The 129,752-nt window shown below is 35.3% G+C and overlaps 2 protein-coding genes across 2 annotated transcripts; one reads left to right on the forward strand and one right to left on the reverse strand.

Annotated features, from left to right (window-relative positions):
• Positions 1-1,496: 1,496 nt before the first annotated feature.
• LOC128999057 (uncharacterized) lies at positions 1,497-58,878 on the reverse strand. The gene is made up of 14 exons (XM_054425414.1): positions 58,795-58,878; positions 41,077-41,119; positions 36,891-37,130; positions 29,451-29,603; positions 26,714-26,901; positions 25,819-26,031; positions 14,601-14,751; positions 10,452-10,669; positions 9,562-9,698; positions 7,640-7,794; positions 6,511-6,589; positions 5,364-5,526; positions 3,443-3,611; positions 1,497-1,958 (listed from the first exon to the last, which is right to left on the reverse strand). The coding sequence occupies exons 1-14, from the start codon at positions 58,876-58,878 to the stop codon at positions 1,753-1,755; spliced, it is 2,199 nt and encodes a 732-aa protein (XP_054281389.1). The 3' UTR covers positions 1,497-1,752.
• Positions 58,879-90,120: 31,242 nt separating this feature from the next.
• On the forward strand, positions 90,121-93,243 carry LOC128999058 (uncharacterized protein K02A2.6-like). Its single transcript, XM_054425415.1, has one exon. The coding sequence runs from the start codon at positions 90,121-90,123 to the stop codon at positions 93,241-93,243; it is 3,123 nt and encodes a 1,040-aa protein (XP_054281390.1).
• The last annotated feature ends 36,509 nt before the right edge of the window (positions 93,244-129,752 follow it).

Genomic DNA, 129,752 nt, shown 5'->3' on the forward strand with positions numbered 1-129,752 from the left:
TTATCTAAAGTTACATTATCTTTAGTAATTTAAAATTGTATTGAGTTACTTGAATCAAATTTAAGAAAGGAAGTTTTTTGGAGCAGTCTAGCCACTCATCTAGCTTTTAAATGTGAAAATATTTATTGTGTTTTAAAAACAGCGTTATTGCTTAAAACACAAGAAACTTATAAAAGTGTTTTGTATGTTAAACAAATTTAGTTTGTAATATAATCTCAACTATAAATCACAGTTTATGTAATGTTTAAGATGGTAAAAATATATATTGTGTAAATATTATATAAATATTATGTATACAAATGACAATTTGAACTTAAAATCTTTTTGGGAACAGTAGGAACCTCCGAATTACTTATTACGAGTAAATCCATGAATATATATAAATATACAAATACATAAAGAAATATATTGAGACATGTATAAGATATATTTATATATATACTGTATGAGTATTAATAAACAAGCCAGTAAGTAAAATAAAAGAACTTTCATAAACATGTAAGCTAAGCTAATACCTAAAGAATCATTAAACATCACATCGTAGTTTTCTATTAAAGAAAGCCATATAAATTAAATATAACAAAAATCGAGATATCAAAATAAATCTTCTTCAGTTCACTAAAAACATTTCAGGGGCTTTACTTTTCACTCTCTACTTAAGTCTTGAAACTCTGTGGTAAAAAAACATATTTCAGAAAGACAATTGAAAATAATGAAATATGCAATTGGTTAGTTTTAACTATCACTTGGATTTTATAACAACTAAAAACTAGTTACTGTAAATGAATATAGGTTAATGTATCCAAACCTGTTTATTGGAAGCCATATATAAAACAAACATATAATGATATATCACAAATAAATAGTCTACTATTTATATTTGGTTTATTCTTTGGATGGGAGTTTTTTTTAGGATGGTATAAGTTTATCTAAGACGCTCACACTATTTAGTCATAAAAATATTATAGATTGTAGTTTAGGTTAGGAGTTTACAATCAATAAAAATAAAACTGTATGCCCATAAAAGTCATGATGGAACTGAGAAGAGGTATTTTATTGCTCAATATAAATATCTACCTACAACTTAAATAAATAACTTAAGTCTAATGTTTTTAAATCAAATAATCTAAAATAGCCTTGGACTGAACTGGATTAACAATTAACAAAATCCAGTCAACTTTCTTAAAATCTCATAAAATTTTAGTTTTTCAAAAATTCAAATATTTTTTTTTTTTTACTTGCATGGTTATTTTCATTTAAATGTTTAGTTTACTTATATAATTATTTGCATTTTAAGTTACCCAAAATTAGTACATAGTTATTGTATCTTATATTAAATAAAATCATTAAAAATCCATAAAAAATGGCTCAAAATCTTTTAATTAGAAAAAAATACTATAACCTTATAAAATACAACTGTTAAAACACAGTTCTGAGCACTAATGCTAGAGTATGGAAAGTAGTTGTTTAAAGCTAACTCATTTATACATAATATTAAATTTAAAATTGTAAATAATGTTATCCATAACTGTACTAACTTATGAAAGTTATGACCTTACCCTTTCACCAAATGGCAGTTGACAGTTACAGTTTTTTTTCAAGTTTTAACATGAGTTGTCATTTTAACGTCAGAAAAAAGTAAAGAATTTACAATTAAATTTTACTTAAAACCTTATTGAAATAATCTTGTGTACAATGAATAATATATGAGGAATTAAAACACAGTTTCTAAGTGTAACGTTCGATGGTGGCTCAGTTAAGAAAACATCTTGGTGGTGAGGTTAGGTGTCCGATCCTCGGTTCATCCACCACAATCTTGGCTAGTCTGCGAGCTCGGCAACACATGACGGTCAGTGATAGGCCCATCACGCAAAACACTGTGGATATCAGAGCCAACAAAGTGGCCACTAGTCCTGACCTCACACACACCGAGTTCACTGAATCACTGTTGTACGTACCTGAAAATCACACATAACCTTCAATAAATGGTCCTGGCTAAAGAAACAGCTGATCTTAGTCAGTAACAAAGTTATCATCTCATCCATTTAACACTCAATGTGTAAATCTTCGCTTACCTACGCCTGGTGTATTGGCGTCGTAGGAATCTATTCCAACGATAGTATCATGGTGTGTAATGGTACCATGTTTGAACATAAAGATGTATTTTGTAAAGTTCAAAATGAATGGTAAATAACATAGTTTTGTGACCTTTCCCATTCGGTTATATTGCTAAGACTGATAGGTACAAGTTTCTAAAACTATGCTATTGTTATGTGCTACAACGTATTGACAACAATATCTAGTTTGAGTCCTAAGCTACAATTAACTTAAGCCATTCAGAGTTTCATTGCTGAGGGCTAAGGAGTAGTGTTTGGTCATTGATCCTTTGATATCGATATTTCCATCGATAGTAATATCAATCCCTAAATAAATATCAATATCAAACAATATCGTTGGAGAACTATCAATATTTTTACACTTGATATTACTGACATTTACTGTATCGGTGTAATCGGAATATTTCAACTGCGGTGAGACCGCCACTAAATGTCACAATAATTTAACTGTCAAACAAAAGTTTTTCAGGGTTTATTCTATGTGAAATGCGGGTATTTACATGTTAAAGAGATACTGTTGCTTACGAAATAAGATGCCAGAATAAGAGTGAACCTAGTAAAACTGTAAAACGCTAATACAGCCATCGTCACACAGCATTCGTCTGCTTCCACTCAGTCCACTAACAACCTCGTAAGTCCTAACCAATAACAATAACCGAAACAAAACATCTAAAACCAATTAGTCAAAGTCAGTCCACTTCACTTTGCGTCAGGTCCTTTCTTTCGTTGCCAGCCGCCTCACCACCAGCAATGATCGCAAAAGTAACAAAGAAAACTCAAACTTTGACTGAGTGGTTGAATTAACGTTTTGGTAAACTTAGTTTCAAAATTAAAAAAAATAGTTTTAAAATTCAAAAATAGGCTCATTGTATAAGTACTTTTGACGCTAAAAAATTTAAATATCATTACTGCCAATATCGATAAAAAAATCAATGACAAAAAATATCGTTGCATTTACAGCGAAGTGAGAAATTTCGAATTTCAGACTCAAAATATCGATATTTCTGATATATCGATTATTGATACCACTGATTATTGACATGGGTCTTCCAAATAGTAAACTCTTACAGTTTCAAAACCAATCTTGGCTCAACAAGCTGAGGTATTTCATCTCTCCATCGTGGGGTCTGGGGAGGGATGACTAGCTCGTACTACACTTGAAAAATGCTAGCAGCTCAAACACTCGCTAAGAAATCTCACCTTTAAAAAATCAGCCACCAATATCACCACATTCAGAAGTAACCGAATCCTACTTTCATACAGAAATATTACGAGTGTTGGAAACAACTGATTATTATTCACAAGTTACAGTAATATCAACTTACTGTTCAGCAGAGATGCCTGGTCCGATCCTTCACCCTCTTGGAGCACTCGTAAACTCTGGAAGAGGTTGATATTCTGAGATAGAGGAACAGGAGTGCTAGTCACTGACTGCACCTCTGTTACTGATCTTTTTGTGACTGACTTCGCGTTCCTCCAATGGCATGGCTGGCTCTGAAAATTTACAAAACACACAATAATAAACAAAATTATCAAATTATATGCCTATTTTATAGGCCACTCTAATAATAAAATTGAATGAATTACTTTGCAGAATTTAAATTAGGTATAAATCATTCAGTTATTTGTGTCTTTATCAAGAGATCTTAATCAATGTACTACTTCAAATCTGTGACCGACGTTTTGTTCCTTGCATCATCCTCTACTACTTTAGCTAATAGCTGGTTCCTACCCCTATAGGATTACTAAAGGTGGGAGCATACATTTTCTTTCACGTCTTTGAATACTTTGACAAGACTAATTGATCCTGAAGGGTGGGAACTGGCTAGAATAGGAGTTGATGAAGTAATGAACACGTTGAACTCAGATTTGAATTAGTTTGCTTTGGTGACGAGAGATTGATGAAGACCTTAAATTACGGAAAACCCTTGTAGATCTGCAATTTGCCAATCACATTTACATCTAAGAAAAGTATGTTTAACTGGGTACATACAGGGTGGCTGAAAAGTAACTTGCACCCCTCCTTAACTTTTTAACCATTTGAGTGAAATATTTGAAATCGGTATGCGGCAACCTTCTTAAATATAAGGGGCTGAAATAATGATGAGTAATTTTGGAAATTTTGCCCTTAGCAGTGGGGGTAAGTGGTAGCTCAAAATTTCAGAAAGGAAGTATAGCCAACTTTGGTATGATTTTAAAGGCCTTGACAAAACTAAACGATAGGCATAAATAAAACAAAAATTGGACCACTAATAACAAAATGGCACCCTGCTAAAACGATTCAAATCCAATTAACCATGAGGGTAGCTAAAAAGTAAGTTGTACCCCTCCTTAACTTTTTAAAGATTTGACTTATTTGAAATAGGTTTGCGGCAACCTTCTTAGATATGAGGGCCGACAAAAATTATGGTTAATTTTGAACATGTTGCCCTTTAGGGGTTGTGGGGGTAAGGGGTTGCTCAAAATGTTCTAATGGCAAGTACTCTGGTATCATTAGGCTGGTTTATACGTGCATTATCAGACGCTAGTTATTAAAAGTAATTTTTAGCTGCCATTTTGTTATTAGTGGTCCGTTCTCCATTTCATTTATGTCAATTGTTTAGTTTTGTCAAGACCTTTAAAATGACACCAAAGTCGACTATACTTCTGTTTAAAAATTTTGAGCTACCCCCAACCCCTACTGAAGGGCAAAATTTTCAAAATCACTCATCACTATTGTAGCCTTTCATAACTAAGAAGGTTGCCGCAAACTGATTTCAAATATCTCAAATGGTTAAAATGTTAAGGGGGATGCAAGTTACTTTTAGCCACATTCATGGTTAATTGTAATTGAATCGTTTTAGGGTGCCATTTTGTTATTAGTGGTCCGATTTCAATTTTATTTATGTCAATCGTTTAGTTTTGTCAAGACCTTTTAAAATGATACCAAAGTAGACTCTACTTCCCATTTAAATGCTTTGAGCAACCCCCTACCCTCACTACCCCTGAGAGTGTAATTTTTAAAATTGACCATTATAGCTGTAGTCACTCATATCTAAAAAGGTTGGTGCAAACGGATTTTAAATATCTCAAATTGTAAAAAAGTTAAGGGAGCGCAAGTTACTTTTCAGCCACCCTGTATTTGGAGTTAACATTTATAGTGTTTATATGGATCAGGGAAAAAAATGAGTTAAAAGTTATTTATTGGGAAAAAACATAAGTAATCTTTCCCAAATGATGTTACACGGATGATGGGTTGAAAATTACCGGGCAGCGTCCATGACACATGCGAACGTCGCATTCTATGTAGAGAGCTGGCGATCCTGTGAAGCGGAAGGTCTTCATGTAGGCAAACACCTGGGTCTCAAACACCCCACTTTCACTCCAAGAACCTCTGAATCTGCTAATCAGCTTGTCATCAACAGGACACCTGGAAATGCATATTATCGTTTTAGTTTTTCTGAATCAACAAATATATTTTGGTACGTTTCTTCTAGATGTGTAGTGTATGTGTATGTGAATGTGTAGTGTAACAAATACCATGGTGGAAAAGAAACTGTTTAGCATAGCCCTTGTGAAGTTTCTCCTGCGAGTATTTATATATTTTTTGCAGCATTATTACCTTGCAAACTCCTTTATTTACCAATTTTCCTGTTCTACATATATGTTGATTATGTTATGTTTTTACCATTAACTTCAAACACTGTATACCACAGAGTAGTCTTGATTATTGGATCGCCAGGTATATTTTGTGTTATTTAAGCCTCTCTGCAGGCGACCGAGTAAAAATTTAGCGGGTAAGTTGACCCAACCAATTTTTTACCGCTCCTGTCTGTACTCAGAAAATAAGAGTCAGGCTTTAGGAACCTGTGCTTAATTGTTTTTTCTGATAGTGTTGGCGCACTGCATTCCACAGATTTGGTCAACTCCTCTTTCATCTCTGCTATTCCTCAGAGTCAGCCAGTATTGTTTCATTTTATGTTTTACAGTCATAGTACTGTAGTGGTGTGTATATAGTAGAATATAAAAATATTAATTTTAACTGAAAACAAAGTTGAAGACTGCAGTTCCCAAAGTCAACTATAATAGCTATTTAATTAATGTTGATACTAAAATACGAGTACAACTGTCTCACCTCAAATTTTCAAAGTACCTCACCTTAATCCCCAATACTGTTTAAGGGCCTTTCAAAGTTTCATTATGATTTCTATTCTATGTTTAAATAAAATTCTTTAAAACCAAAAATCCCACTCGACGAATTCTTAAATGATAAGGCAACTACAACTTAACTATTGTCCATTAAGTGGATACCGTACTGTGAAGTCCATTGACTTGCTCACAAAGGAATCTATTAAGATCACTAAACATAGCTAGGCTTCATAATTTAAAATCAATAAATTAGAATCAAACATACCCATATTGGTCAATAAGTTGAATTCTTTTGTTGGCACCATTATGAGCATAACAGTCATTCACTACTATGTCAAACCCATCTAAAACAAGGATTACAATGGTTAGAAATGAGAATTTTATTCATATGGTCTGAGAAAATTATAAAAAATTAAAACACAGTAGTTTTTTGCATCTATCTTTTGCATGTTTGTTGAAGTTGCATTTAGTAATCTAAGTAAAACTTTAACGACATAATGTTGAACCATATCATATAAAAATCATAATATAAATGTCCAACTATCTGAATTATTATAAGGTGGTTAACCATAGTAAAAACACCTGTTATAGTGAAATTTATAATGTGACACTGTTGATAAATACAAACACAATTAACAGTGATATACAATAATGTTTTTACTGTTCATTATAATATTCTTTGGTTAAATCAGCAGCTAAACTTATAAGCTAGAAGAATGGATAGTTGATCAATTGATCATGTCCTTGGGGCCAGATGATCCTTTTGTGCTCTAGTGATAAAAGGAATACCTTAGTATTCAACACACATATTGAAAACAACACTGCAATATGTGCATTAACATTTCCATTTTGTGAAGATCAGGCAACTGTATTACAGTCTATAGGTAATTCAAACACTCGATAAATCAAAACTATCGATAATTCAAAATAAAGCTCAGTCCTTAGAGAATCGCTTAATATTTTGGTGTTCTACAATGTATTTTGATACACTAGATATTTCAAAGTCCAAGCTGAGGCAGACCGACTTGGAATACACAGCTATTTGAAGTTTTGTTGGCAAAACCCATCCTCTAACTTGAAGGGAGGGATTCCCTCCTGCCATAACAAGAAACCATACATTCTGTTAGCACAGTAGTTTGCTCGAAATAATGTCATTGATGACGTAAGATTTTGTAATTTTATTAAGTAAATGATTTTGTACTAAAAAATAAGATGTTGTTTGTTTAATTGGAATGGTTTATTTTCCTCTTGATAAATCAAACCTCTTAATAATTCTAAACTCTTGATAATTCAAATTTTTTTAGCTTGGCCCACCAATTTCGAACTATCAAAAGTACACTAGATTTGTATTGCTGCAACTCTCAGTTGGATAACTCATCAACGTAGATGTTTACCGTATTTGCTCCTCATGTAGATGATGAGTGTGAGTGGATCACCCACCCTGACAGGTCCTCCCACTCTGTTGCCAGCTGTTCCATATCCATACCTGATCTCCATGTAACACTCTGGGGGTGAGAGGGTGAACACCACAGGGTTACCGGTCGCCACTCTGTAATCACAAATTACATTGTTTAGTACCAAATTAAGTTTTTGAAATTATTTTTGGAGCTACTGGTACTATTGCTCATGACATCATGAAGACAACGCATCCCCGCCACCGCAAGCTCTCATGCACTGACCGGGGTCGTGCAAAGACACACGCTACCGCTTCTCTTCATACTTGACATTTAAATTGTTTCTTCACTAAACTCTCTAACTGTCAGTTCAACACCCCCTTATAGTGTACACTCGCTATAGATTCACACTCACTCCCTACAGTTCAACATCTCTCATGGTTGACAATCCCTACAGTTCCACACTCCCTTCAGTTCAACACCCCTTATAGTTGAAACTCCCTATAGTTCCACACTCCCTTCAGTTCAACACCCCTTATAGTTGAAACTCCCTATAGTTCCACACTCCCTTCAGTTCAACACCCCTTATAGTTGAAACTCCCTACAGTTCAACACCCCTTATAGTTGAAACTCCCTATAGTTCCACACTCCCTTCAGTTCAACACCCCTTATAGTTGAAACTCCCTACAGTTCCACACTCCCTACAGTTCAACAACCCTTATAGTTGACACTCCCTATAGTTCAACACTCTCTAAGTTAAACATTCCCTACAGTTCAACACTCCCTACAGTTCAACACCCCTTATAGTTGACACTCCCTACAGTTCCACACTCCCTTCAGTTCAACAACCCTTATAGTTGACACTCCCTATAGTTCAACACTCTCTAAGTTCAACATTCCCTACAGTTCCACACTCCCTACAGTTCAACACCCCTTATAGTTGACACTCCCTACAGTTCCACACTCCCTACAGTTCAACAACCCCTATAGTTGACACTCCCTATAGTTCAACACTCTCTAAAGTTCAACATTCCCTAAACTTCAACACTCCCTATAGTCCAACAACCCTTATAGTTTACACTCCCTACAGTTCCACACTCCCTTCAGTTCAACACCCCTTATAGTTGACACTCCCTATAGTTCAACACTCCCTTCAGTTCAGAATCAGAATCAGAATCAGAAAAGCTTTATTCAAGATTTATACATTATATACCTACATGAAATATATGCATAAATACAGAATGGCGTCAAAACAGCTTATTACTAATTAAAAATACTTTGTTAAACTAAATAAAACAGGAAAATTTAATTAATGTAATTACATGTTGTAAAACTCTTCAAATGAGTAAAATGCTCTATCAATTAGTAACAATTTAAGTTTTTTTTTAAAAGACCTAATGTTTAAACCCCCCCGTAGTTCAACACCCCTTATAGTTGACACTCCCTAGAGTTCAACACCCCTCATTGATCGACACTCCCTCTAGTTTGACACTCCTGTAGGTTCGACACGGGCTGTGACATCTTAACAGCGGTCGATGACGGGTTTGCTAAGGTAAAAATTGGAGCCTTCTTATTGTTTTCATGCACACAAAAACTCAATAATTTAACTATTCCATAATTTTTTTTTCAAACATGCAAAGTGAAAAGCAGTTGAATATTACAAACTATTTTTTAAAGTAAGAAACTAAAGAATGTACGATGTAAGTTGATCCGTTTGTTTATTTTTGTTCAACTTTTTATTATTGATTAGGTCTGTTTGCTTTATCTTGTGTTTTAAATACTTATTGTGTTTAAATGTCCAATATACTCCCTTATAGTTCGACACCCCCTTTAGTCCACAAAGTGTCAAGCTATCATCAAGGTCCTACTGTAATACAAAACTTCACCATACACATTAAGCTATACCAAATATCCATACTTACTCGACATCCAAGAATGGAAATGTAACGGTTTTCCAGAAGTCGTATCCGTACTCGCAGGTTACTTTGAAATGTTCGTCCCACTCTTCCTCAATCATAGGGTTGTATTGCACTGTTACCGTGTTCCACATCAGATTTTTCTGGAAGTAAATACAAGCTTAAAGCTATCAATTTGGTGTGCTATAGTCAGTTTGAAAATCTATTAAATCATAGATAAATATTTTTATTTTAATCAGATCAATATGTTATAAATAAATAAGATTCTCAAATAAATAAGATTTTAAATTAGTTCATTGTTGTTCTTAGAAAAAAAAATTTGTATCACATACGTAATACGTATTATATGTAAAAAAAACAAAAAAAACTTATTTCACCGTTGTGCAAAGCGGTGTTATATATTATAAAAAGAAATGGAAAATTTAATTCCATTTTAATTATTATAAATGTAGGAAATTGCACAGACAGTGGTAAGAACATTCACATTTAAATCAATCAACGTACCAAAATTGTTTTTAAATTTTCATAATTAATAATTATAATTAATTTTTAAAATAGTAATATTAAAATTATCATTGATTTTATTACTTGAAGGCAACATCCACATTACCTCTCTCATTTCTAGATACTCAGGGATAATAATAAACCAATACATTTTAAAGATAAGCAAATTCATTCTCTGAGTTTGAGAAGGTGAAAGCTTTAACTAAACTTTAGCTATTTCTCAGTACATGATTTGTGCTTGGGTACGCATCACCATTATATTTCAAATCAAAACTCTTGCAAGTGTTGATTTCTTCTCTCGTTAGAATAAAATAAATTTTAGGATCAAATATTTAGTTTAAACATGTGATGTATCATATGTAATTTATAATCAATTTAAAAGTAAAACTCACTGCAGGGTTTTTCCTGGCGTCCTCTTGCCGAGAATTCTTCCCTAACGTGCCACATCTATTGAGCTGAATGTAGAACTCGTAATAGTCTCTCCCTGTACCATTGATATAGACACAATCTGGGTCGTAGGAGTAGCCGGAAGAGTAGAGCAAACCTCCGAATGATCCATTAAAGCCGATTCTGATCTTCATGTAATCGTCTTGGCACTCAGCTTCAATATCTGTTATAAATATAAGGATAAGTTTAGTTCCCCTTGCATTATACCCCTTGTGATATAGTTTGGGAATGGGATTACTTTTTTTGTTGTTGCTTTTGTTCTTGAGTAAGATGCATGTTCTTGTGCCACCCTATGCATTTCGCTAGCTTACATGGCATCTTAAAAAAATATCTAAGTAATAAGTTCTCTAATCATGACTTATGCGCCAATAGTATTGACTGTACATAATTTAATCTTTTGTTTCATTCCACTATATGTACCATGCCACACTACAACACAAGACCAAACATGGACGAAATTAAACAATCGTGGTAATTTCAATTGAACGAGATAAGGACAGTATAATATTCTACCAGTTATATACCTGGTAGTATAGCACACTATCACAAAAAAGAGTAACTGGAGGAGTGAAAAAATTACAGCTTCAGAAATATCGAAGGGACTGCCAAAGAAATTGTACTCTGTGAAGCTACATAAAGGAATTGAAGGATCTTAGACGTTATACCTGGATGTTGATAGTAATATTTCAATGCTTAATGAACTGCACTCATTGTAAGTTTGTGGCTCAGGCAATAGCCATCAGGTCGGTTATAGGTAGAGCTAGAAGGATTACGGGAGGACCTTTTCCTTTGAGGGCCCTATCCCTATATGAATAAATCCTCCCATAAACCCCCTCTTTCCAGATAGCTGGATAATATTTCAATATCAACTTTTATTGGACCTTCTGATGACCCAACCTATGACAATCCACATAACCATCATCAACAAACAGAAGAAGTACAAGCAGTCTCCAGATCTCGTAATATCTCGGTTTTCTCTGTGCTTAGGAGCGCTTAGTCCTGATAGAAGAGACTGGATATGCATTCTACATATAAAGACATTGCTTGTCCGTTATTGTTTCAGAAATGATTTGGCAATTAAAGGAATTACATCAGAGTACCCTGTATTCCCCAATCCTTTATATAAATAAGTGGCTAAACTGGCAACCAACAGTCCAACACACTGAACCTTGATGAAAACGTACTGTAAAGTTTCATATTTACTGTTTTCAAATTGTTATCCCATACCTTGGTAGCTTCTCATTGTCCACTGTATCCCTAACTGGCATGATCAATGGCCCCCTATTGATTCATCCAGCACTTTACTACTTCATCAGCATCGTCTATGCTTGCAATTCCTGGGTCTACAAACTCTTTTTACCATAGATTAACAACTTTCTTCTAAGAACCACTGAAGTATGATTAAAAATTTGCTCTTATCGGAGACTATGATATAACAATAAAGCTCAGACTTATCTAAGTTTTTCACCAATCTTTCCTCATCCTAGCACACGCTAGAAAGTACATGTTCACCTACAGTAATTGCAAAATCCTCGTCTGCTAAAAACCTCCAAATTTAATAAAGCTGCTTTATTTTGTTTTGAAAACAGATTAAAATCCTAATTTATCCATCTAAAATATTTTTTTAGGACTTCATACTTAGCAAATTACTGTAGACTTCAATTCCATTGCCATTTTATTGTTAACTATTTTGAAACAATGCTGTACTGGTATAGTCCAATTCCTGCATTAAAGTTACCAATAAATTCAAACTTGGTTTTTAAAATACTATTTATTTTTGTGAACAAGGAATTTTATAGGAGACTTAACAAATTCGATTTAACGCTCACCTATTAGATATAGTTCACAGGGTGGGACTACTTTCCTGAAAACGGTAGTTAATTGCTTTACTAGCACAATGCAAACTGATCTACATCTGTATGCAAATAGGTGCAGAGCTGTCTTCCCCATCATCCATCATGAGCTATCAGCCCAATTGTGTTTTAGTTCTTATGCAATCTAATGCAACAATCAAACAAACATCTCTTTCAAGTTTTCTAAATTATTTCTCGCTGCAAATTAATAAATATCAATAATTTAGTTGTTATTTGGATATAATAGTACAGACTTCAAATATTAATCAACCATAAAGCTATAATCAACCATATTCAATTAAGAATAAGTTAGGTGAGCTATGAGCCTGAAGAACTTTTAATCTAGGGAGGTTTCTATTCTAGATTTTTTTATGGAAAATGTCAACTTGCTATGATCAAAGTATATTGAAATTTGTTAATTGGTTTGTTTATTCAACGAAAAACTCAATATCGAGTAATTGTGTGACTAAACCCAAAATGTTTAAGATGCTAAAGATGAATCCGAAGTAAAACTGGTAATAATAAATATTTGGAAAGATTACAATGATGACATCAATATTATTTTGAGAAAATCTGTTAAGTAAAAAAAATTCTGATATTGCACAAGTTTAAATGTGATTTATTTTCCTGGTGGTAAGTTGAATTATTTATGTAACTAACCTGCAAGAACAAAGGCTACTAATCGAGGTAACATAAATAATACAAGTTCAACTTTTACATTAGGTAAGCAATTCTTATCCTTCTCCCTTTTAATAGCGCTTTGGAAAATCGGCATTTAGTTTATTTTAGGATGCTCAGCTGCAAAATTGCTTTTTACGCTGAGTTCCGTTATTGTTAATAAATAAATAATTCCAAACATCATAAATTATTATGATATTGTAAGCCTAACAACCCAAAAAGTACAAAAGAAATATTTTCCGGTCAACATGTTCAACGATTAATTGTCTATGTGTGCAGTACCAATAGTATGATAACAGTTGTTGCATTGACCAAGCAGAAGATGTTAATAATTGAGACGTGAAAGAGCTTGAATAAAATGTATGGCCAGATCTGCACCCAATGATTTTTAACTGAATTATTTCTAGAACCAATCTTAATTCTCTACTCAAAAACGTATTCTGAGATAAGCTTAAAAACTATTATTTTGAAAAAAATATTGTTAGTGATCGACATTTATGTTGAAGTTTTATTGTTTTACAACATTTGGTTCTTTTCCCTTAATTCACTTCCACTGCTTATTTTATTGCAATTTCGATAATTTTAACAGTTGGTTTAGTATACGAATATATCAATATAAAATGAAAATATTCTAAAGTAACCTTACCAACCAAACTTATGAACAAGTTCCGGTAGTGAATAAACAGAAAAGGACCAAAGAACATTTAAACTCTTTCTGAACGACCTTAATTATTAAAATAATTAGGCACATCAAACAACTAGGACGATTATAATGTCAAGGTAGACAATATTGCACAAAGAATCACAAGGACGGTTGCGTTCAAAGAAGTACAAATCAAGTGGCATTCGATTGCAACACGTTGGAAAATTTGTTTGTGTAATTTTGATTAATACAAGTGATGTGCCTGTTTGGGAGGGGGAGGGGGCATCCTGACATGATAATATCTGGGAGTGCAGCACCGTGAACACACTTTCACTTTGGCTACTATTTATGACTTTACTCGGCCACGTCCATTGTTACTGATCGATGCTACATAACAAGTTGCTACCAGCAAACATGTTCTACGCTTCAAAACCACGATCAAACAAAGCTCTCCCTAAATAAGGGGAAAGCAAGGAAATGAACACGATTTGAAATAATATGAAAATAATTTTGGTGAGTATAAGCTGACGTTGTTCTTGATGTAATGTTCTCTTGTTGTATTAATGCATTAGGAAAAAATAGTTATTTACATCATCGTCATAAAGAATTAAAAATAATGCAAACACTGGAGACAATGGACAGCAGTAAATAATAGTAATTTTGCTTAAGGCGTGAATGACATAATAATTTAGTAAATTCCTACATTTTTAAGTTCTACTTGCAAAATGTTTTGATTTCAACAAAATTTCTCACCAGAATCTTTTAAACGAAAAGACATGACGTAGCTGCACTACTGTAATGTTTTCCACTGCAAGGGTCCAACATCAGTACCGATTTAGTGCATTACGTATGCCTTGCTTTAGATGTCATTGTGCACTGTGCAGATAGCAATAGTATGTTCACTAGGGTACTTTACTCACGCTGTACTCTCGTCTTATTGTTGCCGTGTCGTCGGGCGTCCCATCCCTCGACCGTCTGTAGTCGCCAGTCCAGCAGCAAGGGGTCTGATGAGATAGGTCTTGACCGTAGCTGGGTGCTCACAGGAACATACCCGTCCCCGACGTACACCACCTAGCATCACATACACATACATTATAAACACTTGGTTTACAAACTGGGATGGCAAAAATTGCATTATTGTTCTGGTCTTGTATTTTAAAATCGGCTCTGTATTTTTCTTACGAGTCTATCTCTATCTCTATTTTGAAAGTTCAACACTATTTCATGGTTCAAACAGCTTATAATATTCCTGTCTTACTAAACGATCGTGTATTGAACAGTGCATTCAGTTTGTCTAGTTTTCGAAGTCTTCCGGTTACTCAGCGTTTCGGCTGTGGAGTACGCTGCACCATTATGGAATGCATCGTCACATGCAAAAAAGGTTGACATTGCAGTCAATGACATGGCTCGGATTGTAACTGGGTGTTTGAAACCAACCCCAGTACACAAACTCTATCCTATCATAGGGATCGCCCCTCCATCAATCCGACGTGATGTCGCTGCCGAGGCAGAAAGGACTAAGAAAGAGACAGACCCTCGTCACCCATTACACGGCCACAAACCTGCAGAGCGACGGCTTCGGTCCAGAAAGAGCTTTTTATCACGGACACAAGTCTTGGATGGATCAATCTCAAGCAATCGGGTGGCAAGGTGGGAGGCCACGTCGACTAACCCTCCCATACCAGCCAGGGAGGAACTGACTCCTGGTGGAGGCCTGTATTACACGGTATGGAAGACCCTAAATCGAATCAGGGTCGAGGTACCAAAATGCAAGACAAACATGCAGAAATGGGGTCTCTTACCAGACGAAGAAAACATCTTGTGTGCTCGTTCAGCTCGTGTGCTCGCATCGGGGTGCTGTTCAGGATCCTGGCCATCGCTTATCTGCCCAAGCCTAGACCAGTCTTGCACATTAGATTATCTTTTTCAAGCGAATGACAAAGCCATATCGGTAGCTAGTTTTTGGAAAAACTAAGTCTGATTTCCGGACACGGAAAGTAAGTAAGTCTAGTTTTGATGTTACAGTCAACTTTATGTATTGAAGTTCTGTAAATCGCAAATTATTGATACAGTATCTTCAAAAACTACAATCACTATCGTAACATTTATCAACATTAGATTGTCGTGATGGAAGATGTCCACAATAAACTTTTGAACAACATTAATTCACCATCACCAACAATGAATTTCAAACAAAGAATTAGATTAGGTATAGTTTTCTTTCAAAACAGCCAATTTTTTTAACAAACCTCGATTCTACCTAAAATTCCGAAATTAATTGGATATGGACGAAATTAAAAACTCCAGATGCTTGTTTAGGACTCGTTATATGTTACTCGTAAGATTGAATAGGCTTAATGAACATGTGATTGGAACACACAAATCCATGAACATTAATTTAATACATACATGTGTAAAACACAACTAGGAACCGCGAGGGCTTGCGTTTCTATTCCCTCTTATCTACAAGTCGAAGGGCGCATTCAGAAGGCCTTGTCGATCCAGGAAAGAACAACAATCGAAGGGGCGGTACAGTTAAAACGTAGAGGTACACTGGTACACCTTAGCACAAGAGGGTCGTAGAGATATGCATCTGTTGACGGCGATCGCAGCATCCGGCGTTGGAAGCATTCAAGGAAAAACGAGCCGTTATCTTAGTCAGCTGTGCGGTGGCCCAGTTGCTCGGTCGGTCGTCTTCCCCGCACGTCGAATCGATACTGTCAACAAATGTGACCGTTGACTGGTGGGAACTAGGCAGATAGTCAGCTGGAGCCTTGGTACTCACCCTAGATTTCGAGAACACCCAATGAATGGGCCAAAAACAGCCTGAGGTCATAGAAGAGATAGAGGACGATTGCTTGCTGCAACTACTATGTGAGGACATCATGGTGAACACTTGACAAAGACTTCAATGGTGCATTGCAGCAGGTCAGCAATCTATGCTCTGGTAGCTAATGAAATTATGTCAAAATTACTCTCAAGTCTTGAAGAGAATTATTGAAAGGAAATTGATATTAATATGAGACAATAATGACAGGCGTTTCAGGCTTAAACGAACCAGGACCGTCTTGTTCCATATATTGATGAGATGAAGAATGAATTTTAAAATTTCGTGATGACATAAGGATTGTATTTTAATTCCTACCATACTTCTATGAACCTATTCTATTCCATGAACCGAAATTCAGCTATCGTGACGATTCGACTAGCCGATGATTCACTAACAAATTACCTTGCAACTATCGAAGAATACTTGATCCTACAAGTTTAATCAAAACAGATCAAAACAGAAATTACAGAAACTACCCTATTTGATGGCCAATCCTAATCAGAGGATAGTATTCGATGATTTAGAAATAAACTCGACGACTGTATTCTAGGCGTTACTTTAGACCAATTTTTCGTGTTAAAGAGCTACCACATTAGTAAGAAAATGGGAAATATCGTACATGGGAAATATAGTACAAAAACTGTCTGTGTTTACATACGTAGTAAACTTTCTACTCCTAAGTAATTAGTATAATCTGTTGCTATTGAACTAATGAATGTTAGTGTTCCTGAGATTTGCGTTCACCGAAACAGGGCCTATAGTGCAAAAGAGGCAGCCCTCCTCCTTTCCCCCGCCCGATGTATGACGGGAAGAGAGTCTCAATCTCAAGAATATAATACAATTCTATCCTATACAACTCCCTATTTATACAACTATAAATTGAGGTCTCCTTAATTATTGACATTTGCTTCGAACATCTTCCTAGATGGTGTTAACCATATTTTCTTTCCAATATGGTTCAATGATATCATCTTTTGAGGTCATTCATTGAACAACATCTTTCTCTCAAAATTGAACAAATAATAAGTGGGTACAAAAATATTACAAGGTAGATATTCAGTATAAAATAGTTTCAGACATTTAATGATTAGCATCTTCGTTTTTTGTTCAAAAACATCCAATTATGTATACATAGAGATGATTTTATTGTAGTGCTGATTTTGCAAACGATTCCTATCAAGAATTCTTTACGCAGAGTGTTAGGCTTCAGTGGGCAGTTTATTCCATAATCAAATTGAAAAATGTTATTTACATATCCAAGGGTGTTTTAATACCTCTCCGTTATAAATTTTATAATTCAATTTTAATTGAAAAAAAACATTTTAATTGAATGCATACGACAAAATGCGAAATGTGTTTCCGTAAAGAGTTTCTTTTGTCTAATACAGTTCATATTTTTGACAAACCTGAGAAGTGGACGAATGTACGTCAGTACTGCCTTAACAAATAAATGTATAGTGGTGTAACATACTATGCTACCTACAAGGAAGCCTATCAATAATAAAAATAGGAGGTAGCGTTTGGAAGTCAGCAAAATTGAAGTAGAACATAATTATATAAAATACTCAATTTTCTTTATATGTGTTTTTATTTTTTCTTGGTTATACAATTTTGTTGAACACTCTAAAACCATTCAAGACTAGACTATTGCTTTTTTAAGATAGTATAAACTTAAATATTCGCAGCATTCCACAAACTGTTTTTATCAATAAAAGTAATTCCTATCCGTATAAACAAGAGAAAATGTTTTAGTAAAAAATATATACCGAATGAACAATAATAATCTTTTACTTCGGTGAATGTCTTCTCCACTTGTTCCCACAAAGAATGCGGAACTTCCCGTGCATGAAAAGAAAAGAATTTGAGTGTAAAGGCAATGAGCCCGCACTCTCATGATATAAAAAATATAACAGACAAAATAAGTCGTCCGTTATGACTACAAAGGTGTTCCTGTCGGTCTGAATGCAGTTGCCAGTCACGGGCCTACATTGGCCATAAGAAGATCGGGGAACTACTATCTTCCGTCGGTGAGCCGACACAGAGACAAAGTTCTACTTCCTGTCTGTAGATGTAGTCATAGCGCGATAAAGGATACAGTTCTAGTAAAAACTTCAAAATACGAGGTGGTATTCTACTGTTGCCTAAAGTTTTGCCAGTGTGTATCAAAATGGAACATTAAAGATCCTATGGACACATGGCCTAAAGTTCAACTGGACCTGACATGAAACTTAGTCTTATTCAAGTGTAATAATAAAACTACCCCTGAAAACAATAATGATGTGTAAGAAGAGATATGGTAACGTACCGGTATTAATAAAATCAAAATGCAATAGGATGCTAAGACGAGCTTAGGAAAGATGCGGACAAGGAAAGTTAGGGACAAGGAAAGTTAAGGACAAATATAGGAGAGTGACTCGGATGAGGGAAGAGATGAGCTGAACTAGGCTCTGAAACGACTCTTTAAAACCGTTCTCCTGTTTCAGTTCAACGAGAGCTACAATAAAGGCATTGACTTTAAAATCGTAATTTTGACTATTTCCAAACAGTAAACTTGAAATTGTTAAAGTCAGTCGAGTAACTGATTGATTCAGACCCAATCACCTAGTTTTGCAATTTTTTACGTATTTTGGATAGGTTTAATATACAGGCATATTACAGAAAATATAAAAGTATTCTTTGCTATATTACTACTGAATATGATATTGTTAAAATATTCTGACGTAATTAAGCGTCACAATTTTAACTCATTTAAAGATATTCAGCGTCACACATTTAATATCAGAATAAACTTGTTACTTGTGAATGTGTGCCACATACTTTGTAAAATATTGTGTTTTGTATTGCACACTGCGTGGGAATATGGTGTTTTGGTTATTTTTGTGACTAAAAGCCTCGAGTTTTATCTCAATTTCAGATTCGCTGTCACTTTTGTCGGAAACACCCAAGAAGACAATTTACGTGACCTACTCTGGGAAAATTACAGCACTGATCAAGATTGAATATTTTTCCATACATCAACTAAAATGTGAACTTCAAACGGGTTCAAAATAAAGCCTTTTTTAAAGCTGGTTTCGGTTAACCATTTACCATTGTAAACCATTGTTACCATTATTTCGGTTTAACAGGCTTTAAGGTTTACCATTGATGGGACATCCCTGTATTATGTTCACTCATATTTGCTTTACCTTTCCAAGAACTGACTGTTTATGGGTTTGCTTAGATTAAACAATAGGTCGAATAATTTGTACTAGATGCCTAGTATTATTTTTACAACAGGCATTTCGTTTACCTTTCCCAGTAATAGCTATTCATGGTTTGTTTCTGAATCAACAATGAAGCATATTGTGTTATGGTTCTACTTGCGCTCGTTCAAAACAACGTTTAACCAATCGCTTTGTAAATAGTCAAGTATATAACTAGAAATAGACGTATATAAAACTAGTATAACAGAACGCGTCGATTTAAAACAACTAATTCAATGGTAAAGAACAGTACTATCCTTCAAGATTTGTGTCCCTATATCGTTCTTCAAACTAATTGTCTATTTTGTGTTCAGTAAAAAATAAAAAAAACCTTACTTTTTATACTGTAGCCTGGTAAGAGGTTTAGTTTGACAAGTAAATATAAATTAAAAATACAACAATATATAAAATTGTTAAAAGCAATGCTGGATAACCTTTAAAGTTAATTTTAGCTACATTAGTTTAAGAATACCTTTTCGTACAGTTTTATTTACTTTTTATGCTTCATTATACTTTATAATTATACCTTTTGCAAAATCAAGAAATTTAAGCTTATAAAATAACGAATTTGAAGTTAATAACGAGTTACTAGACAATAAGAAAGATATGAAATAATGAAATTATTCCTTCAAAACAAATAAACAAAATAATAAATTCTATTGGAACTACGTTGCCACATTATCCAGTACTCGTGGCAAACGTAAAATAAAATAATTAGACAATTCTATTCAAGACTTGGCGAGTCCAGCCTCTTCACTTGAAAAATACAAGTTGCCTCTATCTGTGGCGACCTAAATATAGATTATAAAACCGGAACTAAACAAAATTGAATCTAAAAGTTTACAGAAATACTTTTATAACTAAAAATTGATTGCCCTCTCATGAAATGGAAAACAAACAAAAAATAACAAAATAGCGAATCTTAACCGATTTATTGAAAAAAAAGATCGAAAAAAATTGTATATTATTAAGAAAATATACGTCCGGATTACCAAAGAGTCAATGTTTTAATTTTGAAGAAAATTTATCTAAGGTCAAACAAAATCTGATATCTTCCGGCAGTTGGTTGAAGTATTTGGGACCATTATATTGATAAGAATGTCTGAACAATGACTTGCTTACTTTAGGTAATCGGAAAATGCCTTGATTGTTTAGTATTATACAAAAGATTGCTTTTGTATTTGAAACTAATTAAAAGATTGAACATGTTTGTATTTCCACTGCGTACATAGTAGTAATATGTATAAATGCTGAAATAGGAGTATTTGCTACTGAGAAAATAACGGGAAAGAGCTATCACGTTTATTACTTTTAGTTATTATCCTTAAAAACAATTTTGAGTAAATCTTAGTTTTTCAATATAACTTGTTCCACCCCAGCATTGAATTGCATGTTAGAGTCTTGAATCCTCAAGAGAAAAGTAAATAGTTCGAATTAAGAAGGTATTACAAATGTTTTTATAAAATATAAAATTCTCATAGTTTGTGTATGTAGGGTGGAAATATGTTTGTCCCAGCTTAGATTTTCATCCATAACTAGTCCGAGATATCGAAAATGATTGACCTTTTCAATTTATTTGCAAATGCATGAAATTAAATTACAATTTGAAGAATGATAAATTAGATAGCTTGGAATGCCAAAACTTAAACTGAAATCTATGTATTTTGTCTTATCAACATTTACCTGCATTTTATTTGCTTTACACCAATCACTCAATAAGTTAAGATGTTCTTGAATGTAACTGTAAAGAGTGAAAATAAATTTTTAGGAATAAAAAAACGCAATGTCGTCAGAAAAGGCGCATTCGTGCCAATGGAATGGCGGCATAAATAAAATCAAAGCTTTATTTCCCAATAGACAATAAAATTGCATGTGGAATGGTCAATGAAAGGTATTATGTTGGTTAAACATTATTTGTCAAGGAAGAGTACAATGGGTGTAGAGAACAAGGTCAAAACAAGAGATACAAAGAGAATATAAAATGCATCCATTGCATACAGATGATGATAACTACAAGAGAAAAATGTACAAACATTACTCAATACGTAATGGTCTAGGAAATTCTAAAAAATCGTTTAGTTTGTAGAACGTGTTCTTCTAGCAACATATGAATTCTAGCTTTAAAAATTTTGTAAGGAAGCGATAGCAATTTGTTGGGCAATTTATTAAGCTCGAGAAGGTAATTTATAAATATGAGGAAGAGGGTTTCAGAGCTAACTGATCCCTGGGGAATACCCATATATTGTTATTGATTTTGGTGGCAAACAAAACAAGTTGGAGTCAAAAGTCAAGGCAATAACTAACAAACTTGCTTATATTTCGCGTAAACTGAATGCTATAGTTTCTGTTTTTTTATGTAAAAACTTTATGTGTAAAAAATATACCGATTTTAGTAACTCACTGTTTATGTAAGGCGAAGATAAGCTGCCATTTACATGGAATGTTTTGCCTTGATACTCTAAGGATGTAATTAACCACTTCTCACGTATTTTCCAAGTTCTCACGTAAATTTGATGAACACTGTACATTTTCAAGGTTGACAGTATTTACACTTCATTAAATACAATAATAGTAATGGATATTACTATAACGGAGTTATCCTTGCAATCCTTGGGCTTAAGTAAACAATTGCTGAGAACTAGCCATACATCCGGCACGCGTGCAATATTGGTAGAGTTAAATCATGTTTACTGTTGTTTTTTGTAAGGATTGCAGATGCCTAAATATATTGCTTGACAAAATATATCGATGCATGGAAATAAGTAATAATAATTCATTACTGCTAGTAAGATAAAAACTATACTCATGAGATTAATTCATCATTGACTGTTGGATACTGAAGTAGACATTTCATCTACAGGGTGATTGAAAAGTAACTTGTGCCCCCCCCCCCTTATTTTAAAACCATTTTAAATATTTGAAATCTGTTTGCGGCAACCTTTTAGATACGAGGGGCTATAATAATTATGGTTAATTTTGAAATTTTGCCCTCAGGGGTAGTGGGGGTAGGGGTTAGCTCAAAACTATCAAATAAGAAGTATAGTCGGGTTTGGTATCATTTTACAGGTCTTGATGGAAATAAAAAATTGATATAAGGAAAATAAAAATCGACCTACTAATAACAAAATGGCGCCCTAAAATTATTCACCCTAAAACGGACAGAGATTGCTGATAACAGCAATTATAAGGAGTTAGCAATTATAAGAGTTTCCAAACACTGTTACTAACCACATAGACCTTATCAGCATGATATGAACTAAAGAAAATGTTTCCTTGATAAAAATTGAAAGTTAATAAAATAGGAAACAAATTATTTTACGGCCACAGAGCTTTTATGTATACAATGCTTTTTTAAGCGGGTTATTAAAAGTAATTTTTAGTTGCCATTTTGCTATTAGTTGTCTTTTCTTTATGTCAATTGTTTGGTTTCACCAAGACCTGTAAAATGATACCAAACTCGACTATCTATACTTCCTATTTTAAAATGTTGAGCTAACCCCAACCTCCACTACCCCTAAGAGCAAAACTTTCAAAATTAACCATAGTTATCGTAGCCTCTTACATCTAAGAAGGTTGCCACAAACCGATTTGAAATATCTCAAAGGCTTAAAAAGTTAAGGTGGAAGGGGTGCAAGTTACTTTTCAGCCACCCTGTATATGATGGACCAGCTGTAGTGAATTTCGCATCAAAATAGAACATAGTAGCACACTTACAGAGTGTGTTAATCCCAGATCTATACTAGTATTTTCTGTATTAGTTTGCGGTACTTTATAATTATTGTATCGAAAACATGCTATGGTTTAGTTTGAGTTTTGTTGTTGTTTGGGTTTGTTTTAAACTTGATTTATTCGACGGATATAAGTAGTTTACATCAACACCAGTTCCTCAATTATACTATGTCCATTTTCATTCTAAAATCGCCTAAAACACAAACGTAACATTAGCGTTGGATGTCTACCTCTTGTAAAAGTCAACAATTAGAAGTATTATATAAGCTTTAAACGTCCAGCCACCCTTCCACTGAAAATAGATTATAGTAAAATATTATGTTTATCCGTTATAAAATACTATTTGAAAAAATTGTCTGCAGAATTTATCCAATTGTTAACTAATTCGTGTTATAATAAAGTTGTTAGTTCAACTACTTTAATGTAATTATCAAGTCCATGAACCTGGGATGTCTAAAAAATACTTTATATATATAGCTAAATTGGTTAGCTCTTTGTTGTTAAATTCGGTTATTGTGAAACTAGATCACTGTTGATTTATTGAAGAAAATATATACAGTATGGAATGTAATAAATTCATCATACAAATCAATTGTATAATTATTCCCCACATTATAAACTCAATTTTACTCCACCAAAATACTTATTTATAAGTTAACTACGTAATTGTTGCCCCCTGTAAAAGATGTATTAACAATTAAACTATTTACTGTTATGGCAGGTAAACTTTGTTTAAATAATCAAACCAAAATTAATATTGCAATTCTTCTGCATTATCTGAGCCCATAAAATGCATGTATAAATATAAGTATTGGATAGGGAAACTTGGATGTCTATAAATCTGTTTGACCTCTTTATTGTTTTAAGATATATATTTTTGGAGATTTAATCGGTAATGTTTAATCAGATGGAGTTTATCCATGAGCAATAACCTGTATGAAGTAACACTGCACTGCTGTACATTAGAAACGGCGAGTACCTGGATTGACTAGTCAGATATTGCAGGCGTTGTTGTCCGCGACGCGACATGGCGCGGTAACTACATAAGAACAAATTAAATCGTTTACGAATAAAATAACAGTTTGTTTCCTTTAGTATTTACATTTTAATATACAAATAGCAACTTTTAAATCGATGGATACAAACTTATTTCATTGCAGAATGCCTTTTAATTTAGAAGACCGACCAGAGTTTGAAGCAAAAATCAGAGCAGTTTTTTTTTATAAAAACAAACTTTTTCGTTAATTGTTTTTAAGGAAAAATCTGTATATGTATTCTTGGCAACAGATAATTATTTTTACCGTTCATGACTTTTGATTAGGCCACACGTATCAAAGGAAATATCTCGAATAGTGTTAATCAATCCAGGTTTAAAACTCCAACAATTTTGGTTTTAAGGAATGTGTTAAAAATAAAACTTTACTAGTGTAATTCTATATTAAGACATTACGTTCTTATTTCGTATAGCGCAAAAAATGGATTTATTAAAATTATATACGTAAAATTGAATTTTAAAATTTGTGTTATCAGTTGAATATTTGTCTATTGCCATTTCAAACTCATTGTGTAGTCTACTTTTGTTTGCCGATGAAACAAAAAATCACTACTCTTAAACAAAAAAGTGGTTAGTGAAGTATTGTATTGACAATTTTCGTTTTAAATTTACGTGTTTACATACCATATGGAATTGAAATACTATATGTGTTAAAAGTGTGTTAGACGGGATGTATTTTCTAAACCTTAAACTGGTTTAAACAATTCTATAAGTAAACCTTGGTTGTTGAAGTAGAACCATTGACTATAAAGTCAATGGTAGAATCTAGTTTTGTTTCATAAATGAACCATTTTAAAAGACTATAAGTGGTTGAAGAATTATGACAAGAAAGATTAACTACTGCAACTCATTATTATTTGCTTGGATTGATCTGATATAATGAGCAGTTCAGGTAAAACTGAGGACTGCAGTATACTGTGTGTTGGTTTAGAACAGTGTAGTGCCATTCAATTTTGGGAATTGAATTAGATATCTCATATCTGGACCAGCTGTAGCCATTTTCTTTTTATAAGGGACTCACAGAGTGCGTTGCAGTATAAAAATGTATTATATTTAACTTTTGTTGACATGATAGTTTATGTGACACACAGTGCTATAGTTCACAGTAGGCGCTTTCACTTTGGATTGGTTGAAAAGTTGGCTTATTCGACAGAAATCAGCAATCTACATCAGCGTATTCTGACGGTTGCTCAATTAAACCACGTTCATGTTTATTCTACAATATGGCTACATGGGAATGTATATTTGTATCCATGGTCAATGGTGGTGATTGAGGTACTTACCGAGCTGTGCTCGCTACCGTCCGGTGATAACGCTTCCCTGGTCTCGTTGAGGAGGTCTCGAGGAGCCTGGAACAGCGCATCCCTCTCTGTCACCTCCTCTACGTCCCCTCCCTCCACACCCTCCTGGGTCACTTCCGCAGCCGCCCCCGTGGCCGTCCCTCCGGCACCGCTTCCTGTCGCCGTCACCTCGGCCTCCGCCCTCACCCCGTACACCTGCAACAGCACATAGATCAGCGGGACATCCAAGACTCATCCGACAAAGTGACACATGACTGTTACATCAAATGTCCCAAGAGTAATATTTGAAAAATGTATATTTTAAGCTAGCCTGTAAGCTTACAATACCAATATGTTTAGAAGTACTGTACAATATTCATTAATTAATAAATTATGCCTAGATTTTTTTTTACTGTAGGGTATGATTGCTGTAGAGACTTAATAGCACGTTTGAGACGTAAGGCCAGCTGTTGGTTAGAATGGTATCTAATACGCTGATTATGAAGTGCTCTAGAAACATTTGTAACACATACATTAATATGGAAAATCATGAGATATATTTATGGCAAATACAATAATGGCACTATTCGTTTCGGAAAAGATATGAGACTAATATACAAAAAACGCAATAAAGGTTGGAGAAACCACTTTTAACAATAATTATGATCACTACCTCCCTTTTCACGTTTCTTATTCAATACAACGACTATATTCTAGCATTGTAAACACCAGCTCTGTCACGAAAGTCCAGGAAACTATCGAGATATGAACAAAGAGACTCCAGAACAATAGTGGTGATTGGTCGTCCGAATCTTTTTCCAGTGGTTTTTCTTCGCGCACACGAGGCCATTTTCCGCGTGAAAGTGCGATTGACGCGTGGGAGCCCCATGGATGGTACTGGTGGTGGACGATTGGCAGGAGGTCGTCGAACTGGGAAACAACGGGTACCACAAGCATGACTGGGCTCACCAGAGTCCACAATTGGCTTCGGAAAACTAGAAATAGCCCACGCGGTAGGATGGGACTTGCACGCCAGGAAATGCCGCCGTGAGAATGCAGAAGACCAAGTCTTACTGACAAAAGGTCCTTGAAGAAGATTCCTTGGTAGTGGCAGGATGTGGGTTACAAAATTCCGTCAATCTTATGCTGCTTTTTGACAGAATAATCAGCATTTCGTACTAAAATTTGAAAAATCAAAACTAACCTATGAAAACTGATGTTTACCGTACATTTGTGTTTACCATGGGTTCTACAAGCTGATTCTACCAGTAAAAGGGAAACCCATTATTGCTAGACATATTTGAAGGTAGTTTTCAAGCAATGTAGAGCACCTTTGTCTTTAGGAACGCTGCAACTAGATTGAGGATTTTATAAAATCTATTGGTAAATAATCGCCATAGATTTGAAAGAAAACAAGCACACGCCTCTACTTTGGAGTCCTCGAGCCGTAAACAATGCGACAAGTAGGCTCTAATTGAGTGTTTAGATTGTTTCATAAACAAAAGGGTCCGTTGGTGCGTTGGATTTAGTCTTATTGACTTTTTTAGTCCTAATTGTTACGGCAATGTACAAAGTAGCAAGAAAGAAAGTTAAATTTAAAAGATTGATCCATGCTGGGAGAAAAAATTACGTTATCGGTACAGTTTGTTCTGTTAGTACAGTTACATCTTGTATGTTCACAGCGACTTATTATTGTCACTCCAGTTAAGATGGATGTAAAATGAAGGAGAGAAAACACATTTTACCGTCTTTAGCAGTTTCTAGATGTAATAGTCATGTAAATAGAATAGAGGATGGGATAACAACTAAATATGTCTTTTCATCCTATTAATTACCTAAAATAACTACAAGTCTCATTTTTTTCTGCTCATAAACTAGACTTCCCTTTAAGGTATAAGAAAATTAAGTCAGTTGTAGGTTAGTTGTAGGCGATTATTTAACTTAACAGTGTAAATAAACCAGACAAGAAAAGATACGGGTCGTGCTGTGTATTCAGATAGCTGATTGTTACGTCTGTAACAATCAGCCTTGTTACACGTGTTGTTGTGCACAGTGATGCGTGTGGAGGTCTGTACAAGGACTTATCCGATTGCGTGATGACCATGCGCATGCGTGAAGAGTGCGCCGGCGCTATGGTCGACGCGCACCGGAGTACGGTAAAGTCAGCTGCCGTCAGTCAGTCATGTGCAATTATGCGACTGTAAGTGTTTGTCTGATGTTTACAACAACGGTATTGCAATTGTACGCGACAGAAGTCTAGGTAATGGCCAGGACCATGCTGAGTATGAAACTGTTACTGCAACTACTCTTCTGTGGAACATGCTTGTGTCACGGGTGATATAGAAAATCTTGCACCTGCAGAATTCAATGAAGATTTGATATGGCGTTGAATTTACATCCATTTGATAGTTAGAATTAATTTAAATAGCATTATAATATGCAATCCAAATATCTCACTATTAGATTTAATGTTAACAAGAAACTCATTTGCTGTTCCAAATTCCAAATTTGTATGCTGAATTTTAAATTTGAACTTAATTTTGTATTCAGATCTAATATTTTAGGAAGTGAGCGATGTTATTTCTTTTGAAGGTAAAGTATTTTCTGATAAGGTAAAGTAAGGAAATGATCGAATGTTGGGGAATGAGTTGTCCATAAAATATCCCTTTCGTGTCTAACCTGCAGACAGAAGTGAATAAATAGTTGCTTCATCCAGTTTATATTCAAACATATTTATAATAAATAGATAATTTTCCTTGGAATATTTCCAGTATAAACAGCAATAGTTTGATAAACACTTGCCAAATTCTCTAAAGAGATGTTATCCACGCCGATTTATTTTAAAGGGGAATTTCTTGAGGGATTGTTTTTATTTTGATTAAATTTACTTAAGATATTTTTAGTAGTTGACATTTGACGCCATTTTGCACCATGTTGTAATTGGCAATAAATATTATTGACACTTACTATGACAATTCCATGAACAAGCACTTAAAATAAATCGCCAATAAATTGATTCTACACAAGGATAACATGCGAGATTGCGTGCTGGACACTTTTATTATTTAGTCATCTGATGAGTGCTGATTTAAAATGTAATAAACTGAATGGTTGTCTTCCAAGCTTGTTTGACTCTTATGCAAACAGTTAGAAATCTGTCAAGATATGGGCGAGAATATAGAAATAAACTGATTATTATTGGAGTAAACCACGCCCTCCCCCTAAATTTTAATTTGTGTGGTACAACAAACATTGGTCTGATTCGCGGACTCTTACGATTATATTTTGGTCCACGCTTAATTCAAGAGTTGAACTTTAACAAGAGCTATCGGGCATCCTTACACATAATCCATGTAGCCATTCTACAGTCCAGTACAAAACTACAGTATTTACTTAGAGCGTGAAAGACGTACGTGTTATACAAAATATCTCATTAACCTAAGTTTGAATTTTGTGTTTATCATATCAGCAAACCTTTAATTTGGTTAAATACTGAACCCAACAATTTTAACCGTCTTAAGATATCATTAACTGTTGCAGGGTGTGGGAATCCGTAACTGGAGGACAGAGTAAGTTTTTAACGCTTTGCCGCAAAGCGGAGTGTCGAAATATAATTGGGACAGTTAGAGTATGACCATGTCCTGCGGGACAATGCGTTGATGGGTTCCTCTCGAGTGAACCCAACGTGGCGTCTTTAATATCTCGACTCGCGAGGTCGTTGTCGCCGAACCGTACTGTCCGAGTGTCCAGCAATGCAGACTCCCGGGTTACTTGACTCTTGGGAGCCGCTGTCACATACAGTGTCAGGGGTGCTCTTCATTTACCCATCATACTCATATTTGGTCCTTTCTAAAAATGTAACCACCCATTGCATTTGCTTATTGCTATTGATCGTCTAGTTTAGAACAGCAGCGCCACCGTCTGACGATGCACTGCTTTGTTAATTGTTTTAATAGGTGATGGCCCTTTAACTTCTACGTATGCCTCGGGTCTGTGCATGGAGTTTACCCAGAAGATTAAGGGGTGAGCCTGTCAGTACAGTATGAGTTTAAATTATCTTATAACCTGAAGTGGCGGAATCAAGACTGGAACCCACGACATCACTGTCATAGATTCGTTGTCATTCGTCGTGCTACCGACTGAGCCAGAAAATAAAATAAAATACAAATAAAATGAAATAAAAATAAAATAAAATAAAAATTTACCAAACTAGGTGGCGTTCACAGACGCGTACACAAAATTGAGCGGAGTCGTCAGGATTCAGTTTTATGTAGTCATATTGCCATTGACCCTCAACATCAAGCTTCAAAGTTATTTTTATCTACAATATCAAATAGAGATTTTTTTTAAGGGATACAATTTCATGGGGATCAAAACAGCTACTAATTATTTACCAGTGAAGTGAAGCATCTTATTTTTAACACAGAGTAGTTATTATTTATGGCTTTTTGAGACCTGCTTTTACATTTCAAGCTTAAACCTCTGGGATTGTATATTTACTTTTTCTCAAACAGGACGGTGCAGTTTCAGCTAGTGATTACATTAAACCCAAACAGTTTCGGCTTATACCAATTTGGTTACAGGATAACTGCCTGGCAGTTAAACTTTGTATGATGTATACGAATGAAAACACGAAAGAGATAACATTCTCTTATATCCCAAGACCTCAAGAAAAAAATAGAGTAATATATTTAGTTAAACAATTAAACATGCTTGCAATATGAATTTTATTGAATGGACAACTCAACGAATGTGAAAATTTCAAACTAAAACCATAGACAAACTGCATTAAATTTCGAATGGTGTTGGTCTATATTTAATTCCAATTGTCTATGCTAAAACTAAAAAATCGTTATAGCAGTGACACTAAAGGCAATCTTCGACTAGAACAGACATCTCTCTCCAGACCGAGCTTTTTTTTTTTTTTTAAAAAAGAGGTTTGCGGCCTCTTTTACCTTGCATTTGCCCGTCCACATAGACTACAGATCTGTGCGTGGAACGTATCCAGCAAAGCAAGGGGTTTTGTTCATGTTCATCAAACTTCTTCTAGAAATACTTGGTCGAAAGCAGCCCATCTACAGCAATATACTGTAAGTCAACCGAGCACTGAATTGTCATAGTCCAATATAAAAAAACTGCTTGGTTCTGGGTTCTGCCTTGGGTTTTGTGAATTGAGAGAATAGAATTGTCAATGGAAATTGTTTTCAGGTACAATTAATGCCACATTTTACAAATTTAGTTACAATGAACATGAACATGGGGCAATCTTTTGTATAATATGGGCCCTCTATGATTATTAATTTAACTAATACAAGCAAAGTCTGCATGTCCAAATGTGATAAGACTTCTTCAAATTCATATAAAATGTCGTGGACAGTGCCAACAGCACCATTGACGAATCCTGCATTGGCCCATATTTTGTGGCTTAACATGACTTTACATCCTTTGGCTAATTTGAGGATGTTTTCAAGAGATTGACATTAATCGAAACACACTGTAGCTGCTATTGAAGGTTTGTTTATGGCACGAACGAATCCCACCTTGGCAGTTCAGCCAATTCGTTAAGGTTGTAAGTAGCCACGTCCACACGTCTTCTTTTCTTGCCGTGATACGAACAATGTTGCAAAGTTCTGATTGTTGATATTTTTATATGAATCGTAAATAAAAGAATCTACAGGGTGTCCCAGAACTCTCTACCAATATTTTAGGGCATTGATCCTGGGTAAGAAACAACGTACCTAAATATCATATTTAAACTGTCCGGAAGTCCTTAATTACTCACACAGCCGCCATTTTGTTTTTTTCAGTTATATTTTTTTTTCTAAAGAATGGTTAGACATACGAAATGGAAACTTTACACAAGCATTTATGACAACTAGACAAAGCTACAAATAAATTATGAAGATTTTTCAAATTCATAAAACAAAATGGCGGCCATTTAAAATTTTCTTTCTTAAATAACTCAAAAACCATTGATTTTACAAAAATTTTAAATGGCCGCCATTTTGTTTTATGAATTTGAAAAATAGTGATAATTTTTTGGTAGCTTTGTCTAGTTGTCATAAATGTTTGTGCAAAGTTTCCATTTCGTATGTTAAACCATTCTTTAGAAAAAAATTAATAACTAAAAAAAACAAAATGGCGGCTGTGTGAGTAACTAAGGCCTTCTGGACAGTTTAAATATGATATTTAGTTATGTTTCTTACCCAGGATCAATGCCCTAAAATATTGGTAGAGAGTTCCGGGACACCCTGATAATCTTTCTCTGTCATCGTTCCATGACGAAATGACTTTTGCTCTTCTCCAGATTGACGCAGTTAGTTGAAAAATTGTTGAATGTGTTCGTTTACAAAATGTCCATGTGTATACCACTGATTTGAAAGATCATATGACATGAATAAAGATCGATACGGCCCCGATAAAACCATATCACCACACAGATATGCAATAATACCATCAAACACCTACCGTCACCGTGGGTTGATTCTGTTGTGTTTGCAATCTCAGTTGTAACTACAGACTTGCCATAACAATGTTTAGTTCGCAAGGTAAAACCATTGAGTATAGTAACACAAATGAAACACTGATACAAATAAACGTAATATTAAACTTGTTCTGTAGGTTAATGAATCATGTTCAAATTAAATCCAAGAATTAATCACGAACTAAAATAATGCATAACAAGATGATTAACAGCACGAATATTATAACATAAACTGTATTGATCCTAAACAAATAACGACACTAGCCCGAAACGGTCAAAAACGATTAAACCATATGTTATAGTTATTAGTGATTCAAGCTAGTGACGTCATGTTTTTTGATTCTAGACGTTTTTGTTCTATTATCCGTGCGAAATTTAACTAATCTTTATCACCATGCAAAATTTGAAAATGATTGCTTCAGCCGTCATGGATGAGTTTGCGTATTACGAAAGGCATAATGGTCGACGTATAAGTGCTTCACACGCTCCGCTCAATAACAATCAAATATCTTAACGACGACCTAGTAATATCCATAATGTCTTTTATAGAAAATGACAACCTTCTGTTTAGTGGCCAAAATGGTTTTCACTCAGGCAGATCAACAATTACGGACACATCGAGTTTTTATGAAAGTATAATAGATTCAATTGATCAGCATGAAAACGTGATAGGAATAGCAAATATCCTAATAATCAAATTAAAAGATATGGAAGTAAAAGGTCAAATTTTGCCGTGGGTTAAATCACATTTTTATCGGATATATAATGACTCGTTGATGGTTAAAGAAAACAATTGGATGGTAAAAAAAGATAAAAAGTCAAACCTAATAACTTATGCGACCCTCAAGGTTTAACATTAGGCCCTGTTTTATTTCTTTGTTGCTTTTAGATACCAAATACACTGTTGCCGTGTCCCTTGCGGAAATATGTGCTTATATGCTGATGAAATTAACTTAAAAATTATCGACCAAAGAGTACAACAGATCGTAATACATACCTTTATGGACCTTACAAATATTAAAAGTTACTACCTTATAATCTCAAAATAAACTAATTTTATGTATTTTCAACTGAATAATGTAGAAATAAAATAGAACCGTTATTTTGTTTGGATTCTGATTAAATCAAACAAGTTGAAGCAATATATTAAGCACCTGTCCTGGCAGGACCACGTAGATCTGTCTGCGCAAACATTAATTCAGGGATATTCGCATTGAAACAGATGTCTTATCTATGTAATATCTGTACTTTGAAAACAATATATCGTTCTTTTGTCCATTGCCTCTTTTTATACGGTAAATCTTTATACAGTATGTAGATTCAGCAAAGACTTGTTATATGGGCATTACGAACAATGATGGGACTGAATGATGAAAGTGTTAAAATTCGTTTACAAAACTTAAAAATACTAACGGTCTTTGCCCAATGCATTTTTGAAACGGCTCTCATTGCTAAGGGAAGTTTACCGGATAACGCACCATTATGCTACAACACTAGAGGAAAAGCCTCAAGAGAAGATATTCTCAAGCATAATTTCTTTTTAAATAAAAAGCAACCCTACCGGAAGAAGGTTCTTACGTCTGCTTCCGATAAAATCCATTTCTAGCATCCAATTTCAAAATTTATAATAAAAAACATGTGTTTGAAACCGCTCCTTACTCCATTAAAGAAGTGTTCCCTCAATTAGCTTGATTATGTTTATATGTTTCTTATGTATACATTTTAATTTCGAACGTTATCCTATCCTTTAACAATTGTATTTACCAGGTTAAGATTATTGACTATATTCAATGTATAATTACAATTATTGAATAAAGATATTGAAATGAAATACATAATCAAATGAATAACAACTACCTAAGTAGGCAATGAAAATTCTTGGACCTTTTTCCTTGAACGACAAAAAAGAATATGTTTTAAGGCCAGTAGGAAGGTTGTTATACGACTTTCGGCCAAAGTACCTGAAGCTCCTCTCCTCTCAAAATCATACCTCATTCTTGGAAAGTAAAGCAGGAGTTTGCCCAGGTGGGATCCGCACTGAGATACCTCGTCTCGAAAGGAAAGCCTCTCAAGAAGGTATTGTAAGACAAGAGCCTTTTGCACCATGCGGCATGTCATGACCCTGCAAACTGTATACAGTCGTCCCTGCAGCAGCTCTATATTTTGTAGGGTATACTTCCTACTTTGATCAAGAACTCTGTATCAACTTCTCCACTAAGACGAAGAACTAAGTATGTAAGGTTTGTTTGTTCACGTAATAGCTGTGGCAACAGTAAGCCTACAGGTATTTAACAGTTTTTCATCTGATGATGAGGGCTTCACGGGTCGCTGTAACCGTTCGTCGACATGTCAGATATGGCGGGCGACGGCCTTGCAGGCGGAACTAACTCGCTGTTTCCTTCATTCTTTATGATGTTCAACAAACAATCGCGATAGATTAGACATCATTGCAAATTTTTCGATAGTGCTAAAACGTGAATGACTCATGAAGAGTACATTAAAGTCTATAGACTCAAAAGCCTAACATAGCTAACTAGAAGATAAAAATGACCCATACTCAGAATAATTTGTTTTTTGCCCGGTTTTGTTACTATTTAACTTCGACCTTTTGTTAGATAGCATCAATAGTTGATATCCCAATGACAAATGTCATCAAGATTCCAGAATAGATACTGTTTGGAATCAAACTGACATCCTTTAGATTTGTGGGCGAGCACTATAGTAGTATAATTTGGCTACCTAGACAATTACTGTTAACTGTCGGGAGGTGGCTGTAAAGTCTAAAGAGCAACAATAAATTATACAAACTATTTTGGCTGTGTTTTGAGTTAATCGATGTACGATGCATCTATGAGGCGATATACACAATGGTTTCGATAAATACATTAATTTGTATACACATTTTTAATGTATTCGTGAATATCGATTACAGAACAAGCAGTACGATGTATGTTTGAATTGCTATTGGTATATAAGTTGTGTGTCGTTTGTCAGTGAGAAGCGATAATCAACAATCATCATTGTTACCCAAACACTTTTGTATTACATTTTAGTTTCAATTTTTATTTTAATCTACATTTTCTCATTTGTAATGGTCTTTTTGCATACATTTCGTTCTACAGAACTAATCCTATGGAGAAATAACCCGTTCCGATAGTCTTTCCTTTCAAGATCCCTGATATTATTACAATGCGGATGTAACGGATTCGTGACCCTTTGGGATGATTATATTTAGTCTAAAAACATGTTTAATGTTACGTCTAATGCATCAGTTACAGTTTGGTGCGTTAGTCCAACATTCAGTTATGTGTACAGGGTGTTAACAAAACCACTTGTTCTTCCCCACAACAGTTAGCGGTCAGTCCAGTTCTTGCTCTATGCTCAGTGTCCGTGCCCTGCACTCTTACTTTTTACCTCTTTGGTGATTTAACGGTGTTTAGTCACTCTTGTCTAATTATCTGTGCGTTATAATCGTAGCCTTACACTTGACCTTGAATTATTTAGTTGTTCTTATCCAACCGTATATACTAATGGCCTAATACGAAATAGTGCACAAGGATTGATTAAAATGTAGTAGTTTGATGCTTATTTGAACTAGAGTAAAGTGTGAAAATCTAGTGTTTGATGTTTTAGGGATCGAATCCATGCGTAGGTATCGAAAATATTATTAATTTCCAGCACATTATTATTAGCTCATTTGCATGAGATGTGGGCTAGGACATGCGGGAAATCATGGTTCGAGTCCGGTACGTGGTAATTAAATACCATTACCATTACTTGTTCGCCTATACAGCTGATGTTTACTGTACGTTGAACTGAACATTTTCGAGATTATCGTTTGCGACGGGATATTATCAATCCACTTTTGACAGTTACTTTTACAACAGGCAACTGGTTAACAATGTAAGATTTATGGTTAAATAAATATTCGTAGGTACTGTAATAGAAACATTTCTTGTTATTATTTATTTATGATTGACAATATATTGTATTTTTAAACCTTCACATCTCGTCTTTGGGGTTGGTTGTTGAGTCAGCTTAGTAATATCAATTACAATTCAAATTATGCAAATATTTACTCTTAAGCCTAAACATTAAGCTTATTTTTTGTCGATACCAACTACTAGTCAGGGGTGAAAAATACGGGGGTGCCGAAATTGAGCAAACAGTCCAAAATTGTTCACAATACCCATTCTGTTGAACTTGTTGTCACCCATATCAAACGCACATACACTTAGTAAACTATTTTGAGTTAGTTCAAAATCCAATTAAAACAACCCTTTAAGGGAAGTTTCGTTATTTGCTTACTTTTCATACCTTTTATTGCAAAATATTGATTATATTTTAACATTATTTATATAAGTTTTCAGATTAAACTGTTTTCCGCTTGGGTTAAGGAGTTAAGCTTAATAGCTTATATTAGCATCTCATACTTGATTGATTGATTGATTGTGTGAGGGTGGACTCATGGTCCAAGCACGTCAACCGAAGCTTATTGTGCATCCCGCTTGCCACTAACTGGGTAAGCCTATGCCTGTGTCCCTAACTAGGTGCAGGAGCTTTTACCCAATGTTAGCGTCTGGTTCCTCACCTGGCTGCTTTAGACCAAACAGAGCCCTTCTCCTAGCCCGTAGTCCATCGCAGTCCAGAATAATGTGTTTTGCAGTCTCATCGGACTGGTTACAAAGTCGACACTCCTGCTTGTGATTGACAATTCCTAGAGTGTGGATATGTTTCTTGAAATGGCCGTGTCCTGTGATAAGAGCAAGTACCTGCTTGACCTGCCCTCTCCCCAGCTTTAGCAGCCAGCGAGTGAAGAGGGTGCTAGGTTCTGAGAGCAGTTTTTTGCCAAGTGATTGTCCAGGATCTCATACTTAGTGAGAGAAAAATAAGTTCGATTCCCGTCATATTCAAGAAAACTTTAGGGGTTAAGACAGCTTTTCATGGAATGCGTTTGAGTTTATTGCTTTTAGAAGCTGTACATGTCTAGAAGTGTGGAGACAAGAGGGAATTGACATAACCAAACTCCTAAATTAACACTTATCATTGCAGAATCAAATTTTACTTGACAATTTACAACTCCGGGTCAAAACACTCTGTGTGAAAACATCGATACGCTTCCATCCACTTATCGTAGACCGGAGCTGACCAAAGTACACGTCCCCACAGTTATTGTCCTCCAATGGTCAACCTATTTCGCCAATGCACCGTGACCATGACCATACACATTACACACTGCTCGTCCATGGGAAACAATCGCATAAACAAATGACCACTTTCAGTGGTTGGCGCTGTCCTGGTGCCCCACCTAGATGTAGATAACGGCGGGAATCACCGAGTGTTTGAAAAATTACGTGGGAAAATAGATGAAGCACTTGACAGCTTCACTACCGCTAGGCGTCTTCCTTGTTTCCTCATTTATAATTTCCGTCCCTTTGAAGTGTGTTTGTTTGTTTTTTGCAAGCAAAGTAGCAAATTATTGGCTACGTATTTTTTATGTTCGAATATCGACTTAGTCCATTCAATAATACAACATTATGTTCACATAACACTTTTCAAATACAACCGTGAATAATAATATACTTAAAAATTATATGGGTGCTTATACAATAAATTTCTAATAAATCTCTAAAAAATTAAGTTGGTTAAATGCGTTGGAGATCTTTTGAAGCGGCAATCTAGAGGTGTATTCGAATTGCTCAGTAAATGTTTCTGTATTCCTCACTGACCTTGATGAAACTTGAGGAAACATGTAAACATTTATATCATTGATAGGTATAAAACGTCAACTTCAAACCATATAATCTAGGATACCCTTTATCCTACTTTTAATGCTCATGATCGGTCATAACTACACCACCACTTTTAAAATTCACCCTGGAATGACTCAACATCAAGATCCTCAACCTAGATTTGTATTCAATGGATTTAATATTACCGGTAAACACAACAAATAAACTATTCTGGTATCTTGATTTAAATCGACACTGACAAAATGTCTTTCGATGTTCAATAAGTAGGTTCCATGAACATTGAAAGTAAGACCAAAGGGGTTTTTAAGAATGTAGTTAATTTTTTTCATCGTATTATGTTATTTACCTATTTGGTCAACACACTTTTTCATGCAAAATCTCCAGATAATGAATTGTGTTATTCCGTCATATAATTGACCAAGTAAATTCGTATACCAGTACAAGTTTTAGAGTGGTGAATTGAAATGGTTCCTACAGATTTTTATCATTATCGAGGAGCTAGTTTACCTGCTCTACCTAAGACCAAACATCTCTTAGATGAATTGGCTTTGCTAATAATAGGCCTACATGTAATTGATATGAACAATCCACCTGTGTTGCTGAAAGTGCTACAATATGTTTCTCACAATGGCCTGCCATCTCCAAGAGCTGATTACATAATTAGTTAATAAGAACTACCCCGACTGTGTTGCTGATGGTGCTTCCTATCACCCCCAAGAGCTAAGCTTCACCCTGACCAAGCATACAGGAAGACTTTGATGATAATACTGGTAATTGATAAGCCATTACTGACAGTGATGTTGCATGACGCGTCTGTTCTTATCTCTGCCGCTCCACACCCTGGAACTGTTCCGTGATCTTATCTTGCTGCTCCTTGACCGTTGTTTCGAAACTGTACTACTAATTTGTTTGATCTAGTTGAAGCGAATGGAACATCTTCTTCAGTAGTAAGACATGAGTTAAATTACATGTTTTACATCCAAGTGTCATTTATCAATATTATGACTTATCTGCATTAAATTCATGAGAATAAAATAAGAATGCAATGCAGATAAGTCATAATATTGATAATGACACTTGTGTAAAAAAATGGTTAGTATACCTTTGCAAAATGTTTTGTTTTCTAATCACTCGATTTTTCAAACCCTGTTTTTGTTTATTATTGAACTAGTTTTTAAAGTGCTAACCATAAACTAAGGTTATGCGCATAATTTAAAAGTTGGGTTTACTCGTCATGGGTTTGAATAATTGGTACTCCTAAACTTAAACATTTCGATCAATAGTATTTGTCAGCTATTTTCGTTTTCCTCATAAGTTAGCCACAAAGTGAATGAAAATGAAAAACATATCTAAATTTTTAAAATAAGAAAAGGAATTGCACATAATCTATTCACTAAAGCCATTCACACTTTGAGGGATCTTATGAAATCAATTTCATCGGTTGAAATCAGCCCATGAGTGGCCTTGGTGAAGAGTGGTAGTCATGCCTACAGGAGGCGTGGTGGGGCGGGTGATCTATTTACACCCAGAATTGTGCCAGGAGCGAGGAGCAGTGGAGGCGGCAAGAGAGGAACATAACGGCTCGGGCGCAGGCAAACACTGAAGAAATATGTGCGTTTCCTGTGCCAAGGAAATCGGACAAAAGGAGGAACCGTTTTTGATGACCTACAGGAGTTTGAACTCTGTCTCGGTTGTATGGTGATCAGTCAGTCGGAAAAGTGTGAAGAAGCCTCTATCGATCTGATGAATAGCACGGCTTTGTTCTGCCTGGTGGGTCAGAAGTCATCCAGACCGTTTGACGCCATCAATCTCCCAATCCATGGATCCTGCGATTACTAGGATCACCTTTGCACCGTTGACAGTTATCAGAATTCAACTGCTGCATTTCTGGTTGTGTTTCGATGGTACCTTTGTAACTATCGATGACATCACCCTTTTCTGATAAGGACATCAATATCAGAAATATTATAAGTTTCTGATATTGAGAAGAGATAACAAGTTTTCAGAAAATCTTAATTTGTTTTTAATTATTCGTCAAGTGTGTTTTAATAATTTGCAGGCATTTCCTAAACTGAGAGCATTGATCTGTGACAGAGGCCCTAAAGGAGCCGGAAGTGTAAAAAGTTTACGAAAAACGTTGAAAATTTTAAATCATTGCAACAATACGTCTCAAGTTCAACTGCCTAAATCTAATCCTAACACTTTGCTGGAAATGGGCCCTGATAATCACAAGATATAAATATTCCATGAATCAAAGGAAGAGATCGACCTCATGATCCGTTAAATCTTTTCTTTTGCCCGTTATGATAATCAATACGAAGAGGCCCTGAGAGATTACACATCTTTACATTCAGGAAAATAATTGAAACTGCCAGGCAGATATTTTCATTTGAAGAGTATGCAAGCATAACGTCTGAAATTGAAAGAACAAAGAACCGACAATTTGGCTCGACCTCAGCTTCCTCAAGGCTTGGATCCCAGAGGGACGTCCTTGCAGATGGTTAGTGATTAGATCCCAGCGGCCGTCGTACGTCGTGATACCGGTGATCCCGGCTACTTCCGAGGTTCTGTAGAAGCGGATTTACGTCTCTACTAGGTCTGTTTGTTTGGATAAGTGCAAGAAACCCTTTAAGGCTTGATAAACTCAATAAAAACCAAAGTTGTTGCTAATACAAATTTCCTGCTCTGTAGCACAAATTTGAACAAACATTTGAAAAGTGATACTTTTGAATTATTTTCACAAATTGTATTTCTTAAACTCACGAATATTATGCTCGTTGCCAATTACTTGAATATCGTCAAGGATTACTGTTAACATTGATTTTTAAAACAGCTATTGCCAAAAACAATTCAAATTAACTTTTAGTTACACCATGGAAATGATATAAAATAAATCAATTATGAAAAATAAAAACTGTGTGGACAAACCAAATAAATTCATACATGGCCTACTTAAGTTATGAAATGTATTAATCTATTCTATTATACTATCTTTGTACAGTTATTATACTAAAATATACTTACTTTTAGAACTGCGAAGACTAGAAAGAACGAGTGCCATTGTAACCTGAAACAACAGTAATTAAGAGATAAATGTGCATTAACAATCAATCTACCACTAAAATGACTGAACGTTTACAATACAAAATTATTATAGAATTTACGGAGTTCAAAACATGAGCATTTTAAATGATGATGTATAAAAACAAATTTTTGGCACTGCACTTTAATAAGACAAAAGTAGTAAGATGTCAAATAATTTCTACAAGTCATGTCCTAGCCTAAACCGCCGAGTTTCAATATCTCGTAAGTATCGTAACAAAAGCTTTGTAGTTCAAATGTTGACTTTTTGGGGTCCAAAACGCAGGTGACCATTGGTACTTCCTTAATTAGATTTTAAATATTTAATTAGGTCACTTTGTTTGATTTCAATTTATATTTTCTTTAATAAAGAAGACACTTGTAACATTTCGATTGCTTACGTTCAACAATTTTTTTTTTATTTTAAGAAAGGGAAATAATTAGACAGAACTAAGAGTTTCAGCTATTTGCTGCAGACAAACCATATTGGCTTTTTTGGCTGAATTGTATGTGTTTTGTAAATTTGTATTTTTTTGAAAAAAATGAAAGTTTGCTTCTTTTTGTTGATTCTTAAATCCAAAGTTGATTTATATTCTGATATTGCCTTTGCTCCATCTCTGATGGTACAGTTTGATAGTTTAAAAACATATCACTGTATGGCGATCCATCAGTTTTATACTTTCTAATCTAAAAAAATTTGCCTCTGTGTTTTTTCATTGACGATTTTTTTTAGAAACTTTAGGGTTTTTTTAAAAGATCGTTTAAGTTAACACGAGACCAGTACCATCTTACATCCAGATTACTTTACCAAAATTAAATGTAACGTGTAAGGTTTTCCGAACCATTACTCATGTTGTAAAAATGTACCTTTCTGAAACTCATGAAAATGCCTGTTATTTTAATTCAAAAGGCCCTTTTGAAAAGTTTTTAAATAATGTAAAACTTAAATAGAAAAATATGTAGAACACTTAACTAGTATTTTATTACGTACCACGTAATAAATTATGATGTATAAAATGCACGATATAAAACTATTTCATTTTATTAATGGGTTAGGCAAAAGTCTGGAACCCCCTGTTAACTTTTTAAGGCAATGCAGTAGGAAAAAAAGGGTTCATCAAGAGAAATTGAATGGTGCAAACTAGAGGTCAATATCGCACCCCTAATCAAAATGGCTGCCATTTTAATTATTTAAGATGAGCAAGCAATATAAAGTCTGGACACCCCCAGTTAACTTTAAAAATTTAATATTTTAATACTGACCAAAAGGTAAACTATCTTTTTTTATAAAGGTATGCTGAGTTTGTTTTTCCGGCTATAACCTGTTAAAAAGCTAATAGGGGATATTTAAAAATTACTGCCATTTTGATTAGGGGTGCGATATTGACCTATAGTTTGCGCCATTAAAATTTTCTTGCAAAACCCTTTAAAATGAGGGGGTCACACGATAGGTGTTTACATTTGAAGATTTGGGGCTGCCCCCAAAATACCCCATTTTGGGGGCCGGGTACAAGTTCTAGCTTTAATGTAAAAGTAATTTTTTTAATGTTGTATACATGTGCCGAGTTTAGTTTTCCCACTGCCACACATTATAAAGTTAACTGGGGGTGTCCAGACTTTATCTTGCTTGCTAATCTGAAATTAAAATTGCTGCCATTTTGATTAGGGGTACGATATTGACCTCTTATTTGCGCCATTCAATTTCTCTTGATAAACCCTTAAAAATGAGGGGTCACATGATAGGTGTTTACATTTGAAAATTTGGAGCCATTTTGGGGCTGGGGCAAAGTTGTAACTTTGATGAAAAAGTGCTATTTCTTATGTTGTAAATATGTGCTGAGTTTGGTTTTCCTACTGCAACGCGTTAAAAAGTTAACTGGGGGGTTCCAGACTTTTGCCTAACCCTATAGTTACCATATTGGACACAATTTTACTATAGTGGAAACTTGTTCATGTAATGTTAAAATTTACATTGTAAGCTCTTTTTAAATCAAAGCCGTTACTGTTATTTTACTGTTGTATTGAGTTTTGTAGATGTTTTTGTTATTTGACCACTTTTGTATTGATATTGTATTAAATGTTAACTTGTTAAGTTCCGACTTTTGTTATTGATATGTTAACTTGTTATCTTATTATTAACTCGTTATCTATTGTATATCTGAACAGATTTTTTCTCTATGTATTGCATTCCTCCTGCTAGAGAAAATTTGTATTTTAATATTATTCAGCATTGTTATTGAAACCAATCTTATGTATTAGAAGTAGCTTATTGTACAATTAAAATTAGTTATAATTGTAAGGCTTATTGTAAATGGCATTGCCGTGGAATAAATAAATGAATAGTTTAGAAGAATCGTATCCCTAAACATGTTTAGATCACCTCCGTTAAAAAACGACCAGCATGCGGCTTATCTTTAATTTCTCCTTATTAATATCTTTGTTATAGCCTTTGCAGATTTTATATCTAGCACTATTCAGAATAGTTTGACGTGACTTAAATAGTGCTACTTGGTAGAAAAGCAAAAATAAGAGCATTACACCTAGTTGTAATCAATGTGAATATTTTCAATCCTGTGAACCAGCCTGCGTTCCCAAGCGAGGAAAGGGACTACTGTGAACAGGTCGCAGGGTATCACAGTCGCTACAATATATACAATACCACTGCCACTGTCCTGTTATAATCGGTCTCGTACAATGCCTGGGACACAATACCAGAAGGATTAACTCTTCCTGTACAGTCTAGGTTCCACGCTGAAAGTATATGTGATTTTATTGTAGTCTTTCTTATAACAAAATCTTTATATTTATCGTAATTATGCTGTGAAAAAAGCGCTGTGAAAACGTTGCGGGACTAAAGAAGTTATTTTGTTCATTTGACAAAATCATAACCAGCTGCAGTCAAGATCAGCTATACAGTTTAGAGTTTAAAATTCCTCCGCTGATTTTGCCGGAAAAATAGTCCGAATTGAAAAAATACAGTTTTATCATTATTAATATTTTTCAATATTTATCATCGTTTCACGTTGCATTTTTCACTTTACTGACTAGACAAATTCAAATTTAAATATTTTATGAAACTATTTTTAGTTTGAATTTATTATTGGGTTGGTGGAGTATGTCCAATGCATATAAATAATGGTAACATCTGTTGGTATTTAATATCAAAACTATATTGAAACCAATAAATTTGGAAGCAAATAACCAATTTAGTAGAGAACGAAATGGTTTTCAGTATCACGAAATGTATTGGTAAAAATCACATTTTAACAAACACATTATAAACAAACAAAATTAAAATCAAAGCAAAAAATTTACACAGAATAGTTGGTACAGTAACTAACTAAGTAAGTAAGTAACATTGTTACTTTACCCATAAAAATATAGAGAACGTAATTGAAAACTAGGTAACATGCTAAATGTATAATATGTAAAAATATGTCTTAATTCAAAACCTCCAGATATAATAAAAAACTAAATTTAAATGGAAACGGTGGCTTACAGTATTGACCTTGAATAGTCAGAGAGAACGTCTCTTCCCATTGTAAAATCTATAGCATGTCTTAATGTGGGTTTCATGTTTGTTTTTTTTTCATCTTATTTTTCGCAGATTTTATAAGTTTTGTTTTATTGTTTGATCATAAAACCAAAGAACAATTGTTTATAACTATATTTAGCAAATTCCCCGAATAGTAAATAAGCTATTATCATAGGTCTTATGGTAAGACCTAAAAACAGGACCAGTTTACTTTTCGTATATTTACAGGGTGGACAACTTAACTGTGCCACCATTAGAAACCATTATTTCAAGAAAACAGTAAATGGAGAATATAAACTTTTTTAATTGCATTAAAAAACTATGAATTCCACTTTTTCAAAAATGTCCATCCTTTTCTTATCTGGTGGTTGAATGTAAAAGTTCTAACCTTGCAGTTTATGATCTTTTTAGAATAATTTAAAACGGGTTTAGCCTGATTTATTTCCTCCGATGCTATTCGTTTATGAGTTACATCGTGTTAGTCCTGGGAAAAATGGCTTGCTGTGTTCATTATATTTCCTGTACCTCATAAACGAGAAGGATTGGATAGGGAATGAAAAGAATAAATAAGTCTTAAACAATTTAAAAATATAATAAAATATAAAGGATACCAATTTTTAAGCTAGCCACCATACTGAAACATGGCAGCCATTTTCGAAACAGAGGAATCAATATATTTAATACTGTATTTTTCGTCATACTACACTATTCTTTGATCTAAACAATCCATAAAACGCAAATATCGTACATTGTTTACCTTTAGCACATTATTACAATCATTTCCAAAATAATTGTCCGTCTCTTTATGCTATTATGAAAAGATGTATTACTGTTACTTTAGATGGAATAAGTATTACATCACCAACACAATTGTGAATTCTAATTTAACGACTAAAATGATTTTAATTCTCAATTTGTTAATACAAAAATATACTGCTGTGAAAAATACAATATGGCACGACAATAAACACATACAAATTGTCATAACAGTACCATAAAACATTTTGTTAATTGGGACTATTTCCTTTGGAAAATTAGCCAAAGAATTTTAAAGCTATAAAAATTTCGTTCACGTCCTTGACTCTAGCTGATTATTTTTTTCCCAAGAAGAAATAGAGCTACTTTGGTCCCGCAACGTATTTATAATAACATACACTTTTACTGCAGTAGGAAAGAAATTTCTTAAACTAATATTGCGTATGAATCAGCTGTATCCCACTACAAGGTGTAGGCCTACATTTGACAGTAGCACAGGTACATAACTCAATAACTCATTTATTGAACCAATTATAGATATACAGTATTTACATGTATTGGTTACGTCAATCAATTTAACATTGCCTAGTTTAAAGATCCAGAGGCGATTACATCATAAAGCTATACACTTATAAAATTAACCTAGCATTCAACAACATTAAAATCATTTAAGACTTAAGAAAATACTAGGGGCATGTAGGGACATAAGTCCCTAAAAAGCGTCAATGGCTAATGCCTGTACACCACATCTTTGTCTAAAAAAAGTCACTCTATTTGCTTTGGTTGTTGTTATCTATATAATATTCACTCCAATGTTTCTCCTTTATGCGTTACTAAACGACTATCTGATTGTGATGAAACTTAAGGGCAGTAAATAAGTACTATACAAAATGAACAGTTTTATTAGCCACATTTATGGTTTTAGGGATCCAATTTCCCAGTTGTCGAAGCCAATACTGACAGTTGACACGAAAATCTTTGGTTTGGTTTTTGGTTTTCAAAAAGTCTTAATTATAGACAACGTTATCCCTTGTTTTTATATAATATACAGTGCATTGTAGAGTTAACTGGCTAGAAGTAAGCCAACTGCCTGTATTGAATACTGGCTTGGAATGTAGCGTGATCAACTATGTTAAATTAAACAAAATTCAGCTGCGTATGGCTTCCAAAGCTATTCTTATGGAGAACATTTTACGTTATATCTCAATTTCGGTTAACATTTTGGGAATTCCACTATTTTTCCCGCCGTCACGGGATAGAGACCTTTAATTTGAGCCCTCTCCCGTCATTCTACGACTTCCCAGTCGTCCACAAATTTGACGCAAAGAATCGGCTTACGTAATTTATAGATAGATTAAAGGCCTTAAACAAATCGGTATAAATAATACGTGTCGCGTCAAACTACAAAGGCGACCTTGACTGCGAGAGATACAAAAAATCGACGACCTAATAATGAATTTGTGAGTATGAAACAGCTGTAGTCATACTAAATACAAAGGATCGTTAGACAGTAGCACGGGTACATTAAACCTTAACTTTGAAAAAATTCCTTCGTTAGATGTTTATTTATTTATTTCGTGAGTATTAACATGAAAGGTAGGATCAAGAGTTGTAAGGCCACGTTCGTTTCGTGCCGTGGGCAACTAGACCAGCTGAGGAATAATGAACTTGTGAAACAACGGGGGAAGGAAGGTGCTGAAAAACCCGGCCGTTGCACCATGCCGATGAAACTAAGCCTACGTCTGCGTCACGTTCGCTCACTGACTACTGAATCTGGTATAGGCCTATACAGTAGCAAGGTAAATAAGTGAATATCAACTAGTCTGCCTGGATGTTTACTAAATGTCTAGAAACAAGACATATTTATTCCCCATTTAAATACAGTAACATTAGATTTAACGAGTGCTTGTGGTTGCTGCTACGGGTAAGGTAAAATGTGATGTTCTGACCAAAGTAATAGTATAGGATTAAGTAAATAAATTTGCTAAGTTTCATCAACATATATCCATAAACAAGTAAACTCTTAACCGTTTTCTTTTTCTCCATAAGGATAACATGGGAATTAAAATAAACGATTTTTGGAATTTTCTCTGTTCCTTCATTGTACAAACAATGCTTCAATGTACAAAATCGTTTGTTTTTTAAGCTCTACACGATGATTTTAATAAAAATTTGGTATTTCCATGTTTCATGAGAAAATAAACAAACTTTTTTTGAGATTTCAAATCTCCAAAAAATTGATACACTGTTTCCACGATCCGATCTTGCTGGTTCACAAACTCATTCAATAGTATAGTACTATAGTAGTATAGTATATCTCGCTTTACACCTTCAAGCGAAATTTCATTAAATTCGGACCAAATTACTCGATTTATATATATATATATATATATATATATATATAGACGTTTTCACAGAACTTCGGCGTCACGGGCGATTATACCATGACGTCAAAATGCTAAACGTTTGGATCGAAAATTGTATGATTTCGTTGCGAAAATCCAGCAGTTTAAAGTCATACCTATTTGCTCATAATTGTTAACGGGATTATTAAGTCCTCGATTACATTGCACATAATCACTAAATCTACTTTTTAAATGCCTATATTTTCAAGAAATATAAATGTTTATTATGTTAACCTTTTTATAAGCCAATTTGTATTATTTGGTCTTGAAGACTGTTTGTACGAGCATATAATAGTCAACGTACCTCCATTGTCTTTAGATTTAAAATGCTATGGTGAACGGTTATGTGTACCAATATTATCATTATTGATTATTTATTTTCTAAATGAATTGATATGTGAAGTCGTATAAGAAGGTATATGTTTTGAGACACATTTTTACTGTTTGGGGTTAATTTCTTAAGTATTGGTCTACTTAAATTGTTTTCATATTACCATTGATTGTTCTGTTGGTTGGTAGTAACTGGAAAATGCAAGAACTTTTTTGCCGGGAAGCAAGAGCATTCAGAGCAGGCGAATATTTGGAGGTCAAAGGGCGTTCCGTGTAATTTATTATCAGACGCTAGAAATCAGTTAAGTTAGGTTAGGCTAGTTTAGTCAGTTATTTAATGTATCCAGTAAAAATATTTGGGTTATAAATACTGCTACATTTGCCTAAACTAACCTAACCTAGTAGTAACAGGACAATGCTGGAATGTTTTGCCAGAATGAAATTATTTGGAGTATAGGTTAGGTTAGGTTATTTTAGTCAGTTATTTTATGTTTCCGGCAAAAATATTAGGGTTAAAAACAAACCTAGTAGTAAAAGTAAAATGCGAGAATGTTTTGCCGGAAAGATAGTATTTGAGGTTAGGTTAGGTAAGTTTAGTCAGTTATTTTATGTTTCCGGCAAAACGATTAGCGTTTAAAATAGTGCTAGATATGCCTATAAGCGAACCTAACTTAAAGAAACCTAACCTAACACAGCCTAACTAAACCAAACCAAACCTAGCCTAACTGATTTGTAACTGCTAATAATGAATGACAACGTGGAACGCCCTTTGACTTTCAATAATCAATTAGTCAATTAGTCGCCTGCTCCGAATACTTGCTTTCCCGCAAAAAGTTTTTTTTCAGTTACTACTTACCAACAGAACAATCAATGAGTATGATACATAATAAAGGCTATATCGCAAACGTTGGATTTATGCATTATATAAAATTGTTCTCCTTTAAAATAAATTACAGTATGTTTATGACATCTTTGCACTCCGGAATTAAAGTGTAGCATAATCAACTCAATAGCTGCAGTTTTTAGCTTTTAGCTTTGGAAGACCTCTGAAGCGAAAATTCATACATAATCTGCAAGAGAGAGAAGCTACAACTGATCGTAAGGAAACTTTAAAAATTGATACTTTTCGGTGTCATTGGTTGCAATATAAGCTATAATTGTCTAAAAATTATTTATATTAACTTTAAATTGAAGGCATAACCTAAAAAACTCTATGAGTTTTGTAATTAAGAAAATAATTATTCTTTTTAGTTTAGCTAAAAGTGACGTTCAAAACACGAGTAAAATTGGGTATATACATATTCTCGACCCGATAAATCTCGCAGATCAAACAAGGTCTCAAATATGAAATGACTCATTTTCCACTCTTGTTATTAAATATACTATTCTGTGAATCATGTTCAACAAAATAAATAACTGACGTCATTGTGATGCGTACAACTATAGGGAACTAACAGCATTTTGGCGTCATAATTGCACTCCAGTTTCAAAGTACTGTGAAACATTTTGAAAATTTGCAGCACTTTGGCGTCATTGATCGATTTATGCCCTATTAAGGAATTGGGATTTTATCGTAAGCAATGTGTTATCCATTCCATCATAAAACATTTTCGAGTTATTTACCATATACAAAATCCTATACTCTAAAAACAAGCAAGTTGGCGGAAAAAGTTTTTTCGTACTACGATATTTGCTTTTTGTTTAAAATGGGGTATGTGGCCACGAAAAACCTATTGGAGTTGTTCACAAGGCTGGAAAAATCAATTTACCGTCATACAGCCCTTTAAAAGTGCCCATGTTATCGTCAACACCTTTTTGTACCAATATAATTGCACTTCTGTATATTATACAATCTGTATAAGCATACACAAATTTCTAAGTTTTGCGGAAAATTATAGAAATTGTACCGCAAATCAGCGTCATTATTGCTATCTACCTCAATTAGCCAAGTACTCTCAGCATTTTGGTGTCATTAGTTTTATTTATAACCCATACTTATTTGTTTTTAATATAAATCATTCAATAAATCTATAAATGTATGTCTATGGTTCATATTCTACGAAAAAATTAAATACAACTGCTGACTTCAATGTGCTGCGTAAATTTTACAAATCTTACAGCATTTTGGAGTCATAATTGCTCTCTGTATATTATACACACTTTTCTTATGCACACACTAATTTTTTAAGTGTTTCGGGAAATTATAGAAATTTAACAGCGTATTAGCGTTATTATTGCCGTCTTACTCTATTAGCTTCGTGCCATATTAAAATTCTAAGCACTTTGCTGTCATTAGTCTTAATTTATTACCTATACCTACTTGTTTTTAATAAAATCGTTCAATAAATCTATAAACGTATGTCTATGGTTCATATTCTACGAATAAACTAAATACAACTGTTGACTTCAATGTGCTGAGTAAAATTCAATAAACTTACAGCACTTTGGCGTCGTCAATGCTCTCAGATTTCGAAGTGCTGCGTAAATATTACAAATCTTACAGCATTTTGGAGTCATAATTGCTCTCTGTATATTATACACAATCTTTTATGCATACACTAATTTCTATGTGTTGCGGGAAATTATAGAAATTGTACTGCATATTAACGTTATTATCGCTGTCTTCCTCTATTAGCTTTATGCAATATTAAAAATCTCAACATTTTGGTGTCATTAGTTTAAATCTATCACCTATATTTATTTGATTTGATTTTATTATAAATCATTCAATGAATCTATAAATGTATGTCTATGGTTCATATTCTACGAAAACAATTAAATACAACTGCTGACTTCAATGTGCTGCGTAAAATTCAATAAACTTACAGCACTTCGGCGTCGTCAATGCTCTCTGATTTCGAAGTGCTGCGTAAATTTTAAAAATCTTACAGCATTTTGGAGTCATAATTGCTCTCTGTATATTATACACACTTTTCTTATGCACAGATTAATTTCTAAGTTTTGCGGGAAATTATAGAAATTCAACAACATATTAGCGTTATTATTGTTGCCTTACTCTATTAGCTTCGTGCCATATTAAAAATCTAAGCATTTTGCTGTCATTAGTCTTAATTTATTACCTATACCTACTTGTTTTTAATAAAATCGTTCAATAAATCTATAAACGTATCTATGGTTCATATTCTACGAAAAAACTAAATACAACTGCTGACTGAAATTTGAACGTGGCCGCTTGCATCAATCTCCCAATGGAACATTTTAAGGTTACAGAGTGGCAGTACCACCGTGGTGATACATCCAACCTCGAAAAAATGAACGTTAAATAATAACATTGTGGTGGCTTACATTTTAAGCAAAAAAAAAAAAAGACTGGCCGAGACAGTTCAATTGTTACTCTTTGTTGCCATAAATGAGAGAACCGTGTTCCTTATCTGCGGTATTCACCACACTTTCAGGAACTTATTGGAAACTCCCTATCTGAAAATGAGCTCTGAGGCTTAGATCTAGAAATTATTTAAAGAAAAATTCGTCAATTCAATTCCGCCTTTGCCATGGTCAGCTCTGAAGCTAATTTATATGAGAGGGTCACCCAGGGGAACTACAATTTCAAGATCCATGACAGGTTTTACCTCCGAGTAGGTAATCTAATTCCTTAAGAAGGTCATCCTGAACACACACAGATGTATAATAAGGACGATGTTGGCTCTGGAACCCAACAGCGCATGAAACACAATTCAAAGAAAGAATGCAATGAAAAATATATGCGGGAAATTAGGAGAGGAATTTAGCTTGCTACATTAGGTCTGAAAAACTCACTTTAAAGTGTGTGGTTGACATTTAAGTTCTCATATGGCTACGTCAGCTTATGGCTTCTAATATGCATTTTGGGGGTTTTGTAAGTGCAATGCATTTCTTGTGAAATAATTCATTTAGGACTATATTCAGAATATTTTTTTTCGATTAAAAAAACATCTGAGCCCTCATAAACTTAAAGTCATGCAAAACTTACTGCTTACTTAAAGTAAGCATGTGTGTTTCAATACTAGTTAGAAGAAAACAACAAATTACTATACATTATAAAGAAGTCAAATAAAAATAGCAAGCCTTGCCTCAAAGTGCTGCGTAATGTTTTTCGCAAAACCCAATATGTCATAATTAAAGCAATGCTTATTTATTCTATTGTTATTAATGATTGTAAAACTATCAGCATATGATTAAAAATTCACAAGAATTTCTAAGTATTACTTAGAATATTAGAACAATAATATGATTTCAGCATTTTAATTTTACACCGACATCAATTGGCTCTAAATAACTTAAGAAATTGGAAGTTTTTGGTGTCGTTGGTTGCAATATAAGCTATAATTGTCTATAATTTATTTTCCATGATCATGTTCTGCGAAATAAATAAATGACGTCAATGTGATGCGTACAACTATAGGGAACTAACAGCATTTTGGCGTCATAATTGCACTGTGGTTTCAAAGTGCTGCGAACGTTTTTGAAAAGTTGCAGCACTTTGGCGTCATTGATCGAATTACTTAGGTGATTGGGATTTGATTGTAAGCAATGTGTCATCCACTTCATAACAAAACTTTCTCGTGTTATTTACCATTTTACAAATCCTATACAGCATTTTGGCGTCATAATTTCACTCTGTATATTACACACACTTTTTATGCATACACTAATTTCTAAATGTTGCAGGAAATTATAGAAATCTCACAGCATAGTAATGTGATTATTGCTAACTTCCTCTATTAGCTGCGTACAATATTAAAAATCTCATCATTTTGGTGTCTTTAGTTTTAATTTACTATAACCTATACTTATTTGTTTTTACTATAAAACATTCAATAAATCTATAAATGTATGTCAATAGTTTATATTCTATGAAAAAACTAAATACAACTGCTGACTTCAATGTGCTGCGTAAAATTCAATAAACTTACAGCACTTTGGCGTCGTCAATGCACTCTGTTTTCGAAGTGCTGCATAGTTTTTTTTTAAATCTTACAGCATTTTGGCGTCACTATATCATGGCGTCTCCTTTTGGCATCACTCTGTATATTATACACACTTTTTTATGCATACATTAATTATTTTTAAGTGTTGCGGGAAATTATGGACATTTTAGAGCATATTAGCGTTATTATTGGTACCTTCCATTATTAGCTGCGTACAATATTAAAATGTCAGCATTTTAGTGTCATTAGTTTTAAATTATAACCTATAATTATTTGTTTTTACTATAAATCATTCAATAAATCTATAAATGTATGTCAATGATTGATATTCTATGAAAAAACGAAATACAAGTACTGACTTCATTGTACTGTGTAAAATTCAATAAACTTACAGCACTTTGGCGTCGTCAATGCTGACTGATTTTGGAGTGCTGTGTGAATTTCAGAACTCTTATAGCATTTTGGCATCATAATTGCACTCTAAATATTATACACTTTGTATATGCAAATACGGTAATTTCTAAGTGTTGCGGAAAATTATAGAAATCTTACAGCATATCAGCGTCATTGTATTTTGCCAGCTTATGGGGCATTTTCAGTGTTCTTCTTAAGTTTATAGACGCCACATATCCAACTTTGAGTTGACCGATCAACCCAGCCACAATAGTAGTGACTGACTGCGCTTGTGTAAATATGATTATCCTCAATAAGACGCTACACAAGCTGGCAAAATGCCTTGTGTGAAATAAAAATCTTACCTACTCAAGAAGTACAGGCAACATCAACAATCTCATATAATCCAAGTTCTTGAAATTTTGATAGAAAAATGAGTATATAGTAAATAATTGTTCATTGAAATTGATAATCTACCGACTTTAATATAACTGTTTTTTGTCGGAGTGAAACTCAAATTTTCAAAACTCCTGAATAGTGTTGTGTATTCTTTTCTAAGTCCATTTAACCAATACTAAAAGTGTCATGCAGTTTCAAACAAAATCTCAAACCAAAGAGGCAAAGCAAATATTTTGATTTTAACTCATTCATTAAGTCAAATAGATCAACACATGTTTCCATTATAAACAATCTAATTATAACCAGCTCTTTACAAAGTTAATAGTTTAATTTAAAAAGTTGCAACTTGTTACAAAGTATACACCTGTTTAAATGTAAAAACATTGTTCTCCATAAGGATAGCCTACACTGGGACAGAGCCCTGATAGATTTTTTTAAAGCTTTGAATTGCGTATCAATTGCTTTAAGTTGAACCTTAGTCAATTCATGAGCTCTTGCGGATTGTAGTTTTTGAAATATAGCCATCAGTGACTGATTCAGTCATTCGTCCAGTAAGTGAGTACATGGCAATTACTTTCTTTGTATAGATATATTCTCGTTAGTTTCAAAACATGTGAATGTGTTTGTAGTATATATGAAAAACACTGATCTATATAAGTTTTCCATTAAATTATGGAAAATTGGAGCATTTCATGTCGTAAATTTGAGGGTATATAAGCTTTCATTGCATCCATTATTTATTGTATACTTATAAATGTATTTCTTTGCATCATATTGCATGAAACAAACAAAACAAAAAAATACTGACTTCAATGTCCTGCGTGATACTATAGAAAACAAACAGCATTTTGGCGTCATCGTTGCATTCTGAATCTGAAGTGCTGTGTAAATTTCAGAAATGTTGCAGAACTTCAGCGTCATGGATATAGAATTAGGAAAAGATTACAACTTAAACAATGTTTTATGTTTTCCGTTATAAATCACGCTCTTTAATTTTCAAACATACGTCTCTATACTGAAAAAAATATTCTAAGTTTAGTGTAAAGTTATGAAAACTAATTTCTGAGTGATACATATAATCATAGAACAATTACAGTATGTCAGCTGATCATTGCATTCTGACCTATATTAGGTGCATAAAATAAAGGGTCATCGAAAAAGGTGTCCGTGATTTCAAAGCTTAATAAAAAGGCCCTATATACAGTAAAATATTCAGAGATGCATTAAAGCATGCAGAAACTCATAAACTTTTACCTTAATCTTACATATTTATAACGTAACCCCATTAAAACAATTGTTGTAAATTCATCAGATGGCCTAACAACGTACCGAAACCTAGATCGCATAGATCGACTTATTTTGAACTGGGTACTAAAGGTATTTAAACCACTACAATAGTTCTTATTTAATAAAATAGGATAGAAAATGGATGGACTACTTTCCTTCTCAGGCTTCATTCATTACTTTGTTTTCGACTTAAGAGTCAATATATAACACGATGGATTTGTTGTCTAAATTCGTATGTTATTTTGCGGCACGTTTAGCCGCTCGGGTTTACTAGTATTCAATAACTTCTTAATGTATATTCACCATATTTTATAAAACAAAATAAATGCAAATGCTGAATTTTATGTGCTGTGCAAAATAAAAAAAAACCTACAGCATTTTGGTGTTATCATTGCACTCTCGTTTCAAAGTGCTGGGTACATTGTTTAAATGTTGCAGCATTTCGGCATCATGGAAAGATGCATTAGGAATCAAAGATTATTACTTAAGATATGTTTTTATCTTTTCCATTATAAATGATGCTCCTTTATTTCTAAATGTATGTCTGTATATGGAAAAACTAATGTTTAAGTTTTGCGTGGAATTAGAAAAAAGTACAGCATATTGATATCATCAGTGCATTCTGATCTCAAATAGCTGCATAAAGCCTTAAAAGTTGCAGCATTTCGGTGTTATAGTTATACTCTATATGAGCTATTATTATCTGTTTAACTATAAACAACTCTACAAATGGTATCTATAAAGTATTCCCACGATTTTGATTCTTTTTAACTGTAAATAATTTTAACTGGATTACATTCCACGAAACAAAATGATATATAAAAAAAAACTAATTAATCTGATGAATGAATGTGATATAAAACCTACAACATTTAAGCTTCATTTTTCAATGTGCTGAGTAAATTGTTGAGAATTGCAGATTTTTGTTGTTAGGCCTATTTATACGTTTTTAACATTTTATTACCATTATTAATCACACGGGGACATTTACAAAAACCCTAATGTACAGTTACAACTCAAGACAAATGATCTTTATTGTGCCTAGAACAACAAATAAATATTCTAAAAGAACAAGGGAATATTTGGTAGTATTCATTTGGTTGGACAAGACCTCATGACTTTTTCCAGATGCAAAAAAAGTTGCATCGTCCACAAACATGATTGTTTTTGCAGAAATGTTTTCGGGCAAGTAATTTACCATTATTAAAAACAGAAACGGTCCCAAGACCGACCCCTGTAGTACTCCATACATCACCTCGGTAGCAGCAGACTTTGCGTCTCCTACGTAAACTTTTTGTTGCCGATTTGTAAGATAAGATTCAAAAATTTTGATTTCGTTGCCAACTATGCCATAGTAGTTTAACTTTTTTGAGTATTCCACGGTCGACACAGTCAAAAGCCTTGCTTAGGTCACATAAAGCGGCCTGATTAGACAAACCACCCTCAAAACCCTCAATTACTGAGGAAGCAAGGGCCCCAACTGCATCGCCCGTAGACATGCCAGGTCTAAAACCAAACCAGAAGAACAAGGGAAGCAAAAGACTGATTGAAAAAGAAAAGACCGATTGAATAAAAAAACACTGTGAAATAAAAATTTATAATAATTGCTACCAATAAGCCATTACAAGCTTTTGTAGCTAAATTGTATAAGTTTTGTAATTTTGTATTTTCGGAAACAAATAAGTAAATAAATAATGCTTTTACAGGAAGAAAATATCCACATCATTAGAAATACGGATTCGGAACGTGAAATAGACTAATAAACTTAATTATAAAGATAATATTGCAAACATTCTTTGGGAATAAGTAGATCTAAACTTAGTGTAGCATTGCAATGAAATTTAGTGGTTACAAACGAAAGTACAATCTCTCATAGAAGATATGGGTAGCGGTAGTGACTGTTAAGTCCTTAAGTCAAATGTAACATAAAATAGATTTTGAAAATTGGTTTATTGATAGGTAAGTTAAGGATAGTTTTTTTTGTTTTTTTTTGGGGGGGGAGAGGAGGGAAAATGCTATTACGCACACAGGTAGCCAGCCTGTAGTGTGAGACTTCTGAAACTATCACAGACTACTCACTAAAAAAACCCCTCTACTCTGTTGGACACAGACCTGGAATTGTTTGTCACATTACTTTAAGTCAGGCCAGCATGTGACCTAAGCCCTCGGGGCTCTCACCGTTTTTGGCATTTAGATACTTTATGACCTACACCACATTCCGGTCAAGGTCGAGCTTCTTGGCACGGACAATACCCTGGATGTAATGTGACACACATGTCCAATTGTCCTCACCCTCCGTCATCATCGGGATGACCGTGTCCACTGACAGCAGTCCTACTAACTGTTGAGCCTCCAGGCGGGGCCTTTCCCAACGCTGGCAGTGGGAAAAGGTATGTTCCACGTCGTCAGGAATGCCTGGGCAATATAAGCAATCGGGTGACACGGCTTTGCCCATCCTGAACAGGTACGACCGGAAAAAGCCGTGACCTGTCAGAAATTGGGTGAGGTAGAAGTCCACTCCTCCGCACCGCCGATTAACCCAAGGTTGGACTTGCTGTATCAGTCGCCTGGTCCAGCATCCCCGAGTCTCCTGTTCCCAGCTCTCCTGCCACAGCTGGTAGGTGCGGGTGCGTTCCTCTGTTCGTGCATGGTCCTCCCCACGGCGCTGATAAATTGCCTTTCTCTCCGCCGCCAAAAGTTTGACGGGGATAACTCCAGCCACCGCCAGGACAGCGGGTTCGGACACTGTTCGGTAGGCGGATGCAACTCTTAGTGCTGCCTGACGCTGCACTTGGGCAAGCCGCATCCTATATACCTCCTTATTGAGAGCGTCTGCCCACACCTCAGCACCGTACAAGAGTACGGACTGGACAGAAGACATTAACAGCCTTCTACGGCTGGACCGAGGACCTCCGATATTGGCCATCAGCCGGCTAAGAGAGGAGACCACCTTAGCGGCCTTTTCCACCGTACGGAAAATCTGATCCCGCCAGTTAAGCTTGCTGTCCACCATAACCCCAAGGTACTTGGCAGAACGAACGGTCTGAACTTCGACGGCCCCTACTCTCAACGGCACGATGGTGTCAATCCGTTTTTTGTTAATATCACGATCTCAGTTTTGCTCAAAGCAAGCGAGAGACCGTGGTCTGTCATTCATGCGTTTATGGTACGCATAACTCGGTTCAGCTTTAGCTGAGCCAGCTCAACGCTACGTGCAGCTATCAAAACTGCAACGTCGTCTGCGTACCCAACCAAAGCAGTTTCCTCAGGCATTTCAGACCTCAGGAGGCTGTCATACATTCCACTGCTTACATTCCAGAGGTCTGGGCCGAGTATGGAACCTTGGGGAATCGATGTCGTCCCTTAATGTCTCCCAGCAACTGCGTTTACTCCGGTTGATGGCTCGACGAAGAGACCTCCTAGCCACTCTGTAAGCATCCGACTTACGACGTCTGTCTACAGGTACTCTGGCCCTGGTAGCAAGTCTTCTGGCTCTCAATGCTAACCGACGCAATTCCGCAATCTCAGCAGTCCACCAGTACACAGGTCGCTTATTGCACCGGGATCTCCTGCGAGGCATAGACTCATCGCAAGCCAAAACGATCAGTCCCATCATGAATGTAACTACCGCCTCTGGGTGAGCCATGTCAGATGCGGGAGGAACCACCGGCGTTCCTCGTAAGATGGCTTCATTGAATTTTGCCACGTCCATTTTTTTAAATTCCATCGAACGGGCATTTGATGGAACGCGGCTACTCGTCCCTGATGACCATCCAGGACATCAAAAATTATGTACTGGTGTTCACTGGCCGTGTAATCCTCCAGGAATCTCCAGGCTCTGATCCTTGGCAAAAAAGAGACTTAGATGCAAGGGTACTGTCTGGGATCGTTCCCCGCATCCCAGGGCGCCGGAAAGTTGGCGTGTTGCCCTCGTTGACGACAACGAGTCCGGCTCTGGCAGCAAAGTCCAGAATGTACTTGCCCCGGGAATTTGTGAGGGTCATTCCCCACTCGACAGCCCTAGCATTAAAATCCCCACCCACGACGACGTGTCCTGTGGTATTGCGCACGCTCTCTTCCAGGCGGTCTATCTTCTCACGAAAGTCACGGATGGCCTCGTTGGGAGTGAGGTAGACACTAAAGTAAGTGACATCCCGGCACCGAACCCAAACGAAACCTCTGCCCTTCGCGTGACCCCGTACTTGTACTTTAGCTGCATTACGCGCCCAGAATGCAGCAGTACCAAGACTATCAGGGAACCAAAAAGCTGGGTCCCTATCACGGTACTGGTACCGTTCGCTGACTAAGAGCGCGTCGGCATCGTGTTCTAGGGCAAGCTGACATAGAAGTGCGTCAGCCGTCCTGGATCGCTCAAGATTGCACTGAAGGATTCTTATCTTCGTGGGAGGGCTTTCGCTTGTTGTAGTGCAGATTTAAATACACTACACTGTCCAGACCCAGCTATATGCTTCAAGTGTTTGTCAGCGAGCCCATTTTCTTTGCAAAGAAAACAAAACTCAACCTGGCAGTCCTTACGGATGTGACCAACCTCCCCGCACCGAAGGCAGTTCTTGCTTCGGTCCGGTCCCTTGCAGTTTTGGGAGGAATGGCTGAAACAGAGGCATTTAAAACACCTCTTTACTTCCACTCTCCGTCTGATCCTGCAGTTGACCCTGCCGACTCTCAGATGCTGGAGTGCCAGCACCTTATTGGCATGTGCGTCTGCCATCTCGGCGACCACCATCCGCTGCTGCCTCCAATTCGGTTTTGTGAGCCACACCTTAAGAAAAGCCGTTTGCCCGCCAAGCTCGAGGATAGCTTTCTTCAGGGCTTCAACAACATCAACCTCCGTCGACACACAATCAATGTCTCGAACCTCGACTGATGTCTTTGTCTCAAGAGCACGGACGGTGCCCTGGCCTTCAACAGCTGCCTTCAGTTCGGCAGTGAAGGCTGCTTTGTCTTTCGACCTACCCAGTTCAAGGAGAACGTCCCCGTCCCGGGTTCGTCTAATCGACCGTACAACCGTATCGGTCTGCTCTGGCTTAGCCTTAGCCTTAATTGGATCCAAGACCTCGGCGAAAGATCTGCCCCCTGAGGGTTTGCCCAGGATTGCCTCCGTCCTGGGCTTTTTTGGCCGGGACTTTTTCGGAGCAGAGACCGAGCCGGGCCCAGTTTGAGCCACGCCGGTCGGCTGTGCCTTCACTGCCACATTCGTTTTAGAGGCGACCTCCGCCCACCTCAATTGCCTCTTCTCCTTTTAGGAACGGCGTTTTTCCAACGCAGCCTCAGGTGTCTCCACAACTGATCCCTTTCGGGAACTTCCCTGAGGGAGGGTCGTAGGTAGCTGTGGCTGTTGGTTCTTCACAGAAGCTGCAGCTATGACCGAAAAGGATCTGGGCACAGCAGACAATGGGTCCGTCTGAGTCGCCTTGACCTTTACCGTGGTCCTTTTGGTCTGGACGCCTTCTTCTCTTTTTTGAGGACCATCCGATGTGGAAGGCCTCTTACGTTTCTTAGAAGGCAGCGCTCTTTCGTCGGACAGAGACACAACCTTCTCGGCAATCTTCTCCATGGCTACCTTACTCACCACCCGGCAGGCAAAAACGAAGCCAAGGTCATCCTCCAGTTTGGCCATGCCGTTTTTGACTACTTGATTAACGGCTTTCTGGGTCTGGAAGGTGTCCAGCATAGCCTTTATCGTAACTTCCATGTCTTGGAGCGGGGTTTCAATGTCACTCTCTGCGTCAAGATATTCCTGACGCAGAAACACCATCTCAGAGCCTTCCGACCTCGTCGTTGCTGTGGAAGGCTCCTCCGGCATTCCAACAGCAGAACTTGCTGGCAACGCCAGCTCAACGCCTGACTCTTCAACGTTTTCCACACCGCTCCCAGCTCCACTTGCCGAAGGAGATCCTAAAAGGGGGAACTCCTTAGTGCTTTTGAAAGGTGCAGGTGGCGGGGATGTCCTCACGTTTTTTGGTGGTGGTGATCTCTGAACCTTGGAGCTACGAACAAAAGGGTCCCGCTCCACTTCCAATGTTTTTTCTGCTCATTTGAGCTCTTCATCGAAAATGTGTTTATGGGGGTATTAAAAGCCATCGTGTTTATTCCAGCGCATCGTGCGGCAAGGAGCGGCCCGGAATCAGTCAGGAACGGGTATACCCTCGGGGACAGTAGCCCCTATCCCAGTTCCCCGGGGCCCGACCTCCGTTTGCCCAGCACCGGATACCTGACGTGCCGGGGGTCACCCGTCGCAATGCAGAGTCCGACCTCTACATCCAAGCCGCACTCCCTGACCAAGGACCGAAGTGGCTGGCTTCTCACGACCCACTAAGAATACCCATCGGCAGTGCAGAGCACACATCAACCCCTGCAACACAACAGGGTCACTCCCAGGGACTCCCAGTGAGTTCGTCGGTCACCCTTTTAGTCGCCTCTTACGACAAGCCCGAGAAGGCTGCAGTGCTATCCTAACCCGGTACCGAACGGGGTGTAGTTTAGGGTAGTAAATGCTAAAAATAACGTACGTTACTCGTCAAAAATGTGTTTACCGCACTTGTATCACACCCTCGACTTCGACTTACACAGGAACGACCACACTTGTCCTAGTAAGCACTGACTTTCCGTACTAGTAACGTAATACACTATTTCACCATCTCATCAGTTATTACATTAACGAACAATAAAATAGTAATAATGATTATCTTTCTGTTTAAAGCCTTTATGAGTCGTGCGGAAGTTATATCATTTTCTAATTTATTCTATACTTAGTAATCTCAAAACTAACATTCCTTATGCAAGGAAAGTCACCTAATCTATTTGCATTACTCATGACAAAAAAAAAATAAATAAAAGGTAATATAAAGGTAGGTTAGCTAAAGGTCGCATCATGGGTAAAACACTTTTATCACGGAATGGATTGGAATGATGGATACGTCCCATACAATGAAATAAAGAACGTTTTTAATATGATTTTAGAAGACTATGACTCTATTTACGTCAAAGGGTCGGAAAAACGAACTGTTATTAAAGGTATTTTGACAGGCAAGAATAAACATGTTTTTTATATAGACACAATCTTTTGCCCTCGAATAAACGAATTAAAAAACAAACACGTTTTAGAAAATGCTTTTATCACATACAAAAATCATATCAATGTGCTAATGAAAATGGCCGATTGCTTCTAAACTGGTATACGGATAACGTTTTAAAAAAAGTCCACACTTTTGCAAACTGAAGAAGGTGTAATAAGACAAATTTGTGAAATAATTGGTAAATTCAATAAACGTGATGAATATGGAAATCCATCATTATCGAATCTGCACATACCGGAAATATCATATCCGGCATATTTAAGGCAACACAAATAACGCTAATATGTTGTTGAATTTCTATAATTTCCCTCAAAACTTAGAAATTAATGTGTGCATAAGAAAAGTGTGTATAATATACAGAGAGCAATTATGACTCCAAAATGCTGTAAGTTTTGTAAAATTTACGCAGCACTTCGAAATCAGAGAGCATTGACGACGCCAAAGTGCTGTAAGTTTATTGAATTTTACGCAGCACATTAAAGTCAGCAGTTGTATTTAGTTTTTTCATAGAATATAAACTATTGAAATACATTTATAGATTTATTGAATGTTTTATAGTAAAAACAAATAAGTATAGGTTATAGTAAATTAAAACTAAAGACACCAAAATGATGAGATTTTTAATATTGTACGCAGCTAATAGAGGAAGTTAGCAATAATCACATTACTATGCTGTGAGATTTCTATAATTTCCTGCAACATTTAGAAATTAGTGTATGCATAAAAAGTGTGTATAATATACAGAGTGAAATTATGACGCCAAAATGCTGTATAGGATTTGTAAAATGGTAAATAACACGAGAAAGTTTTGTTATGGAGTGGATGACACAATGCTTACAATCAAATCCCAATCACCTAAGTAAATCGATCAATGACGCCAAAGTGCTGCAACTTTTCAAAAACGTTCGCAGCACTTTGAAACCACAGTGCAATTATGACGCCAAAATGCTGTTAGTTCCCTATAGTTGTACGCATCACATTGACGTCAATTATTTATTTCGCAGAACATGATCATGGAAAATAAATTATAGACAATTATAGCTTATATTGCAATCAACGACACCAAAAACTTCCAATTTCTTAAGTTATTTAGAGCCAATTGATGTCGGTGTAAAATAAAAATGCTGAAATCATATTATTGTTCTAATATTCTAAGTAATACTTAGAAATTCTTGTGTATTTTTTAATCATATGCTGATAGTTTTACAATCGTTAATAACAATAGAATAAATAAGCATTGCTTTAATTATGACATATTGGGTTTTGCGAAAAACATTACGCAGCACTTTGAGGCTAGGCTTGCTATTTTTATTTGACTTCTTTATAATGTATAGTAATTTGTTGTTTTCTTCTAACTAGTACTGAAACACAATTGCTTACTTTAAGTAAGCAGTAAGTTTTGCATGACTTTAAGTTTATGAGGGCTCAGATGTGTTTTTAATCGAAAAAATATTCTGAATATGGTCCTAAATGAATTATTTCACAAGAAATGCATTGCACTTACGAAACCCCCAAAATGCATATTAGAAGCCATAAGCTGACGTAGCCATATGAGAACTTAAATGTCAACCACACACTTTGAAGTGAGTTTTTCAGACCTAATGTAGCAAGCTAAATTCCTCTCTTGACGCCAATCAGTATGGCACGTACTATAGCATTGTTAAATTATTTCGACGATAGGTTCTGTTTTTGTCTTGTTTAAATTAGGGGCCCCAACCAAAGTCTCCGGTTGGGAAAATTAGAGGGTTAGCAAGTGGATCTAACGACGAATCTAGAACAGATTCGCGTTTAGCATTAGTTTATGAAAAAAGAAACTAGATTTATTCGGCCAGGTGGTGCTCTGTTTTCAGCTTTAAATAGCTGCATTATCTATACAGGTAGCACGTCGCTACACATTTTTCTGTCACATTTTTGAAAGATTGGGCAAATGGGTTGGCAATGTGACCCAATTTCCCGCATATTTTTTTCATTGCATTCTTTCTTTGAATTGTGTTTCATGCGCTGTTGGGTTCCAGAGCCAACATCGTCCTTATTGTGTTACCAACATCGTCTGTGTGTGTTCAGGATGACCTTCTTAAGGAATTAGATTACCTACTCGGAGGTAAAACCTGTCATGGATCTTGAAATTGTAGTTCCCCTGGGTGATCCTCTCATATAAATTAGCTTCAGAGCTGACCATGGCAAAGGCGGAATTGAATTGACGAATTTTTCTTTAAATAATTTCTAGATCTAAGCCTCAGAGCTCATTTTCAGATTGGGAGTTTCCAATAAGTTCCTGAAAGTGTGGTGAATACCGCAGATAAGGAACACGGTTCTCTCATTTATGGCAACAAAGAGTAACAATTGAACTGTCTCGGCCAGTCTTTTTTTTTTTGCTTAAAATGTAAGCCACCACAATGTTATTATTTAACGTTCATTTTTTCGAGGTTGGATGTATCACCACGGTGGTACTGCCACTCTGTAACCTTAAAATGTTCCATTGGGAGATTGATGCAAGCGGCCACGTTCAAATTTCCTCCAACTACTCAAAGTTCTTCGTCTTACCGGTGGCATTTAATTTTAAATTTGGATAAAATACTATGGTTAATAAAAAAACAGAAAACACTACAACAGAATTTTGTAAATTACATGATATGGTAATATAACGGGTAACTGCACTGTAAATTATCACTTTCAAACATCCATTTCATCACACCGAACTGTAAGCAAAACAACTCGATAATTCAGTAAAATACAATGTAAGGTAAATAAATTAAACTATTACAAACAATTTTTTGTCAAGTCTTGCTTAAAAAACTATCTTACTGATATTATAAATCTGAAAGTTTGTGAGTTTGTGTGTATGTTTGTGTGTGTGTTGCTCAATCACGCATAAACTACTGGACGGATTGGGCTGAAATTGGCATGCTGATAGCTCACATTCCCGATTAACATTAAAGCATATTCTTATCTCAAAATCCCTTTCGGGCTCCGCCCCAGTGGCTCTGTAGTTCCCCAAGTTAATCTTATGATTTTTAATATTTAAAAAGAATTAATGAATCTTAACAGCTGTCTGAATTAAACAAGTTGGTTCTGTTCTATGATGTTCAACAGCATAAAAGTTACAAGGATTACCAACAGGGTGCAACACTATTAATTTTTTTTAAATTTATTACAACAGCTAATTTCCAACCAAAAGGTGAGTGAGCATAGCGAACGAACTTCAACCTTGAGGCGAGTTAGCGTAGCGAACGAGCTAACCTGAAGGCAAGTGAGCGCAGCGAACGAGCTCCAACCTAAAGGTGAGTGAGCGTAGCGAACGAACTTCAAGCAGGACGTGAATGAGCCATGCGAATACTTATGAAGTTAAACGGGGCGAAGCCCGCGGGTACAGCTAGTTAATTTATGATCCAGACTTATTTAACAGATGTTTAAATAAAAGTATAAATTCCGGCTTTGCTCTGGAAGTAATAAGCCCTGCAGTCTATGGTTAACCTTAAAAATCATTTACTACGTTCATATGTTTAGTTGTAAACAAAGGGAATTGAGTTTTATACAATGCCAACAGATAGCGCTGCCATTCCCTAACTTTTGGCCTAAACTGTACTTAAGGGATGCCCTTTCTTAATTTTCCGAGACGTATTTGCACATCTACGTGAAAATACCTTTAATTTGACACCTCAAACGTTAAAATCCGTCAAGCCGTTATCGAGTTATAACTGTGAAAATAAAACTTGCGTATTAATATATAGATTAACTAATTGTGTTAGTAATATAAATACAGTACTAGGAAATACATTTTCATAATAGAAATATCTCAATTTGATAGATAATTAAAAAACCCATAAAATATACCTCGAACTTTTACATCAGTAACTGATAATTCGATGACACCGGAATACTGCAAACGTACATTTTGCACATACATTACAAAACCAAAGGACGATTACTTTAAAAAGCTGTAACTGTGTTTATAATATTTTGAAACACATTCTTATATTTATATGAATATTATTGATTTAAAGAAAACAACTAAAATATACATGATACAATTAATACAGAATAAGGTTGGCAATCTTGACAGCAGATTGGAGAGAATGACGACCAATCTCATTACGCTAGAGCTTGTAGAAAGACTTATGTTTATTACTGTACTTTTTGACATGGTGAGATTTGGACGTCGCGCATCAGTCAAATATTTTATATTGGACGCAGTTAAACAGCTTAATAATTTTATTTTGGACATCATGACATTGACTTATATCATTAGACGTCGTGCAATGCATCCGCAAATTATAGCGCTTATGATAACTATTAGAAATTATCTGGTGTTATCTAAAGTTCTATATACACAAAAACAAACACACGCACACACACTCACAGACATAACTTGGAAGCCCATTTCTTTAATAAGGGGGCCTAAACAAACAATTCTAGCCAAAACTAAAACTCAATTCTTTTTCCAAGTACGCTAGGAACGAGCCCCGAATTGCTTTTCAAAATTCTTCAGATTAGACCTAGGGATTGCGGCAATATCACTCATATCAAATCCATTGGTGATTTGGTGGGATATGAACCCAGGGCCTCAGGGACCAGTGTCTCGCGCTCTAAACCACTAGACCAGCTCGCTCCCAAAACTCAAAATGTCGTAAACAAAAAAAATACTTTATAACTTATGTATAAAATCACGATTGCAAAGCCTACTTGTAGCTTCACAAAACCAGGTCTGGATATAAAATTTGGAATCACACAAAACTTAGTGTAAAAGTATGGTGTCAGTGGAATAAACGAAGTAAAACTAACTGTGATAAAAATAACTTTTATAAAAACCACTGATTAAATTAAGACAAAAGTTATATATCCTGACTCCGAAGTGCTATGGCATTTTGAAGTCACGAGACACAAAGCATTTTGGCGTCACAGACTTTCGGAGTCTGACTTCTAAGTGCTGTGAAATAACTCAAAGTGCAGCATTTCGGCGTCATGCTTTCGGCGTCACGATTTGACGCCGAAGTGCTGGATATCAGTGCAAGTTGACTTCAAACTGCTGCGAATTCAAACATATATATATATATATATATATATACACATATATACAAATTTGGACTAATAGTTTTTTTGCCTACGGGAACATTAAAATGAATAAGTATATCGGTCCTGGGTATAGGTATATCCGTATCACCTACAGTAAAAGCTACTTCCCTATAGGGAAATTAGCTAAAACATAATAATAACCTTCGTGAGAAAATGTAGAGGGATGAATTACATTAATTTATGCGAGACATGTAGAATAATGTGTTTACTATAACCCACGAAATAACAATAGATCAGTACTGTAATAACTTGGCCCGTTTTAAAGTTTGTAGATCTTTTCTACATAAAACCAGCGTATTAAGTAGAAACTAAGGTAAACATCATTGTAAAAGTGCGGGAAGCCACTATAAGCAAGATTTAAATTTATGACACATTGAGGGCTTTTGTTTCTACACCAGCCATACCCTCAAAACAGAAATACCCTTTGTTATTAAAAAAATAATTATGTCGTTCAGTTTTATATTATACGAAAATATGGATTTAATAAAATGTCAATGCTTTAAGTACGAAACGGTTGTTTCTCAAGCAAGTTAAAGGCGCACACTTAAAGACATTTTATACACCTTAGAAATACCTTATAAATTCCTTATTTACTTGATTGAAAGTAAGAATCCCAGATTTTACACCTCTTTGTATGGAATGGTTTCAGATTTTATTGTAAAAGAAAAGACAGACATAATTTAATATCTCAATAAATAAGCAAAACAATTTATAGCCTTATAAAGCTTATTACTAACACTCTCACATCTATAATGGAAAGTACCGTATAATCTGTAGAACATGGAGATATTTAACCCTAGGCAATAATAGACTATCCTTACGAACTCAATACAGTGAGTAATAAGTGCCTTAGTCACCATTATACCTTGGTTATGTACTAACTATAAGGTATAATTTTCAATCTTTAGGATCCTATGTCCTTTAAATTTTGACTAAAATGAATGAACATCGTAATTTTTTTTATAGTAAAAACCAAAGATATTCACTATCTTCTGTTCTTGTTGTTTTGAATCTTAAACCAAACATGTTATACACATTTTTTCTTGATATACATATTTTATAAAATGTTATATCTGGGATACATTTTTGAAGAATTTTGATTTAAGTACAGAATTTCATTATTTAACCTTCATTAAATTACACGGTGTATTATATCTGGTTTTATGTTTCCCATAGATGCACGTTGTCGAAAATTTGAAGGTTTATGCCTAAAGTGGTGAAATAAGTATTATAATTTTAATTGCATTAACACTAGAACTATCACATCCATGTAAATGATTTTCCATGCAGGAAATTAATAAATAAACAAATTTCCATCCCTAAATGCAGCTAAGCAGCTTAGTGAAAGTGAACTGAGTAAATTAAAGAGTATGTCTATGTCGACAACAAAGTTGTTAATGTAAACGACCGAATATTAATACCATAATTTGCATAAGCAGGCCCTATCGATCTATAATTATAAGGTATATCTTGATCTCACTTCCTTAATCAAAATTTTAGTTAATTAAATATAACAATGCAGTAGTTCCAATTGTTTCGTCCTTTACACTGTTGTCAACCTAAAAAAAAAATAATACTAACACTAACTTATTACTATATCTGCCCCAGAAATTCATATTTTCTTCAAGTATTGTTAACGAACCAATGTGTCCAAAGAAGTATGCTGTACAATCGAAACCACAATAAAGCTTGATAATGGGTTATCCCGTCACAATCGATTCGCTCGTGGATGAGCTACTTCTGAGCGGATGTGGGCAGGCAGCAGGTGGTAAGATGTGGATGCTGTAATGGAACTACTTCTGGAGATGTGGGCAGACAGTAGGTGGTAAGCTGTGGATGTTGTGATGGAACTACTTCTGGAGATGTGGGCAGACAAAAGGGGGTAAAAGCTGTGGATGATGTGATGGAACTACTTCTGGAGATGCGGGGAGACAGCAGGTGGTAAAAATTGTGGATGCTGTGATGGAACTACTTCTGGAGAATTAAAAGATGCAAGGAGAAAAATAGTTTAACGAATTGAAACCATAAAGAAAAGGAACTTAATCATTAATATTAAAGATAAAATCCCATTGATCTAAATGTTTGGTGAGGGCAAGAGGAGCATATGTAAAGCAAGATTTGCTTAGAAAAAAGCTAAAAACACATAATGTGGGAGAATAAGATCTTTCTGAGGGATTCTCTGACTTAAATCGTGGGTTGAGGAGTAACCACTGTCTTCGGCTAAATACATCCTCGGGTGTAATGTCATCGTTTGACCATTGGGCTCTACGTGTATCATCGTTGACTCCTCGTCTGACTGCTCGACAGTACATACGTCACGGTTGTCGAACCGGACTGACATGACAGCTTCGACTTCTTCGGGAACCACGTACTTGCAATTCAATCTGAACAAACAAGCCACTAGGACTCCTGGTATTGTTGCAGGTGACAATGGAGGATTTCTGGTTGCGCGTGCTTTTGGTTTTGGTCACGGGTAGCGCGCGGTAACGGAGCTGCGTTCCAGTCTCTAGCCCTCCAGTATCGCACCTGCCCGACGCTCACTTTGGGAACGTAGGTCAATTGGGTCTTTGGCACTTAAAAAAGTGAAAAAGAGCGATTGACTCGGGCTGTAAAACAGATTAAAATGTGGAACGTGAAAAAATCCTACAGGCAAAACTAATAAGAATCAAGTTTTTGACTGGAAAGATAATGTATAAATAGCTAAAAGGCAATAATGTAATAGAGATTAGTTTGGTTTACTCTTTAATCCATGCTACTAGCTAGGAAACAACTATATTTTAGTCAAGTATTTGCACATCTTATAGAAACAGTGGTGCACAATACTTCACTATGGCAATACTGTACTTCCAATCTGAAAACATACCAGTATTACAATATTTACCTCATAAATGAATCCTATACGTAAACACTTCGAGTAGGTATCCCTTTGTAAAGGCATGGAAAATTTTAGATAGTATCGTGCAGTATAACACAAACACCACAAGTAATTGACACAGAATCTTAAAATTAAACTTATAATTGTAAACCCGCTTCAAAAAGTAACCCCAGAGCCAAAAATATTATCCGGGAATTTGTCATAATTAATTGATGTGACAGTTACAAAGATATTTTGACTTTATTGGATGTCGTGAATGTAATAAATCATATTATATTGACAGTATTTATAAATGCATTGTTTTGTGTACCCCCACAACCATCACATTTAAACCTATTTGACGAATCCCGTGTCCCTTCTTACGTCTCATGCCATTTTCGTTGCCACCATTTACTGCAACTTCATATTAGTGTAATAAACATATGTTTGAAAATCAACAATAATTTGTGATTCGCTGTACTGTTTAAAATAAACTTTTCCGAGGACGTGGGCTTACCAGTAGTAAAAAAATACAAAATCGAATGTGTGCACTGGTGTGAAATAATTCCAAAGTGCAGTGGGAAGCAGTGAAGTATGATTTCAGTGGCAGCGCTTCCGTTACGACTCCGATTGCTTCGAACACCAAGTGGAGCACATCGATGCCATAGATTACAGGGTAGGATAGCATCCGACAAATAACCCTTCAAAGTAACAACAGATAACGGAAAAGTAGGGATATGACAGTTATTGTTAACAACAAAAATACAGGATGTTTTAATGCTTTCTACGAATGCCCAAGTATGCTTGGTAGAGGGGTATACCTCCTACAGCAGCTTGTTACTGTTGTATGGTTGGAGTTTTTTTTTAAACAGAATAATTTTGTACTTTTGTTTGTTGAAGAGAAACGAGAGTGACGTTGGTTAAAAGATCTGTATTAATCACACTGTATTCTGTTGGATTGCATTATGCAATGGACGTGTGAGAAACGCTCGTGATCATTGCTAAGCAGCTTATTTAAATATTTATGTTTAAATCTTATTTAAAATAATTTTAAACAACAGGATATATGTATGTAGGAGAGGACCAGTTATATAGGTGACACCACAAAATGTGTTTTCAACCATCTGCTCCGCCACAGCGTTAATTTGCAATGAGTAACTAACCAAGCTAAACATTAACATTTAAAAAACGTTTAATTTTTTTTTGTTTGCAATGAACGACATTGTAGCATAGTATTCTGTGGAAAGATATACCGAGAAAATTATGAGTTTTTTTCTTTAGTGTCACTAAAGTAACTCTTTTAAGCCCGAATTTAAGCTTAACGGAAAATGAGCGATGGTCGAAAATATACTTTTGCCCGTGTTATGATCTATTTTTCCATCTATTCTTAACGTTTCGTAAAAATAATAATAATTTAGTGCTGTGTTAACCTTGATAAAACATTAGTTCTTATAATGGTTCCCTTCTTGTTTTGCATTTATCTGTCACTGTTAAACCTATGAAATATTTATTATAATACTCCGCTAACACAATAATAAATTTATATTTTAATAGCAAAATTATTTTACGTTTCAATTTGGCTAAATTTCGATAAAGGATATGTTCAGTATTTAGTAGGATATAAAGTATGGCGCCATGATAAACAACTTTTATAATCATATATATTAAAACGTGACAGGGTTTTTTTTTATTTCACGATTCTGAATCAACCACTTGACGGATTTTCATGATTTTTGTGTTGAAAGAAAGATAATTTTGAAAACTAGGGAATGTCGAAGCCATTATTTTAGTTTAGGGTTTCAGTTTTTTAGAAATTAAGTTTTAAATTTTAAAAACTCTAGCAGCCGACGCTAACATTCTACTCTATATTTTGGTATAATACCATTTACTTAACGTAACAGCTGTAAACATTCAGCGTTTTCGACACAAATTCAGCATTTGGATGAAAATGAAATGGCATACTTAGAATTTACTTATTTATACTATGTGTAATGATATAATCATTGATACGTTCATTTATTCGGTAAGAGGATGAGAGTTTATTTAAATATACATAGTAAAATACCAGATATTCTAATTTATTTTTTTGAACAGTCTTTAAAATATTTAGTTTTTTTTTAATGCAATATAATTTGTTATAACTAACAGCTGGCTGAAAAAAATCTATAGAACTATGAGGTTAGTTTATTTACTCTGTGATTTTGTTATTGATTATAGGAAATAATCTATAACCATTGCTAGATACGAATCGAAGCTCACGAATCTTCAAGAAAGCTTATGAAAATTATTTTACTACTCGACTTATTGAGAAAAGGTTGGGAAAATAACAATGAAAACATGTTTTAATTCATCTTGGCAGCTTTTTCTTTACTATAAATTTTGAACTGCTTAAACTATGCTTCAATTAGTAATAGACACAAAACAGTTTTAATGGACTACTCGATTCCCGTACGTAGAACGGGCCAATAGCTCGTGATAAGATAATATAAGAAATATTTTCTCAGGCAAAATTAGGAAGCACACTTTTCCAAACTTCAAAGCTAAAATGAAAAACTGATTTCCTCTTCTCCAGCTTATTCTTTTGCCTAAAAGACCTACTTCAACTCCACAACGTATATATGAAAAAAACTGGTTTTGCTGCGAAATGGTAAAAATTATTATCGCTCGTATCAAATGAAGATTTGCCGTGTAAATAAAACGTTTTACGGCTAGGAAGGTTAGGAAGGTGTTAGTTCACATATGTCGATAGTCACTTTTCTTTGTTGTGATTTGATAGCTTTCCCACGTTCCCATCTTGTACTTACGATTTCATCCGCCATAAACATTACGTCCAGCCTCGGCAATTTATTGGCTTTCTTCTTATAAACCACCTGCCAATGATAAAAAAGAGGATGTTATAGTCCGACTAATTGTCGCTATATGGTATTTCATCTGTTATAATCTCGTTGTAGTGTGTTTATTGACGTTAAGAAGTCTTCCTCGTAAGATGAAATCTTCTTGTAGTTCTTCTTATTAAAAGGTAACTGCAGATGTTTATTTTACGTTTCACCAAATTACACGTTATTAGGCATTACTTTTTATGTACATTTTGCAAAGTAAAGGACTTTTTAATCTCATTTTCAACACTTGTATACGTGTTCAATGAACCTTTCTAGTTCTTAGCGAATTTCCCATATAGGGAATAAGCTATAACCGTAGCTCTCTTGGTAAGACCTGGACCCGGGACCGATAAAAATTTTAGTTTTGAGGTCCCCAGAGTTCAAAAACACAATTCGTTCAAAAATTCAAATATGTATATTTATATTATATTAATAGAAAAATAAACCATAGTACCTTTTTTTATTAATTTTAATGTCTAATGCATTTTGACTCTTAGGTCATAAAAATTCCTATGTCACTCTTGTGGAGGATTAGTAAACTGTTAGTTTGTTTGTTTATAAACATATTTTGATCAAATCTACAAAATTTATTTACTTCATATTATACTATTAACCGTTTTGGTGACTATAAAAACAGTTTATTACCTTCCCTATAGCAGCACACCTATGTATTCGTTAAACTAATTATATTTAAATACGGAATAAAGATGACATTTTAAAGGAGATATTTTAGTGAAATTGGAATAAGGCAAATTGAAATTCGCTTAGTCTGCAGGTTTGCTGTGGCGTTTTTATTATTTTTATTTTTACATATCATTACATACATACAATTAAGGTAATGAGGTGAAAAAATAATCATCTAAAGCGATCATCCCTCTGTATGTTTATTCTACTGGAAATCTATATCTACCTGCCTAGGAATAAAAAGGTTTCCAATTCGATCCTGTGAAAAGCCATTAGCTCTTTGATGTTTCGATACTCCCAGCTGGCGTTGGCCTTGGTCCCTATGGGCTTTCAATAAATGGTACCAGCTAAATAACCAGTCGATCTTATCCAGTCTCATTCTTTCACTCATCCTTCTCTTACACGCTCTGTGGTGCGATGTCGTCATAGAAATCCACTCTAAAGTTGTGTACTAATTAATTTAGGATAACATTTCAGTTTCACCTTTTATAAACTCAACACATCAACGTGTGTTTCCTAAACATGCTAAAGAAAGAATGAACCTTTGTGGACTTTTAGCGAATTTCCCTATAGGGAAGTAGCTATTACCGTAGGTCTCATGGTAAGACTTAGGCCCGGGACCGATTTACTTTTTCATTTTAATGTCCCCAGAGGCCAAAAACACCATTCGTTCAAATTTTTATATATGTATATATATATATATAGGTATATATATAGATTTATATATATATGTGTCCGTGAACACGATAACTTGAGTAATTTTTATCCGATTTTGATGAAATTTGGTTTGAAGGTGTAAGGCGGGATAAACTTGAATGAGTTCGCGATCCAGCATGATCGGACCATGGGAACAGGGTTTTATGGGGGGTTTTATGGGGTAAAAATGGGTTTTTCTCACTTTTTACCCTCAAAACACAAAATTTCCCAATTTTTCTCTAAACCTTCTTAAAGAGCTTAAAAAAACAAACAATTCAGTATATCAAAGTGTTTTTGTACGGTTATTGGTTACGGAGAAAACTAAAAAAATGGTAAATTTAAAATTCCCATGTTATTCTTATGGAGAATATTGTAAAATGTTGTAGTTTGCTTGTTTATGGATATATTTTGATCAAAGTTGGCAAATTTATTTATTTTATAGTAAGCTATCAATATTTTACTAAAAACACACTACTTTATTAGTTTCCTTGTAGCAGCAAACCTAGGTACTCGTTAAACCTAATAATGTTATTTAAATAGATCAATTGAAAATCAATTCGGTCAAATGGAAATTCGCTTAGATGGCAGGTTTGCTGCGGCGGTGGTATTTATATTTATTTTCGTGCCCAGAACAGCTTGGTCCGAGCAGCTCAGTGTCGATGAGGCCTAGGCTACCACCCACAGAGGGTCGTCTACGGTAACGTTACATAATTATAGAAGATTGGCTCTTTTACAATTTTGCAATTGTGGCGTAGGAGTTGACCCCGATTCCTCAGAATATTTTATCCAACGACCACTGCAAGTCTGATTTAACAGTAATATGGAATGCTATCGAAACAAAATATTCCAAAAAAGAAAAATTATTATCAAAGATAAATTTTTAAATCGAATATCCATATCTTAAGACAAAGTGTTATGTCTGCATTTGAACCAAAATGTTAAGATATTTAGAGATAATACACATGCTTCTAACACTCAAAGTATATTTCGTCAGAGTATTTAATATATTACTTAAAATTGATAATTTTATGCAGATAAAGCTACATGTAAGCTTCATTCGAAAACTTCTCGATCATTCAAATTTTATTTAACTAGATCCAGATTGTAGTTTTTAAAGAATTTAGGTATGTTATAGAACTGAATTCAATGTACAATTCAACTTTATCTATTATTTCAAGGCTTATTTAATTTAAAGTACCGTACAATATTACAAACTTTTGCGATGTTGTAACGTGAGTCAATCTTCTCTACAGTGCACACCCAAACAACAGAACTGGTGCTTTACAAGGTGGACACTTCCAAGAGAATTTCAATTATCGACAACGCGAGAAGATCTGAGAACAAGCCAAGACTTGGAATGACCACGTAAAACTGCAGTAAAGGTTATTGCAGTATTTGTGAAAAAAATTGCTATTGTACTGCAGTAAAGTGTAATGAAGATAAAGGCGCGTTAACGTAGGTCATTTGTGGCCACTGGCCAGGGTCGTTGAAACGTCTCCCACGCCCCCCCCCACCGGAAATGTGACAGCAATGAAAAACTTATTGGAAAAATATGAAGGTGAAGTATTTCTATAATTGGTTATTGTTGTGAGATTAATACAATATTGTTTTAAAGCCAATTTCCCTTATGACAAAAATGTGCTGTATTTGGTTATTTCTGTAATATATGTGCCGGTCTTATACGTTTTTGTCTACTATTTTCATCATATAAAGAATCAATAAAACTACAATAAAACCGATCTGTTATTTTGTTGTATACTTCTAAAGAAATCAGTTCAGTTTAGTTGTTTTTGCTATGGCACACCAGTAGGTATAATACCATAAGTTTTGTAAAACCTAGGTTCAAATGATTCTGGAAACTTTGTAAATATTCCCCAGTAGTAGCCAACGTGATTTCATAGTTGAAGTTCATGGTAAAATCCTAAATTTATATTTCCGATTAGTAAAAAATTGGGGAATCGAATATTTTTGGAACGGCATTCATTTTACCTTGGTACCTTTTCAATCCTGTCATATGCATGCATTGCGATTATACCTGCATACCTGACCGACAACATTTCTTATGTTGCATAAACCTATAGTACACTGATTCCCATTTTTGAAATCAAACAAATTTATTGTTCACTCATCCCTCACTAATATTTGGGCTACAACACACCCAGCGCGTCCCCATTTCAATTAATTGGCAATGAAGAAAAACTGCTAGGTGTGGTTTTAGGGTAGAAGCAAATAAAACACCTTAGCTGTCTGAACTTGAATTCTGAAATGTAAAGAAACCAGTTAACTAATGTATTTTAGTTTGAGTTTAATTATTTTATTTTATTGCTTAAATAAAAATGTATAGCCCATTGCACACATAGACACATATTTTAATGGTTCATGTGTAAAGGGCAGGTAAAAAACAAACGAAAAAAATAAACAACAAAAATACTCAACAAAAACACTTATTAGGAACTAAATTTGGATGAGAATATTGATTATATAGATTGTCAATAAAGTAAAATCTTGACAGTTAATACTGTATTACCTGTATAGGAATTGTGGTACAATTTTACTCTTACTGTCAGAATGATCACATTTAATCCTAGTTGAGTTTGCATCTCAAAATTTAAATTTCCATTACCATATTACTCATAGGAGATCGTGACATAGATCATGTATATGTATAACAAACACATATATGGTCATATAACAAATTAAAATACAAAATACACCGATCTAAAATTGTTTCACATTTAAATATGTCTGCAAAAAATCGACCTTTTAATTTGAATTAATTATATCTGAAATACTACTTACGTAGGGATGCCAAAAGGTGTCAAACGTTGCCATTTTGCATGCTGCATATTGTCAGTGTTACTCAGTAGGCCTAAGAAAGTCGTCTCGGTTAGCTCCACACGTGTACTCCATAAATGTTTGATTACCGGCTAAACTATACACGTAATGTTTATTTCTGTGTGTACATAGTGTTTGTAACTATTCGTCAAACATCTCCTGATGGGATTTATTGTAAGTATTGTATAAATGCTGCTGAAGATGAGCTGTAACGGTTCGAAACATGAACAACATGAACAACGACTACGAATGACACCTTCTAGCATTCCTGCGTTAGTAGATTTTCATCTATAGTTGAATATTAAAGGTGTAAAGGCTGTTCAATTTGAAACGATTCTTAACCTTGTGGTGGGTTTTGGACGCATTCTTGAGCAAGGTAAGCCACATAAAATGAACAAAATACATTGCAAAGTCCACACCAACGTCCGTAAACATGCCAGTAGCCAATAAAACAGCCACGTATCAATTTTACGCCTCTTTAACCAAAGTCGTAGCTTTCAGAAAAGGAAGAGATGAGTTCTAGAGATTTCACTGCAACGACGGTTTTACAAATCCATCAAACGTTTGCAATCACTACACTACAATGCCATAAACATTAGAAAGTCAAATTCGCATGCACGGTCTGTTTGGTCGTTGGCCACTTGCGTTAGCCGGAACTGAGAGCGGAGCGATCTAATAAATCCGTCTTTGCTCACGGGATCATCCACCGCTTCAACCTTCTATTCCAACGATCTTCCTGGTTCCATATAGAATTAGGTCATGACCTTGTCAAAGTCACTTTTTCCACGTGTTTTGAGAAGTAAATAGCAGATGGTCTAACGTTTTTGCCGACTCGTACCCGAAGTCAAGGACGGAATTGAGCGAGGGTCAACGGTCAAAGATGCACTTTTCCCCTATAGTTTTAGCTATTCTGCACTAAAGTAAGCTGTTTCCCACGATAACATGGCTCCCAAAATTACTTCTACCTGTTTTTTCTAATACAAATCGAGTTGTCATCATTTGAAGGTAGCCTACAGTAGGTTAGGTTAGGTTAGGTTAGAAATGCTTCAAGATACCCTCACGTATTATATAACGGCTTGAACATTGAAGTGAAATAATATTACAGTAACATTAGGCCTATTAGTATTTACAATAATGACACAATATTATTATATTTATTGCCCTGAACTGCTTTTTTTTTGCTAATTTCAGTGGGTACATTAACAAGAATAATATGCAGCTTACGCCTTGACTTTGATTAAATCTTTTTTATTTCAGGAACCAAGACAAATTTATTCCGCAGCCTATGGATTAAAACCACCATTTTTGCAGCCGTAAACGTATAGTATTTGTGCGAAAATTGTTTTGTGTAAAATCAAAATTAACTTATGATTAAAGAATTGCATTCGCATAAAAATAGAAACTCCATTACTCGATGGTACAATATTGAGGCTATGTTAATAATTGGACCAATATTTGAGTTGATTTTCCAAACAAAATATTTATTCAACGCCTAGTAATACAACGCCCGACCGTAGTACTACATATTTAACTATTTCTCCGTTGTTAGTTTCCGCTACCTAAAACTTAGAAAGCCTCTACGAATGTATGTTTAGTTCTTTTGCAAATTACATCACACTTAAGAAGGAGGGTCAAGTATAAGCAAGTTGTTACCGACTTTAGTTCAGTTAGCTTCTAACCTTTCTACACCTGCTTTCCTCACCTAAGCAGTTTTATAGATTACTTTACCGTACCGAATTATTTTAAATAAACTGAAAATTAAACTTCTCTAAAGTTCTTGTTAAGTCTATGAATTTAAATAAGTCTGAGAGCATTAGATGTCAGATGGAGATCCAGTTAACAAAGAGAAGTTAGTAGGCCATTCATGTTTCGCTCGGTGCTTCTCAATAGTCCCAGTTTTTGTTTGCTCTGGTGACCGATAATGTCCATTGACCTACAACCGATAAGCAGTTCGATTAGATTCACCAATTTCAATACTGGGACTCAGCTTCTTTCATCTGTCTGTTTTTGCTAGATTTAGAGCAAAGTCCTTGCTCAATGGTTCATGAAGTATTGCATTGTAAACCTAGCAGACTAATCTTTGGGGATTGAGCATAATTGCGGGTTGTAGACTACTCGTCCTTCCTTATCTATTTGGATCGACTCTGCAGTGAGGTTTGCTTGAAGGAAAGAAGAAAGAAAAAGAAAAAGCATGCTTTATTTGTTATAAAAAGGTTGACAATACTAAAAAAAACATAAACAATGGTTATAAAACCGTACTATGTTTCAATGGCACGATGCAATATAGTTTTAGTAAAAATAGCTTAGTTTATGCATTAAAAGTATGAAAGAGAAAATCTACATCGAAAAGAAATTAAAATATTTTCAGAAACTCTGAGCATGAGGAGCAGGCAATTTGTTACATACATTCAACTAAATACAATTAATACAAAATATAAAAAAACAAAGAAAGAACAAAAGGAAAAAATCGATATATTTATAACAAATTGCTTCAAAATTATACAACCCTTTAGTCAAAGTTAAATTCATTTTACAATATCCATCTATATTGTGACGTTTGCTTGATAAATAAGGTGAGGGATTTTTTTCGGAACTCGAGGAAAAATTCCACCTGCTAATTCAATTTGACCGATATAGATGATCAAGTAGTATTAAACTAAAAGATCTTTTAAGTATTTTATGCATGTTGACTGACGTAGTTTTTATAAATAGGTTGACAATTTAAATTAAACCTTGCACACTAAACCCACTCCCTTATAAAATTACTGATCATCGTAGATTAGATAAATCTTTAGGTAAGCTGATTTCCTGTAACATCAGAATCCACTAATTGCAACTAATAATAAGGAATAAGCTGGTGTATTGGTAGATCGCTAGGCTTTGGAACCAGAGGTCCCCGGGTTCAAATCCCGCCAATCGACGATGGCTTTAGCTATGTTATAGTGTCGCAACCATTCTAAGTCTTATCTGAAGTAATGTTTATGGTTTCAGGCAAGAGCTTAGCGTTTTATTATGTGAAAAAAGGACATGAAAAACAATTAATGTCACAATATTTTACTTAAGAACAATCATGATCTCAATCTTTTCGTAACTACAACTTGCCATCCGCAATCATAACCAAATATCGAGTAACTTTCTATACAATCTCCCTTTATTTAGAGAAACACATTTAGTTGACATCAACATATTTTCAGGATCTCCGTTCGTCACTAAATCCAGAGTTAACATTTCACTACGCGTAACAGTTATTTCAGAACCCGTGTTCTAGCCATTAATATACTGAATTTTCGTCAAGCTAAACTCTCTCGTTTTTTGACCTCTTATATATGGTGATTTTATACTGCACAATAATATTTTAAAACTAACAAAACAAGCTACGCTATTACACTTTAGCATAATTAACTCAAGCTGATTAGTGACTTGCGATTGATAACAATACAGAGTGTGACAAATGTAATCTTTCCTACGTTTCATGAAATTCTAAAACCTAATACAAAATATATAGCGACCCACATAGATTTATTGAAAAGTTAAAAATTACCTACAAACTTATATGGATGAACAAATACATTTTTTGCGAAAAAAATTTTTAAACCAATTACATTTAATCCTTTTTTTGAGTGAACACTGCATGAAATGTGAAGTGGTGCACATGTCATGTTATATACTGTGATGATTATAAAATTATAACCAATAATAAATTTGTATGTGTATTCCAGTGATACATAATACGAATGAATGCGCTTCCCTGTCAAAAGGTCCTCCTTATTATTGTCAATGTAGGCCATAACTTCAATGTAGTTGATACCTCATCAGATATTGTACTTAACTTGGGCTAAGCAAGTATAACGTGGACCATAGGTCATGGCCGTGGGGCTCAAAATGCTTATCGTCCGTTCAAATTTTTACATTATTCATTCTCCCAACTGCATATCTATAGTTAAAAAATATCTACTTGAATAACACAAACTTACTTCAATGTAAATGTGCTGAACATCACAATCAAAATAATGATAAATAGATAATAGCAGATACATTCAAATATAGTTTATTTGAATGATTATTAATTGAGTTTTAATTGCTTCTCTGACGCTAAGAACAAAACACTGAACAAATGAGGGATTGTATGGGTGTATACACGGATATTAATTTGTTGTACTAAAATTACAAGTTATATGTAGGGGAATGTGAAAACGAATAAGGACCATAATATGCCTAGATTATTTTGATAGTAAATATAAAATTAGCCGATAAGGATATGGAATAGATCAGAAAATGGTTACTATAAATAAGAGGTTAATATGCCATAATTTGTCTTGTGGCCCCTTTACCTCCTCTAGGGTGGATTACGATCGTTGACGAGGATCTGAAGAAGGTCACATAGTCACCGTAACTATCGTAATCCACCCTAGAGGAGGTAAAGGAGTTTCAGGACGAAATTATGGTATATTAACCTGTTATTCATGTGTTAAGTAACTCGAGACTACACAAAAATGAAAAAAAGGTTACTGTCTTTAACTTGGACCAATAAAACAGGGTTTTTGTATACAAGTTGAAATCACAACAATAACCTATATTTGGTGTCCGTAGTGTAAATGTAAATATGTAATTAAGTAAACAGTTTTTAATCTGATCTCTGGAATAAAAGTCTATCTAAACTCAAATATGTGTAGACAGTGCTGAATTTTTTATTAGATAGATTAAACCGGGCAAGGTTTTGTAATATCCAGGTTTAACCATTATATTTAACTATACTAATTCTGAACTTCCCTTGCTATTTAGAAGTTAATTTTAGTCCTTGATTTTAACGGTAAGAGCCAGGGCTTAAAAATTATTGAGATACATGTGATTGCTATTTATTTACTTTTACTCTATTTGGCTTCCGTAAATTATTTAAATTTAGCATTTCACACTTATGTTTTAAAAGAGGGGTATTTACTTCTTTGCCGGATTCAAATATTAAAAATTGATCAGCAACGTTTATCTGCACATTTAACTATTTTCATGTTTTGTTATTTAGAATTTTTTTAATATTTGTTTCCCTTGGTAAATAAAAAAAAAACTACCGGAGAGACTTCTTTCACAATAATATAAATACAGAATAAAAATGTACAGTGAATGGAAAAAACACAGATACACAGATGTACAGTGGATGAATAAAATGTATGTGTGTGTTGTATGTATAGTTTAAAAATATTATGAAAATATTTAAAATCCTTAATTCCTTACGTTTAATTTATGAAATAAACTTTGGTCACTGTCCTATGCACTTAAATGAAATCCATAACCTTCATAAGAAAAAAATAGATATTAAATACTACATATTTCTCTCAGAAGTGTTTTTAATTTATTTAATTTATATCGTGGAGTACAAACAATTTATATACGTGAGCAAACAGACAATAATTTTGAGTTTATGTTAGTAGTTGCAAACTCTTTTGAAAACCAGTCAATATTATTTTAAAAAATTTCAATTTTTTTTTAATCTTATATGGGAACCAAACATTTACCCTGAAAATATTGTTGGATTATAAATGATGGTAACACTTAACGATACCTCATATTGCAGGTAGAGTCCAGGGCACAAATTCACAAGTCCACGAACACGCTGAGCACTGGTTCACTCGCGGCACTACACACCTTGGTAGGACGGCACGACAAAGAAATATGCAACAGCGAATCTACTGAGCAACAATAAGGATCGCGAGGCCCCACCACCGCGAAAACCGACCAATGGCAGGAGAGAACTGGAGATTTCTGCCAATCGCGTTGCGGCCTCAGCGAGTTAACGCTCCATCACGCACTAACGCGATCCCGACTAAATCTTTTATATCTTATAATAATCTCTCTCTGAAATATAATATTTAATTTTTATTGCAATCTGGTAACTTTATTTTCTGTTTTTATCGACAATAATGTCATGAATTAATTAGATTTCTCGTAGATCTACTCATTATGTGTGCATTTGGTAAAGAATGCAGATATCAGCTGAATTTCAAGGTGGGTTCTGTCCAATTTAGGTGAGGAGCGCTTTGTTGTGCACGTGTCTTGTTGTTAAGCTAATTTTAAAACTAAAACTTCCCAATGATACGACTGGTTTGTAAAATAATGTTTGTCTTAAATATAAACAAAGATTTAGTAATAACCATAAAATAAAATAATAAATATGTTTACTTAGACCATTTTTTTAAGTAGCCGTTTCAGTTCAGTTCTTAGAATTGAAAAGATTCACGTAACATTGTGTACTTACTTAAAGCATTGTTGCTTTACTTAACAACACGGGTAACGGACCAATGAGGGCCTAGGATTGAGAGAAAAGAGTAAAATTGTAATGTTTTGAACGTCAAATTATCAGCTGTTTAGACAAATTTAATTGAGTGGTGCAAGTGTTTGGTACAATGTTTCGTTGCATCACTGTCAGTGACAACGAAAACACTGTCAGAGGTTATAAACGAAAGCATAACCTCTCTTAGTAGTTATGAGTAGTGATTGTTAGTAACTAAAAAAACTGTCGGTAAAGTAGTGTACGCAACTTGAGTAAATAGTCTCAACAACACTCGTATAAGTTATTGGTAATCAACGAGGCTCGTACCTAAAACTTTCTACTCGTGTCGTTAACACTATCTTTACGCGATCGCTGCGTAAATTACTAATTTGACTTTAGTATATTTATACGTTATTAATAATATAAGAACTATAAACACGGGATCAGATTGTATAGTAGGATAAGATGTCAACTTACACTATTTAAAGGGTTGAAAGGGATCATGTATATTAGGGATGAAAGTAATGTGAAAATTGGCAATCCCTTACTGCTTGTTATGATGTGGAAATCTAACCATTACTTGGTATATCCATAGTCAAGTAATGGAGATTGTCTGCTGAGATTAATTAATTAATCCATAGTCGAAGAACTCGAAATAAAAAACCTTTTTGCAAGCGAGCTCCATGATGCAGTGGTTCGAGAACAACTCACTGAGTCTAAATGCAAAGAAAACTGAATTTGTAAATTTGTCAATAAGTTCAGCTGGAAAAAACAAGAACAATTTCCTTTTGAATGATGTTGAGCTCGAGGCAACTGATCATGTTAAGTTCTTGGGATTGGTGCTCGACAGAAACCTGCGCTTTCATTCCCATATTGACACTGTGTGTAGAAGGATTTCTTCAGGAATCTTTCTCCTCCGCCAACTTTCTAAGTTTGCAAAGTGTGATGTATTAATTACAGCATATTACGGAGTAATTTTTCCACACCTGATATACGCAGTGCCGGTGTGGGGGTGTGAGTGTGGGAAAACGTCTTTCCTCTTCCGGCTCCAGAAGAAGGCAGTTAGGATAATCTTTGGTTTGAATAGAAGAACATCTTGCAGACAGTACTTTGCTTCATCACAAATTTTAACATTTCCCTCAATATACATTTTAGAAACTTTGACTCTCATTAAAAAGAACCTACACCAATATCAATCTTCACCCACTCATTCATATACTCTACGTAACAATTCACATCTTAAATTGCCATCTCATTCAACGTCATTCTTTAAGAGACACTTCCATTATAACGGCATTACACTTTTCAATCTACTTCCTCCCTCCCTTCAGCTGGAGCCGGACTTGGTCCGCTTCAAAAGGCAAGTAAAAAGGTTACTCTTGGCCAAAAGTTGCTACAGGGTCCGTGAATGTGTTGCTGATGGGTTTAATTTTAATTAAGTTTGAAGAAGATTGTCACTCGTAATCTAGTTTGATTAAAGCACAATTGTTTTATTTTAATTTTAGACGTAAAGATATATTTTGTTTGACATGACTAATGCAAATTTGTATTTGTTACTTTGGTTTAATAAACGAGTTATTTAGTTATTGAGATAGCTCGGCCTTCTGCATCAGAATTTATTTGATATACAATTTAAAAACAAAACAAACAATACTAATCGCTTGTAAAAACGATTTACCATTAATGTTAATATATTAAAAAGGTAATAGATTAAATTGCGTTACATGAACCTAGAAAAAACAACATTTTTTATGTTATTTATTAGGATGTAAAAGCTACGTATAAAAGTATAGGCCCACTTTGTCTCTGCATGGTATAATTTGGATCGTCGAATTCTAAATGAAAAGCCTGTAAAATGTTGGGTATTAAATTTAGGCTAAAAATTAAACAAGGCTTTTCTTTACCATCGATTTTGGGGTTATTTAAGTAAATTTAATATGTCCGAAACCTAGCTTATTGATTATTTCTGTCTTCTCATGAAAAAATAACTATTTATTTTTTTAGTGCCCATCGGTTATCATCATCATTGTTCCATTTATTCATTCAAACTGTTATAAACAATACAGTGAAAATAATTAGTAATAGGCACACGTGTACATGTAGAAGGTGGCTAGTACATTATCAGTACCATTACAGTATCATTATTATTGTTTGGAATATTCATTGTAATGATATTCCGAACTTTTGTGAAATATATTTTTCAGCTAAACTTTAGTACAGATTATGCTAATGTGGTGTTTTCGTTTATTTTTACGTAAAGAGTGTGTTTACAAAGTTGGTTGATTTTTCGTGAATCGTCATATATTATTTGAATAAATCTTTAATTGTCATACTACTGCGATATTATAGAAATTACCACTCCATTACTATATAGTTAACTGATTCATATTGCATCAACAATTTTAAATTTATAAGAACCCATCCTAAAATAAGATCTATAAACGCATATTGTAAAATGGTTACACATTTGTTTGAGTAATTCCTCCGATTTAAAAGTATAATTCGATCATTGGCTTTCTAAACTAACAACATGTATTACAAAATGTTGCATACACAATATAATCGTAAAATATGAATTAGTTCTACGTCACTTTTGTTGGAATTTCAAACGATAGTAGCATAAACTTAACCACACAAGGCAGCCTTGCCACGATGGACTTTGGGTTCCAGGCGTTCACCTCGTGTCTAATCGTTTGGGCTCATTTTATTTTACCATAAAATGGCCTGTAATGACATTGGCTGGTTGGAAATTGAATAAGGAATTCAAAGTTATTTTACCATTGAACATTTCTATCCCCAAGATTTGTTTACTTACTAAACCTACAACAAGGTAGCTCAGTAACAAATACTACTGGAGAGTCTGGTCAAAATTCATCACACTCCTTATCAAATCATTATGTCAGTAACATTTAAACCATTGAGTCACAAGGGCATAATTTGCGTATTGTCTAGATCCCAGATTTTTACCAGACTGGGTTCAAATTCCACCATTTACCAATGGTTAAAAAATGTAGTGACTGTGGCCCCACCTTCCACTATAGGCACATCAATCAAGTAAAAAGGTTATTTTTGTTGTTTTTGCCTCCTGATCAAGGTTAAAATACCTTATAATCCGTCAGTGTGATCAAAAAGTCACCGGTCGCCTTTCATCGGTGACTTTTTGATCACACTGACGGATTATAAGGTATTTTAACCTCTAGTAATAATTTAAAAAGGTTTGTAAGATAGTGCAAGTAACCTGCCTATTTGGTTACGTGTCTCGACATGATAGTTTTATTTCACCGACCACACGATCATGTTCGATTGTCAGCGAATTTCCCCGTAAGGTGGTAAGAAGTAGACCCACGAGCGACTTACTTTTTTCATTTTGATCCCCCAGAGGAAAAAAACATTTTTCGTTCACTGTAGCAGCAAACCTAAGTACTTTTAAACCTATTGTTAATAAATAGGGAATTTATTTTAAATATTCAATGGAATATTTAAGTAAACATCCAACCAGACTTTCTTATTTAAATCGATGTTTCTTGTGAAGATTTGTGTCTTTGACTATCGTATAAGATTTCATATTCAAGGTTGGAAATATAGTTCTACATGACGTGTTTACCAATTTTCGTGGAAATCAGCCAATCCTGAACTATAAATCAACGAATTTGCAGGCATCTTGTAGATTTGAGGACCTCGCAGCGGCCATCTTGGAAAACCCCGACTTCCGGTTGTCCAATTTTGATAGACTTTTTTCCTGGTACTTAATACACCTGTTACTACCAAAAACCGTTTAAAAACTATTTGTTGGAATTTGTTCTATCGTGGAGGCTTTTTTGGGCTAAATCTACCCGTCTATTAACGGAGCAGCAACATTCCGAAACTGGTCAAATTATAATAATACTGTTACGCCACTGGTTATGTGTGTGGTAAGTATGTGGCGTAGATACTTTCTGCACCTACCTCGAGCCCCATCATGGTTCCAAAAGGTATGACTCCGAAAGACACAAATTTTCGGAGCAGTAACGAAGAAGCCCATTCATTTCGGATTAGTGGATGTCCGTGTACGGGAGCACCGCCTGTCTGGTCGCGCTACGCAGTCGCAGAAGACATCGGACCGAAAAGCGCCTGCGCGACGAGACGTTTTGCAACACTGTGGCCGTGTTATAAGTGTTGTAACGTGCTTCCTCACAATAATGACAGTTCCGTTAATTGTGCCGACATTTCAACTGATTCACCTGCTGATAACTCTCTTATTGGTATTGCTTGGGTTGAGGTTATGATGATTATTGTACACTCACTACTCACTCTTTACATTGGAATATCAGCTGCTCTGTCGACTATTTGATAATTCTGTAATGGCTTGATTTATAAAATATGATTTTAAATATTAATAATTGAGTAGAATAGTAATCATTTGAAACCACTTAACATGTGATCAGAGGGGAATAATTATATTAATGGTAAATATTAAAATGTATGTTTTAATCGATAATTATAAAATTGCTAAATCTATGTATGCGTGTGTGTGTACAAACGTGCAAACCCCCCTTTATCTATAATAATTTACCAACAGGAGTAAATAAACTATGCAATGTTCTTACAATTCAATTAACTTAATTACTGAATTTATAATTCATTCATTAAAATATATTATTTTAATACAATATGTTTTTGTTGAATATACAGTAATGGCTAGTTGAACTTAGAAAAATAGCAAATGTCTACCAAGATAGTAAACAATTTAGACTCAATGGAAAAAACCATCTTTACCCCCACACTATAACAACTTATTAAAAGTATAACATAATTCATCCATGCGATGGAATTGCATTAGCTTACAGACATCTGGTTATTTATTTTGTACATATTACTTCATGTCTGCGTTACGGATCCCAGTATTTCCATGTTCGACCAAGACAACTACGGCACTCTTAAAATGACTTTAACGATTTGACGATAGTTTAGGGATGAAAAAGGGAGGGAAATTACTATAAGCCTATTGGATGTGATATGTTTAATTTTTTGCGTGGTGAAGGTTTTTTCAGGGCATATCCTAGAGTGAGTTTCAAACAAACTCTCTTTGGAGTTAAAATCGTTTATGTACTGTAAATATTAACGCCGACTACGTATACTTTTCCAGCAATTCTTCATACTGTGAATCATAGTAACTGAGTTATCTTATTATATTGGGCAGATTGATAAGATTTATTACTAAATGATAGTATTTTATGAATTCAAATATTTCCGCCCCTTAAGCGCCATTGACGTCCATAGTAAAAATTAAAAGACTAAAAGTGGGGGGGGGGGGGGGGGTTGAATCGACACGCAATACATAATGGATTTGACCACTTCTATCAGTCAGAATATTGGTCCAAAATTATTCATATTTCTCACTTTCGTGTTATAGCAATGAAGTACATCCGACTTTTTAAAATGGGCTGGGTGGAACATATTGGACACAGTTAAATTATGTGGTTGGTTAGTTTTATTAGTTAGGCTTACTGTTTAACCTCTATGGTTATTGAATTAATATTTAACCATATGATTTTATTTACTTTTCTTTAATAATATTGTCTTGTATTAGTGTCTTCATTAAAACAGTTTAGTTTCTTTTGATCTTTTAATTTTTAATTAAATAAGAAATAGAACATGGCGCAGTCGAATGAAGAACCCGTATCCCTAAACATTAAGCCTCCTGAAGCCTTTTCCTTCAATCCTCACGACTGGAAGACATGGAAGACTCGTTTTGAGAGGTATTATTCCCTTAGTAATTTAGCTCTACATTCTGGAAAGCATCAGATTGACATGCTTATCTACTGTATGGGGGAAAAGGGAGAGGACATACTTAATTCATTCAGTTTAAATGACAATGACAAATCTAATTTCAAAGCTGTTATACAGAAGTTTGACGATCATTTCCTTCCTAAAAAGAACTTAATTTTTGAACGGGCTAGGTTTCTAAAACTTACACAAGGTTCCATGCCGATTGAGAACTTTATCACAGACCTTCACAATCATGCAAAAAACTGTGATTGGGGTCAAATTGAAGAGGAGATGATTCTGATGGTTTTGATTATTGGTATGCGGGACGAAACACTAAGTGATCGTCTTCAACTTGAACCCGAATTAAAAAAACACAGCTATAAACACTATCCGTAGATCTGAAGAACTATCAAGACAGAAACAAACTCTTAACTTGACTGACATAGCATTAATAAATAAAAATACTCAACATTTAATTAAGACAAACATTATTCCCAATAAATCAAACAATGATCAAAATTTTAAGCGGATTAATGACAATAAAAGCCTGTCCCATGTCGAAAAGAGATGTTTTTGGTGTGGTTCGACAGTTTTACACAAAAGATTCAACTGTCCAGCTAAACAATACAAATGTGGGTTTTGTAAAAAAGTTGGTCATTTTCCAAATGTTTGCAAATCAAACAAAGTCAGTCAAATTGAAAATGATGATACTGACCTTGAAACACCCATTGAAAATGTTTGCTCTCAGTACATAGACCCTCAAACATTCATTGGCATTGTAGGAAAAAACTTGCGTGATGATCCATGGTCTGTAGTGTTAAATATGAATGACAGTGATGATGTTCTTTTCAAAATTGATACAGGAGCAGACGTAACGATTTTGCCTTCCGACATTAAACTGAATAAGAAAATCAGGCTCACTCCCACATCCAAAACATTTAGTGGCGCAAATGGTAAAGCTCTGTCAATTTTAGGAACTGCTACTGTAAAATTATCACATAATCACAAAACATGTTATGAGACTATATATGTTTCTAAGGGCACTTCCCAGCCACTTCTAGGTAAACCTGCAATAACAAGTTTGCAGTTACTTGCTCGAATCAACGAAATACAGCCATCCAGTAATGACTGGTATGACAGACACCCCAAACTGTTTGAAGGCTTAGGTTCCATTGATGTCAAATACAAAGTAGAACTGAAAAATAACGCCAATCCATTTGCAATCAACACGCCTCGTCGGATTCCTCTTCCTCTTTGGGAATCTACTAAAGAAGAGCTTGAAAGAATGGTGTCAATGGGGGTGATCGCTGAGGTACACCATGCCACAGACTGGTGCTCTCCAATGGTTGTTGTGCCAAAGAAGGACTCTAACAAAGTTCGCATTTGTGTAGATCTTACTAAATTAAACAGATGCGTCAAACGAAGATACTATCCTATTCAACCTATCGACATAACACTTGCCCAAATCTCAGAAGCAAAATGCTATTCTAAATTGGATGCTAATAACGGATTCTGGCAGATCACAGTGGACGAAGAATCCCAAGATTTGACAACGTTCCTGACACCGTTTGGACGTTTTAAATTTCTGAAACTACCCTTTGGAATAACATCTGCACCAGAAGTGTTCCAAGAATGCGTGAATCGAACCCTTAAAGGTCAAATGAATGCACTTGCGCATATGGACGACATAATTGTTTGGGGGAAAACTCAACAAGAACATGACTATTTCTTAGAAGAAGTACTTACCAAACTTGAATGTGCTGGCTTCACCCTAAACAAAGACAAATGCTTGTTCTCTCAAACCTCGCTAACCTACTTAGGTCACCATTTATCTGAATCAGGAATCAAAGTCGATGAGACCAAAGTCGAAGCTATACGAAAAATGGCTCCTCCAACAGATATTTTAGGAGTTCAAAGGTTACTTGGTATGGTGAACTTCATTGGCAAATACATACCTAACAAAAGCCGGTTACTAAAACCCATTACCGACCTACTAAGTAGAAAAAACGAATGGTGTTGGGGTTGTGAACAACAAAAAGCATTCGATGAATTGAAAGAATTATTGGCTTCTCCACCTCAACTTGCATTCTATGATAAAAATAAACCGACTATGATTTCTGCTGACTCTTCTACACAAGGCCTGGGTGGAGTACTTTTACAACAACAATCAGATGGGAATTGGAAGCCTATTTCTTATATTTCACGCACTCTGAGCGAAACCGAACGAAACTACTCTAACATTGAACGAGAAGCTCTATCATTAACATGGAGCTGTGACAAGTTTAAAGACTACATTGTGGGCGAGCACATCACGCTAGAAACAGATCACAAACCTTTGGTAAGTATTTTGACTACTAAAGAGATCAATGATATGACTCCCCGTCTTCAAAGACTAAGACTTCGTCTGATGAGATATTCCTACAATGTGACATACACTCCTGGCAAACATTTAGCCACTGCTGATTGTCTCTCAAGAAGTCCTGTAGCAGCTAATGAGAGTTATGATTTAGATGAGGAAGTTGAACTGGCCATCCACACAGTAACAAGAAACATTGCCTATGTAACTGACATGGTTCTTGATAGAATTGCATCGGCACAGCGGGCTAGCTCAGAACTCAGGGTAATTAAATCTTACTGCTCAACTGAATGGCCTGATAAAACTAAGATTCCCGATAATCTTAAGCCATACTTCACAGTTCGGGATGAAATCTCTTTTTGTGACGGACTATTGCTTAGAGGAGAACGTCTCATAATCCCGACAACTCTTAGAAAAGAAATGTTGACAAGAATACATACAGGCCATCTAGGCATAACGAAATGTCGACTTAGAGCCAACAATAGTATGTGGTGGCCAGGAATGTCACTTGACATTGAGAAATTTGTTAATGATTGTCCCAAATGTACTGAACATAGAACACAACATCATGAACCCCTTTTGCCCAGTGAGCTTCCATCTCGTCCTTGGGAAAAGGCAGCGATTGATCTCTTTAAACTTGAAGGAACATGGTTCGTAGTAATCACTGACTGTTTTTCACGTTATTTTGAAATAGCTACATTAAAGAACCTGTCAACTGCTGAAATAATCGAAAAATGCAAATCTGTATTCTGCCGTCACGGTATACCAATTGAGCTACGATCTGATTGTGGTACACAGTTTGCTACCAGATACACTGGTCTTGAAAACTCTGAATTCAAAAAGTTTGCTCAAAGCTATAACTTTAAACTTGTGACGAGCAGTCCAAGCTACCACCAAAGTAACGGTGCAGCTGAAGCTGCAGTCAAAATAGCGAAGAGTGTACTAAAGAAAAACAAAGACGACCCATATTTAGCCCTCCTAACCTACCGCAATACACCTCTATCCACAAGTGGATACAGTCCTGCTCAGCTAATATACAACAGATCACTGCGAGATAACCTGCCTGTTTTACCTAAAAAACTTGAAATCAAACCCGATCTCTCTCAACTAAAGGAAAAAGAAGATACTTACAAAGCATCTTACAAGAGAAACTACGATAGGCGCTACGCTACAAAAGAACTTCCATCGCTGCCTGTAGGTAAAAAAGTATGGATCCAAGACCTAAAAAGAGAGGGTATTATTATCAGCTTAGGACAAGAGCCAAGGTCATACTGGGTTAAGACAGGAAACACTACGTTGAGAAGGAATCGACACCACCTTTTGCCTTACAAAGGTAATACAACCAAACCGAACAATCCTATTCCTTTATCCATCAAAGATACAACGTCAGATCCTCTGCCATTTACTACTGTTACTCAAAACAACTCTTCCCTATCAAATACTGCTGAAAGAACAACTACTACACCATCTAGAATAACTCAAGATAAAAGTAAACCTTTTTCACGATCAACTACTCCCAATCAAGAAGCTGCAATAAAACAATCATCAAGAGGCAGAATTATAAGACCTACGAAACGTTTTCCTGACTAAACTCTGAAAAGAAACTCAAAGGGAAAGATGTTTAACCTCTATGGTTATTGAATTAATATTTAACCATATGATTTTATTTACTTTTCTTTAATAATATTGTCTTGTATTAGTGTCTTCATTAAAACAGTTTAGTTTCTTTTGATCTTTTAATTTTTAATTAAATAAGAAATAGAACACTTACACATATGATTCAATGATTTTATTTGGCCATTCAGCAATCAATCGGCTATGGCGCATTTCAATGCAAAATAATGTTTAATAGTCAATCTTGACTCACAAATGCGATATGAGAAAAAAACACACACCATTGCACATATGAATACATGCTAGATAAATATGATAAGTTAATGGAACAAACAAACGATAACCATGCGAAAACAATAAACACCCCCGCCTCAGCAAACCTGTAGACTAAGCGAGTTTCCATTTGCCTGATTGGATTTTACACTAAAATATCTCATTAAATATATCACATTTATTCCCTATTTAAATAGAACTAGCTTAACGAGTACTTAGGTTTGCTGCGACAGCGTGGGTAAAAAGTGTTTCTAGTAAAATGTTAAATAGTTTAGTATGAAATAAATGCATTTTCCAAATTTGATCAAAATATGTTCATAAACAAGCAAACTACAATTAAGTTTTCTTATTCTTCATAAGAATAACATGGGAATTTTAAATTTAAAATTTTTTGGAATTTTCTCCGTAACTATTAGGCGCATGACAACGCTTCAATATACTAAACTGTTTGTTTTTTGAGCCCTACAAAATGGTTTTGAAATAAATTGCAAAATTTTATGTTTTTAGGGTCAAAAATGGGAAACCAAATTTTTACCCCATAAAACCCTCCATAAACCCCCGTCCCCAGATTATTCCCTATATGGGAAATTCGCTAAAAAGGGAAAACCATGCGAAAATCTGGCGAAATACCACGCAAAAGCAGTTACCTATTAAAACTAGTAGACCAACATAACAAATTCGGATATTTCATAAAAAGGGATGTCTAGCAACCAGTCTTTCAATACTGTATTGAAATAGTCCTTGAAATAGGCTAGTCCCTCACAGTTGCAGATAGATGATTGACAAATCTGTCACCTGAAACAGGGAAGCATTTCATTGCTTTGCTCAAACTTTGTGCATCCGTAAAACATTTAAACAGTTTCTTGTAGCATAGTTACATAATGTGGACGAGTTACTGTATTTGACTGTTAACCAAATCGTTATTTTATTCTAATATTTAACCTTTTCTTGGGTTATAAATAAAAAAACCAAATAAGTTTCAAAAACACGGAAATTATAGATATACTTTGTTTTAAATTGCTATTGTATTACAACTGTTTAAATCTGTTACCCTAAAAATTAATTGATGTTACCTAAAAAAAATATTGCTAAGTTTGAAGTAAAAGTGTAATTCAATAGAGACTGGATTACTAACAATGTCAAAAACCTAAATTTCTCCACTTTTGAACAAAACAACGTATTCAACCACATTGTCGTGTTATGCGTGGTATGCGTCGTGTGCTACCACCCACCCCTAGTTACAGAGAGTGTCCGGCTAGGTAACAGTCGCAACCACCTGTACTGTTAGTTGGGACTGTTTTCTTTCAAGTATGCGCATTTCCCCAGACTATTAAGGAGTACAGGTTCCCATAGCAAATGGGCCGCTCGGAGCAGCACACAAAAACATTGTTGGCCGAGCACGTTTGTGGTCCCTTACTGTACCCAGCATGCATTGCAGCACAGTGGGATACCCGTCATAACTGAAATTGGATTATACAACTTCGAGATTTGAAACATTTTAAACTGTCACTGACATTTGAATACCTAAACAGACAATACCTGTGCATTACGTTTTTGAAAAAAAAAAACTCCTCCCTTACGATTTTTAGTTACAGGAGAGTGCAAGAAATAAATCTTATCCAAAGTCTTATGCATACAGGCTGAATATTGCTAACTACTAGTAATTGATAACATTCACCGATAACAAAACTTGCACAGATAGAAAATTAAAACATTCCGGATTATGTTATTAATTAGTGTTTAGACTGCTTATCAGTTCATAATACAAAAACTATCTTATTGGATTATAACTAATGAAAGGTATGTATACAATGTTTTCTTTGGTATTCACCATAGCCATTATTAGGCCTAATCAATCAAAAGCCAATGATAAAAAAATCTGTTTGGACATTTTGATAACCATAATTCGAAAAAATTCAGTTAAATATTGACAAAGTAGACGTATAAAATATTTTTTAAAGGGCGAAGCTGATGCGAGGGATTTAAAAGAAGAAGGTCCAACTTGTTCGTGCCTCATGGTGTGGTAAATCAGAATATTCTGTAAGCTGTTGTATTGGTGGGTTTATAAAAAAAAAAAAATTATTTATGATACAATATTGAACTCGTAAGAGATTTAACTTTTGGCAGTCCAATCAAGGGGGTTGCGGAATTTCATCCCCTGGGCAAAACTGACGTCACAACCTAAGGGGTAAAGTTCCGGCCGCGAACTTTTGAGTTGCACAACATCAGTTCAATAAATAAAAGGTGGAATTAAACCTATATTTTCACGGTTTTGAATTTAAGCAGAACTCATCAAATAATAAAACCTATAGTGTACCGGAATTTTACCCCCGGACAAAATACAAGAAATAGAAATTAGTGAGAATAATTAATTCTATATAATTAATTCCTTCACTTTTAATTAATATTCACAATTTTATTATTAAATAGCCTACCTTAATTTATTTGTAACCTCAACTAATGAAACAGGTTTAGTGTTTTAATTTTGGGATTCAAGTTTCGGGATTCGGTTTTTGGGGCAAACTGTTAGTTAATGTGTAAACAAACTGAGTAGCCCAAATGAATCATAATTGTTTCGAATATTTCTTTAACGAATTATTATACTGAAAATTAAAACGCGAAACACGTTTTCTTAGTTGAGGTCACAAATAAATTAAGATAGGTCACTTAAAAATCAAATGCTTACTATTCAATCAAAACCGAAATAAGAAAATTAATTATTTCACCAATGTCTATATCTGCACAGGGGGTGAAATTCCGGCGACCCTAAGTACATCGCAAGTAGCGTGAGTCAGTGTTTACTTGGAAGCATATTTTCCGCTACGAGTGATGATTACTGTTCAGGAATGCTCTTCCGTCCATCCTTGGGTCTCTCGAGGCCATCTCTGGCCCAGACCTCAATGACCTACTTTTGTATCTTAATGAATTAATCATACAACCTCAAGACCTTGGAATTTCATGTTGCATTGGCATTGTCTTTGAAATGATCGTAAAAGAACAATATCAGACGAGCTTAACACGTATACGGTTCGTTGAGTAACTCAGTAATAATAGTGTAGTTGTGAGTGAGTGGGAAAGTCCTAGTGGCATAGTAAAACCTCTAAGAGCTTGGGTAAAGGGGGTTTGCGGACATTGTTTTTTTAATATATAGAGTAATCGACGCTTATACTATACAGGGTGTCCCGGAACTCTCTACCAATATTTTAGGGCATTGCTCCTGGGTAAGAAACGTACCTAAATATCATATTTAAATTGTCCGGAAGTCCTTAGTTACTCACACAGCCACCATTTTGTTTTTTAAGTTATTAATTTTTTTCTAAAGAATGGTTAAACATACGAAATGGAAACTTCGCACAAACATTTATGACAACTAGACAAAGCTACCAAAAAATTATCACGATTATTCAAATTCATAAAACAAAATGGCGGTCATTTAAAATATTTGTAAAATCAATGGTTTTTGAGTTATTTAAGAAATAAAATTTTATTTTGGTTATTTATTTTATTTATCTTTTGGTTATATATTATAAGGACTTCTGGACAATTTAAATATGATATTTAGGTACGTTTCTTACCCAGGATCAATGCCCTTAAATATTGGTAGAGAGTTCCGGGACACCCTGTATAAAACTAATTTTAATTGTGTTCTTTTAAGAATGAGTTACATGTTACAAGTATCCACATCATTCAACACCAGTTCGTCCCTTTAAACTTTAAACTTAATTAAATTTGTGTTGAGAATTTTGTCCAATTAAGCTTTAAAAATTTAACTACAGTATGTACCTACTAATGTTGGGAGACCGTATAAGGTCTTGAATGCAATGAAAGTTACCACTCCTAAAAAGATGATCCGGGAGACTTCACTTCGAGAGTCACTTACTTGTCGAAATTAATTTTCATCGCCTACAAGTTACGAAGGACGAGTGCAAGATGTTTACTTCCATAAATAAACAAAGGCTTACAGTATGTTATCATCAATTTAAAGGTACGTTTTGCCTGTAGCGACAGGTGCGACGGTCGCGCAGCCACCGTCGCTGAGCGGCACTCGCGGGACACTGATCAAAGGGGTTTTGCATAGTCCTGTTTTGCTTGGAGCTACTGTCGCTAGAGCCGCGAGCTGCAGTCGCTGGGTACTGCTCCAAGACCAGTCAGGAGCGACGGTCGCTTAGCGACAAGTTAAATTTTAGTGGTGAGGAAGACCACAGTTTATTAGAATAAGTGGCAAAACACCCCGCGCTTTATATTATATCCTACAAAGACCAAGGAATAAAGGACAACGTCAGGTTAGTTTAATATTATGTTATTATATTATAAGTTATTTTAACATATTAGTAGATTATTTAGATTGTCAACTTTAAATACTTCTAATTACATTTTCGTTTAGGTGATTTAATAAAATATTGTTCTGTATAAATGGTTGTTGATCAAATTGGCTTAAAAGTCAGGCGTGTCATATGTAAATATATAAAATGCCAATTATTAAAGTAATGTGTTAAGAAGAGGCTATTCAAATATTAATGGAGTATATAATGTAATTGGTATTTTTTTCATTTACTTTACAATCAACAAAATATAATTTTCACTCTGTGAGGAGGTTGTTTATAATACTGATTTCCAATTCAAGTTATGCTTGTGTACTACAGTACAATTGAGTAATTTTATTACATTTTGGCTTGTGATATGGCAGTTTTGGAATGTTTACTCATAACAAATAACTAGGCCTATAAAGAATACTTTATTGTTAAGTTTTGCCTGTTTTACTAAGTGAATTTATCGAATTTATTTAGTGACTTTATACTTAGTGCGCACTTTTGAGGTTAGTTGCACTGACGGTACCACGTCTCGTGACGCCAGGAAGAAGAAGTTGTCGCTCCAAGCAAAACAGTCTACCACCCCGCGACTGCCGCTCGGCGACAGTCGCTGCGCGACCGTCGTACCTGTCGCTCCAGGCAAAACGTACCTTAAGATATGGAAAGTATTCCTCACAAAATAACGACCGTGTGTGAGGAAGAGTCTTTCTGTAATGTTGACAGGGTTTTAAACATTGTCCGTATTCACTGCCAAACTTAGGAATGAAAATAAACAACTTTAAGTGTAAATTATGATAAAAATAATTATCGTATAAATTATGTGAAAACACTAAAAAAAGACTTAGATTTGACCATAATTTCAATTGTATCCAAACAGCAACCTGATTATGTAAAAAAAAATTGATTTTCTGATTGAGGATTATTCAAAAGGTATTTGTTTAACAGCATTTGGCAAAAAGTTGACATTCCAATGAGACCGAAACCTAATTTTTACACGATTTATTAAATTTAAGAAACATTTAACTAAATGAACATCCTATGCGAATATTGCGATGTCACTGACTCATATACCTAACGCTTGGTGGGTGTGGAAACCAAAAGTGGGTCCGGTCACCCTCTGGTACCCACAAAATGTTCGCCGTCTGACACAAGTTGGTTTAATTATAACGGTCCTACTCTCGTTTCGGTCATTAAATGTCTTACACAATCTAAAAACATAACTGCGCATTACGTTTTTTGGGAAAAGTACTATTTCCCTCTCCTTCTTGGAGAATTTAAAAATTAATCTTTTTCTTAATTATATGTAAAACCACTGAAGAGTGTTTGTTAATCTACCACGAAAATACGTCAAGTGTTGACATTATGAAGGGAAAATTAAAAATTAACTAGGTTAATACACATACAAAGTTTGAATTTAATACCTCAGGACTTTCGTAAGATAAAAGGTTCTTAAAAAACAAAAACAGACGGAAAACTAAGCACTTTATGACATTATGTTCATACAGGGTGTTTCCGAATTGTCTGGACATATTTTGTGGACTTGTTCCCTGGGCTAAGACAAACATAAAACACCATATAAGTATGGGTCTAAAGTGCCTAGATTTCTGTCTGTCGGTCTGTTTGTGATTTTTATAAATTATTTTATATCTTGGGCATTTTTCAAGATAGAGATTTAAAATTTGATATGAATAAAGAACTGTGAAAATTTCGTTCTAATATCTCAAGCAGTTTCAATATGGCTGCCATTTAAAATATTTAATGCCAAATTTTATGAAAACCGTAAATATTAGGAAAATCTTTTACCTTGCCGAAAAGATACAGAATTTTAATTCAAATCAAATGAGGTCTTGTTTGTTAAAATCGGATAAAAAATAACTGAGTTATCAGTATTTTTTCTACATTCGGTTACGCAATTTAATAGGACTACCATGTTCTCAAGTATGGTATTCCTACTAAATTGCGTAACCGAGTGTAGAAAAATACTTATAACTCGGTTGTTTGTCATTCGATATTAACAAACAAGGTCTCATTTGATTTGTATTAAAACTCTCTGCCTTTTTGGTAAGGTAAAGAAGTTTCTTAATATTTACGGTTTTCATGAAATTTGGCATGAAAGTTTTTAAATGGCCGCCATATTGAAACGGCTTGAGATATTGGAACGAAACTTTCAGTTTCTTTTACTTTCAGAACTACACATTCATACCGAATTTTAAATCTCTATCTTGAAAAATGCCCAAGATACAAAATAATTTATAAAAACCACAAACATACCGACAGGCGGAAATCTAGGCCCTTTAGACCCATACTTATATGGTGTTTTATGTTTATCTTAGCCCAGGGAACAAGTCCACAAAATATGTCCAGACAATTCGGAAACACCCTGTATAATTTTTTTCTTATGTTTACTTCTACAATTATGTACTGAAATATTTTACCATAATTTCCGGACACCCTGTATTTGGCATGATTGTGTAGAACTTGAATGAGATCGCGGACCAGCATGGATCGGGTAATGGGAACTGGGTGTCATGAGTTTTTTTATCAAAAATAATTTAGTTTTTATCCCTAGATCATGAAATTACCCAATATATAACTATATACAGTCATGGTGTAGAGCAAATCAGATAACTTTGTAAATTGGAGCATTGTTGTACGCTTAATGGCGGAAAAAAGTTAAAAACATTGTACAGTTAAAATTCCTACGTTATTCTTATAGAGAAAATCTTGTTGTAGGCTACGTAGTTTTCCTTCTGGAACTTTTTCGATAAAATATATTTTTTTCATATGAAATTATTAACCGTTTACTAACAAACACATTTTATCACCTTCCCTATGGCAGCAAATCTGTGTACTTGTTAACCTATTTTTTTCAAATAGGGAATAAATTTTACATTTTTAAGAAAATATTTTAGTAACAATCTAATCAGGCAAATAGGAATTTGCTTAGTCTGCAGGTTTGCTGTGGTTGGGGTATACCGTTGTCTTGTTGTAGAATACAAACATAAAATACTCTGTCTCTGTAGTCTGTCTCTTGCACACTCGTCACCATAGGGTGATTTGTACTCAGTGTGACAAAATTTTTTTTTGTGTAAGTACAAAGTAAATGAAGTTTGATGATGCATATCAAATGTTCCAAGTCTAAAAATTAGCTTCCCAAAAAATTATTTTATGTTTTCAAAAAATAACCACGTTTTTAAACTTAATACAGCGATTTATCAATTACCTGTATATGGATTTGAGTAGATAATGTCATTATCGTGTTCTACATTAAATTTTGAACAAGAATAATAAAAAATGACGCAGGATCAGTTGTAAAAACTCCATTGTAAATAGATTCAAAGATAAAAATTAAGATGTTCGATAAACATTTGAAAAACAATGGTCCATTGCATTTTTCACACCCTGTATACAACAAAGTGTCGGAATATGTTAAAAACTGCGCCATTTTATAAGCTTTCCAACGATATGCTACACTATTGAGGTTTATGTCTGCTTATGTACGCTTTAATGGTTTGAAGACTACAAAGCATGGTGTCTTTAACATTTAAAACATAGAAAGTCGGCATGTATTAAGCAAAAGTTGTATTTTTGATTCAGCTTGAACAGTAAAACAGTAAAAAAGTTCCCTGTTTTCTGGTATTCAAACCACTAAAACAAACAAAAAAATATCTAAACCTCAATAATGTAGCATATGGTTGGAAAGCTTATAAAATGGCGCAGTTTTTAACATATTCCGACACTTTCTTGTATACAGGGTGTGAAAAATGCAATGGACCATTGTTTTAAAAAATTTTATCAAATATCTTAATTTTTATCTTTGAATCGATTTACAATGAAGTTTTTACAACTGATCCTCCGTCATTTTCCATTATTCTTGTTCAAAATTTAATGTAGAACACGAAAATGACATTATCTACTCAAATCCATATACAGGTAATTGAGAAATCGCTGTATTAAGTTTAAAAGCATGGTTATTTTTGAAAAACATAAAAAAATTATTTGGGACGCTAATTTTGAGACTTGGAACATTTGATTTGCATCATCACACTTCATTTACTTTGTACTTACATCAAAAAAATTTTGTCACACTGAGTACAAATCACCCTATATAAATATTAATAAATTTTATACACGTTGCATAAATAATACGTTGCATAAATATTATACACAATTATGGTGTCAGTAAGGATCTATAAAAAAGCTTGTCAGTCAGAAAATAATCCGCAATCGCTCGCTTTAGTTGCCCGGTATTCATACAATCACATTTCACCCTCAAGGGTGCTATTAAGCCACGCGATACAATTAACAATATCCCATTAAAGCCAGTCCTTCAACACACTAGCGTCCCATCATGTCCCGTTGTTTAATTGCCGATTGGAGCGTCCAAAGACCCGGGATGGGTTCCCATTGAAGACGGCCACAGATCTTTTACCCGGGCGATTCGCCGCGCAGTGACGAGCTATTTCTGCGCGTTTCGAATCAGTTTCCACCAATATTCTCACCACTTCTGTTCTCGGACGTTGTTTTTTATCCCTTGTTTACCGTTTGTCCAAGTCTTTTCTCACATCGCCGATTAACTGTATTGATTTCATTTCTTTTTCCACTTCGCTAGTCGCGCCTAGCGTCTCTGTCGAGATAACACTCGCTCTTGGCTGAGGATTAAAAAAATCAACTAGTTTGAAAATGTCATGGATCATTAACCTTCAGTTCTTTTATGATGTGCGATTCTTTATTTTGTGGTATTTATGTGTACTAAATGAAGTTTACATGCATTTTGATAAAGATATTCAAAAGGATAAACGTTAAGTATCAAGTGCAAGTTATGAAAAAGTATCTTCTTATTATTTCTTTTTATGATGCAGTAAAACAACTTGTTTTGTGGAGTTTTAGACGTTATATTTACCCCTCTTTTGAAATAAAGTTCTTTGAATGCGAGGACATTAGTTATAGGCCTATCAATTGTTCATTTTCCTTGCTTGTAAATATCAACCTGAATTAGTGAATGTATTGAAAATATCAATTGATATGATCTACTGTAACTATTCGTAGTTTGTTTATATTATTTTTTATGTATCCTAAAAATTAAATATGTATTTGACTGAGAAATGTATTTTAGTCTGCATTTACAAGAATGAGATTAGCTAAGAAATGACGATATTCTTGACTCCATTTAATCATTTTTAGAATGCGTCATAAGCAACGACATTGATCGACGATAACGAGTTTGACGGGTCAAAATATTTAGCCAATGCAACATTATTTCTAATCAAATATTTGCCATCTTGAAAAGGTTCACAGCATAAGTATAAATATATTGAGTAGTTTTGGAAGATTCCTTTTATTATATCCATGTCACTCCCCTACTCAGATAGGATATAAGAGGAAGACGTACGAGCTTCGAGAATACCGAAGCACCGGGTATACCGAAGCACCGGGTATACCGAAGCACCGGGTATACCGAAGCACCGGGTATACCGAAGCCCCGGGTATACCGAAGCACCGGGTATACCGAAGCACCGGGTATACCGAAGCACCGGGTATACCGAAGCCCCGGGTATACCGAAGCCCCGGGTATACCGAAGCACCGGGTATACCGAAGCCCCGGGTATACCGAAGCCCCGGGTATACCGAAGCACCGGGTATACCGAAGCACCGGGTATACCGAAGCACCGGGTATACCGAAGCCCCGGGTATACCGAAGCCCCGGGTATACCGAAGCCCCGGGTATACCGAAGCCCCGGGTATACCGAAGCACCGGGTATACCGAAGCACCGGGTATACTGAAGCACCGGGTATACCAAAGCACCGGGTATACTGAAGCACCGGGTGTACCGAAACACCGGGTATACCAAAGCACCGGGTATACTGAAGCACCGGGTGTACCGAAGCCCCGGGTATACCGAAGCACCGGGTATACCAAAGCACCGGGTATACCGAAGCCCCGGGTATACCGAAGCCCCGGGTATACCGAAGCACCGGGTATACCAAAGCACCGGGTATACTGAAGCACCGGGTGTACCGAAACACCGGGTATACCAAAGCACCGGGTATACTGAAGCACCGGGTGTACCGAAACACCGGGTATACTGAAGCACCGGGTATACTGAAGCACCGGGTGTACCGAAACACCGGGTATACCAAAGCACGGGTATACTGAAGCACCGGGTGTACCGAAACACAGGGTATACCAAAGCACCGGGTATACTGAAGCACCGGGTGTACCGAAACACCGGGTATATCAAAGCACGGGTATAACGAGGCAACGGGTATACCAAAGTACCGGGAGGACCAAAGACACCCCTTCACCAGTTGAGATAGGTTGATAGTCACTCGACTCGTATTAAAATTCCCTACATATATATAGAACCCGATGCTTCAGTATACCCCGTGCTTCGGTATACTCGGTAAAACCTTTATGTTGATGAGAGGAAATCATGAAAAATAAAATAAACTCAAACAAAGTATTCATTTTCAGAATATTGGGAATCTACTCCATAAAGGAAAGCTTTTTTATACCAAAGAGCTTGTACAGTAGTTCTTCAAGGGAACTCACTGCCAATGACAATGATGTTATACAAAATTTCTGACTAAAGAACATTTTTACAATAAAAGACTAAAAAGGAATGTGTTTCCTTATTTCCCTTTCTAATAAGAACAGGAAATCCACCAACGAGTAGTCTATTTACGGTAGGCCTACATGATGTTGAGCATTTTACAATTTTACCTCGCTGTTTAAAATAAAAATGTTTTAAAATGCCTTCACTTTTGTATGCCGAGATCACAATAGTCTCAGTTGAATCCATACTCTAATAAGTGAAAAAATGTTTACCTCTTAAACAATGATTATGTGACCCAGTAGACGTTGATTTGAAGCCGGAACGAAATACTGGAGATGTTGACTTCTTATAATTAACAAGATAGCTTCCTCCATAAACATTGATGTGTTTCTTAATGCATTGCTTGTCAACGAGGATTGATCATTATTGAGTGCAAAACTTAGTAAAAACATAATCAGGGTTTTTCATTTATGCTTGATCCTCATGGTTCCAGTCCAAATTCAATGTGTGCTGTCAATGAAATTTCCTATAATCTCGTTCAAAAATTTAAATGCACATTTAACGATCTGCAATTTAAAATATATCTGTCGAATGGCTATTAAAGTTGCGACAACTTTACACCGCAGTAAACTGTATATAAAGATTGTGTAAAAGAGCGTTAAAAAATCGCTGAGGAATATTAAGTTTGTAGCTAGCATAAAATCATATTTTAGATTGATAATATATATTCAATGTATTGAATTGTTTTAGTTTCACGTCATTTATATGCTTTAAAATTATGTATACATATAAAATTAGCTTTTTTAATTTCGTAACACTACATAGTAGGGCTTTCATTCAATGTCTTCAAGTCTGTTTCAAGGCGAAGATGGGTCAGTAGGATCAAAATAACAATAAACCTGATCGCTATGTGAGCTATAGGAGGCCAGCACATTGTTGTATGGTATTGTCATGCATATTGTGGCACGAGAATAGTCAATCCGGTCCTCTGAACGTTAATTCCCAATATCGGTGGCCTACTGACTGACTACTTTTCTTTAGAAGATCGTATGCAAAAATGGCCAGGTACCGTACTTCCTACCACACATGGTCTACTTGGTAAGGTAAAAGAGTGTGGTGAGAATGAAATAATTAGTTGAAACAAATGACAGATGAAATGAGTCTCTATTAAATAGATTTACACTACGGACATCGATGACGTCATTGTGTATATTATTAGTGCACCACTTACAATTGTTCAGTTGCATCAGGCTCATGCCTATAGCAATTGTATGATACTTCAGAATACGTTTTTTAACTGACATTGAGTTGGTGAGTTAAGTACACATGCAATTCATAGATCCATTATGATGTGGAATACAGATATTTGTAAGAAAATTACTGATGGAAATAATAATTATCAAATGTTCTTTTGACAATTAGTAACATAAAAATATGTCATTTAAAAATCTAGATGTTACAGAACCGGTACCAGAACTCTGAGAAGACATCGCAGCCTGGGTTTCACAATCTGCCTTACTACCGACTCTTGAACATTGAGCATAATATAAAACTGTACAATGACTATCATAATGTAAACAAAATAACATTGTGATATACGATTTTACAAGCCAAAAAGCTCGTGAACACATGACTGTACAATTTAGTCATTTATGCGAAATCCTTGTTTGTTCCATTCTTGCTTTTAATTCCTTCTAAACTACTACAATAGTATATTACGTTACTAGTCCTGAAAATTAGTGTTTACCGGACGAGTGTGGTCGTTCCCGTGCGAGACGAAGTCGAGTACGAGATTACCATACGAGTCCGGTACACACATTTTGGACGAGTTACGTACGATAGTTTACGCCATACTACTAAATCCGTGCAAATCCTTATATATTTCCACCTACTAAAGGTCTAAAAATCACTAGTCATAACCTCTAAGAGAGGTTATGTTTTTGTTTATAACCACTCACTGCCACCTAAATACAGTATAATCAGCTGATTGGTGTCCGGTAAAACTCATTGCACTACAGTAGTACGCAATGAAACCCCATTTGAATAAGCTGGCGGCAAACAGCTGTTTTCTGGACTAAATCCTTGCGTGGGAAGTTCGTCAAAATAATGTAGTGTGGCGTAAAGATTATTACGATTCACCTTGTATTAAAAGTAGTCTACTGTTATTTAGTCACGACGACCATAAACGCTGATGAGTCAAATCTCTGGATATAAGGTTCGGTCACAATATAACAACCAGTAAACCATCGAATATAATGTTCTTTATGTTATATATTTCTAAGCCTTCGCCTCGGGACCGCATCGCTCCCAGAGCAACTCGTCAATTTCGAGCATTCCTTGCTTCATGTGTGTTTGAACGCTTCCACAAGGCTTGACCAATCGAAAACGAGCTTTCAGGGGTACCGTTGGACCGGCGTGAAATCCCAGTGTATGTGCCTGCACCCAGTGCCCGTGGTCCCATAGTCCCGGCGTCCATGGTCCCATCGGTAGCCTACATCCCAGACATCGACAAACTCACGAATACATTCGTAGCAATATGATCTAGACGGATTGCTTTGGAAGTGAAGACTGTGGCGATGTATTGACGTGAGTTCGGTTTGGTCGTCCGAATTATAAAATAAAACGGAGAATTATCGATCATTCGAGAAGAACCTAGATACCATTTTTGAAGAGCATATGATTTTGACTTGGACAATATTTAATAACCAGAGAAATCACATTAACATCAGAAGTTCCAGCTTTTACAATAAATGATAACTAGCAAATTTGCCTTGCATCAGTAGACTAAGACTTGGAGAACATAACTAGAATATTGACAACTATCAACATTTTAACTTTATGAGTATTTTTACCTTTTTTTTACCTTTTTGGTAGCCTAAGGTGTCCAAAATCCTTATCTCCTGCGAGACGCGTTTCGCATTAATGCAACGCACAATGCATCTTCAGTCGCTGTCATTGTCAGGTCTCAACATTGCCCACAGAAGTGGTTGTCACGATTTACACGATTTAGGCTACCAAAAAGGTAAAAATACTCATAATAAATAGGTGTCTAGGCTAATATCTACAAATTTTAACTTTATGTAACCAGAGTAACCTTAGTTGTTTAGCATCAGTAACATTTTTTGGCAGATGAAGTAAGCGAATTACTACCGCTTACTATTTGTAATAAACAACTAATTATTGGTATAAGTATATTTAGAGTAAGTAGTTTTTATAGAGCTTAGTTTCAAATAAGTTTCTTATTTAATTCAAAATCTAAATGGATTGCGTACAATGTTGTTAAATAAATCAAAGTAGGGGTCCCCCCCCCCCAATAATCTCGAGAAGTACCCAAATATACTAACTGTCTAAACCACATGTTAATGTACACGATTGGGGGCAGTCTAGTTATTTGTGTAACTAGTGAGCAAAGGACATTTGCGCTCGTGTTACACATTATATTTTTCCTACAGTCACTATAAAGCATATAAATAATTAGTCTTTCAAACACTATACAACACGTTTTTAGGTTAGGTTAAACCCAAGCGTTGAATGGAATTGGAAATAATGAACCAGCTGATTGTAGTCGTAGTCTCTTTAAGTGTTACTTATTTACAATAGTACAAGTATAAAGAGTAATAAGCAGTATAAACATAATAAATAAGTTGATTGTTCTGCAAAATATGCCAATAAAACACTTTCTGACAATTTTGTAACTTTCTTACTTACGCACCAAGAGGAAAACAGTTCGTATTCGTTCACACTTCTTTCTTGATTTTTCAGTTAACAGGTTTAATGAAACATGTTTTGCAGTTTCTGCTATTTCTTCTGATCTACACATATATTCACAATCACTTTCACTGACTTCATTATTTAGGCCCACTTATAACTATTAATCTTTCAAATACTACACTTTAGGTTATGTTCAAACCAAGCGTTGAACGAAAATAGAACATAAACTATAATCACGAAATGACAGGTTAAATCGTAGTTATAATAGTCAATCAGCTGATCATAGTATTATTATCTTCAAGTGATAATATATACGCTATATGTTCCAGTATTCGTGGAATTTACTAATGAATGCAGACATACGTATACCAAAAAGATATGTTTTACTTGCCCAAATATTTCTGAACCTACTCGGATTGAAAACTAAACTTACTATGGACACTTACTAAAATCGACCCTGTACAGACCATGCGTTTAGCATTTGCTTTGTATCTTTTTACAGTCAAAATTTTTTATTTCATCCCATGATAATTTCAAATATCATGTATCTAAGTAGTGTGTATGTTTTATTAATTTTAACTTGTTCAGAGATCTATTTACAGTACGAGGAGGTGTAGGCTATTATACTGGATACAAAAATGTAAATTATTACTATTAGAAAACGAATGATAAGTTTACTTAACCATCAATTTTTTTTTCTCGTTGAATTGGTTTGCGAAAAATATTAGTCTTTAGATATCTATGTTAAAAGGAAATCCGTTGGCAAACGTATGGACACCCATATCAAGTTTTTTATAGGTTAGGCCCACACCAGGAAAACCACACTATCTATTACCGTAGGTGGCACGGTAAGATCTATAGACCCGGGACATATTTACTTTTTTCATTTTGATGTCCCCAGAGGCCAAATACTATTTACTAAAACGTGTATATGTATAATTTTTTTTATTTCATTATCTAAATTTAATCAAAATCGGACCGATATTACTTAAGTTATCGCATTCACAGAAGTATATTTAACTTATGTCTGATTTTGTTGAAATTAGGCTTCAAATAAAATAAAATAATTCTTTATTCATTTTGTACACAATATACACGAATAGTGTCAATACAATAATCGTGACATAACAAATATTTTAATAATACTGTACAAGAGTCAGTGGAAAAAATAATTTGCCTTATTTTACCCTGTAACTGCTTGAAGGTGTAGTGTGGGATAAACTTGAATTAGTTCGCGAACCAGCGAGATCAGGTCATCGGAACGGAATATTATGGTGCCTAATTTTTTTGTTTATTGGGGTTTCACCAATAAAACCATTAAATTTTACCATTAAAACATTAAAATGCCCACGTTTCATTGCAACCATCTTGTAGAGCTTAAAAAACAAATAATTTTGTTTATTGAAGTGTTGTTGTAAAATTAAACGTTACTGAAAAATGCCCTAAAACTGTACATTTAGATACCCATGTAATTTCCTTGGAGACAAATAAAACTGTTATAGTTTGCTTGTTTTTAGATATATGTTGTTTAAATTTGGAAAATTTATTATTTAATCATATAGGACTACTATTAATATTTGGTGAAAACCTCCACTTATTACCTTCCCCGTAGCAGCGAACATAGTCACTCGTTAAATCTAATGTTATTTATATTCGTATAAATCCAGTCAGACAAGTTGAAATTCGCTTGGTCTACAGGTTTGCTGCTGCGGGCGGTATTTCTTTCACGATTGATACATGACTAAGAAACTAGGCTACTTACTTATCTTGTCATTATCAATCTATTGTGTATTATTATAGTAACTTAGCACCAACCAGAATATTCTGGTGTTAGCGAATCCCCCCCTGGATCCCCCTGGATCTGGTGGTTTCCTTGTAGGGAAGTAGCTATTACCGTAGGTGGCAAGGTAAGACCTAGGCCCGGGACCAATTTGCTATTTTATTTTGATGTTCCCAGAGGCCAAAAACGCCATTCGTTCAAATTTGTATGTATGTGTATAGAGTTATAAATGTGTCCGTGAACGCGATAATTTGAGTTATTTTTGTCCAATTTTAAAGAAATTAGATTTGAAGATGTAAGGCGGGATAAACTTGGATGAGTTCACGAACCAGCATGATCGGGCCATGGGAACGGGGTTTTACGGGGGGTTTTATGGGGTAAAAATAGGGTTTCCTCATTTTTGACCCTCAAAACACAAAATTTCCCAAATTATTTCTAGACCTTTTTAAAGAGTTTAAAAAACAAATAATTCAGTACATCAACGTGTTTTTGTATAGTTATTAGTTACGGAGAAAATTAAAAAAATTGTAATTTTAAAATTCCCATGTTATTCTTACGGAGAATATTGTAAAATTTTGTAGTTTGCTTGTTTATGGATATATTTTTATCAAACTTGACAAATTTATTTATTTTATACTAAGCTATTAATATTTTACTAAAAAACACACTTTTTTAGTTTCCCTGCAGCAGCAAACCTAGGTACTCATTATACCTAACGTTATTTAAATAGATTTAATTGAAAATCAATTCAGCAAATGGAAATTCGCTTAGACGGCAGGTTTGTTGTGGCGGGGGTATTTATTTAGTTTTTTCGGTTTGTTTCATTCCTGACATCCAGCGGCTGGACCTCTTGTTATGAGAGGCAATGAAAGTTGGACCAATTACAATTACTGCTCTGGGCACGCCCCAAGCCTGTGCTCAAATAACACACAATCGTATAAGCTGTTTACTGCACTGTCCACTTGTCCGGGTGGGTGGCCTCTTACCACAAAGGAGTCGTGGTAATAGAAAAAGTGTGAACAAAGCGACTGTGTGTTCACATCCAGTGAACAATACAATTTAGTGGGCCGTGTTCAAACCAGTGTAATCGTTTCTTGTCCTCCTTTAGGAGTTGAAATCGTCAATGAATACATTTCTTTGGGACTGAATTGGAACCCCTGTAACAATATAAGTCAGCTGTTAGATAGCATCATATAGATAGAATTTACTTTTGATAACCCAGTTGCGAATGGCATCTTGGTTTATATTCTACCCTACCCCCTCTTACCACCAGCAAGCTTCAGAATTAAAGGTGAGAACTTTAGGGTCTTAAGTTACCATGGGCATCCAAAATAAAACTATGATGTTCATGTTTGTGTTTGAGATTGTAAATATGTCAAAAATGTAGGTTTATCTTATGGTTGTCAAGAATGTTGATATGAACCTAAAAGTACATTTTGGCCACATGTATGCCACCATCAGTAGCAAGGTTTATATCCTGATAATGCCATATACATGTGGCAAAATGTACATCAGGCTTATATCAACACTCTTCAAGGACCTGGGAACCAAGGTAAACCTGCATGTTAATTTTTTTCTTGAGACTGGGAATGCTACACTTGATTGTAATTAATTGGGAAATAATTACCGTACTCAAAAATCTAAATACTGTAATCGGTGTTACACATATCTCGCAGTTAGTGATTTTGTGGGTTTTTAGATGTCTATTTTACAAGGTAGTGATGTATAAATATCAATTGTATAAATAACAAAAACTTACCACCAACCTTAAACTCACGTTCATAAACCTTAAACTAACAAAATGAAGCAGGTGCTCACTTTAGAGGCACTTTTGAGGCGTGCATGTATATATCTTTCATGGTTTATAAAATTGATAACAAAATGAATTATTTCCTTCGTTTAGAGGATCTTAATATGTATAATTTGTTAAATCCTGACCTGCTTTCTGGTCCGCACGATGCACTAGGACAGTGTAATTTGGTTATGGAATAACTTAAACTTAAATGGTGGGAAGCTGCAGAGATAAGATGTAGAGGTCCAAGACACGTTCATCTCTTTTTGTACAAGCATTAATTTAGTTAGGGTTAAAAATTGGACCCCGTTTTACAAAACCAATCGTTAATTGGTTGATGTCACCTGACTGCCTTTTATCGCTGATACCGGTGTTAAAGTTTTATAGATTAAAGGAGATAAGGACTTTTCATATTACTACGCTTCATCTTATGTTAACCTATGTTTAATATACAAGTGACAATTAAAACTAGAATTAATAACTATAATTACAATTAACTGGTGTGCTGCTAGCCTAGTGGTCAGCGTCTTGAACATAGGTGCGGGAGGGACGGGTTCGATTCCCGGCACTGACACAAAATATTTCATGGGTTTGGACCGCTTTCCTTTTGAAGTGTTTGAATTTCTTCATTGAAAAAATGCTGTACTGGCGTGGACAAAAGCAAGTTTTGTTTTTACAATTATCAAATGATTGATCACCTTTTAAATTGAAAATAGGCGTAATCCAACTTATTTTCGCCCGCAAATGTCGTGTACATAAGTAACGATGGAAAGAAGGTTTATAGAGAAGTAGAAATGCGAAATATTTTTACAACAGTTTCCAAGTGTCTTCCTATAAATTGCGACCCGGTCATTCCTATCGTCATGATCGGTATGTCCAGGTTCTCATTCGTATCACTGCATGGTCTATGGTTTACAGTGCTGAGCGCTGAGCAGGTGTTCTGTACACCACATCCGTAGGAAACTCGGTTTAATCGGTGTTCAACTAGCCGATCATCGTCGTGGGAATCCGTTCCACTCGCGAGGTAAGACGATCTCGGTGCAAAAACCAAACCTCGTTGTGCCTACTGTCACAGCCTTCAGATAAGTAGTTAGAATGTGCTGTAGCTTTTAGAGACTCTAGTTCCTCGTACAAGTCAAATTTCAACTAAAATTGGTGGCATTATTTATTACGAGAAAATATATTTCTTAAATACCCAAAAGAACATATTCCACAGAGATAAATGTTTTAATACACAGTATAGGCCTACCTTAAAAGTACAATTTTTTACACAAAGTATAAGAAAGGTGTTCAATCTGCGGGTAATAGTTACGCATGTTCAATAATATCGCTTGGTGGTATGGGTTTATTGTAGGTTGTAACTTAGTAGTAAGGGTAAGTTACTTTTTTACGTTTCTACGTTTTGGGGAAAATTTCAGATGACCCTACTACGAGACGCGTATTTGTTTGATGGAAATCAAATAATTCAACTAGGAGTTGGCTATTGCAAGTGTTCGCCGTGGGGGTTTGCTCAACATTTAGCGAGGGACGGTCCACTATTTTCTTTCAGAGCTTGACGCAGACGTAGTCCTGGTGAGCGAGACCCATCTCACCCCAGATGCCAACTTCCGAATTCCAGCCTACACCACCTACCGAACCGACCGACCACCGAGACCACACGGCCGAAACCCCGGAGGGGGAACTGCTGTGCTAGTACACCGCCGGGTAACTCACCACCACTCAGTTACTGCTACGGGTGCAATGGAGACGACAGGTATAACTATACAGTTAGGGGGACAGGAGGTACTACTTGTTGCTGCATACCAACCACCAGGACGACACCGCTTAGACGAGCCTACCTTGTCAGCAGTGCTGGCAACAGCTGGACCAGTTTTCATCGCAGGTGATCTAAACGCAAAGCATGCATCCTGGAATTCCCGCTACCCGAACCCTAGAGGCGCATCACTCAGAACGTTCCTGGACCGGCACGGGGACGTCTACGCCGCTGCTCCAGACGAGCCAACATTTCACCCCTCAAACCACGCTCACAGGCCGGACGTACTAGACTTGGCTATCTGTAAGGAATTTCCGTTTCAGGTGGGTATATCCTGCATCGAGGCCCTGTCATCTGACCATTCAGTCATCCTTTACTCGATAGACGCAACCCCGTCCACGAGATCGCCCATGACCACCAGCATGATTAGGACGGACTGGGTGCTGTTCCAGCAGCTAGTGAACGAGAGAATGGGCCCTCCTTCTGCTCCTTCGACCAGGGAAGAACTGGATGAGCATGTTAGTTCTATGCATGAAATCCTCACCTCCTCAATCTCAGACGCTTCCCGCTCGGCGACTTCGGGCCCGGTGCGGCAAACTCTGCCGATGCATGTTCGTAGAGAGATCACTTTTAGAAATGCCCTCCGAAGGAGATGGAAGGCCAATAGGAACCCGAGGACAAAGAGGGAGCTCAACAGACAAAATACGGTGGTATCGGAGCTAATTGACAATTTCAGGACTACAACATGGGACCAGTTCCTCTGCACCCTCTCCACAGAAGGAGGTAGCGTGTGGAGGGCAGCCAAGCAGATTCGAGGTATAAAGGTTAAATCTCAGCCACTTCATGGACAACACGGTGTGGTCTACGAGGCGCAGGACAAGGCTGAAACCTTTGCCAACACTATGCATGACCAGTTCCAAACCAACCCGGACATATTCGACGAGAGGACGGAAGTCAGAGTGGAGTCCTTCATGGAGAACTTCTTTGAGGAGGAACCTGGAGATGAGTTGGATCCTTTCACCTTACAGGAAGTCCAGGAAGCAGTGGGACGGTTGCGGCCGCGGAAGGCTCCAGGATTAGACCGAATCGGGACAAAGGCCATCCAGTCGGCCTCCCCAGCCATCTGCATGCACCTCCAGCTCCTTTTTAATTCCGCTCTTAGGCTCCGACACTTTCCGGCCTGCTGGAAGTCGGCGAAGATCATCCTCATACCTAAACCTGGGAAGGACCACCTGTTTCCCCAAAACCATAGGCCGATCTCCCTTCTCCCGGTCATTTCCAAAATCTTTGAACGACTTTTCCTCACCAGAATAGCTCCCTTCCTCGATGGCTACATCAGACCGGAGCAGTTTGGGTTTCGGCGGGGACACTCAACAACTCAGCAGCTCATACGGGTCCTCAACATGCTGGTAGACAACCATAATCTAAACTTGTGCTCCGTCGGAGTCCTCCTAGACGTCAGCAAGGCATTCGACAAAGTATGGCACGAAGGTCTCCTCTATAAGCTCAGTCAGTCACCCATCCCCGAGTCTGCTGTTCACCTGCTTAAATCTTACCTTCAGGAAAGATCGTTCCAAGCGTTCGTCGAGGGTAAGCTGTCCACAGTTCGACCAGTCGAGGCCGGAGTCCCCCAAGGCAGCGTTCTAGGCCCAGTCCTTTACCTAATCTACACAAATGACATGCCGACAATCCCACGTGTGACCCTGTCACTTTACGCAGACGACGCTCTCTTGCAATGTCGGAGCTGTCGACCAACCCAGGCCGCAAGGACCATGCAGAGACAGATGGACGCCCTATCACCATGGCTGCAGAAATGGAGGGTAAAGGTTAATGCCGACAAAAGCAATGCCATTTGTTTCAGGAAACGTAGACGGATGCCTGGGGCAGCCATACCAGAAATCGAGCTAGATGGGGTGCAAATACCCTGGCAGAACACGGTGAAGTATTTAGGTGTTACACTAGACTCTAAGCTACGATTCGGGGACCACGTGAGGAAGAAAGTCAGCGAGGCAACTGCCATCCAAGCGATGCTGTGGCCGATGATCGCCCCGAGGACTCCTCTGCCACTTAGCACTAAGATTTGCATGTGCCTGCTCATAGTCCGCTCCTGCATGATGTACGCCTCAGAAGCTTGGTGGGCCCTGGCCAGCAGGACACACAGGAAGCGGCTGGAGGTCATCCAATCGAAAGCGCTCAGACGCATCACCCGCCAACCATGGTTTGTCAGCAACGCTACCATCAGAAACTCTTTAGGAATCCCAAGTCTGGAGGAGTTCACGGTCCGGAAGGCAAGCCGCTTGTTCCAAAAAGCGGCGCAATCGGAACACGACCACATTTCCGACCTTTGCAGGCGTTATGACATAGCCGAGGACTGGAGACCCCGGCCTGCAGCCGTCCTGGATGATCCACCGTAACAGAGTCACCACGCCCCGACACACACCGGGTACGTCGAGCCCAGCTCCGGCCCATTGCATACCAGGTCAAGCTAGTTTTTAAGACCTGTTAGAAATTTCACGCACAGCAAGTCAGTCAGAAATACAGTAGACCTATGTCAGTTATTCAACAAACACGGCTAAGTCTTGTTTCAGATACTCCAAGATTCATTCCGGCAGCAGAGACGTGTCATCTCGCTGTGATCGCCCTCCCACATAAGTGAGTGGAGGGGGGAGGTGCTTTTAGTGGGTATACCAAACTGGTGAGTCCCACACTACCCTCAAGGACTGAGGGTGTGCCTAATGCATTTTACACCTCCCTAACAAAAAAAAAAAAAAAAAAAAAAAAAAAGTCACTATCCCGGCCCTCCAGTGGTCCTAGGAAGCCGTAATTGTCTCCACTTAGTTTGTTGACGATTGTTCTAAGTGCTAATTGCCACCGATTGTCTGACATTTGACCGCGTTACGTTGAAAGCGTTCACCGCATTGTACGACATTTTATCATCTGTGTTTCCTTCCTCGGCTCTTATATCACCTCCCCCCCCCCCCAAATGAATGGAGATATCTGGCAAGATCGCCAATCACCGAGAAGAATCTACGGTGATATTTAATTTTATTTCACATTTCCGTGAACAAGCTCATTTTCGTTCGTCAAAGTTTGTGCTACCCCCAACTTCTCTCAAATCCGATCTTAATTAAATTCGGTACAGTCATGTAAGCTACAAGCGTTTATTTGAACGAGTGGATGAAGCAGCATGGTCAGACTATGGGAACGGGGTTTTATGAAGAAAAATGGTTTTCTTTTTGATTTTAAACACTCAAAACAACAACAAAAATTGCAATTTATTTCAAGCACTATTTATACGTTTTTTATTTATAGTCCCTAGGGGTAATTTGTAATAGTGCTGTGGCAGAGGTATATTGTTTACGTCCCACCTTCACATTCAGCTCTAGTCCGGAAGGGTTTTGCACATTCATTCAGGCTAGGCCTCCCCCCATAGGACGCTATGCACGAGCCAGGGATTGATTGTCACATTCAGGATAGACCTAAGGGTTGCGGCATTATCGCTTAGATGAAATGGATTGGTGATTTGACAGGATTTGAGCCCGGGACCTCTGGGGCCGATGTCCCGAGGACTAACTATTAGACCAGATCGCTCCCCAGGCTAGGCCTACATATGGGATAGCGGAATCGTCTTATATTTTTGACTAGCAGTGGTTATCAGTTAGAAATTGAACTACATAGGTCTTGGGGGCAGAACCCCTGAGCTATACCACCAGAATCCCAAAGCTATACCACTAGACCAACTCACTCCTCTTCACTGTCTCGCAGTTTATCGGACGATCTTCCGTACCATACCGGATTATCAAACAAAGAAATTAACTTTTTAAAAGCGCTACCATTTCTAATACACGTGTAAAAAACAAGAAATTGTAGTATTTCGACACTTGTATATACTTAGGTGGATAGTTTGAGCTATAATCTCATCGCAAGCCCCTCGTTCCGCCGTGTTCATCGTAGCGAGGAGGTAAAACGCGTACTCTTTACGCAGATTATGCGGACGGAAGGAGGTGACTTGGACAGATCGGCGCTGAGGTCTTTGGCAGACACGTACACGGTGTGGGATATGCTTCATCACACCCTCGCCGAGCGTGCCTGGGGTTCCGCCCCACGCTTCAACATCGTCATGGGAGTTGAAACTAACAAAACCGCCCGCCTACTCCTTCGTCCTACATTAGACCACACTAGACCAAAACTAGACTACTGAGTTTAGTTGACATTTGGGCATTTTATGAGATATGCTATATATCTAAATTATAAAGCTATGTGGTGACTAAATGATTAATGGAAACATGGTGTGATACTGGGAATGTAAACTTTAGCTCCATATTGGAAGAATAATTGTGTAAACCAACCATTGAAAGTGTCCTTTGTTGGTAATAAAAATATAATAATATTTAGAGTTAACTTTTGTTAATTTGTCTCAATCTTTTTTGGGAGTGAAAGTGCACTCCAGTTATTCTCGTTAAGTGAGTCATGCACAGACATGCACTTTAATTAATAGGTGGTGAGAGCCGGAGAGAAGCAAAAGAAGAACCTGATTTCTGGTATCAATTGTATTATCTGATTATTTTTTATACATCAAAAATGTTAGTTAGAACTATATCAAACCATCATAAGCGTAAATCAAATAGGAAGTAACAGTGATCCGAAAATATCGATTAAATTCACAACTACGCTAAACCTGTCCTAAATGCCAGATTTACAATCCTAAGTACTCATTCATGAAGACTTAGAAAACAATTATTTAAATCGCATCACAAAGATTTCATTTCGGTAACGATGGTAAGTTAAAAATAACACAGAAGTCCGGGTTAGACACACAAGTTGACTTCTACCTGAGTATGACTAAAATAACTGCCTCGTAGTAAAATTATTTTACAATTATCCACGTTGTTCTGTTACGAACAGTAACAGATCTTACATAGTAAGAATTCATCGGAATTCAAAGGTAAGAATCACTAAGATTTCACGTCAAAACTGCGAGAAAACAAACTCAATATCTAAATGTGTATATTTCATTTAATTTGTTTGTGTGGTTCCCAAAAACTGTTTACACGGCATTGGGACTTTTAGTAGTAAACATTTCACTTAAAAAAAAAATACTTTGGGAGAAAATAAATAAAGTACTAGTGCACCTTGGGCTTTGAGAATCCTAAATGTTTTGCATCATATTTTATTTTATCGTCAGTCCAGAGTACAGCTCAATATCACTAAATTTTTGAGGTCAAATGGCGATCCTTCATTCGACTGTTAGGGGTGAAAAACTCCCAAGCCTCGTGTACTTCTTGGACCGGCAGACACAGCCCACGGGGATGTCCTCATTCCTGACCATCTTCACGACCTCCCCCAGGCCCGTCACTTGGAGGGTGGACACGGCCACCTCCACGGTATGGTTGCGACATCGGAAGTTGCCTAGGGTACTGCATAAGGAGTTGTGACAGGAAGGGTCGCAGAAACCCGCCAGAATTGCTTGCGGCTCGGAGGAGGGTGGTAGCTCTAGAACCCTGCAACGTAAAAAAGTCACTTAAAATAAATATTTCATTTATCTGACAAAATCAAAGGTGTAATAGCCATGCCAAAATCTCTCTATAGTTATTGTTCATTGAAATAACAATACTTTCTCCAAAATCAAGTACTGAAACACCCCCAATCTATACACCCTGGAAACACCCCCAGGAACACTGCAAGCCACATTTTCAAAAACACGATATCCTCACCATAATCTCAACCTACATCCTCGCAACAGTTATCCTAGCAAAAAACTCCTCACCACTACTCAACCAAAATCAACATACTCATTTCACCAGACATAGATCCGATATTGACCTACCGCAACACCGTCTTAAAAAATCTAGTAACACCCCACTACATACAGGGTCACGTTTCTTCAACCTACTTCCAGACCACCTCTAATCCTTAAACAACAGAAAATTTGCCAATAAATTAAAACAATACCTATTTGACAGACCATATTACACCATTACTGAATTCATCGAAGAACACACCTATCAACATCTAAGAACTCACATTGCCTAACACACAATTACCAAAACAACTATCACTCTACAGAGAAGGAGTGAAGAAATTTGAAGAGATAAAGAAGATGACGACTCCCCTTTCCTTGGATAGTGGCGAGGACTTCGGATGGTAAATGGTAAATAGTAAATGGCAAACGTCAAACTAAATAAACTTTTCAGTGATTTAATCCCAGTTACTGTAGTACCTTTATCCAAAATTAAGTTTTTTTTTATTTGCCTTTTCGATATGCTCAAGTCTGACTGCAGCTCAAGGGAGGAAGAAGTGGAAAAAGATTTGTAATACCGGTGTAAATGGAAACGTCAAATAATGTGAGCTGTTTTACAGTAAATATAAATATGAGTGAGTAGGTTACAATTGATAATATCGTAGTTTTTAATGAGAATAAAAGTTTCCAGAGTATACATCAGGGTGTCCCGTAAGTAAGTACAACAAATTAGAAGTTAGTCTAAAGGGTAAAAATAAAACGAAAATGGAGAGTTTCATATTCTTTAAAAAACACCTTGTTATTGAGATATCCGCCAATTTGTTTTCTTGTTTTTTTAAATTTACAATTTAAAAAATACTAATGGTATCTTTATTAAATTTACTATACAATTTTAAACCTACTTGAAAATAATAATCATCAACAGATGTTGCTTGGTTACAAATAGCAGCTATTTTAATTTTTATAACTTACAAAAAAAATTGCTGACTTTATGAAAATATGCCAGGATAACTTGTATTTAACATTTTACATTTGCTATCAAACGACAACAAATTAACACAAAATCGAATAGTAAATAGTTGTGAAATAAAAATGTTAGGTGCAGAATATGGGGAACCCTGACAGCTTGGTCTTTTAGCATGGTCTATACAACTAAAAATCGTAATTCTTCAGCTGATTATTAATTTATTTGTTTGACAGGTTAATGCTAGATAAAAGTGTTCTTAGATTTTTTCCATAAAATCTGCAACTTTTTAGTAATTTAATTTTTACAAATTAAAATGGCCACCATTTTATATTTAATACTGATTATTTTTCTCTAATAGCTTTTGACCATTTAAAATACTATATTTCCTATATATTTACTATATTTACTATATTAGTATACTATATTTCATAAAGATGTTTTTAGTAGTTTCTAGGATATAGTTTTAAATCACAACAAATTGCTGATAGGTATCTCACTAATAAGGGGAATTTAGTTTTGCTATGTACTTGATTTTTGTTTTATTTCAACCGATTAAACCTATTCCTAAATTTGTTGGAAATTACTTTATACAATTTTTGATGAAGCAACGTATTGCCTGCAAAATGTTCTTCTATAAGCTAAGAATTTTTCAATTATTGTGGATTGTACAATACAATAATTCAAGATTTGTATTGCAATTATCATGGTTAAAATAAATAGATAAAACGGATAATCTATCATCTGTAATCATGTAATGTAAAATTAAATGCAGTAAACCACTAAACTTTATAATAACCTAATATTATTGCAATCGTGTAGTGAATCTTTTGAATGTTCCATAATTGCCTAGTATTGATAACGTTTCCAGATAACAGTAAGACGTAGGTTCTTGTTCTTTAGTTAAGATTATGTCACATGATGGATGGGTTTCCTAACGCAATAGTTCCAGCTTCTCTCCTTGACTTTTCCAGAATAATACATAGATTTCGCATCAAGGTCTGAACACGAGGTTTTAAATGCTCTAAACGTGTTAAACACCTTCGTCTGGGGAGCGAACGTGCTTATAATCACCGTAAAACTTATCAAGTTGTATAACATTTAAAATATATAGTATAAATAGAATATTGGTCTAAAAAAATATATCCAACAAACATGGTTTTAAGTCTCCTATGCTATGGTTTTAAGCCCTTCCTTTAGGAGCCGACTGTTGAGTTTTTAAAGTTAAAAGTATATACAGTATAACGTTTTCGTCCGATGTACGAACTTTATTTAAAATGCCATTAGCGTACAGAATAAAATACGATAAATAAACCTAGCGTCTCGAATGAAACAAGATGGTAAGAATTGTTTGAAAATAATACAATTAATTTCCCCAAGAACAAAGACATTCACAAACAAGTTTTTAATTGTATAGCATACTATTGAAAATGGTTAAATTGTATCTTTACAATATAGGAAACAAAACACCTACTGAAAAATATGTTGGACTAATGTTGTTGAAATGTGTTGTTGGAATAATGTTGTGGGTGCTAAACAACTTCAAGAATACAATTTAAATAAATTGACTCGTGGTTTTCAATCTCCCAGTCCGAAATTCCCCAAAATGATATTTTACGGATTGTCATTAAATAAAATATAACTCAATGCCATTTAAAAAGTCTGTAAAACTATATGTTGTTTGTAAAATAACAAGAAGAGTTATACGGATGCTAAAAGGTTAAATAAATTAATTATTTAAATAAATTATAATTTAACAGTGGGCACCTATATTACTTACTATGTGTAAAGTTAAGGATCGATTTTGTAAGCAATATAATAATTATGCAATCGTCTCTAGATAAAAACAGCAATGGCACTTGATACTATAGTATGTTATTTGTAGCATTACATTAAAATGAATCACAGAACAGTGGTTTCTTAGAATCTATCTCAAGCTACGTATTTTGAGATAGGTATAAAGAATTTTACTGGAATTATACTATGCCATCAAGTACAAACACAAACCAAATAGAAATAATATATAATCTTTTGTATCGATTAAATTAACAATTCCGATGACAAGACTACCAAAATGTAAATCCATTTTGGAAATGTATGGATGTTTTGTCCACCCAAACAATAACAACCCATAATGAACTAATTTCAGTGTGGTATTTGTATCGAAAAGTGTGTATTTTATTTTTGTAAAATGGATTGTAGAAATATGTCTAGTTTTATTGTGAAAGCTATCCTAAACTACTGTACCCGATCGTAGTTACTTGACTTACTTGAGATCTACTCCAGAAGCTAAAAGTGTACTTTTATTTGGCGATTTCCGCTTTTTAAAACGCTGGCAGTAAAAGGGTACACAAGTATTACCTCAGTTAAAGTGGTAACATCACCTACTCGAATAATGCCTGCATTTACGGTTTGTAGTTGAATTCTCAGTGACGGTCGAAAGACTTCTAAAAAAGTATATTGGCCGATTTTTAGTTGACTTAAACGCACCTTCTTCTTGTTAAGAGAAAATTACCATAACAATTTTAACTCAAGGTTTAACGATACTCAACTTATCGTATCGTTTTAATAAACCAACTATTAGGTAACATTACTAACATTAGTGTGTTTTGAACTATTAGTGCGATTCATTGCGATTGTACATCTTTTGGCTTAAACAGTTTGATATGGAACAAATAATTACCTGGAATCTTTTTGATTAATTTATTTTCGTGAAAAAGATTTTTAAATAGATTGATATTGTTAGGATTCTGTTTTAGCTTTATAACTTCATCACGAACGATCTAAATGTTCTACTACGTAGTCCAAAGTACCTGTAGATCGTAGGACATCTTCCCGTCCATCCGAGTTTTGGCAGTTCAGGATGTAGACGAAGAGGAGGGGTCGAAGGACATTCTCCTTCCCAACGTATGTTTAACATCTGAAGAACCGGAGATACTTCTACGTAGGCCCAAGAAAAACTGATTGAGAACACGAACAAAGCAAATATAGAATATACCATCATTATGAGTTAGGTTTGAATTTCTTATATAGAACAGATGAATAGGGACTAGAAAGCAAACTGTTAGATTGCAGAGTTTAAAGTATGGAAAATAAGTAAAAAAGTAAGTGCAAAGACACTATTCTAATCCCGAGCGAAACACTAGGGAGTCATAGATTTGGCAAGTTATTTATCCACCGATTCACGAACCGACATATGTTTTTTATTGTCACACTCAACTATTATTATCTCATCCATATCACCTCAATCGGAACAAATCTCGGGGATTCACCGGTGTTAGTTGTTGTACAAGCATATACTGTACTGTACTTATCTTAGAATCGGTTTAGATATCAAATATATAGGTGTAGGTGTGCCAGCAAACGAATAACATATAAAAAGCTTTCAAGACAAATTTATAAACCTATACGCTGGACCGAATTTTACCACTTTAGTCCTCCCCTTTATGAATATACATGATTATATTTTTCTCATTTTTCACTTTTTTGGCACATACATAATCAGAACAGATGCGTTGAAAACCGGGGTTTTTACCTTATATTTTCCATTTTTGTTTCGGAGAATATGGGAAGGTTTAATTGGTTGATTAACATTACTTATTTAATGCCAATTGGGATGTCCAATCTAAACCTATCTCTATTTATCGAATATGAGTAAATTATAAGAGTAAACATTTTTTATATGTTAATTTACAATTTTCTGTTACCAAAAGCTTATCGTGTAGTACACGTCTAGATCATTATTGTTGTTGGACATTATTGTGATGATTAATTTGGTTTTCACGATTAAAAGACAATTACAGAAGTATTGCGCTATAATAATAAGTTATCATAAACTCTTAGTTCAGTAATAAAAACTGTAACGTTTAAACATTTCACTACAACAAGAATATATTTACCCCTGTCACAGCAAACCTGCAGACTAAGTCATTTTCCTGATTGGATTTTCAATAAAATCTATTTAAATAACATTAGGTTTCACAAGTACCTAGGTTTGCTGCTACAGAGAGGGTAATGAATTATTTTTATTCATTTGTAAAGTATTAATAGCTTACTATAAAATAAATCAATTTGTCAAGTTTGATCAAAATATATCCATAAACAAAAAACTACAACAATTTACTTTCTCCATAAATAAACCATGGGAATTTTAAAATTACTATTTTCCAAGTTTTCTCCGGAAGCAATAATTGTAAATAAACTTCAATATACTAAATTCTTTCGTTTGACTAATAATGGTAAAAATGTACCTAGTCAGACAGTCCTTAACATGTCTGAAATGATATGATTACATAAAACGCAATCCTGGGGCTATCAAAATTAATTATAATTATTTGTTTATTAGGCTTTTTAAAATAGTTAAATTGGAAAACCCCAATTTTTACCGCATAAAACCCCATTTCCATGCTGATCTACGAATTTATTCAAGTTTATCCCGCCATACATCTTCAAGCCAAGTTTCATCAGAATCCGACAAAAGTTACTCAAGCTATTGCATTCACGGACGTATGTACCTATATAAATCTATATATATAAATCCAAACGAATATATAAAAATATATATTATAACCTAAAGCTAAAGACACGTGTTGTTTATTGAACGAATAGTGTTTTTGGCCTCAAAGGATATCAAAATGAAAAATAATAGCAGTCCCGGGTCTAGGTCTTACCGTGCCAACTACGGTAATAGCTACTTCCCTATAGGGAAATTCGCTAAAAGGAAAAGGGTGGTAAGTAAGTATTCAAATTTTACTGACTAAATACGATGTACTGGCAGAGTAGATATATCGTGCTTGATCTAAGTAATGCGACATACTAAACATTCTCCAGTTTTGATGACAAAACGAAAGGCCGTTTTTCATAACAACAACATTTTCAACTGACGTGTTGTTGTAGGCTATCTCGGTTGCCTGTCAAGACAAACATAGGGCTTTGTTGAAATGCAGGGCTAATCGGCCATTCTACAAACTAGTGGACTTGCAAAGATGTGACTTCATCAAGATATCCTGATAACTAAGAATTCTGAAGGAAGTCCAAAAAGCACTAGAGTTTTTGTATCCATTAATGTAACTACAAGTCTTGATTAATAATATACGTAATAATAATGACGTCTTTAATACTAATTTATCTAGAACACTTACTAATTCTTAATGCATATACCTCTATTGCACCTAGAACTGTTTTACATTTTTACTCTTAGAATCATTTTAAAATACTTAAAACCTCCGAAATTATCACTCCAAGTGATCATCAGCTAAAGTTAGAAGGTGGTGTCATATATAGGGCATCCGGTAAGTAAACAGCCTAACTCCGGGAAATGGTCCAATGGGTGAAAAATAATAATAGAAAATCAAGAATAACATTTTCTCAAAACCGCTTCATTAATCAGATCGCCTTTTGTACTTTTTACATAAACATTTTTATTTTTAAATTGTTCCAAACTATTTTTATGAAACTTTCTATTAGATTAAAGTGGAAGGGACCAATGTGAGAAAAAAGGTAATAATATTTGTTTATCTGGTTAACGAATCCTCAACTAAAAGAAGTCATGTACTAAGTTTTAATATGATATGTTCAAAAATATACGAGCTATCCTATTTTATTTTCCCCCATAAGGTTAACGTAGGAATGTGAATATGCTTGTTTTCTACAATTAAAAATTTAAAAAAGGGAATTTTAGGCCATTATACAATACTTCTCAACTAGGAGAACCAATATTTCAACTTTTATTGAGATAAAAAAGCTAAATACACATTTTTTATTTAAACCAATTTAATTAATATTTGCTACTTTACAATATTTTGGATTTTAACCAAAATAATCCCCATAAAAGGTATATACAAATTCATATTTTCTTATTCTCCATTAAATTCTACAACTGTTGGTAAAGTTGCAAGCCAAAAGATTGAGTAATTACAATATGAACTGCTGTCAAAAACAAGAAAATATTTTTGCATATTGATTTTTTCGGTAATATTAGATTGTGAAACTCCTTTTTTCTCAGTCATATCCAACATGTTTGTGTATATGCAATGTTAAAAACCCATACAATCTTTGTAAAAAAATATATGACCCAAAGAGGATAAATTTGTTCAACAAGTTCAAGTTTGTTTTCATTTTGGACAAAAACATCGATTGTCTAAAGTCAATAAACGTAATGATAAGTTAATCTTTCTAATTTTATGAAGATCCAATTATAGACTATCAACCCCATAGGGGTAGTGCTTAAAACCCATATCGTAGGCTACGATAGGGGTTTTAAGCACTAATTCTTTCATTTGATTTAGCCAACACCATTGACTTATATCTACACCCAAACTACAAGCTTTGTACATGCCATTGCTGGGCAAGTTAGTTATGGGAATTTCCACTAGGTGTCAGCACACATCAGCCCCAGAACCTAGTTTTACGTTTTACCATAGATAAAACATACTAGTATGTTTTATTTATGGTTTTACCCTTTAACCCTCAATCACCTCTGTTTGGGTATATAAAACCAACAGCAGTTTTGAGCCTAAATGTATACAGTGTGTAAATTAAGTATTGAAACAAATCTGTATTTTTAAAACCGAAATAGATAGAAATATTCTGTTTGTGGCAATAATTGTTAACAAAGGTTTCTCAATTTTTTACATCAAAAATATTTTTTAACCCCCCTAACAGGGTATTGGGTAGCGGGTGACTCATTTTTGTCAAATAGCAACCCTTATTGAGTGACCCCTCATTTTGAAGGATTTGTCAAAAGAAACACAATGAAGCAAACCCAGTGGATATCTCACCCCTAGCAAAGTTGGCAGGCATTCCAAAATTTGATATAATGTATTTGATAAGCACCAATTTCACAAATAATGGAAATAAATCTGTATTTTTAAAACCGAAATAGATAGAAATATTCTGTTTAGAGAATTGATTGTTAACATAGGTTCCACAATTTGTTTAATCAACAATATATTTTCAACCCCTTTAACAGGGTAGGGGGTGGGGTGACTTATTTTCTTCAATATCAACCCCCTCATATATATGGCCCCTCATTTTGAAAAGTTTGTCAAAAGAAACACAATGACGCAAAACCGAGGTGAATATCTCACCCCTAGCCAAAATAGCGGATATTCCAAAATTTAATTTTTGTAAAAAAGCACCCATTTTGGAATATCCGCCATTTTGGCTAGGGGTGAGATATTCACCTCGGATTTGCGTTATTGTGTTTCTTTTGACAAACCCTTCAAAATGAGGGGTCACTCAATAGGGGCTGCTATTTGAAAAAATAAGTCACCCCCTACCCCCAACCCTGTTAAGGGGGTTAAAAAATATTTTTGATGTAAAAAACTGCAAAACCTTTATTAACAACTATTGTCACAAACAGAATATTTCTATCTATTTCGGTTTTAAAAATACAGATTTGTTTCAATACTTAATTTAAACACTGTATAACCTTATTTTTCATCTCTCCAACACTAAACAGTCATCACTAACTGCACCACGACTGCTATGAGTTAAGGACTAAGGTGGTCACTCATAAAAAACTCAAGTACAGGAAGATAATACAATGTAGTCTCATAGATGAGCAATAAAGTTAACAAATAACAAGCTACTTGTACAACAAAAGTACATATTACAAAACTCCCCTTATCTAGTTATTATTATTGTAGATAATGTTTTCAGATATGATGTGAATACTTAGACTTAAAGTTTTGAAATTGGTATTACTGGCAGTACTTCAGGACTAGACATGTTTAGTTAGTTGTTTTACTTCCAGTGCTCCAGTTTATTCAGTAGGGGAGAATAGTGTATAGAGGTTAAGATCTTTAGGTTGATTATTTTTAATTTTTAAAAGAGGAAAACAATCAATTAATGGTAAGTTATTGGAAAAATACTAGTTTTATTAACTTAAATTTTTAATGCCCTCATATGAGCTTGTATGGCAATGTTGATTTATTGAACCTGCTAAAATAGACAAAATATGTAAAACCAAATACCTAATCAACACAACTAAATATCTCACAAAATTAACTATGAGGATGGATTCTTTTGTAATACAAATGTAATTCTAGTTTTAAAATCCTTGAACTGAGTTCTTTTAAATAGGTTACTTCTCACTAATACTAATGCATTTGAATTACATATAAGATTTGGAAATAGATATATGGTCTTAATGACCATAAAATACTCTAGTTTAAACCCTTTTATTGGGGAAATTATATTTCCTACATATGATGATGAATTTAAACTTCTTTTTCCTAATAGCTTATGGGTCGAAAGCCCCCTCCCACTTGCCCCCCACCAAATATGGGCACCCTTGTTTAGCAGGTATTACCTCCTGGGTTGTTTTGTTTTAAGTAATAAAGATGGCACAAGGGACTGAGTACCTCACCAGCATGTACCTTCAGATCAGAAAATCTTACTCATCCCTATGACTTTCTATATTATATAGTATTAGTCACGTTTGATTGACAGGCGAAGCAGGATAGCTCAAGTAGCTTATTGATTGTCTTTCAAGAAGCGCTCTACATAAATCAATGGGTTGTGTAGCCTACTTAGTTTCTGACTCTTTTGTCTATGTATTTATTATTTTCAAATGAATAATTGGTAAACTATTAGAAAGTGTCAAAAGTTATAGGAGCGACAACATTCAACCATTTTGTTAGATATTCAATAATTTTGACAGTGATGACAAATGATACTGTGTTATAATAGACACAACATTTTTAACTTTACAAAATTTTTGGCAAAGTTTTGAAGTTCTAAACTTTTTGAAAATAATTGTATTATTTGCAATCTTTGTTATCATAAATCATTGTTAAAAACCGAAAACCTAAATAAAAATTATTTATATGTAAGAGATTAACCACTTTTGATCTCTAAATAGCTGTTTATACCCTGGAAGTAACCTCTTGTTGCGCCCTCTCCCGTTAAGGAAACTCATGCAGCCTCCTGAAAGGTAAAAAATGTCTTGTTGTAGGCTGGGGCAGTGTTTTTGGGGACTTTGATCACCGGACTGGTCTTACCCCAGATTCCTGAGTCCCCTTGTCCTGATGTGTTCCAATACAAGGTTCAATCATTGGCAGACAACTCAGTGACGATCACTGGATTGATCACTGTCACTGATCCTCCGAAAGAACGTGTCCTTCAACTCTTCGTCCACCTACAACTACGTGCCATCCTGCCTTCAGTGAGTTTTGATACCAACTCTATTTACTTTGAAGAAAATCGGTGAAACGGTTGGTGAGTTTTACTTTACCTGAATACTGAGACAATTCTTTTTAAATATTAGGTAAAATTGTTTTCATTTCATTACGAATTCTAAAGATTTTCATACAAAATCTTGAAGTGCATCAGAAGATCCGTTATCATTGGGCTTTTAATTAACTATCCTGGCTGAAGAACCAGCAGATATTAGTAGGTAACAAAGCTAAGCTGTCATCTCAGTCATTCACAATCATTGTTCTGTATCCTGGTGTGTGGTTCTAATTAAAATCTCTTGCTATACAACAAAACAACAACTTTGATACTTTTTTTACATTAAATTTATATTGTTACACTGAGACATGAGGGTGCATGTTTCAAGGTGTGAACAATTATTGTGAGTGAAAGAGGTAACAGCAATT

Source organism: Macrosteles quadrilineatus, unplaced genomic scaffold (genome assembly GCF_028750875.1).
Source record: "Macrosteles quadrilineatus isolate MER2022 unplaced genomic scaffold, UCM_ALF_1.0 Scaffold_7__1_contigs__length_78375512, whole genome shotgun sequence".
Taxonomy (NCBI): Eukaryota; Metazoa; Arthropoda; class Insecta; order Hemiptera; family Cicadellidae; genus Macrosteles; species Macrosteles quadrilineatus.

What these genes read in the sequence shown, in the direction of transcription:
- LOC128999057 (XM_054425414.1), bottom strand. Translation starts at nt 58,878, where the DNA reads ATGGACGTGGCAAAATTCAATGAAGCCATCTTACGAGGAACGCCGGTG. An exon ending in GCATTGTCCCGCAGGACATG is followed by an intron (nt 26,902 to 29,450) that starts GTCATACTCTAA and finishes ATCTTCTTCAAG; the next exon opens with GACCTTTTGTCAGTAAGACT. An exon ending in ACGGTAGCGAGCACAGCTCG is followed by an intron (nt 14,752 to 25,818) that starts GTAAGTACCTCA and finishes ATGTGATGCTAG; the next exon opens with GTGGTGTACGTCGGGGACGG.
- LOC128999058 (XM_054425415.1), top strand. Translation starts at nt 90,121, where the DNA reads ATGAATGACAGTGATGATGTTCTTTTCAAAATTGATACAGGAGCAGAC.